Source organism: Equus przewalskii, chromosome 16, assembly GCF_037783145.1.
Source record: "Equus przewalskii isolate Varuska chromosome 16, EquPr2, whole genome shotgun sequence".
Classification (NCBI taxonomy): domain Eukaryota; kingdom Metazoa; phylum Chordata; class Mammalia; order Perissodactyla; family Equidae; genus Equus; species Equus przewalskii.
Window position 1 is genome coordinate 72,081,863 of NC_091846.1, and position 144,179 is coordinate 72,226,041.

General features: G+C 36.0%; 1 long non-coding RNA gene across 4 annotated transcripts; it reads left to right on the plus strand.

The window, feature by feature from the left end:
- Positions 1-12,429: 12,429 nt before the first annotated feature.
- On the plus strand, positions 12,430-116,742 carry LOC139076402 (uncharacterized). 4 transcript variants are annotated; one of them, XR_011527977.1, is made up of 8 exons: positions 12,430-12,587; positions 34,126-34,239; positions 42,064-42,200; positions 61,853-61,939; positions 63,353-63,391; positions 72,920-73,014; positions 96,146-96,214; positions 115,064-116,742. It is a non-coding gene; the product is annotated as an uncharacterized lncRNA (long non-coding RNA). The 4 variants fall into 4 exon arrangements; XR_011527975.1 differs by lacking the exon at positions 63,353-63,391; XR_011527978.1 differs by lacking the exon at positions 42,064-42,200.
- Positions 116,743-144,179: the final 27,437 nt, after the last annotated feature.

Consider the following 144,179-nt stretch of genomic DNA (forward strand, 5'->3'; position numbering starts at 1 on the left):
CAGAAGGGAGAAGAAAATCCTAATGGCAATCAAACTTATATAAGAATAAAATAATTTCTATGAAGATAATTTCAGTGAGCTACTTGGCCACATGGGCTCGCACACATCTGTGATGGAATAGGATGTTGGCTAGCTAGTCTTAGGTAAACAGTGTCCAGTGTTTAAAGTGCATGCCTGTCTTCTGTTTTGCCCCATATCCCGATATCTACACTAAAACATGAGGTTTTCTTCTTTATTGTTACTGAAGGACAGAGTTGAAAACTGGAAAGAACACTGGATTTAGAATAAGATAATCATAGATCCCATCTTGAATTCCTTATTTACCAAATATGTGATTTTACACAAAGCAATACAGTTCTGTGGAACTCAGTTTCCTTGTCTATTCAATGACCACTATGATATACCCCTCCTAGAATTGTTCTTAAAATAAAATGCGACACTGCGTCTGAAACCACCCAGTCCAATGTCAGGCACATAGTGTGTATTCCATCCATGTCATCTGGGGACAATGAAGAAATGGCTAACTTTAACTCACACATATGAGGCTCAAAGTGTGACCCTCAGGCCCCTGCCTTCATAGAGAGCCCTGGACCCTGTGGAAATGGCTTGAGGTATAGGTGGATTTTAGAACATAAACCAACACTTAAAAATTTATGATTTCTTCCCTCTCTTCCTGTAATATATATGAATGTTTTTCCAGTTTTATTGAACAATTCTCTCTCATTTTGCAATATACATTACATTTTCCCTTGAGGACATTAACTGAGAGAAATGTTATGAATTCTTTATACTCAATTTGTCCTTTTCTTTTTAGTACCTTAATGCATTTTTTTCTATTAATAGAGCTGGTTTATCTATTCTAGTAGTTATTTAAACATTTTTTGTATGTAATTTTGGTCAAACCCACTTGAATTATCAATGACATTTCTTTATAATATTTGTAATTTTTATTCTTTAATATATGTCTAAAATGAAGTCTTTTGAAAAACGTGGCCATTTCTAATCTCTCAAACACCATTTTTTTAATTTAGATTATGGATGCTAAATGTCACTGTCATTTACTTGCATGATACATCATGCATTGAGCAATTCATTCCTAAAATGTCCTCCGTGCGCTTTTCATCAGGGCTGGTCTCACAGATCTGTCTCACCTTCAGGACACCACATAACCTCTTCGTATCCTTAGTTGGTGAATCTGCTTCGGGAAGCTCCCTGCTTCCCACTTTATTAGGCAGCAAAGTGAACAGAAGGGAAATATGACCTATGTCTCTTTCAGGAAAAATGACATGGAAATGAAATGGATTATTCTCCTTTGTGGACTAAATGTTCCAAGGGTTTCTTCTAACTGTAATAAAACACATTTCTGTCAAAATTTTCACATATTCTAACTTTGTATTCACAAGATACGACAGATTTGCTAAATTAAACAATTCATCTGAACATTTAGTGAAGTGCTGATGAGAGGTGTTCAAATGATCACCTGCTCAGGCATCCAGCCACTGGCCATAGATTAAACCACAGCTTTTTCTATATTCTTTAAAAACTCTACTTTTTTACATAGCACAGGATTTTTGAAATAGTTTATTTCTCAAAGGTTAATGTGTTTGATTCATATTAAATTTCATGCATACAAAATAATCTCAACTATGCAATAAACTAACATTTTAAAGTTCACAGTTCTTGAACTCCTATCTTTATTGAATTAATGCCTAATAATCCCTGTTCCATAGAATAAATGCTTTTCTTATGTAGCTATATAATACATGGATGGAATTTATGATGCAAATTTGAATATGTTTCTCTATTTTAAAAGTAAGTGCTAATCAATCCATAAAAAAAAAATCCCTTTAGAGTTTTCCAAATATCATGCATTAATCTACTGAAATTATCTCTTTCCTGTCTACCTGCGGTAGGTGAGTCTACCTGATTATGTTTAATTAATTTAAAATTCTTCGTTCATTCTCTACATAATTATTTCTATAAACATTTCTTAATCTACATTCGGAAGATGAGAGAAGAATATGATTTTCATATGCTTGATTTCTTGCATTTGATTTTGGAAGAAACAATAAAATTCATTCTTCATTGATTTTTGAAACGTGTTTTTCCAGCTGGGATTATTTCAGAAGAGAGGTGTGCTTTCAAGGACGTGTCAGGAGGACTGCAGTTATACTCTGCTATTCAAACAGATTTAGTAGCTGTAGTCAGCTGATGTGGAACAGCCATATGAAAGTAAAATGAGGGTCTAAAACATACCTCACTGGGTTATTATGATAGTTAAATAAGAAAATGCACATGGGACTCCTAGGTACTCAGGAATACAGTACTGAACAGAACATTACCATTTTGCAAACTGCTCGTATACATTAAAAGAGAGAAAGATTTAAGTCTTTATTGAATTTGAGGAATCTTTCAACTGGCCTAGGAAAGCCAGTGAAATCCACTAGGCGTAAAGCACCCAGCACATTGCATAAAATACGGAAAGTTACTGCGGTGGGCTGAAAAATGGCCCCCAAAGATATCCAGATTCTAACCCCCAGAAACTGTAAATATGTGACTTTGCATGGTAAAAGAGATTTTGCAGATATGAGGATCTGTAAATTAGGGATCATGAAATAAGGAGATTATCCTAGATTATCCAGATGAGCCTGATGTAATCACAAGAGTCCTTATAAGAGGTAGACAGAACAATCAGTTAGTAATAGGAGATGTAATGATGGATGAAAGAAGTTGGAGCAATGTGAGGAAGGGGTCATGCATCAGGGAATGCAGCAGCTTCTAGAAACTGAAAAAGGCAAGGAACCACATTCTCCCCTCAGAGCCTCCAGAAGGAACTGGCCCTTCTGACACCTTGACTTTAGCCCTATCAAGACTACTTTTGGACTTCCACCCTTCAGAACTGTATGGTAATAAATTTGTGTTGTTTTAAACTACTACGTTTGTGGTAATTTATTACAGAAATAACAGAAAACTAATACAGCTCTTTAAAAGAGAGGACTAGAGTGAAATAGACCAAAATTGTTTTCCACACTCATTTAGTGATTTCACGTCAACTGCTGGCTTCACATGCACACAAACATGCTTGTGCACACACATAGAGGAATCTAGGTGCCTCTAGCTTTCCTCTGGTTTGCAGATTGGCAAACTATGGCATGCAGGTCAAATCTGGAGGACCACCTGCTTTGTACAGCAGTGAGCTAAGAATGCTTTTTACAAATGAATGTTTGTGATGGTTTGATTAAAGGGAACACCAACTTTGAATCCCAGCTAAGTGAAATTTTATCCCCCTAAAAAACAATTCTATTCTTCCTGTTAATAGACTTATTTTACAAAAAAATTTTACTCAAGGGGCTGGCCCCGTGGCCGAGTGGTTAAGTTCGCGCGCTCCGCTGCAGGCGGCCCAGTGTTTCGTTGGTTCGAATCCTGGGCGCGGACATGGTACTGCTCATCAAACCACGCTGAGGCAGCGTCCCACATGCCACAACTAGAAGGACCCACAACAAAGAATATACAACTATGTACCCAGGGGGCTTTGAGGAGAAAAAAAGGAAAAAAATAAAATCTTAAAAAAAAAAAAAATTTTACTCAATTATATTTTGAATTTCCTCCAAAAAAAACCATTGTGAAACTTTGTTTTATTTCTTGTTCTATAAGTACGTACATATCCTTGATTTTGCTTCTTGACCTACAAAGCCTCAGGGCTCTTTAGAGAAGTTTGCTGACTCCTGATCCAGCTAACAATGGATCTACAGTAAGGTGTCCTACTCCAATGACAATCACAGGATGTCTTTTTCCTGTATTCCTTGTCTCAGCATATGACAGTACTCTGTGCAATTCCTGAAGGTGTGTTAATTGACAAATTAAGTGATACCAACCAATATTATTCTAAGAAAGTATTATAATAGTTTCCTGAGGTTATTGAAATAAGAAATCTTGTTGAAAATCCTGTCTTCAGAAGGATTTAGAGAATGAAATTCCTTAAGTTTAAATAATGAGTTTAGACTCATCCCTAAGCCAGTGAAGGAGGAAATTTTGAACACAAACGAATTTGAGCATAGGTCCTTTCCTTATAGCACAGAACTGAAGCTGCATGTTTGAGAGATCACTTTCAATCAAAAGGTTCCTTATTTTCAGACTTCGAGTAAAAGAGGGATAATGTCACAAATCTTCCACCATTCTAGATTTCTTTCAATGCTTTCTCTTAAGGCTATCCTCAAACTAACTATTTGCTGAGTGATACTGTCTGAGAAAGGCATTCCAGAGGTAGAAAGAAGTGCTTTCGAAATTGATCTCCTTTTAAAAGAGAGTCAATGGCACCCAGGAAAGTTTTAGGAGTTACTGGTAGGAAATTAAATATTGAGTGATCTCTGTGTGCACATCATCTACCATCTTGTCTGAGCCAAGATCATTGAACTAGTGATATTTTTCAGAAACAGGCCATGTTATTAGGGCTCAGGAATTTTGCCTAATACGTTAAGCCACATAATATTAAAAAAATGTTTATCAAAAAGTAAAGTTATTGAAGATTTGGGGCCATTTGTTTTCTTTAAAATCTGAAGATTTCTATCACCTGGTAAGTTTCTAGCACCTTGCTACAGATAGAGAGACAACATCTTGTTGCTTGTTCTTTCTTTTTCTAGACGGGCACTGTCCCACTGTGGCTATTGAGCATGTGAAATTGGCCAATCTGAGCTGAGATGTGCTGAAAATAGAAAAAATACACCAGAGTTCAGACTTAGCATAAAAAAAAGGAATGACTCATTAACTATTTTATACTGACATATACATGTGCCTAATATATGCTGGTCACAATGCAAGATATTAAGGATAAAAGAGTGATGAAGGGAGATGATCCTAATCTTTGTGGAGCACATGGTCCAGGGTGTTAGACAACCAAAGAAAAAGATTATTATAAAGTGTGCCAACTGCCATTTTAGGGAAACTGAAAGTAGCTTTGAGATATATCACTTGGCAAGTAGAGCATCAAGGTAGCTTTCGGTTAGGAAAGAATAAGCAGGAAGCTAGGCAGATTGTAGGGTCTCAGGTTATGAAGGGTCTTGCAAGCTATACTACAGCAGTAGACTTATTCATTAGGAGTGTAAATCAAATAATAAATAACCCAAGACATGACTATCTTTGTAATTTAGAATTATCCTTTTGGTGAAAATGTGAAGAGATTGTAAAGAAATAACATTGGAAAGAGAGAAATTTAGGCATTTTTGCAATACTACAAACTAAAGATGCTAATGGCCTGATTCAGGTAACAGTAGTGGCATTATTCTCATTCATCTCTATGCTCAGTCAGCTTCATTTCCCATTAAATCGTTTCAAACTTTTGTTTGCTCCAACCAAACTCAACTAACCTCTGAAACCACGCTGTCTGTTTGTTTTGCCTAGCTAATTGGCTTTGTGCATCTTGTTTCTTCTTCCTGTAGTGGAACTCTTACTAATTCTACTTGTCAAAATTCTACAAAGATGTTAAAACACAATTCAAACGCTATCTCAGTCATGATACATTCTCTGATCTCCAAAGTGGTAGTGATTACTTCGTTTTGAGAACCATCATTACCATCTGTACCTCTTTTACTGCACACGGTGCATTCTGACTTGTATATTGCTACCCTAGGTACTTGCTCTATTTACTTGTCCCTTTACACTTATGAGAGAGCAGTATGTGTTTCACTGTACTTTTGCATTACCCTAGCACATAGGGATAACACATACTAGGACCTTTGCTAATATCTTTTAAAGTAATTAATTAATTAATATAGTTTGAAAGTATATTGCTTCAATTGTTTAAAAAATAGACCATGAAATTAAGCAAATTATTTCCTACATGATAACCTCTCAAAGACCTCTAGAATGATGGCAACTGTGTGTGTGTAGTATCTTGAAATCTGAACTACACCAATCGTTTTAATAGGTATCTACAAGGAGATCTTTCTGAAATTAAAAACGATAAACGTTTTTATGCTTTCTTTTCTGACTACTGAAAGGTCAGCATAAAGCCACTTGTGGGAATGGCAGCGAGTGAGCTCCTTCAAAGGGCCCCGGGGAAGGAATGTGGACTTTTCTCTCTAAGATAGTGGCTAAACTTACAAGTTATGATGCTCAGGCAGATGTTTTTTCACTGTTTTCTTATATAAAATCACAAACAATTATAAATAAAAAGGACATTTGGACAGTAGCTATCTCTTCCTTGATCAAGTTTCCAAATAAAGATAAAATGAGCATTATGGATCAAATAGAGTTATAGGGTCTACATTTAATTCTGGCTCTTGATTTAGAGTAATGCTGAATTTCCTAGGAGATCTTTTATTTGTCAATTGGGTAGAAATCATAACATTTTTCTTGATTTGTGTCTACTTTAATTTTGCTGAGAACAAATCAATATTTTAAATATGCACAATATTATCTGTCAATACTGCTATTTGAAGTTTAGCTGTTATTTTATAAATCACTATTGTGGCACAATGAAAGTTAGAGAAAATGAATTAAAAAGAAAAAATTTCATATTTCTGGAAAATAAAATTTATATTATAAAAATTGGCTAACTAATAATGGAAGAAGCTTATGCCAGACAATAATTAGGTTTTTCATGTTTAGGAGAATAACTCATCAAATACTGGGGCTTGAGCACATCTCTCCTATGCAAGCTTAATAGTTTACACAGATATCATACAGTAAAATATTTTTAAAAATCGGAGTTTTTGTTTTGTCATCACACTCTATTATTTCATGCTCAATTGTGGTTGAAAACATTATCTACACATCCTGTACCTATTGTGATGTAAAGTCTGTTACTAACCAGTAAAAATAGTTTTAAAAATCTAGAATTAGTTATATTTGGTTTGAATTTCCCCAAATGATAATAAAAAATACTTGCTTTAGGAATTTTTGAAAAGATTATAGGGCTACATCAAATATTGATTCTGATATTTCTTTCTTAATAACAACAAAGAAATAATGTTGTTAAAGTCAAAAGCAAATTGATATTAAAATTTTAAAGTGGCAATTGACAAGATTTTTTTGGAATAGGTAAATGATAGTAACTTAATAATATATTATTGAACTTTAAAACAGAGCTTTTCCTGTGAACTTTTAGATTCTAAGCAAGAGCAATGTATATCCTTGATATTAATAATAAAGAATAATAGTGACTGTTATTGGATTTTTAGTTTTTACAGCTTTTTATAAAATCCTATTGTTAATACTTATTTGGGACAAATGGGGAAGATTTGGAGATCATAAGGGGGACTTTGCCAACTTATGCTGTGGAGCTCATGTCGACTGTCTGATCCTTGTGTTAAAAACATCTATTTGGGATATCTTCCTCCTCTCATGCTAAACCTTGGCCTCCTGCCATCACACTTTTAAGTCATAGAATTCTTCCATACTTGTGCATGCGTTTAGAAAGGTCAAATGTATTTTGAGGGCCACTAGAATCCTTGATGGAGAAAGATACATTCATAACATTTGTGTATTAGTCATATGAACAGTGGTGGCACTGCTGTGTGGCTGTGTCAGGGCATGTGAGTAAAATGTGTTACCGCAGAAAGTAAATTTCACAGCATTATTAACATACAATTATAGTGCTCTTGTAAGACCTATCATGTGAATATTAAGCTAAGTATTTCTTTTTTCTTTCCATTTCCAGATTCCTAAGAATCTATTTGTAGGGGAAGTTGACATATCAAGGTCTGTAGATGGATGACTGTTATCTCCTTAGCTCCTAGACAAAGTGTAGGGGGATGTGATGGATTTAACTAGAAGGCATTGATCATGGTTTATCAAAAATACTACTGAAATTTTATACCCTAGAGGAAATTTTAGGGTTAAATAGGTTTGAAATAAGATTTGTAATATTAATTTGCAAAATAATAAGTTGATAGAATGCAACAGTTATCCATTAATGAAATTCTTATGTTAATGTGTTTGTTTCACATTAACTCACTTTTAAAATGTATGATTGTGGTGAGGGGGGCATTAGGACGTTTTATAACTGACAGTCTAATACAAATCAAAAGGCAATTATAGAATATGTTAAAATGGAGTTCAGGGTTTCTGACTTCTTTATCCTGGGATATAGAAAGCTGGAAGGAACATAGTTTCTATTCTTATAAAAAGCCAGACTAAGATCAAATTCATGATTTTTTCAGAGAGCTGAGACTGTAGAGAAAACAAATAGGAAGAAAGTCTCAGAGACGCAGTGCTTCTAGGGAGAGAGGAGACTGGAATGTGTGTCCACCTATTGTAGATGCAACAGAATGCCAGCGACAAGTGTTCAGCTACAACAGCTGACAAATTGGCAAAGGTTGAGTGTGGACTGTAGGAAAAGTGTAAAATCCCTATGGTAAGAGAAATCTGGGGAGTCCAATACACTCAGGAGTGGTCTTTCTCCACAAACTCTAGTAGGCTTTCGCAGGTAAGATCAAAGAAACCCGTGAGAAGTGTCCGTTATGCTGCAGCTCTAGGGTAGGGAAAGGGAAGCCATGTGTGAGGGATGAGACACTCTACCCTCCTGGATCCTCTCTTTCCCCCTTTGTGTGTATCCATTGTGGACAAAAGCCTTGATCTGTGGGAGGTTGGGAGGAAAAGGGCAAAACTGCTTATCCTTAGGCAGTGGTGAATGCTCTTTGCAGCTGGAAAGGGAAAGAATAAACGACAGTTCTGGGAGAGGGGCAGAGTTAAGTACTGAGCCCCAAAGGCAGCCTTGAGAAGAGCAGGAGATTGGAGAAGGCCACATCCCCAAGGCTGGGGACACAGTGCATGCCCAAAGCAGAGCCTTAATCAGAAGAACAGAGACAGCACCCTCTTACACCCACCCACAAGCTAAGAAGATACAAATAACAAGTCCTAGCAGGATACTGCTGGGAGAGGGCCAGTTGAGGAACAAATGGCTGAAAAGAAACCTGCACTTTTTCACAGCACAAAGGGAGGCTGTAAAACTCGTAATCAAAAAGACGTTGTTCTGTCAAACCATTCGCCACCGCAGACACAAGCAGCATCTCCTGGAATTTGCAGTCTTTGCTTCACTGAGAGTATCCATAGCAACAATAAATCACAAACACAGCTCAGCTCCTAACCAGATTAAAACAAACCCTTGTACTAAAACGTGTAGCAGAAGGAAAGGAAAGCCCATTTCCATGCATATCTTGTTATTTAAGTACTAGGAAGGGTGAAATGTCCCTAGGAATCACCAGTCATGGACTTGATTTGCCCCCTGTACTGAAACATAGAAATGTGCATTGTGATATACAACACTTATTGTCTTCACATGATTATTTAAGAACATGTTCTTCTAAATAAAATAGTTTTTACTGTAAAGACCTCTAAATACTCTCCAACATGGAATGATCTTAAGAAGTATTAGTTCCATGAGATTTTTGAAAGTTAGTCACTAAGTTAGCAAGTTTCAGTACAATTTATTATTACCAACAATGGGCAAGGTTAACTTTATTGGAGACCTTTGCCTTGGCTCTCAGTAATAATAAAGAATGATTTTTTTTTTTTTTAATGAAAAGTATAGATGTTCTCAGTGCTCTGCTTGTATCCTCTCAGCTCCGCGTGAAGGCCACTTGCAGCTTCATTGTGCAGTTCCCTTACAGGTCCTGGCTTCCTTTCTCAAGCAGGCTGCCTCTCTGCCTAAGGGCATCAGTCTAGAGCCGAAATGCCAATGAGTTAATGCCTGCAGTATCACCATCAACAAATGAGAGACAGGAACGGGTGGATAAATATCTTATTTTCTCACCTCTTGGTGGTCCAGCGTGGAGTTGTGTTTCAAACAGTCTCTCAAAGGATTGCAGGTGGGATTAACTCCAGGATACCTCTAGCAATGACCTGTTCATTTTCCTCTGCTTTTTTTGCTTTCCTGTGTTCTCTGTTTCACTTCTCCATTCCTTCACCATGCTTCCTGGGATCATCTCTCAAATAAACTACTCGCACCAAAATCCTTGCCTCAGTATCATCTTTGGAGGGAACCAAATGAAGACAGACATCATTTTTTTTGTGCCTGTGTATTGATACATATATATATATATATATGTATTATGTATAATAGATGTATATACATATATTTGATAACTGGAGTGGAAGAAAAAGATCTTGCTTGAGTGTGTATTCATTTCCTAGGGCTGCTGTAATAAACTACTACAAACTTGGTGGCTTAGAAGAGCAGAAATTGCTTCTCTCACAGTTCTGGAGGCTAGCAGTTTGAGATCAGGTTGTTGGCAGAGCCAGGGTTCTCTGAAGGCTTGAGAGGAGAGTCCTTGCTTGCCTCTTCATAGCTCCTGATGGGTATAGCTGGCAATCCTTGGCATTCCTTGGCTTGTAGATGCATCACTCTAATCTCTGCCTCTGTCTTCACGTGGTGTTCTCCCTGAATCTGTGTCTCTGTGTTTCCACATGGCTTTCTCATAAAGACACCAGTCAGTGGACTTAGGGGTCTACGCTAATCCAGTATGACCTTAACTAATTACATATGGAAAAAAGCTGTTTCCAAATAAGGTCACATTCACAGGTACTGGGGGTTAGGATTTTGTATATCTTTTTGGAGGATATAATTCAACCTACAATAGTATGTTTGTATGTTTTTATTATTATAATATTTAATACTTCCCATATTATATTAGATAATGATGAATAACTGACTACCCTTAGACTGATTGCAGTCTGCCTCGCCTCCAAATACAGTCTATGTTCTAAGTTCAGAATAAAAAATTAGAAGTGTATTCATATTACTACTAATCAAATATGTTTCAATATAAACAATTCAATGACCAAAACATTGTCAATTTTCTATTGTTTTTTTCTTCAAGGAGCTGAGTAATAAAAGGTATGTATGATCCCGGCCTATTTAGCCTTTTTTGTATCTCCATGATATTCATGTTGAGCTCAGCAACCTGCCATGAATCCTGGCATCCTGACATGTTTTTACTGGGGATGCCAAGAATGGAAAGCCTTGACTTCTCCTTACCAGGCCATCTCTAAGGCTGTGTTTGCAGTGAGCAATCTTGAGATACGCAGTGACATTATCTTTTTGAACAGGGTAGACTTGCTCCTGCTCGCTAGAAAACTGATGAATCCCCCAAGCTCAGTGTTCTTCTCCTAGAAGGCAACCCACTGCATACATGGAACTCTATTATGGCCCAACTACATTATCCCCATGGGACTTTGGGAACAGGGAACTGACACCAACCAACAACATGCTCATGCTACTTACTGAGCCATGAATAGCAGTAAGTCCTTTGTCTCTGACCTGGGAGATTCATGTTTTACTGTAGCAGGTTAAATTATGAGCTTGTTTGCAGAGTGAAAATCCAAGACTCTTCAGAGTTATCAATAATTTAGTCAAGAAATATATTAAAGAAAGTATATACTTATTAAAATATGACCTCTGTAGAGAATTTCAATGTTGGATGATATATAATTTCTTCCTTATCCTTTTGTACATTGTTTGAGAGATTAAAACAATGAATAATTATTATTTGTGTAATAAAAAAATGTTTAGAAATTCAGCTGGAAAGCATTTTCATTTGTTTCAAATTACTCATTATGTAGCACAACATCATGCCATGCCTGTGTTAGCAACGTTGATTTTTAGTCATCCTTCAGATTTCTGCTGAAGTGTCCCTTCATCTGGATAGATTTTCCTAATTCTTTTGCTATTCGTTTCTTTCCTTCCCAGTGTGTCATGTGTCACTTGCAATTATATATTCACTAGGGTAATAGATTGATGAAGTAATGATGGCCATTTAACTGTAAACTCTACTAGAGCAGAGCTTGTTTTCTTTCCTTTTCTTCTCTCAGTCCTCCTCCTCCTGTTCCTCTTCCTTAACTTTCTTCCATTTAACATTTTTTCATCAGAACCTAGCACAGTGCCTTGCATATAATAGGTACTCAGTACATTTTTTAATGAGTCAACTAAACCACATAACTTAGAAGTGACAATCTGGACTCAAACTTAGTGATGTCTGATCCCAATGCTCAAGTCCTTCACTCATGTTGGTTTTCTAATTACTTTCGGTGTTATGATAATCTTGTCATATTTTGTGGATTAGAAAACTCCCTCAGGCTGAAATTTTGTAAACAAGTTCTTGACACTATACACTTAATGGCAGGATTTGCAAGACTCTTTATGATCTGAGCTCCTGTCTAAATTTCATCACCATCTTTCTATATTCCCCATCTTGCATACTCTGTTCTTGTCACACTCAAATGTGCCATGGTCTTCCTCACTCTGTGACTGCTTAGGAGGCCTTGTCCCACATTTCAACAGATTCACTTCTGATCCCCCTCTAGTTTTCACATGGGATCATTTCTTCAATGGGCTTTGTCTGACTGTCCCAGCCCCACCTACCCCGTGACTAGAGCTGGCCTTTTATGACCTCATATGCCCCTTTACTCCCCTGTGCTCACATCTATTGTAGCAAGAACCGCCTTGCTAAATAACACTGCATTTCCTTGTCATTTTAACCTTCAAAACTGTAGGCTGAAGCTAATTAATGGCAGAACTCTGACTTGTTCATTGTTATTATTGCTCCTACAATGGTACAAGACATCAGATAAGTGGCAAATGCTGACCCAAGGTAAGAATGAATGGACACCTATTAAAGTTCTCAAAGTGAAAAGTAGCCAGATATATACCATCTGGTCCATAATAGTCTCTATAAATCTTATTCTAAATTGAGAAGCCAAATTCATACTAAACTTTTCAGGATAGTTCCTAAAATGAACCGTAAATATAATTTTACCTTATCAGACTTTTTAAGGTGATAGTCTAGTGATGACTTTTGTCAAGCTTTTAAAAGATAATAGATAAATTTAATTAAATACATAATATATTCCAAGTAATATTCTAAGTGCCTTACTTATATAAAATACGTTTTCCCCAAGCAAACAGTATGAGGTGGGTACTAATATCCCGCTCATTTTAACAATGGGGAAACTGAAGCACAGAGGTTACATAGGTAGCCCATATAACTAGGAAGTGGCAGAACCATGATTTGAATTCAGTGAGTCTGGCTCCAGAGCTCATGGTTCTGGCGAGAAAGCTCCACTTTTTTATATGTACTTCAAGTGGCACATTCCATACTCAATCCCTCTAGTTTTTCCCTGTGGACATGTTCTGAATTCCAGAAATATGCACAGGGCCATAGTAATGCTGTGTTGGACAAAAAATATTTATGGAGTATATTGAAAATGAATTATCAATATGTTTTATAAACGTGGCACCAAAAATGTAAAACTAGTATTCCAGATATGGCTGAGCAGGATAAGTGGGACCATCATATTCCCTGATTAGGATTGTTGTTCTCCTATTAGAAGAACATAACGAAGATATTAATGGATCCACCTTCCATTAATGTTTGAAGTCCTCCTTTCTCAGGATGCAGCTTGAAAACTCTGCTATCCAATTTTTTTCAAGATGTGAATTGTTAAAAACAATATTCTGGAAGACTAGGTGGCAGGTTTGCAAACATCATTTCCATTAGTCTACTCAGTTTTTCTTCAAAGATGGTCCTCAAAACACCTTCGTCAGAATCTTGAGTGGTACTTGTTAAACGTGAGGGGTCCATCCTCTGTTCTTCACCTACTTAGAATCTCTGCAAGTGACACCCAACGTTGCGTATTTTAACCACCAATTCAGCTCAGTCTTAAGCACACTAAACTTTAAGAATCATCAGTCTAGATTTTAAACATTTATCCAGCGGATCATGAATAAATTGTTTGCTGGGACAATTCTTTTCATCCTCTGAAGAGTTGATTTGAGCAAACTGAGCTAAGTAAGTATACCTTCACCTTGTCTTCAAGGATGTAGTAAAGAAACTCTTTCTGATGTTGTGATTGACTTTAGCATTGTGATATTGTTGAGAACGTCACCAATTTCATCACTTAATGTCCCATTAAAATGGGCCCAGCAGATTAGTGTGTCAGAGCTGAGAGCTGGGAAATCCTCGATTTCGTTGAGTCAACTGTGTGTGTGTGTGCATGTATGTGTGTATATACACATGTGTGCACACAAACACATACATATATGTTATTATATATACACTGACCCTTTCATAACTGATACGGATATAATTTTGCCATCTCTGCTTGCTTAGTTTTACTATTTGAAATTTTTATCTGTCTTTTGGATTTGTACTATTTGTCTTATTATATTTTATATGTTTCTGTAATTCACCTTAAAACCTTTTGAAGTGAGGCAGCGTATAGGTTAAAAGAACAAGCAAACAAAGAGAATGAATAAAATAACAAGTCTGAAAGTACTTAAGCATCTGATGCTACTATTGAATTTATGTTTTTTTAAAATAGAAATAAAGAATTTACTTGTATTTGCAAGTGACTCATCTCCATCGGAAAAAATTACTCAGCTCCAGGAGGAGAAATGCTAATATTAGGGCTAAAGATTTTTAAAATTTCTAGATGTTAAAAGCGGCAAGTTATGGGACGTATTAATAGCCATTCATTCATATTGTTTTAGTTGAGAAAGGCAATCTCAAATTCAATCAGGGATAGAAAAGTGGCCTTTTTGTGAAATCAACTACTCCAGTCATCTAAAAGGTCAATGGCATCTGACCTTTTGCAAACCACTTATAAAGCATGGGGTAACAGCGCCTGCAGGCTTATCTTCCTGGTCTTTCTATAAATAAATCATCTTATTAAGAGACATGGAAAGCAAAGAGTTTTTATGTCAGCCAAGCAATGATGATTTAGAACACTGTAAAAAAGTAAAGTGGGTCATTTCTAATGTGATTTGAGAAGTAATCAAAATGGAGTAGAGTCAGAAATATAACCAAACTTAAATTTTCAAACGTCACATTTTAAAAAGTTTTTTTCTTATTTCTTTCACCACTATCATAGAGAAAATGTTTCATCAGGTCATCATATGCTCAGGATGCTGGCAGCTTTCTCACATTACTACTTGAGTAATTTCAGATATATGATGCATTCTAAATTTTGATAATAAATATAAATATGGATGATTTTAAAACAGTTAATTTATATTTGCATTCTTTCTTTTTTTAAAAAAAATGTGAAACGGAGAGAGACCACTTAAAAAAATAGTTTGCTTATAAATTTAGGGTCCCAAGGATGATTTAAAAATGCTTCAAAGTTGTTCAGAAATGTTTGCTGTGAAATAATCTTAGGTATGTACAGGACAAAACTAAAAGCTAAAAATTTCTTGATTTCTTGTGATACATAATGCCATTTATATTCTAACAGTTTGAAAATACTCTCCAGTTGCACTTGAGTAATTTCCTGATTTATGTGTATAATCTTGGCTTGAATTTCCTCCAAATCATCTTATCTTAAAGAACAATAACATATTTTTGCCGTTTTCTTCTTACTGTGAATATGTCACGTTTATTAAAAGTTAAGGTTACACAAGAAACTTACAAACACCCTGCAAATATCCTTACTTTCAAAGATGAGTGATACGGGCTTATTTTTCTCTATTACTATGGGAAATTTGATCTGATGACACCCTATCAACACATGAGTAGGTAAAGCTTTCAATGAATGCTTAAAAGTATTTATCCTATTTATAATATAACGAATGCTCAATAATTGTTATTCCTTATGAATGCAACACTATAAAAATAGCTGAGATATTTCTTAAGAGATATTTCTTAAGAGATAAAAAGTGAGATTCTCATCTGTGAAGGAAACCCTTATGATAGCCTCAGTAGGAAAAGATAACAACAGTGAACGTACTCATTAACAGAGCTGGCATCAATTTAATTTTAATCTGTGAGGGATCTTCTTTTCATCATTTCATTGTTGTGTGCGTGTGCGTGTATGTGTATATGCGTGTAAAGAAACAGCTTTGATTTTTGTACATCAATGTAAATTCTGTGGATATAATCCTATTGCAGGAGTTGAATTTAAAATAAAATTTATATAAATGCAGAGGAAAACAAACATTTTTCAGCATACGCAAAGTTTAATTTTCTAAGTTGCTTTGCTATGCTGTTCTGCTGACACTGTCACAGAATGCAGAGGTCTCTCGTATGTACAAAATAGAAAGGATATATCATAAGGTCAGCACACTAGTAGGTACGGCAGAGCGTTCCTCCACTGATCAGAAGTAGCTAGATTTCCACACCAATTTAATCTTTGACCTTTTAACTTGGCCATTCCTTTGGGGATTCTACGCTATGGCACCTGTTAACTTGGAATTCTACAGGGACTGTAGGTCTCCTTTCAATGGCTGTCAATTGGACAACAGATTGTAGCAATTTTTAGCTACTATGAGTCTGGATTCAAATTGTTGACCTCTAGGTCAGGAGCCCATTGCTAATCCTTGGAGCAATTCAGTCTCCTAGTTATTATGTGTCGTTTAGTAGGCTTGATTCATGTGCACATCTCTTAGCAACATCAATAGAAACTCTGTGTGGGGATCAAGAGGGATGAAGGGCCCAGATTTCATTGAAAAAGTACAATAGAAGATGTGGATTAGTTTTGTGATTTTGAGTTGTGACATCTCATTGATTATGAAGAGGGATCTGTGGACACATAAAAACCAATGGGATCACAGCACAAATTATGCTTAAGACAAACACCTAGTTTTTATAGGGATATAGAACATGAATAATTTTTCTTCCTCTAATGCAATCAGTGTGTATGCATAAGTGATCTATGCCACTTCTAATTCTCATTTTCTAGAAAAATCTCTTTATTTTAGTAGAATTTTTACTAAACATGATTTGTACAGAAATAGCTTTTGCAGCAAAGGCATTATTTATTCAAGTAAAATAAGGCAGTATATTACAAAGCTTTGAGACAAAAATTTTGAGCAATAAGCATTAGTAGTTATGTGGATAATTTTGGGGAAATGCATTCTATTAGATTAGTTTTGTGTATGAGGAAGAAAGTCGCAGAGTTTATTAAAAAGTAGAAATATAACAGGAGGCATAGAGAATAAATTAATTTATATTCAGGGCTCTATCAGAGAGAAATATGAGCAAACCTTTTCCATTTTTGCAGAGGATAAATAGTGTAGATTTGGTAAAAGAGAAGTAAGTTAGATTTAAGATAAGATATGTTCATGGAAAAGATGGTTAAATGCCAGCTGTCAATAATGGCAATAATAACAGCAGACATTTATTGAGGGCTTACTATGAGCTGGGTGGCATTCAAAGCACTTAACATGCATTAATCCATTTAAGATTCAAAAAGCACGTTAAAACAAACATGAAGCAGTTACTATCATTTCCCCAATCTTAAAGAAGACACAAGAGAAGCACAGACAAGCTAATCATTTCCCCAGGGTCACGTTACTGGCAGGTCATGGAGCCTGCGTTTGAATGCAGGCAGTCTGTCCAGAGCCTCAACTCTTAACCTCAAAGCTGCTTAGGAAAGTTCCTTTTGCCTTCTTTAGATTATAACTGAGAGTTACCGTAAAATCAGTCTCATCATTTCTCCCAGACCGATTTCTTAATCCCTATCTCCCTATTTCTATTATTGAATAATAATATAATTCTCCATATCCTGTAAGTTTGATTCTCAGTCATCTCGGGTCCTTCTTGTCCTTCATGCCCTGAATTTAATCATCCATAAAGTCCTGTGCCTGACACCTGGTATGTCTATTCCTTCCCTCACTTCCTCCTGCTACCCGTTGAAGCTTGATCTTCATTACATTTCCCCTGTAAGACTGCAAAATGTTCTTAGGTTATCTCCTCTCCTGAACCAAGATGAATCATTTTAAGGCTCAGTTATGTTTGTGTCACTTCCCTCCTTAAAGTCTCCCAAAACCCTCTATAGTCAATGGAATAAAGAATAAACCAACAGCTTAGCCTGGAATTCAGTGTCTTCGCTGAATTTCTAGACTCATCTCCCTCTGGTCTTCTATATAATCTGACATGCGTTTTTTAATCAAACTGGGTAATTTACACTTTTAGAGGATACTCCAGGATTTCTACCTTTGATCTTCCACCCGTGTCCTTCCTTCATGGGGAATGCAGTTGACCCCTGTGTGATATGCTTCTCTGCTCTTCAATGACACCCTTTACAATTTCAGAAATCATATGTGGCCTTTTTGCTCTTTGACCTTCAAATGTTCAGTGTTTATTATCCTCTTATACTATTATCTACTTTTTCTCATTCTCTCTCACCTTTTAATAGAAACATGAATGCTGGAGGAGAACTTATGGATTATTAAGTACTTATCTCAGAATAACCTGTGCTCTCGACTAAAATTTCAGATTCTGTGTACTCAACATCTGCTGAATAAGAATGTCTGGCATCGATGAGCCATGTATCCCAGCAGGGCTGCATCCTCCCAAAAGAGGTGCCTCAAATTCACACAAAGGGCAGCAACAACCGTGGTGACTCCTCACCATTTTATTTGACAGTCATTCAGTGTCCCTTCCTACCCTTTGATTCTAAATGCAGTTCACTGATTTAATCACGCCTATGACGGGATGGGTCATAAAATGAGATGGGCCATGTTTCCATTGCATTCTTTAATTTACTGCATGATGTATCACAGACCATCTAATGGCTTTCCTATTTGAGGAGTATAGTTAATGAGTCACATTTTATTTTCCTACAAGTCCCCACCCTCCCCCATCCCCAAAGTACTTATTAGTAAAATCACACACAGAATCCAGACAGGAAAGTAGACCAAGAAAAAGCACCGTCTTTTGATCCAAGCCCAGGGAGAGTGTTTCTATTCATGGTTAAGACTTCATATTTAATCTCTCATTCACACAGCTACAGTCACGATGTTTCCCATGGTTTCTATGGACAAAAGTATTCCTGAGACTCAGTATTCTTAGGTTTCTTACTCTACATGTCTTCAAGATGCTGAGTTCTAATTTAGGAAAGCAAACATACTTACATAGCACAACTTGTGGGAGGGGTTAACATCTTGGACCCTCATAAATGCCAACACAAGGCGTGTGCTTAAAAGTTTCCCAATTCAAAGCAAAGAACTGTTTGTCCAAAGTATGGAGTAGTTAACATCATACAACTTTGGGTGAAGCTCACTTCATTCTTTTCTTCACTTGAGAATGGACAGGGAAAACTCCTTATTCTACTTAGAATGCCTCATGTGCTCTGCTCTGCTTCCCTATAACTCCTTGAGAATAACAAAAGGGAACGTTGGAAAGAGGTGACTTGTGAAGACTTCTTAGCAACTAAGTAAACGGATAATGAGAACTGGTTTAGTATACACTGCTGCAGAAAGGATAAAAGATGCAATATTGGTGGTTTCAGAGTTACTTCTTTGAAGTGGTTATTTCAGAACAGTTGACAGATAAGGTTATCTTTTTAATGCAACTCATCACATCTTACAATTTTGAATTTTTTTGCCTGAAGTTCATAAAAGAAATATAAATTGTAGTTACAGGTACTTCAGTTGATTTTACACACTTTCCATACATGATTGGCTTTACTTGAAAACAACAAACATATTTTCATTCAAAAATGCTTTCACAAAGAACAAATTTTCTGGTAAACAAAGGATGTTCCAGAAATACTGTCTTTTAGTTATGAAAACTGTTGAGAGGTACTCTATTCAGCAGTCAACAAAGAACCTAGCACATTTTAATCATCATTCACATTGACCTAATGGAAAGCTAATGGCGAAGGCAAAGGAGTAAGATATCGCCCCATAGATATCATCAGTCACTAGGTAAGTGAACCTCTTTGAACCTCTCTGTAGATAGTCAGCTGCACAAGGTAATAAGAGAGCTTGACAAGTTGTGACTTTATTTGCACCTTATACAGTAACATCTTACACAATCAAAATAGAAATAAAAGGCACTTCAACTTGAGCACTGTCATTAAACATAAGTATTCATTTTCTTTTATTAGGCTAGGATTTTGGGTGGACTCATTCATTATATTTCATTTTTTTCTCCTAGGTTATCACTTTTGTTCAATTGATCTTATTTATACTTTAGTTTATAATTATATTTTATTTCTAAAAGTATGATAAATTTTAATAATACTCAGTAATTTTAATGTCTTCTTATGAGTTTAATAGCAGAGGTACAGTATTTTGCCATGAGGAATGCTATTGTCCTTGCTAAGAAGCAATAAATAAGTATGTTTTCCTGCATAAAGATGGTTTATGCCTGTATTTTTGGGGTTTATTTTAATTTGACAAAGCAAGAAGTATGCTATTTTTCTTTATACATTTTTATCCTCTACTTAATATAGCAATTTCAACTTTTTCTGAGCAGCTGTTTTTTTTGCCTTAATCATGTTAAAAAAAAATCACCCATTAACTAGACTTTTATCCCACCCATATTTTGTTTTATTTAATAAATAAAGCCACAGAGTTTTCTCTACATAGCCTCAGACTGTAAATAAATATGCAAAAATATAATGACTATTGATAGAGCAGAATAGGAATATCAGCAAATAGCAATGACTCATCGGTTACCTAACCATTACTCACACATATTCAGTAATTCCACCTGTTGGTAAACTATTCAGTTCACAAAATATAAAGAGTAGGTTGAGAATAACATGCAATATATTGCTATATCATGAACTGCATAGTAAATTATCATATTAACATTGTATAATTTAATTTTATGTTTTAATTTTTTTCTGAATTGTAAGCCTCTATATGCCAGTCAACTTTCCACTTTAAAGTGGTTGTCATTGCAAGGCAGTGGCATCACAAAGCAGAGTGAGAGTTAATACTTTGATACAGTAAAAGGCACACAAATGTTAAAGTAATGACAAAGTATTGCAAATTGAATAGTATGAAATGTAAAATTCTGCATTTGAAGTAAAAAGTCAACTGCAAAGTTTAATACAGTATAACCTCATATGACCTAGTTTAATAGCAGTAAATATTTTAAATAAAAAATTTAAAGGACATAAGAGGTTTTTTTTTTTTAACTCTGGTTAAGCTATATACTAGTAGAGTGTCAGGACTACCAAAATAATAATAATGTTGAATCCACCTTAATAAGACTGCTAAAAATCCTGTGAGCAGAAAATGAATTCAAGAGTGACAGAGAATTGAGAAGTGAGAAAATGAGGGACATCTGAGGAAAGCAGGTGTGGAAATTTCCTAAAGAAAAGATGGAGTGAATATGCTGTCTGTTCCTAAAGATTTGTGTGTTTGTCAGACAAAGGTGATTAAACTTGGTGTAGATATTAAAACAAAACTAAATGCAGAAACAGAAATCATATGTAAGCAGAATTCCGTTGATTTACTGAAGAACTTGATTCCAATTCCAGCAGTACAGTCACGGAATGGGCTGTCTTGAGGGTGCTGAGCTCTCTATTTCTCGATGAACCAACAGTCTTGATAACTTCAGATAAGATGCTTTTGTTTCTTTCTAGAGTTGACTTCCAGAGTCAGTTCAATCCTAATCACCTCTGATCTACCTTTGCTTTTCCTTCATCTTTCTGTTTATTCTTGCTCTTGTTGTTGTTTACATTCCCAACAATCCTGAGAGGTAGTCTGGCAGGTGTTCCCTCCCTTTCCCTAGTGAGCAAATATGGGGATAGTGAGGTGAGGTCATTTCATCAATTTCATTCAGTTGTTGAGTGTTAGAGTCAGGACTGAAAGGAAAGTTTTCTCACTTTAAATGAATCTTTTAGATTACTCTTATTCTTTCCATTATGCCCAAAATTGGTGGGCATAATGAATAACTCACATTTGAGTTATGTCATCACCTTGGCTTGCTGCATGTGAATCTATAATTATCTTTTTGTTTATTCTTAATCTGCTCCACCAAGAGCCTTCAATAGACCAGAAAACTTAAAATCAACTTGAGCTCTTTCTTCTTTCTTTTTCTCGTACTGCGTAGCTAATCACTCAGCAAATTCTCCAAGCTTTAAGTTCAACATATGTATACCCAGAGAATGACCACTTTTACCACCTCCTTCTAATAACAGATTTCTGCTTCTTCCATGTCCATCCAATTGTGATTCACCACCAAATTGCCAAAGCAATTTCTTTTTAAAACTTCTGGTTTCCTTGCAACCAAAAGACAAAGTTCTTACAAGGGTCTCCAAGGCACTTACAGGTCTGGATCCTGCTGACCTCTCTGATTTCTCTTCCTAGTTGTCTCCACCTGGATCACTCCATTCATACAGATCTCCCTGCCATTCCTCATACATTCCATGCACATTCCCACCTGATGCCTTTATACTGGCAGTTCTTTCTCCCTGGAATGCCCTTTTCCCAGATATTTACATGGGAAACAACCTCACCCGCTACATGTCTTGGTTCATGGGCACTTCATTTTCTCAGTGAGACTTGTCTTGACCACCCTATTTAAAATTTCAACCCAGCCCTCTGCTCCCTAACCAGCACTCATAATTCACTTCATGTTTCTGTACCTTTATACTTTTCCATAGCTTTTATCACCTTCTATTAGACTATAAAAGTTATTTCTTTTTTCTCTCTCTTTTTTGCTATTTTTCTCTCTATTGCTGAAATATAGATGGGGCCATTTTCTGATTGGTTCACTAATGTATCACAAGTGCCCCAACAGTTTTGTCACTTAAAAGACATCTAGTAAGTATTTGTTGAATTAACTGTTATTTTTTATATTTTCTAAAAATACCTTTGTCCCTGGAGTTTAGTATTTTTTCAACTATGTTGTAAGTTTTTTTCCATGCATATTTCAATGAAGGTATACTTGATAGAGATTGAAATGAACATGTCTATGTATTTTTTCAAGGAATTTTGACACATGAATACACCCACATAACCCATCGCTCTATCAAGTTATGAAACAGTGAAAATTTTGATTTGATTTCTATCACTTTTGATTGGTTTAGCATATTCTGGAACCTCATATAATCATACAATAGTCCCCCTTTGTCTGTGGTTTTGCTTTCTGCACTTTCAGTTACCCACAAGTCAACTGAAGTTTGAAAATATTAAATGGAAAATTCCAGAAATAAGCAATTCATAAGGGTTTTTTCTGGTGAGGAAGATTGTCCCTGAGCTAACTAACATCTGTTCCCAATCTTCCTCTTCTTTTTTTCTCCCCAAAGCCCCAGTACATAGTTGTATATCCTAGTTGTAGGTCATTCTTGCTCTTCTATGTGGGATATCACCACGGCATGGCTTGATGAGCAGTGTATAGGTCCCCGCCCAGGATCCAAACTGGTGAACCCCATGCCACCAAAGTGGAGCTTGTGAATTTAACCACTTGACCACGGGGCCAACCCCCAATCCATAAGTTTTAAATTTCACATCACTCTAAGCAGCCTTACGAAATCTCAAGCTGTCCCGCTCCACCCCTCCTGGGAGGGAATTATCCGTTTGTCTGGCGGATCCATGCTGTATAGTCACTAGCAGCCCTCTCAGTTATCAGATCAACTGTTGGGGTAACAGTGTGTGTGTTCAAGTAACCCTTATTTTACTTTATAATGACCCCAAAGCACAAGAGTAGTGATTCTGGCTTCAGATATGCCAAAGAGAAGCCATAAAGTGCTTCCTTCAAGTGAAAAGCTGAAAGTTTTAAACTTAACAAGGAAAGAAAAAAAATCGTATGCTGAAGTTGCTAAGATCTATGGTAAGAAGCAATCTTCTATCTGTGAAATTGTGAAGAAGGGAAAAGAAATTTGTGCCAGTTCTGCACCTCAAAGTGTAAAAATTACAGCTACCATGCATGATAAGTCCTTAGTATAGGAAAAAACAGTACATACAGGGTTCAGTACTATTTGTGGTTTCAGACATCCACTGTGGGTCTTGGCACACGTCCCTTGTGGATAAGGGGGAACTATTGTATAGTAAAACCATATAGTATATATTTTTAAAATCTCCTTTTCCTCAGTCTAACGTTTTTTGCCACATCTGACGTCACATCCATGTTGTTGCATGTATCAGTAGTTTATTCTTAGTGAAATTTATACTTTTTTCATCTTCATTCTACTGTACAAATGGTAGCTTGTAAATTAGAATTCTCCCCTTTAGCTTTTTCGAAGGGATTCGTTTATCCTTCTACCGTTGGCCTTACGGAAGTATGCTATTTAGCATTTTTGATACCAGCAGCACACTGACTGAGAGGCACACAAACAGTACTTAGGATGAGTACAGCAGTGCAATCGGAAAGTTTACTTGTATGATGACCAAGTTTTCCTCTTGTTTACATGTGCTCCATCTCTCAAAGGCATAATGGATGAAAATGTGTACAGATTTATCTAATCTGTCCCAGTACTTTATATCTTTTGATTGCCTTAGCCCCTGGTGCGATTTACACTCAGATCCTCATCTCTTCTGCCTCTTCTGTTTCCAGGGCTTCATATTTTTTTATTTTGTTTAACAAATATCATTACTGACACTCATATTCCAAGCAGCTCTGGCAATTTTATCCTAAAAAGCCCACATAGTTTCAGCAACATGACTTAAAGTGATCCCTAAAATTAATTTCCCATGCAACTTTTGCCATTTGTGCTAAGGTGATGTTAGACAACTGATTTTTATCAAAACTCTGAACCCATCTCACTTATGGCCCTCTTAATTGCAGTAGGTACCAATGGAGCAGACAAGAGAGGTAGAGCTTTTAAATGTTGGAAGATTATAATCTGATGGTGCCAATATATAAAATTTCATTAATATTTCCTTCTTTACCTTCAAGGAAAACCCTCTCTCGGATTTAATCAGTTCAAATAAAATTATTTTTACATACATCAGCTTGCCGTGAGCAGCAAATGTAATGTACACTACTGAAGTGTAAATAAACTGGCATTATTTTGAATAGTTAAATATAATTACAGGAATTGATCTTTGGTGCTGTAATATCAATAAAAGCTCTTCCTTGAAATTAAAAAGAAATATTCATAAAGATAAGAGATTTGGGAACAATTTATATTTCTCCCAAGCCAAGTTTTAAGAAATTGCTAAGATTGTCTGCTTTCCCCTTCTTAGTTGATTACACAAACACAAAATACTTTCTTGGATAATTTTTTGAGTAGTAGCTGTAAAGATTTCACAAGTGACTAGAAAAGTATCTGAATAGAAGGAAGCATTTCTATTGTGAAGCAGAATTGGCAAAATTATTCATTTCAGTTTTTGTAGACCAGGACAGAGAAAGGGTTGGACCACAAGTTGCTCAGAACAAATTTGACAAATGAGAGGGTGCCCAGAAGAGTACCTTGAAGCCACGTTATACAAATCCGTTACCTGAAGTAGTTTGAAAACCAGTGCCACGGTGGAAAAGAAGAGACTGGCCATAAACTTGAGAATGATGAAGGAAATGAGAAGTCTAGGGAAGCTGACTTGTTGGTGACACAAAACTGGAAGAATTGGAGTAGGTGGAAGTTGAAGGAAACAACACCAGCAGGCATTAAGAGGCAGCAAGGAGGTGTTGAGTGGTGAGCAGGTCAAGGGTCAATTCCTAAATCCTGAGGGCTGGACAAACAGCTCTTCTTAAAGTTTCTAAATCATACACCCCTAGGAGACACTTCGGTTTTGAATGTTTCATACACAGCTGCTTGTTTTTTGTGGATAAATACAGTAAGCGGCATATTTCCTTGCTCTACAGAAAATTGACACGTTACTTATTCTACCTCCAAAACTATTTTGAGATGCATTTTGCAGGCTTTCAGATTCCATTTGAGTCTTGGTTGTCCTTAACAAGATCAGTTCATGCACATAACTGATTCTGTGTGGTGATCTCGTAGTTTAATAAATTTAGGGTAAAAGTTTTGCTGTTGCCACTTATCCAAAGAAATAAATTTCTATTATGAGGTTAACTCCATTTTTCCCTCTACTTAAATACACAATACGTCACTCAAATGCAAACGAGAAAAGATATGCATAAGCCTCAGCTGTAGAATCTTTTGCGAACTCAAGTATTCAGGTTGACATGAAGTGCTATGCAGATGTGTTCAGGCTGTGTGGCTGTTTCATGTGCCTTGTAACTGAAGAAATTGGAAAACAGTCTAGAGGGACTCTGTATTTTTCTCCTTGTTAACATCCTCTCTAGAGTTTTAGGCTCAGAGCTGACAGTATGCTTTGACAAAGTTGCTCATATTAATAATAAAAATATAAATGTAGAGAGAAGCTACAAGCTTAAATATGAGCCCAATGTCTGTGAATAGGCATTCTGATTCTTCTACTTCACAACAGAAAGGAAAGGAAAGGAAAAAGGATCTTACAATGCAAATAGCTGCATGAAATGTATTCATTTCTCTCTTTGTCTTGTTAACTGAGTACCTGTTATGAAAAATGATGAAGAACATATCTTTTCAGTTACTTCTGTGTGTGTATGCCATAAAGGGAAATTACATATAAAACTTATCTTAGTCTTAAGATGTTTTAACTTAAGTTCATTTAAAAAGCATGTTATAAAAACTGTAAATATCAGTTATACTTCTATTTATAAATAAGCAAGAAGATGTTAGTTCAGAAAAGGACACTAACCTTATTTAAGACTTATAAGTATACTCTTCCTTCAATCAAAATATACTGTTATTGAACCTGAAGTGAGTTCGCTCACCCGTTGCGCAGCAAGCCAATCTCTGACACCGGGGTTGGTGGAAGAAAGTAGGAGCTTTATTTTTGCACAGCGCTGAGCAAGGAGAGAGGGCAGCTAACGCTGAAATCCCAAACTCCCCGAAAAGCTAAAAGGAAGGGTTTTTATTTGGGGTTTTAGGTAGGGGAGGGGAAGCATAGGGCTTTGCTGGTCGGACCTTTCCCACCAGCCTGTCTTTGGCCTTGAGACACTTGCAGAGAGGAGGAAGTCCATGACCTTGCTGGTCAGCAGCTTTCCCACCAGCCAGTATCTCTATGCAGGAGGAGATAGTCCAGGTGGTTGTTCTTGACGGTGTCTGTCTCCATGGAGGATAGTGGATTCTGAAGCCAGGAAGCCAGAGAGTAAACAGGGAATGAGTGTTTTAGTTTTACCCCCATATATGCTGGGTTTAATGTGGGGAAACTGATATCAGAGTCGATATCAATACCAGTTTTAAAAGTCAAGTTTACATTCTGTTATCTAGTGTTTGTTTTCATAGTATCGCGTTGGCAGGTTATCTGTAGGAAGGACAGGCTTGACAGTTTTGACTTGGTGACAGATTTCATTAAAAATAAAAAATTCTTTAAGAAAAAAAAGCAAAATAGGGGAGTAAATGGGACAAGTGAACTAAATAGCCTCTCTTGAAATTCAGAGAACTTTCTTTCTAATAACTCAGTTTTCCTGATGAGACAAAGGCCGTTTGTTTGCTTTGTAAAGATCCAATGTTTCAGATGAAGTAGCCTCATGGAATTACTCTGCTCCTAGCTATCCGTGGCAATGAATAGCAATATACATGCGTATGAAGAAGTAAATGGCGTGCACAAAATGGGCTTTTAAATCACTGCCTAGAGTTATTGTAAAATATTGACTTTCTTGCAACAATAAATTCACTTTTTGGGTTCTCAGCCACCCCCTGAATTCCAATGTGATGTAAATGAAGAAGTGACACTCCGTGATGGGCATTCTTCTCCTTGCTGCCAGCCGCTCACTGGGCACCCACACATAGAATGCCATTGATCTGTGTGGAGTGCTAAATCATTCTACTCACCAGCTAGCCCAGCGACAGCTGTATTTGACCACAGCCCCTGATAGCATTCAGTAAGCAATTTCGTGTTGAACTGTTTACTCAAGTGCTTGACTTTTTGACTCTGTTTGCTAACAGCTCTGCAAACTGAGTCTGTAAAATCCACCCAAAGTCATTCTTCTTTCTCAAGTCTCCATTATAATTCTTTAGGCTAGTTACGGACAGATGGTTTTACTTCTCTAACAGACATGGGCTTGATGTTTTAGGTTTTTTTCTAATTACATGTGAACACAAAGATGGTTTACATTTTTTTTAGACTATCATCCTCCATACTGTTTACAGTTTATAGTTTATGAAGATCATCTTGGTTTTACCTGAACACTGACAATAAACAAAGGGACGAAAATTACAATTTATACTTAATCTTTACAGGCAAGAATTTCAGTGCATGCTCATGAGAAAAAGTATAATATGGTAATAAAAAAAGATACGTAGATACATAAAGTTATGGTCTTTTAAACCCTGGAGATGCTGAGAACAGTCCACAGAGTGAAAGGAATAGCCAGGTGTTAGAGATGGTCTTTCTTTCTCTAGAGTATTGGAGCCATTTGTTGATTATTTTAAATTATTCCTTTGAAAAGTGTACAGAATTCCAGACTTGCTCAGTTGCACTAGTGTGGCATGTGTGTTTTCTCTCAACTTACAAGACTTTCCAGAATTAGTTGGGACAGATATTATAAACTCAAAGAAATAAAACTTTTGACATTTAATCTACTTATGACATTCCCCATTATGTTGAGAAGTTCCTTTTCAATATACTAAGAGACACATCTCCAGGCAACCAGATCTTTTGTTTGGCTAGGTTCTCTCCTGGGCGAAAGCCCCACCAGAAGGATTTAAATCTACCATAGCAACATTTACACCAAGTTCTCTATTGAAAGCATGTTCACAGGAGAACATGTAAGGATGCATTTCCAAGAATTCGTAACAAGGCTGGGATTCCTTAAAAGGAGAGTCCAAACTCCAATAGAGTCTTAGAGGTGGGTATGAACAAAATGGCAGGCACTTTAGGAGCATCAGTTATGAACAAAAAGCAATATGTAGGTTAATGACTAAAGACATGATCATCAATTGTCTCTTGCTGTTTTTAGTCATTCTTGTAAATATACTTGTATTCTCAATTTTGAATGTATAAAAGAGCAGTATGCTTCCTCACCCATTATTGTATATTAGTACTGCAATACATTAGGTATGGACATCTTACAAGAAGATTAATGTCTTGTAAATTATGTAACTAGCTTCTGTAATGTATTTGGATGTTTTTAAATGAGGGAGGTTTTTTATGTCACCAGACATAACTGAGTCCTTCCAGTAAATGAGCTAATATATTTAAACTTCTTAGAAGCATATCTGGCCCATAGTAATACCAAGTTCAGGCGGTTATTATTGTGGCTGTTATTACTACTCTAAGTCAGATGCTGAGGTAGGTGGATTTTCTCAGCCCTCACCATGCTCTCAGTCTAAAGAGAGATGAGTAAATTCTCACATAACTCATGTATTCTTCCTCTCCATCCTAGATTCTATGTTCCCTTTTCATCTAGATAAACCATCTAGCATCCCAACTTCACAGATACCTGACTCTTTGAAATGTAACGACCTCTACCTCCACTCCTCTTCAACTGTGCATTATTAAACAATCCTGGCTTAATGTGCTTGTCATTTTTTTTTAACGAAGACAAAATCTAAGCCTTGAGAATTTGAAAAATATATGCAACCATTTAAGAATAACCCTGATAAAGATATACCACATCTCCGAAGTTCCCATTTACCCCTTTCATTCAATCTCCATAACTCATTGGTAACTACTGTTTGGATTTCTGATTTTGCCTGTTCTTCCTATAAATGAAGTCATAAAATATGAGCAACACGTGACTGAATTTATAAAGTATGCATTCTTTAGTTTGACTTCTTTTGTTCGGTATAACATTTTTGAGATTTATCTCCAATGTTCATTCCATTTTTTTATTAATAAATACAAATGCTTTGAAAGAATATATCAAAACTTATTTATCCATCCTCCTGCTGATCGAGACTTGTGTTGATTCCAGTTTTTGACTATTATGATAAAATTGTTATAAATATTTTTGAGCAAGTCTTTTTGTGGATATATGGTTTCACGTCTCCAGATAGATACTCGGAAGTTAAATTGTTGGGTAATAGAGTTAATGCATGTTTAGCTATATAAGGAACTTCCAAAGTCTTTTCTAAAGTGGTAGTACCATTTCAGACTTTACCAGCAATGTATGAAGGCTCCAGTTGCTCCATATCCTGACCAATGCTTAGATAGATTGTAACTGTTTTTACTTTTAGACATTTAAATGAATGTAGAAAGATTTAATTAGCATCTTTTTCCAACAACTAATGATGTTTAACCTTTTTAATGTGTTTATTCATATCTTCTTTTGTTAACTGTCCATTAAAACATTTTTTAAGATTTCTTTACTGTGTTGTATGTCTTCTTATTAATGAATTGTAAGAGTTCTTTATATATTCTGAATATGATATGTTTCCTACTAATGTATAGAGAATATTTTCTCTCACGTTTTAGTTTGCCTATTTTTTATGGTGCCTTTTGAAGAGCATTTTAATAATGTTCAGCTTATTGATGTTTTCTTTTATGATTTATGGTTTATGCTTTTTGTGTCCCAGCTAAGAAACAGTTACTTACTCCAGGGTCAGAAAGATATTTGTTTTCTTCTAGAAGCTTGATCATTTTAGCTTTTTCCCTTTAGATCTGAATCTATTTTGAATCTATTTTTATGTAAGGTGTTAATAAAAACAATCATTAATTTTGTCCCCATATGGATATCCAGTTCTTCCAGCATCATTTGTTAAAGTAAATTTTCCTTACCCATTGAAGTACCTCAGCACCTATGGCAAAATCAATAAGCTCTATTCGTACAGGTCAGTTTCTGCACTCACTATTCTGTTCATTTTATATATTTATCTACCGTAACTCCAACACCACTGTCTTAATTACCACAGCCCTCAAGTATTTTGAAATCAGGTAGCATAAACCTTCCAAAATTGCTGTTCTTTTTAAAAACTTACTATAGTTATTCTAGATCTTTGTAATTTCCGTATACATTTTAGAATCAAATTGTAACATCTACAGAATGTCCTACAGGAATTTTGATTGAGATTGAAGTGAATCTATAGATCAATTTAGAAGAACTAAACTGGTAACAATATTGAAACTTTCAGTCTATAGGCAAGGTGTAGTTCTACATTTTTTAGGTTCTTTTTTAAATCCCAGTGATTTTTTGTAATCTTCAATAGAGAGATAATAGATATCTTTTCTTAAATTTATTCCTGAATATTTTATTTTGGCACTATTGTAAAGGAGTTTCTATTTCATTTTCCTACTCTTTGCCGTTATTATATAAAAATATAGTTACTTTAAATTTATTCATCTATATCCTTTAGCAATTCTACACTCGCTTATTAGTTCAAGCAGTTTTGTAAATTTCTTAGAGTTTCTCATGTAAACAATCATGCCATCTGCAAATGGAGACAGTTTTACTTCTTTTCCAATCTGAGTGCCTTTTGCCCCTCTGTTTATTGCGTCAGCGAGGATCTCTGGTCCCACGTTGACTAGAGACGGCATGAGTGTGCAACTTTGCCTCCGTAAATTTAGGGTTAAGCATTCCATAGTCAATCACTGATTGTGCTCTTTATCAGCATAAAGACATTTCCTTCTATTCTTAGTTTGCTAAGGATGAAATAAATTAAGAAGAATTCTATTTATTATATTTATTTGTTACATTTACAAATTTTCAAATTTTCTTCTAAGTGCTGCTTTAGCTCCATTTCATACATTTTGACATGTGGTATTTTTATTACAATATAGTTTAAAACATTTTCTGATGTCTGATTTCTTCTTTGACCCAAGTATCACTTAGAAGCATGTTCAATTTCTAAATATTTGCAAATATTCTAAATAATTTTCTAAAATCTTATAGTTATTGATTTCAAATTCAATTCCATGTGGCTGGACAACTTACTCTATAAGATTTCAATTATTTAAAATGTATTGAGACTTGCTTAATGGCTCAATGCATTGATCTATCTTGGCAAATATAACAAAGTATACTTGAAAAAATATTTTTTCTTCAGTTGTTGAGCATTTCTCTATAAATACCAATTGAGCCATCCATGTTTTTATTGATAGTTTTTCTAGATATTTTATCACCTCCTGAGAGCAGGATGTTAATATCCCCTACTATGGTTGTGGAATTTCCTGTTTCTCACTTTGTCAACTTTTATTTCATGTATTTCGAGGCTCTGTTAGTAGACAAATCTACGTTTATGATTGTTTTGTCTTCGTCATGAATTGATCTTTTTGTGATTCTGAACTGGCCCTCTATCTCTGTAATAGTCTGTCTTGATGCCTGATTTATCCAGTATTACTGTAGCCACTACAGACTTCTTATTTACTATTTGCTTGATCTTTTAAAAAAATTATTTACTTTTAATTGGTTGATATAAATATATTTAAAGTGCATTTCTTATAAACAGCATATAATTGTATATTTATCTACTCTAATAATTTCTGCTTTTTAATGAGAATGGTTAGTCTATTAAAACAATATAATTGTTTATATCATTGCATTTAAGCTTACTAATTTGTTCTTTATTTCCTGTTTGTTCTTTCTGCTTTTTGTTGTCGTGTTTCTTCTTTACTTCCTTATTTTGAAGTATTTTGAATAACTTCTAGAAATTTACTTTAATTTTTTGACTCTTTATCCATTTGCTTTATAATTTTTATTAATTCTGCTAGGAATTACAATATGCATACTCCTTTTTTTCACAATCTATTACTGTTGTCCCATCTCATGTGATGGTTAGAAAAACTGTGACCATAAGAGTATACTGACCACACTATCATCTTTTAAACTATAGTTATTTTGTGTGTTATACCAATATACATGGAAAACCCCACAAAAATGTTACAACTTTTGCTTTAAAAGGTTGTATTTTAAGTAAAGAGGAAACATAGTCTTTTATATTTCCCTTTGTATTTATCATTTTTGCTGCTTTCCGTTCCTCCCTGATGATGCAAGCTCTCCTCTGGTATTGTTTTCCTTCAGCCTTCAGACCTCCCTTCAGCATCATGGTGTAGGTATGACTGTAGGTATAATGGCAAATTATCTCAGTTTTCCTTTATTTACAACTGTCTGTATTTTGTATTCATTCTTGAAGGATATTTTTACTGGATGGAATTCTGAATGACAGTTTATTTTCTTCCACCAGTTAAAAGATGATCTTTACATAATGATAAAAAAAAATCAATTTCCCCAGAAAACAAAGCCTTTATAAATGTAGATTTGTCTAATAACAGAGCCTCAGGACATATGGATCAAAAATTGATAAAATTCAAGGGTGAAATATGTAAATCCACAATTATAGTAGATTTCAACATCCCTCTCTGAGCAGTTGATAAAATACTCAGAAAATATTAAAAACACAGAAGACAATTGATATTTATAGAATACTGCCCTCAACAACGACAGAGTAAACATTCTTTTCAAATACACATTGTTATGTTCACTAAGATAGACTATGTATTGGGCCACTAAACAAGTCTCACTCTTTTCTGGCTTAGATCAGTTCTAGTGAGAATTCCACAGGCATTCAAATGGTTCATCCCTGTAGATAATGTATTGCTTTTGTTTGGCTACTTTCAAAATATTCTCCTTATTTTCACTTTTCAGAAGTTTGACTATGATGTGCCTAGGTGTAGTTTTCTTCACATTTATATTTGGGTTTCAATGAACTTCTTAAATATATAAATTTATGTCTGACGGTCCATATTGAAAGTTTTTAGAAATTGAATAGCTAAAAGTTGGGGCCAGCCCGATGGCACAGTGGTTAAGTTTGCATGTTCCGCTTCAGTGGCCTGGGGTTCACCGGTTCAGATCCTAGATGTCGACATACACACCGCTTATCAAGCCATGCTGTGGCAGGTGTCCCACATGTAAAATAGAGAAAGATAGGCACAGATGTTAGCTCAGGGCCAATCTTTCTCAGCAAAAGAGGAGGATTGGTGGTGGATGTTAGCTCAGGGCTAATCTTCCTTAAAAAAAAAAAAAAATAGCTAAAAGTTTTTAGCCATTCTATTTCCAAAACCTTTTTACTGACCCATTCTCTCTTCTCTCCTTTGGCACAGCAATTACCATAGCTTAGAGCTACTGGCATTACTAATAGTGTCCCTGAGGCGCTGATTATTTTTATTCGGTATCTTTTCTCTTTTTCAATTTAGATCATTTATATTGATCAAGCTTCAATTTCACTGACTCTTTCCTCAGTCATTTCCATCAGTTTATTAATCAATTCAATGACTTATTATTATTATTTTTTTTGGTGAGAAAGATTGGCCCTTAGCTAATATCTCTGCCAATCTCTCTCTATTTCTTATGTGGGACACCACCAAGTCATGGCTTGATGAGTAGTGTGTAGTTTTGAACTCAGGATCTGAACATGTGAACCCTGGGCCTCTGAAGTGGAGCCCAAGAACTTAACCACTATGCCACTGGGCCAACCCCAATTAAGTGATTTTTTTATATTTTATATTTTTTCTGTGTATTTCAGATGATGCTATCCACACCACCAGATACAAAGAGGGGGCACGTGACCTGGGCTGAGCCAATCAGTGCAGTCTCTTTCCATCCCCTTTCCTGGACCCAACAATTAGTTTAGGAAAAGGTAGGTGACATAAGTCAGGTGGTCCACTGACTGTGAACCTCAATTCCTGAAATCTATGTTGAGCTCTCTGTGACAAAGACACTCTCCACTTTTAGCCTCAGAGTTGTGATTATCTGATCCCAAACCTAAAAATTAGTACACTTTTAAAAACCTTTTCCAGTCATGCCACATCTCTACTCAAAACCCTCTGGTAGTTTTTGGTCTCATTTAGGATAAAAGCTTAGCAACATTCTTACCATGACCTACACAGCTCTAGATTAGTTCGTCATCTGAACTACCTTTCTCGTATCATTCCCTAATTCTCTACCACTCTTGCTCACTCGGCTCCAGCCACCCTGGCTTCTCAGTCATCTTCTATCAGGCACACTCCAGCTTCAGCATCTTTTCCTTGGTTTCCCTCTGCTTGGCAGGTTCTTCACTGAGATAGCCTCATGGCTCCTTTCTTGACTGCATGCCAATCTCAGCTCTAACACCTGTTTATCAGAGGTTTTTTTCTTTGACAGTCTTTCCTAGAGGTTTTTTTCTTTGACAGTCTTTCCTGGCAACCCTATCAAAAATACCTGCCCTCATCACTTTCTGCCCCTTACCCTGAATTATTTTTCTTCCTTTCACTGAATAGACACACACAAACACACACGCACTCTACCTGGTATACAAGAGACACTCAAAAGATATTTGCTGAATTAGGCCAACACAGATTTACTGCTTGGAGTCTGAGATTAAAGCCAACTGAAGAAAACACAGCAAGAAACAACAACTGATGATATCACTTGAGGCTTAAATCAAGCTATGTCTGAGGCTAGACTTATATCTTTTCTCAATTTTTGAGCTAATACATTTCTTATAAATTCCTTTTATTAATTTTTTTCTGCTTAAATGAGTTTGGATTGGGTTTTCTGTCACTTCCTTTCAGAAAAATTATAAACAATATTCTTTATTATTATTGTTAATCTTACTTTCACTTTTTATTCTATTCAAGGAATGATAATTTACATTCTCTATATTATGCATATGCCAGACAAGACAATATTAGGATGATCATTTGTTTTGTCCTTACCACCTACAAATTGGTATTTGAAGTTGTCAAAAAATTATCATGTCTACTGAGTAATTAAAGTAAAAAAATTCACTTGGTAAATATATGCACTTTTTATAATCTCCAGTGAACCTCTTAGGGAGGTGAACAATTATATCAACTTATTTGTATAAATGTGTGTGGTTTATTCTTTTAGGCAAAGATTTTTGTGCTTCATTTGCGAGAGTGGGAGGAATCATATGGAAGGACAAAAAGAAGCATTTTATAAAGTTTCAGATTTGAGCACCATAACTTACTTCACAGAAAAATGTCATGCACAACTAAACACAATAACTACAAAAAGTGATAAGCCATATAACAAAGATAAATACAGTATAAGAGGATCCAGCAAGAAGAGCTATTTAATCTGAACCTTTAGAGATAAATAGATTTTTCAAAAGGTAGAGATAAAGGATGAATACACTGGGAAAGGACAAAGAAAGCAAGCAGCAGGCTGTATTCAAGAACCAGAGTATGACTTCTGGTATGATTTAACAAGTGACAAAAGATAATTTGGAATCAGAGCTTAGGAAGTCTTGACAGCCTTGCAAAAAGGTTAAGCTATATTTTTCAGGCAGTGAAGAGCTCTCAGAGGGCTGGAAACAGGAGACAGCACACTCCAACATACGTTATAGAGCATAGCATGATTGGAAATGTATAGATTAGATTGAAGAAAGAGGATATAGAAGCCTACTGTCAAACTGATATTGGATAATGTGCACGTAACCTAGGGCTTTACGACTAAGAGTGGAGGAAAAGGGATATTTTCCAGTTTCATTTCCCTAATATACTCACTTCTTGTTCTGGCCATTCAAAATATCTGCAACTCCTTAATTTTACCGTTTTTTCCCATATAGCTTTGCCTATTACGTGCTTTTTAGAGCATCAGGAAAGCTTTTTTCTTCTGTACGCTTTGAAAATTTTTGTTTATTATTTAACACGACAGAGTTGTCTTCTCAGGGAAGGCATTCTCTCCCCACTCCACACCATTAGATACACTTCTGTGCTTCCTACATAAGGAGAAGACAAAGCAAATAAACATAATTTGAATTTAATTTCCAAAGAAAACCAAATGATTCAGATAGAGAATCACACTGTAATTCATGAAGCCAGCTCATTTAAAAAGATTATATTACTGAAATTAATTGGAAAGTGCAGCAGAATATAGCTCCTATGAAAATAGCATTGAAGTATTCATTATACAAAAGAAACAGGAGATGAGCTGTTTGTGTCTACAAACAATTTCCAACACTGTCTGAGTTTTTGTACCTTAGTTGTGGTTTACCCCTTTATAGACCCTACTATATCATTCCGTCAGTTCTTTCTTTAAGATATATCTTGGCTTTTTCATGTCTTCTATTCTTATGGTCACACCCTTGGCCCTCGTACATACCACTTTATTTCTAAATGATTACTGCATTTTAATTTTGCTAGAAACTCTTTTTTTTCTGCAACCAATAGTACAGCTCTGATTGATCTTCCTAAAGAAATGCATTCAACATGTCCCTGCAATGTTCATGATCATTCACTTCTACAATATTGTTAAACCCCCAAATGAACTGCATAATTCATAAATTCTTCAACATTCTTGTTACTCCATTAACTTAATTTCCTATTTCTTTATCCTAATCCCTTTTCCTAATACAGTAAGTCATGTATACTCACTGCCAGCCATATATATCGCTCTGCCTTTATTCATACTATTATGCCCACATGAAATGCCCTGGGTCTTCCTGGTTTCAGTTAGAGCTAAGTCTAAACTTTCATAAGAGACCAAAAACATGGTGGCTTAAAAAATAACGTCAATTTACTTACATGTATCTCCCTTGGGTGACTGACTGGGAGGCTCTGCTCCACATGAACATTCGGTGATTCAGGTTTCTTCCATGATCTAGCTTCACCAATGTCTAGGTTCTTATCTTCATCTATCTGATCAAAGCTGGGTGCAGGCCCATCCATGGTGTAGTGGCCATGAAGAAGAATTAGGAAAAACCATGCAATTTTCTTTTAAGCAAGTAAGGTAGAAGCTGTATGTAGCAATTCTTTGCAGATCCATTTGTGAAGGTTTAATTATATTACTGTCTAACTACTGTCAAAGGAGGCCTAGAAATGTATACTGTAGATATAAAGCCATATTTCCTACTTAAACTCCATTATTATGGCAAATTTGCTGGCCAACCATCAGCCTCTGATACACTCCTCTTATTAAGTTTATACCAATCTTTAACATTTTCTAATCTTACTTCTTCTCACAGTTTCAAGTATTTCTCTGTCATCTGATAAGAAATCTTGGAAAGTGGGTCTATAGTTTACTTTTTAAAGATCAACTTTATTGTTACAATTTAACACAATTAATGATTACATTTTAAGGCACACATTGATGAGCTTTGGTAAATGTAAATATCTGTGTAATTCGAGCCACAATCAAATTATAAAACATTTCAATCACACTAAAGTTCTCCAGTGGGTCCTAGTCTCAGCTGATGCCCAGTCTGTTTTCTGTCATATATATTAATGATACATGCAGTCACAATGTGCACATTATTTTTTATCTGGCTCCTTTTGATCAGCAAAACTGTTGAGATTTACTTATAACACATACACATACATTACATAAATAAGTTTGTGGTAGTCATAATTTATTAACTTATTCAACAAAAATCTGTTAATCTACCTTTTATAAAATACTGTGCTGAATACAGTTATCAAAGCCGTTAGTTTCATCAAATCACCAGAAAGACATAAATAATAAGTAGATTCCTGAGAAGACCAAGCCTCTCCCTTATATATTCAAATTCAATTGTTCTGAAACATGGTATTCCTTACATTAAAAACCTGCACATAATGCAGAACAACCCAAAATAGTTTATGTAAATATTTTTCTGTCAAGGAGGTGGGCTACATGATTAATTTGCTGTCTTACCAGATAGTCACAGTTACCATTAAAAGTAATGTCATGTTGATAATTTGTATGCTTGATGTAATGTGATGAGAATGACACTTTACCTCTGTGACCTTCCTCTGAAAACAGCCTAAATACACCCTAGTTATGAGATAAACTTTAGAAAAATCCTGAGTCACATTCTACAAAACACCTGAACAGTTCCCCTTAAGACTGCCAATAACATTGAAAACAAGGAAAGTCTGAGAAACTGTCATAGTCAGTAGAAGACTAAGTCATAATGAATCTGATGGTTGATTTTATGTGTCAACTTGCTTGGGTCATGGGGTGCCCAGACATTTGGTCGCACATTATTCTGGGTATGTCTATGAGGGTCTTTCTGGATGAGATTGACATTTCATAGACTTGTCATATAGATTGTCATTTCATTGACAATTCATAGACTGAGTAAAGCAGATTGCCCTCCCTAATGTGTGTGAGCCGCATCCAATCAGTTGAAGACTGAATAAAACAAAAAGGCTGAGTAACAGGAAGTCCTCCTACTATTGAAGTGAGACACTGGTTTTTCAGACTTTCAGACGAGAACTGAAACATTGGCTGTCTTGGGTCTTGAGCCTGCCAGCTTTTGGACTGGAACTACACATTGGCTCTCCTGGGTCTCCAGCTTGTCAGCTGCAGATCTTAGCCTCTGTAATCACATGATTCAATTCCTTATAATCAGTCAATCTCTGGCTCATAGGCACGCTCTCTCTCTCTCTCTCTATGTATATGTAAAATCGTATTGATTATGTTTCTTTGGAGAACCCCCACCAATACAATGGCTGAATATAATGTGTTATCCTGGCTGGGATCCTAGAACAAATGAAGGACATTAGGTAAAAACTAAGGAAATCTGAATAAATTATGGACTTTAGTTAATAATCATACATGAATATTGGCTCATTCAATGTACAAATGTACCATAATAACATAAGATATTAATAATAGGGGAAACTGAGTGTGAGGTATGTGGGAACTGCCAGTACTAGCTTGTAATTGTTCTGTAAATCTAAATGTTTCTAAAATACAAAGTTTATTAAAGTAAAATCTTCACAGGTGATTTTAATGATTAGCCTGGTTTTAGAATTATTGTGATTGAAAATCAAAGAATGAATTAAAAATTTTAAGAATGGAAATCTAATTTAAAACATGTATAACGGAAAACCTTTCTATTCTGATGAGAAAACCAAGGTCTACAGTGATAAATTTAGCCCCTCTAAGAATGTAAGAGGCAAAGGTAGCGCCTGACACTCCATTTGTCTATTCGAAATCTGTTGTTCCTATGTCTAAATGAGCTTACTTTCACATCTAATTAAAATATGAATTCTTTATAAAGGAGAGGAATATTTACAGATGTGCCTCCTTCTCCATGTCAGCCTCAATCATTTGTATTCTATCATTAAGATGCATACAAACATAAAACTGGATATAAAAATCCCCACTCACAAATTGCTATAAATCCAAAGCTAATTTATAAATTAGATACAAACCCAATGACAAAATGACAAAGCCACTAAAATTCAACCAATAAAATTAACATTGTTGTGTGTTTTGTTTCTTATCCAAAACTAAATTGCTAATTACAAAATAAATACAGTGAATTTATACTATTATGGATCACTTGTTACCCTATTCTATCTTTTTTTTAATAATTGTTTTCCACTTACACTTCACTGAAATTTTTAAGCACATTTTACTAAGACAATGTTTGACCTTCAGTTTTGGTATAAAGCATCACTTTCATACCAAGTCCTCTTTTATTCCTAACCTCGCTGTTTAGGAAAATCAAAGTACTACAACTGAGGATGATGAGATTGTCAATATAAACAAGTGTAAATAAGGTCACTGACACTGAGTGGCTAATTTTGGTCCTAAATGTGTATTTTAAATGTCCAGTCATAGACTTCTGTTAGTTTTTACACAGTTATTGAGAGTGTGAAAGCATTAAGTTTTAAGTCTCATAGAGGAAACTGAGACCCAGGAATGTATGTCCATACAACCCCATGTAGATTTACTGATCTATAACAGACCGTGATCATTTCCAGATAGGCACTGTGCCCTCAATGAGTTTATTGTCTAATAAAATAGATATATAACAAGTGAGGGTTGCCTAACTTTAGGAACATTGTAGGAAGCTTTGAAAGGATGTAGTACCCTGGACTTGCAAACGCAGACAGGACTCAGGCCATTAAGCGCGGCGAATGCCAGGCACAGCAGTCTTTTTAATAAATCGATATGGGCTCACCAAAGATTTTGAAAAGTGCTTCTAGAAGTTTAAAATAGAAATATTGCATATCATATACTTGTGTGTGGGAAAAACTAGAGATATGGAGACCAGGCAAAAGGACAACATAATTTTGGGTATGAAAGGATAAGAGCTCATCAGGATCACTGGTAGAATGATTGAATATTGTACTGGCTTTCTATTGCTGCTTTAAAAATTACCATAAACCTAGAGCTTAAAACAATAAAAATTTATTATCTCAGATTCTTTAGGTCAGAAGTCTGGGCACTGCATGGCTAGGTTCTCTGCTCAGGGTCTCGCTGCGCTGAAATCTAGGTATCAGTCATGACTCTGGTTCCCATCTGGACCCAAGATCCTCTCTCAAGTCATCCGATTTAGGCAGAGTTCCTTCCCTTGTCGTTGAGGGATTAAGGCCCTGGGTTTCCTTCTAGCTATTGCTCGGGGACCACTCTCAGCTCCTACAGGCTGCCTGCAGTTCCTCCCCATGGGGGGTCCTGAAGGCAGGTCACAACAGTCATCTTTGCTCATCCACACCAGCAGAATGCAAGATCCGGTATCCTCTTTCTTGACTGGCTGGAGAAAACGCACTGCTTTTAAAGAGATCCTGGGATTAGATCAGGCCCACCTTGAAAACCTTCCTGTTTTAAGGTCAACTGATTTGAGACTTTACTGACATCTGTAAAACCCCTTCATGGCAGCACCTAGATTAGTGTTTGATTGAACCAGGAGAAGATGTGTATTCACCAGGGACTGGGAATCTTGGAGTTGGGGATGAGTGGCATCTTAGAATTCTGCCCAGCACAGATATTATTAGGGAAATGCAAACTTTAGATGGATGAACAGACATACTCAAATTGTAGCTATAAATTTTGAATAGGATACCCAGACTCAAATGATTATGGAGGTTGCACAGGTAATGTAAATGAATAAAGCCGACTGAGCGTTAAGAAAATATGACAAAGCTGGAGCCATAGAGAGAGGACAGAATAATGGTGAACTGAGTGCTGGGAGATGACCCTCACACAAATCAGAGGTGCCATGGGAGAAAGAATGCCCAGCTTGCCAGATTTTCAGGCTTTTTAAAAGAAGCCAGGAAGTCAGGTTTTTATGTGTCTCCCAATTTTTAAATGTTGGCAAGTACTTCAAAAGATTTACAACCATTTTGGACAGGCCAAAATTATGTGAGCCAAATAAAACATATCTGGGGGCAAAATATGGCCTGTGGCCTGCCAGTTTTTGACCTCTGCTCTACAATAATAAGATTGATTTTTAAAAATTGCTTATTAAATCACTCATTAATGTGCAATCATACCTCAGGCTGGTGTTCAGAATAACTCAGACTTTTTTTAAAACTAACTGAGTGACCTGAAAATTTGACTTTTTACTTCCCTAAGTTAATTTAAAATGTCCTGATTATAGGTATTTTGTAAGGTTGCCACTGTAGAAAACTGAAATTGGAAATCTTGCTATTTTTAGAAATTACGAGAGGTTTCTGAACATTTAATTTGATTGGTGTTGCTAATAACTGTTGATGAAAGTAGAATTGTGGACTTTGTCATGCAGTTTATTTCAGATTATGAACAGATGGGCCAAGAAGAAGAGAAATAACAAAATCAACCAATAGCTAGACATTTTGCTTCGTTTCAAAGCATTACTCCATAACAGGGCTTTGGCACACGCTTCCTAACATCTTCATTGAGGTACGTTGTATATTGTTTATAGAATTTATGTGGTCAAGTATATATATGTGTGTACATGTGTACTTGTACAGACACACACATGGTAGAATACACACTACCATATCATAGTGACTAGATATACGGCCTTTGAGTCAGATTCAATTTACTAAATTTACTACCTTTCAGTCTTGATTTTGAGCAGTGTCATTAAATTCTGTAAGTTTCACTTTATTCATCTGTCAAATAGGGCAAATAATATTACCCACCTTTTATGGCCTAAACAATATAACCCATATAAAGCCCTTAAAACAATGTTTGGCCCATAGCAACACTCAATAAATGTTAGATAAGATAATTGTGTATAAACGTGTATTCACACAGTTACATATATGTTATTTTATAGAGATATATTTATAATAATAAACTATCATTTAGTATAGTTAACAATGCCAGAGAAAACAATTTGACTTGAAAAATCTTATTTGGGTGATTTTTGCTGTTCTTCAGATTAACAAATATTGTATTGATTCATTTGATTAATGACCAGAGCTAGCAAAGGAATATTTGAAGGAGGCAGGATATTTTCAAGGTCATTGTGAGTGATATTTATTGGAAAACCAGTGCTGAGGGCATCATTCAATTATGTAGAGTACATAACAGGAAACCACATACAGCATATGTGGACAGGATCCCTGCAGACAGTGACATCAGCGGACAAAATTCAGCTGCGGAGAAAGGTCTCGGTGTATCCAAATTACAAATTAAGAACTTCCATTACTGAATATCACACTCACTGAGTCATTAGAAAAGATGTAATTCTTAAGTGTAGATAACTAAGCATTCAGGATATTTGCTTTCCCAGCTAGAGTCAATAAGGCACCATATACGTCCTTGAGAGGGAACAGTCTGTTTGGCACACAAGTGAAATGAAAGAATATCTAAAATAAGTGATCTGGGTCTTTGGCATGTTCTCAGGCTCTTTCAGGTCAAGGTTTTGTGGTGGTAAAAATGTCAAGTGCAGAAAACCTTTTCCTTTTGTGTTTTCTGTTACAACTGTGTGTGATTCCTTTCAATGACTCAGTTCACTTGTATTATTCTAAGATCTCCTCATCCTGCTTCTCATATGCATCATCATTTTTATCCATTTCCTCTCTCTAGTTCAGGGCTTTATTCTCTGCTGCTTGTATTATTGGCACAGCATTATAATTGATTTCCCTGATTCCAGCCTCTGCACTTTTATATAGGCTGTTCTCTCTGCCATCAGAAGTACCTTTAAGAAATGCAATGATTATCATGCCCAGTCTGTTCTCCAGCACCCTTAATAGCTCTTTATTATTGATAATGTGATCTAAAGTCAAACTGCAATGTACTCCTCTTGCCATTTATATTGTATTGCAACCCTAATAGAATACTGAACTTATGCTAAAGCTGTCTGGCTTTTTGGCTTTCAATACACAGCTTTATCTGCTTAGGATAGACTTGTAATTCATGATGTTTGCTTTCAGAAAGTCTGTACGCCCCAAAACCTAGGTCATGTGAAAGCCAGTCCTTATAAATAATCGTATGATTAATAACTGTAAAAATCTGTCATTTTGTAGAACGCTATGTATCGCACTCTTGGTGAATGCTTCACATGAATTTTCTTGGAGCTTCACAACCCTTCTATGGAGATACATTATTTCTATCCCCATGTTGTCAATGAGGAAACTGAACTCTGGAGAGGTTAATAATCTATCCAATGACATAAGCAGCAGTGTTATAGTAAGGTCCTTGCTGCTCCCAGAGAAAATTATTTTTGCATCTTTAAATATATTTTGACTCATCTTGTTGCCCTTTATAGCATGTGTACAGGTCTGTCTGTCCAATTAACTATCTACCCTAAAGTTAGAGACTGACTTTTCTGTTCTTCTCATGTGTGGAGCAGTTGTGCTCAATATTTTAAAACATAATTTAAACCATGCACGTCTCTATATATTCCTATAATTAAAAAAGGATGCAATCTGAAAAACTACTACTTCATGATGTTATACTTTTTGATCCTCATTGTAAGATATGCAGCAGACATCATCATCTCATTTAACAGATGAAGAAACTAAGGTTCAGAGATAGAGAGTCCTGAACTAGCTCACATAGTTAGTGCTTGAACAAGGATTTGAGTACAGATATTTTGTTCCAAATATAATGCTCTGTCATCAACCGTGAACTTTCTGTTATTGAAATATCAAGGTAATATATATTTAAAGCAAGATGGATATCAGAATTAAAAATTCAGTGCTCATAAATATTTTTGTTAACATTTAAGATTGGAAGGGGGAGGTCGGCCCAGCGGTGCAGTGGTTAAGTTCGCAAGTTCCACTTCTCGGCAGCCTGGGGTTCACCAGTTCAGATCCTGGGTGCAGACATGGCACCGCTCGGCAAGCGACACTGTGGTAGGCATCCCACATATAAAGTAGAGGAAGATGGGCATGGATGTTAGCTCAGGGCCAGGCTTCCTCAGCAAAAAAGAGGAGGATTGCTAGTAGTTAGCTCAGGGATAAACTTCCTCAAAAAAAAAAAAAATGGTTGGAAGCGGGAATAGTTTTGCTCCTTGAGGCTATAACTCACAAAATAATCCAATCAAGGGCCACAGGTTTAAAAACTCATAACTTCAGAAGTTATTTTTTCACTTGTTTCTTTAGAGAAATAATTTTCCTTCAGTTCTTGAAAATGTGCCACTTCCTTCTGACCTCCATGGTTTCTGATGAGAAATCTGCTGTCTTTTGAACTGTTCCTTATAGGTAAGATCACTTTACTTTCTCACTACTTTCAAAATGTTTTCTCTGCCTTTGGTTTTCGGATGTTTGATTATGATGTATTTTGGCGTGAATTTATTTGGATTCATCCTGTTTGGGATTCATTCACCTTCTTAAATATGTAAGTTTACGTCTTTTTCCAAATTAGAGATTTTTCAACCATTAGTTATTGGAATACATTTTCAGCCCTACTTTCTCCCTTCCTCCTAAGACTCATATGACATGAAATAGACCTTTTGTTATAGTCCTACAGCTTCCTGATGCTCTGCTCCTTTTCCTTCAGGTGATTTGCTCTCTTCTGTTCAGATTGGGTAATTTTTCTGTCTTCAAGTTATCTGATTCTTTCTTGTGCCATTTCCATTCTCCTGTTGGACCCATTCACATAATTTTTTAATTTCAGGTTTTTGTATTTTTCAGTTCTAAAATTTCCATTTAGTTCTTCTTTATCTTTTTCTTTGGTGAAACTTTCTATTTCTTTGATGAGGCTTTCTACTTTTTCATTTCCTTCAAGCATGTTAGTAATTGCTCATTGAAGTATTTTTATGATGGTTGCTTTAAAATCTTTGTCAGATAATTACAATATCCATGTTGTCACAGTGTTGGTGTCTGTTGATTGTGTTTTCTAATTCTGTTTGAAATATTTTCTGGTCTGTGCATGACAAGTGATTTTTGACGTACTCTGGACATTTTGAATATTATTTCATAGAATGTGGATCTTATTTAAGTGTTCTGTTTTCAAGGTCCTCCTCTGACACCATGCCAACAGAGAAGCATGATTCAAGCTCTGCAGCAGGCCTCTGCAGAGATTGGTTAGCTGGGACTCAGAGGGGGTACCTCATTACTTCTCTTCATGTGGCCTATACTGAACTCTGGGTGTGGGGGTGTGTGTGTGTGTGTGTGTGAGGGAGACTCCTTACTGCCAGGTGGGGATGGATGTCTTGGCTCCTCATCTGGCCTTCTTTGATACCAGCCCAGTGAGTGATAGGGGAACCCCATTGACAGCTAAGCAAAGTTGGAAGTCTAGGCTTTCGATTTGGAATTTGGAATTTGGCCTTTGCTGACAGTGATGATAGTGAGGTCACAGTTTTATTCACAGTGTTTGTCTGAAAGTTTTCTGTCTTGTTAGGATTCCACTTTCCTGGTCCTTTGCCTCTAGAGATCAGCTTCCCTTGTCTTTTTTTCCTCTGTACCCATTGATGTTTCCAGGTTGTCTTCCTTATCACTAGACTATATTAAGAAAAAGATAACCCAGAGAAGCCACCAGCATGTCTTTCCTTGTTTCTCAAGGTTTCTAGAAGGTTTGTGTTTTTGTCTCCATCTTTCAGATTCTTCTTCTATTTGTTTCATATGTACTATTCAGAGTATCTAGTTATACTCAGTAGGAGTGATAGGGAGAAATGTATCTACTCTATTCCCAAGACTAGAAGTCATATACAAATACAAGCAACTTTAACCAAGAGATGTTATTTGAAGCCTTCTAGCTGAATTAAATAGCTTAGAGTCCATGTAGTTAGAATAGATAGAGAACCAGATCCAAGCCCAGAAATGCCCTAACATTTAAAAATTGGTCAGAAGAGGGAAAATCAATAAGTGAGATTGAATACAAATTTTCAGAGAGGAAAGAGATAAAACCAGAAGGATGTGGTATTATGGAAGCCAAGATATGTGTGTTTTTCAAGGATGTAAGAATGATCAACTTTCAATGCTGAAATATTGAACTAGGTTGAGTGCTGTAAATTGACCATTTTATTTTGTTTGACAAAATGATTAGTGATCCTAGTAGGAGTAGTTGTGAAGTCGGTGGGTAGAAACATTTAAATGGATTAAAAAGTGCATATTGAAGGCAAAACTACAGACAGTAAAAAGATTAGCGGTTTCCAAAGATTAGTGGGGAGGGAGGGATGAATAGGGCAAAAGCAGAGGATTTTTAGGGCAGTGAAGTTAGTGTGCATGATATGCAATGGTGGATACCTGTCATTATCTGTTTATCCATACTCATAGAATGTGCTGCCTAAGAGTGGACTCTAATGTAAACTATGGACCTTGGATAGTAATGATGTGCCAATGTAGGTTTATTAATTGTAACAAACGCATCACTCTGAGCTGGGTATTGATAGTGGGGGAGGCTGTAAGTGTGTTGGAGGGAATGGGAAATCTCTGTACTTTCTGCTCAATTTTTCTGTGAACTTAAAACTGCTCTAAAAAGTAAAGTCTGTTTTTTCTTAAAAAAGAAGAAATCAAATTAATAAAGATAGCATTTTCAAGGGAAAAAATATCTTGTTGAGTGATTTGAGAAAGAGATCAGTAGACTTTTTTTCAAGAAGTTTTGCTCTGAACATGAAGAGAAAATGAAATGGTGGCCAGAGGAAGAAGTGGGGTCAAAGGGAGTTTTTGTTTTTAAGATGGCATCTATTAAAGCAGGATATAGCAGAGAGGAAAACATGGAAATTGTGCAAGAGGGAGCACAATTTCCAAAGCAGAAATGCGCAAGTAAGTGAAAGAGGATAAGATGCAGATGCATGAGAGAGGAGGCTAAGTTTGGAGACAGAACCTCAGATAGAGAGAAAAAGATAGTTACACAGAGAGTCATAAGCAGAAGAACGCGCACACACACAAAAACCTTAGTGGAGAAATATCTGTGTCATTTATCTTTTAAGTTATTGGTACTCAAGATCATTTTGGTGTTATACTTTCATAACCACAGGAGCTATTAACTTGCCCTGGGGCATCAAATAAAACAAAGTCGGGAAACTGCTCCTTTTCCAACGTAGAAAGCTAAATCAGGTTCAGATTTGCCATGAAAATAGGACAATGGCAAAATAACACAGGTTCATATCCAGGAAATAAGATTTTCTTGGACAATATGAATAGATATTGACTTATTTATAATGCACTATAAATGACAGAAATCCAATAAACCGTGTTTCCTTCCTTTGAAATGTCCCTAAGAAAAGAACAGATATTTCTCTATTTTGCTCATTTAGAGCCGCTTACCATGTTTACCATTTGGAAGACCAACAGCAATTAGCTTCTTTCTCTTTCTTGACATTTTTAAATTTTGTGAAACATGGGAGTTCATATTTATTAACTACCTAGGCTATTACTTTTCTCAAAAGAATTTTCCATATTTCCTTTCCCCACTCCACAATTTTGGTCATAAGAATGAACCCCATTAAATGCAAGAACAATACACAACATTATTGGTTATTTCAATGGCAGATAAGTTCGTCAGTTTAGGGAATGAAATGCCAGTTCAGCTGTGAAGTGGTGTGATGTGATGCTGGAAGCTTCTGAACATATTTTATGCTTGACAGTAATAATATTGAATTAATATGTCCCTGCAAGGCTTAGGAAATCTGGTTCAAATTTAGCCCAATTTATCAAGGTTTGGCAGAGTTATAAGAATTAACAAATCATGCTGTGACTTAAAATTAGCATTATGAATATTTAGGAGCTGTTAAAACTGTGGGCTAAATATATAAAATGTCACTGTCATCATATAAAAACACAGTTTCAAACATAAGAGAGGAAAGCTTATTACACATTTCAGAATGGTTCAAAATGCAGCATTTGATCCTGCTTTTGAGATGAACGTCTTTATAAATGCTTTCTTTTTGGTAATAAAAAGTCCTCCACATCTGCTGCAAAGATGTCAGCTCAGGATATCTTTCTGTCCTCCAATCTGATCTTTCTTTTGTTACTCATACCACATAGGAAACATATAAGGACACTCCATCCTTTTAGCAAGCAGGAGAGAGCCCTTCCTGAGAGTGTTTCTCCCATGTCCAACTGCGCAATCCATTGGGAATCTGAAGGTTACGTGCAGTTGCTTGAACTATAACAGAATAAAAGTGGAAAATACAATTCTTTAACAAATATATACAACATATATTTGTCCCTTGTAAGCCCATTATCCACATTTATATATCAGCAAATTGCAGAAATTTTGTTTTCATTTTACTCCTTTGGTCTTCAGTTTAAAAGAAAAAAGAAAAAGAATTTACCTAAATACGACGGATGATTACCTGATTAGCAAATTGAGGTCAAATAAACTGAATGGAGTAATAGAGGAATGGTTATATCTAAAGAGAGCTATTTAAAAAGTTACTTATGATAAATAGCAGGGATTGAGAACCTTGTGGAAAGCCGATAGCTTCCTTTTTCATGAAAAAAACTTGTTTTGTATGTATGCAGGAATAAAGACTAGAAAATGGCATCACTGGTTATCTCTAGAGTGGTGGTTCTCAATGGGAGTGATTTTGCTGCTATGGGGTATACAGCAATGCCTGGTGGCGTTTTTTTAAAATTGAGGTATAATTGACATATAACATTATATTGGTTTCAAGTATTTAACATAATGATTCAATATTTGTATATATATTCCAAAATGGTCGGAATAAGTCTCATTGACATCTAACACTAGACAGAGTCACAAATTTTTTTCTTGTGATGAAAACTTTTAAGACTACTCTCTTAGCAACTTTCAAATATGCAAGACAGTATCATTAACCATAGTCAGCATCCCTAGGGCTTATTTATTTTATAACCGGAAGTTTGTACCTTTTGACTCCCTTTACCCATTGCACCCACCCTTTACACCCTCACCCCTGACAACCACCAATCTGTTCTCTGTATCTATTTTCCATAAAAAAATACTTCTAAGTGAGTCCTGTTCTTATGAGGTATCTTCGTCTACTTATAAAGATAAAAGTGAAGATATTAAAATTTTTTATCCAAACAAAAGGTTTTTTTTCTGATTGCCTGGTCATTTCATGTAAAGCCTTCTTTAGCCCCAATTCACTTTCAATTATCTTCGTAATTTAAGTTTTCATTTCATGTTGTGCACATGATTTAAGCATTGGTTAAATTATGACATGATGCTTTTTAAGAACACACCTATGTATATTTTGAATTTTGGAATTTGTAAATGGCATCAATTGATAATGAATCTTTTGAAATTAGTCTTCTTTTGGAAACAGAATTGATGAGCAGTCTTTGTTCAGTTAAAAAAGGGTCAAAACTAAATAAAATAAAGTAAGATAAAATAAACAATAATACACTATTAAAAATGTAGTTTTGAAAAAAGGTAAAGTGAACAAATATGAATTGTGCTAATAAAATCAGACACTTTCCCTGAAATTATTAAAATATGATGATATATAAAATCCAGTGTTAATGAGTGTATTGCAATGGATGTAAAATCAAAACAAGAGCAAAACAAACAATAAAACATTTTTATAACTATTGCAGCCAAAATATTTCTGCAACTTTCTCTTTTTTTTGAGGGAGATTAGCCCTGAGCTAACATCTGCCACCAATCCTCCTCTTTTTGCTGAGGAAGACTGGCTCTGAGCTCACATCCATGCCCATCTTCCTCTACTTTATATGTGGTACTCCTGCCCCAGCATGGCCTGACAAGCAGTGCCATGTCCACACACAGGATCCGAAGCAGCCAACCCCAGGCTGCCAAAGCATAACATGCAAGCTTAACTGCTAAGCCAACAGGCTGGCTTCCCAATTCTGCCACATTTTTAACGGAGGTTATCTTGTATTGCTGTGGAGTAGCCCAGAATTGATGCCATAAATCTTTGACCAGAAAAAACACCTGGGGGAAAACTGTGATAATTTGGAGATGAGAGGGGAAATCCTCTTTAGATTCCCAGTCCTTGTACAGAAAGAGGAATAAAGATGGCAGAATTATTTTCTAGACTCCTCTATCTGCTGAAGTGATGACCAGGGAAGACAAAGAGGTAGGGTCTTGGATAGTCCTGGGGAAAATATTTGTCTAATTGTCCTGGACTCAGGTATGCCATATCATGGGAGTGAACAAAAATTCAATCAAATTAGAGATTCAATTTTGTAGAAAAAAGAAAAAGTCACCATAACGCCACCATTGACTGAGTTTCTTTTTCACAAATGTGTGCCCTTGCCTGAGGTCTCTGAATGTTGAAGGGGAAGTCTGAATAAGTCATGACAGTGTCCTTGTTCTCTAGGCAGAGAGAATGGAGAGGAAGGGAGGTGGGGGAGGAAATTCAGACGCAATATTTGTACTCTGACCTTGATTAAAGTAGAAAACAGATTGTGTCTTGCCCAGAGAGGAGTGATTATTTATTTACACTGACATGTGTTGTATGAACACCTTGTGAGACACTCTGGGACTGTCATGTGCTATAGATCTTGGGGAAATCAGAGGTTCCTGATACTGTCCTTCTGGGAGCTTGAGCCCAAAACAGATTTACTGTTAATGAATCATTACTTGTGGTCAATAGTCCTTGATTTTATCCTTCTAAGATGAGTGCTATTGAATGAAAGGTATTTTACATGTATGAGCCTATATTTGCTAAAGGTTATCTTACAAATTTCTTTAGGTTGTATGCTAGTTTGAATGATTAAGTTTGTAACCCAATGCTAATTTAATTTTAAAGGTGCTTGCCATAATTAGAGGACATGCTGTAAGCACTACAGTGATTTATTCCAACACACATTAACACAGGATTTGGGCGGCTGGTGAAAATAGAGTACATGCAGAACAGAGCTGAAAAAGTGGAGGACTAGATAAGGATGATAAATTTAAGTTCAAAGAAAGGGTTTTCATCATGATATGTTTATTTTATCTTAATATCTCTTTCTCCTTCCTTTTTTATGACAAAGAAATAGACCCGGAAACTTGCTACCAAATAGTCTAAAATGATATCTAAGATTTTCATATCTGTGGCTTCACCCCATGAATCACCCAGAATGACCTCATTTTTAAGCCTTATATGTGTGATCTATTTTGTCTTACACCCTCCATAAGGTTGAGAATCAGACGAAGTCTAGATAAAGAAGGATGTTTACACATCTATGAACTGTATCCCCTAACGTTATTTTTACAAATGGGCTAGGCATAAAAGATAGTGATAGAAGGATGACATCAGCAAGATGGCAGAATAGGAAGCCCCAGACCTTCCTTCCGCCCACTGAAACACTGATTCAACAGCAGTATAAGGGCCAAGTCTCTTTATGAGAAATTTAGAAGCCAGTTAAAGACTCCCGTACCTCAGGAAAGCACAAATCCAGCTGTAGCACAGCTGGTAGCAAAGTCATGGTATCATTTTGCCATTGTACTTTCTCACAGTGTCATGCCATTTGGCATAAAAAAGAACAAAATTAGACTCCTATCTTACACAATACACAAAAATCAGGTCAAAATGGATTAAAGATTTAAATATGTGAGCTGACACTGTAAAACTCCTAGAAGAAAACCTCTAGGAGAAGGGAAAAGCTGCATGACATTGCTCTTGGCAACGATTTCTCGAACATGACACCAAAAGCACAGGCAACAAAAGCAAAAATAGACAAGTGGGACTGCATCAAACTAAAAAGCTTCTGCACAGCAAAGGAAACAATCAACAGAGTTAAAAGGCAACCCACAGAATGAGAGAAATTATTTGAAAACTATATATCTGATAAGAAGTTAATCTCCAAAATATATCAGGAACTCCTACAACTCAACAGCAAAAAAAAACAAAGAATGACTCAACTGAAGAATGAGAAAAGACTTAAATAGACATTTCTCCAAAGATGACATACAAATAGCTAGTAGTTATATGAAAAGATGCTCAGTATCACTAATCACCAGGGGAATGCAGATCCAAACAACGATGAGATATCTCCCCCCACCTCTTGGGGTGGTCATTATCAAAAAGATAGAAAATGACAAATGTTTTGGTGAGAATGTGGAGAATTTGGCACTGTTATACACTGTTGGTGGGAATGGAAAATGGTATAGCCAGTACGGAAAACAGTACAGAGTTTCCTCAAAAATTTCTAAATAGAGCTACCATTTGACCAGCAATCCTAGTTCTGGGTATTTACCCAGGAAAATTGTAAATGGGATATCAAAGAGATATTTGCCCTCCCAAGGTCATTGCAGTATTATTCACAGTAGTCAAGAGGTGGAAACAACCTGAAAGTCCATAGATGGATGAATGGATATAAAAAATGTGATATATGCATAAAATAGAATACTATTCTGCCTTTAAAAAGAAGGAAATCCTGTCATATACAACATGGATGATCTTTGAGAATGTTATGCTAAGTTAAATAAGCCAGTTACAGAAATACTGCATGATCCACTTATATGAAGTAGTCAAACTCATTGAAGGAGAGAGTAGAATGGTGGTTGCAAGGGGTTGGAGAGAGGAGGAAATGGTGAGTTGCTATTCCAAGAATATAAAACCAGTCACGCAAAATAAAAAAAATTTCTAAAGATCTGATTTAGAACATTGTACTTATAGTTAACCATACTGTATTCTTCACTTAAATATTTGTTAGGAGGGTAGATCTCATGTTACGTTTTTTAACACATGCAAAAGATGTTAGAAAACTAGCATGTGTTTTATTCGACAATGTAATTGCAATTTCTAAGATTTCATGTCTATTTTAACTTCTAAATAAACTCTGATCATTTTGGGGTATGCCTATTTCAAATCCAAAATGTCATGCCATGCATGGCATATTAAACAAGGAGATGGTTTCGGAATTGGGCAGAAAGTGAATAGACGGAGCTAGGTGGCAGGATCCACACATGTTCCTAGGTCAGAAGCAGTGCTAATGTTGCAGGTCTTCTTAAAGTTCAAATAGGATGGAGTCAAAGTAAGTGGATAGTAAAACACATTTCCACCTTGAATATACAAGGTGGAGTTTTAAATTTGCATAAATGTAAATCATAGTCTTTTAAAAATTTTCTTCCATTATATCTTAATGTTGTTTTAAATCTAGTTTCCTAAACTTTTTGATTCAGCCTTGAAAATGATGCCATAAGGATTAAAAAAGTAATACACTCAAAGGTCTAAAATTGCCTGAAGAATATCTTCTAGTCTAACCCAGTGTTTCCAGTCATCAGGTTTTACCACTTTGCAATTCAATGACTTCTGTTTACAAATGCCCGTGGACGAGATATGCCCTCAGATACCTACACTATTCCTAACTGGCATTAACTCTATCTGTCCTTGTACTTCCTACAACTGATGTGGGATTTTGCTCATCAACATATTTGAGAGAGCTCTATATTATCCTTCTTGTGCAAAATGCCAAGGCAGTGTTTTTAGTGATTTGATATTAGAAGTTGGTCTTTGAGAGTTCCCATAGTAACTGGTTGCTTGGCTTTGGGGCAGTGCTCGCTGGCAGCGTTTTCTCCCACGATAAAAGACCGTTGTTGAAGAACTGGTCATTGCTTTAGTGTCTAATTCTACCCAGCGCTCCATGCTTCTCTGCAGCCTTTCCTGATAATCTTACCTTTTAGTCCTTTTATAATTGCTGCTTCTATCTTTTAAAATGATCCTTTATTTTTTTTTTCATGTTAAGTGTTCAGAATTTTGCTAGTTCATTTAGGAAATGAACTTTACACAATCTTTGCAAAGAAAACCTCTTTAAAAAGAAATACTTGCCCTTCTTTAAATTCCTTCAAATAGTTTATACTACATATTTACATTTTACCCCATGGCCTCCTCTGGAAAATAAATATTGTTGTAGAATTGCACAGCTTGCAAATTCAACATTAAATTTCTCTGTGGAAGCCTGCAGATGCACAGAAATTAAATACAGTAGAATTATGTAGGAAATGAATGATCTGTAAATTCATTTAAAATGCCCATAGGTACCCCATCCCAAACTGGGGTGCTTTTACTGACATGCTGCATTGATTTTCTTGTATGCCACATTACATTGGGTTTGTATGTCTCCTTATGGGATGTTATCACTTTATGGTGCTGTGGCTTTTGTGGTGACACTGTGAACATAATGTAATGTGATGTGCCATGGCTGTGAAATGCCATTAAACTATGACACTCTAGAGAGTCGATGAATTATGCTGTTTCACTACTGCGGTTGCAGAGGGCAGAGAGAACTGCAGGAGGCACTTGCCTTGTAGGATTATCTGAATTTGTTTATCTACCTCATTTGAATCTTGTAAAGTTACATATTAGTAGAATTACTGGTATTACAAATGTCGAGGCAATTTGAGTTTTATGTCAGGAAACTCACTTGTCCCTAAAATGGGTTATTTTTTCACCCTTTCATTTCTGCAATTATGGATCAAGAATAAAAGAAAGTATCTTGTGTTATCTGGCCCAATATTTTTCTCTTGTTGCACGAAGAAGGAAAAGAACTGCTCTTCTCAAACCTGGCGCCTGCCCAGGGAAGACTGGCCAGAATCTAACAGAGGCAGTTCAGTGGTTTGTGACTGTTATCTGTACTGGGTTTTACTTTTTGATCTCTTGCTTTCTTGTGAATCTTCTAGTCCACAGAGACCTTCAAAGTAGTATAACCTTGGGTTTTTCTTTCGTTTGATGTTGTACTGCAATGGTTTGCTGCTGGAAGAGCTTGTACGTCACCATAACACTGAGTTAGAAGACATGCAGCCTTTCCTGCTCATCCATGGTCCCGGTACCTTAAATTAAAAAGATGGACTCTTTTAAAACAAATTTTTATTGAGAGCTTTTAAAAATGGAGTCCACTGTGAAAATTCTCTGGGGGCTACCATTTGCCTCAAAGTGTATGATAGCCGTGGTTTAATTTAGTGACTGGATAGCTTAAAACCAGTAGCAACAACCATATTTGAAAAGTTCCATTCCGTTTGTAAGACATTACATTTTTGTAAACGTTATCTAATGTAATTCTTACAATAAATATTTATATTATTAGTGTGTGTTATAGACAAGGACACTACAATTCCCCCAGATTTGCTTCTTCCCCTGCAATTCTTTTCAGTCTGGCTCCAGGCCCAAATCCTTATTGCCGCTTTTTCTTCACCCTGTCAAAAATTATTAGGGAAGTGTTTCTACCTAATCATTTATTTGTATGTGTGTATTAATTGCAATAGCAAGAAAAGTATTCACCATGTCATCAAACATATCGGCCTGGTTCATTTGTATAAAACAGGCCAGTTTGTGTAAGAGTTGCCCCAAGTCGTGTTATCATTAGCTGAAATAAGGATTCACAGCCCTGAAAGCTCTTGGACATGTGACATCACCAGTCCTCGTTTGAAAATCCTCTTTGGACTTAAATGTAGTGGAGGGAAGCCTGTGGAAAACATGGGTACGCTCAGAGGGAAGACATGCCCTTCCATGAGTCCTCTCTTCATCAGAGAAGTGCCATCTTTCATTTGCTCCCGATGTTCTCTTTCATGTATTGCTTTTACTACCTGCAGAAATATCATGCTTCTTCATGCTTTTTTTCTCCTGTTGGTTATCAGGTTAAATGACTTTCTTTGATACATATAATTCCAAAAATTATATTTTTCCTGAATTATTTAAAATACTCTCTCCATGCCATTGAAGAAAAATGTAGAGTAAAATGTAACACGTACTCCTTTAAAACTTGACCTTGATGTCAACATTATTCAATTGCAGTAGGATTTTTTCTAAGCCCATTTAATTTGATATTATGTTTTGTCAATGAATAAATGTATCCTAATTTTTTATGTTGACTTTAATGTGCTTATAATATTTACTATGACATTAATAACTTTGAAATATTTACATATTACATCCAGATTACTGGCATGATAATATGTTGTAGGAGTATTGCCAAATAAAAGAGTTCTTGCTTAGTAAATTGGCTTAATTGGTTCTCATTTATTTCCATAAGACATAGATTCTTGCATGAAAATATAGATGTTGTAGGTCCAAATGCAAATATTTAGTAAAATAATTATAAAATGTTTTTATAGCCTTGATTAGTTTTCTTCTCCTATAAACCCATATGTGCATGTGTGTGTCTGTATGTTAAATCAGACAATAAGATTGTAAGATAGGACTATCATGCTTAACTGGTAATGATCCAACCCATGGAACTCCTTCATGTCCTAGCTTTATTTATAATTATTTATACTTTTAATATGCAAGCTTTTACTTCCACTTTAGGGACACTGTTTATATTCTTGGCTGGTCCTCCATATTATTTTTCTATTGATGCTTACCAAATTATCACAAACTTAGTGGATTAACACAGCATACATTTATTGTTTCACAATTTCTGTGGGTCAAGAGTCCAGACAAGGTGGACTCAAGGTGTTGGCCGGGTTGTGTTCTCATTTGGAGGCTTGACTGGGAAAGAATCCACTTCTAAAATCATTCAGGTTGTTGGCAGAATGTATTTCCTTTTGGCTGTATGACTAAACATCTCAGTTTTTTACTGGCTGATGGCTAGAGACCATGCTCAGGTCCTAGAGGCTGCATATAGATGCCTGCCACGTGACCCTCTGCATAGGTGGGTCACAACATGGCTGTTTGCTTCTTCCAGGCCAGTAAGAGAATCTTACTCTCCAGACTGCTGGGATGGAGCCTTATATAACTTGACATAACCATTGGAGTGACATATGCCCTTTGCCATATTCTATTGATTGGAAGCAAGTCACAGTTCCCACCTCCACTCACAGAGGAGTGATTATAGAAGGTGTGATTCACAGAGATTCACCTTAGGGTTTATATGACACGACTCTCCCGCATTGCATCAAGGAATTCCATCAGTTTAAAATATACAAGTACCCCTGTTTTATCAGCATCTTTCTGGTTTCGTATGAGAGACAGGTTGGCCTTCGGGCAGTGTTTCTTGCTGCTGTTATCAAGGGCACTCTGAAAGGAATTAAGTCAGCTGGAAATTTTGAGGCTTGGGAACAATAATGCAACTTTTGCTCTATTCTTTCTCATCAGTACCTTCCACTAGAACACTACAAGTATTTTTTATGTTTCCAACTTTAATTGAGTAGGAGTTGATTGGCTTATATTATCCCATATAAAATAGTGATAACAGCAATAATAATAGTAATTACCATTATCTGCTCTTTGTGGTCCTTCTGAATATGTCATTTACCCTTTATAGCATTGCTGAAATTGAAGCATCACAATGTCCATTTTCAGAGATGAGAAAACTAAGATTAGAGAGTTTTGTGCATGTGCCCAAAGTAAAAAGCTCATAATTAGCAAAATGAATTTTTTAACTGATGTCTGGCTGAAACCAAAGCAATTATACTCATTAGAAGTATTTTGATGTGGTACAATACTATGTGAATGTTCCTAGGAAGAAAATTATCTTTCTTTTGTATTTAGAGAAACTTTTCGGAGCATACCCAGAATCTAGATTTTTTTTTCTTTTCGGATTTGGTAACATATTGAATATGTGGAATTCTGGAATTGTCCATTGCAGAGTTGCTCAATGTTGCACTTCTGACATTCTGTGTTGGATAATACTTTGTTTTGAGAGGCTATTCTGTGCACTTCAATATGTTTAACAGCATCCCTGGCCTCCACTCAGTTGCGACAAGCAAAACGTCTCCAGGCATTGCCGAATGTCTTGGGGATTGGAAAGTGGGGGATGTCAAAATTGCCTTTGGTTGAGAACCACTGTTCTCCAGGGAGCTGTAGTTTCCTTAAAGCTCCTGAATTTAGCTCTGAGACCTTCTCCCTGGGAATATTTTTAAGATTATATTTCTCTAAATGTGGCATGATATCTGCCATTTTTCCTTTTGCTTAAACCTTTTCAAAACCATTATTTTTCCATGATTGCATGTGCTAACTTATCATTTAACAGTTAGATATTTTACTTGTCAGATATTGAACTGGTGGTTTGGCCATTCAGGGGCTTTAAGATCTGAAAAGGCATCCATGTGAGGGCAAAGCCTTGAGCTTTCAAAAAGAACCTCCTTGGGCACAATGGAAATGTGCTCTAATTTCCTGCCATTCTAACACTCTTGCCAGATTTGTTCTAGAACTAATTTTTAACCCTTCTCACGCTGTATGTAACAACTCGATATTCAAGTTCCATATCTGACCTGGGCTCAAAAACTATTTTTGTTTTATTAACTGATTTGGGTACTCTCCCATGCTTGCTCTGCAAATAACTTTAGTCCCAACCTCATTTTTTGTGTAACAGCGTCTTCTCTTTCTGTTGACATTTATATTCAACTTGATTCACTGTATGATTAATGGAAGAGATCAGTATCATCCAGACTAAAGTGAGAGAGTTGGTCTACCCAAGAATAAGCACTCAAATAGGTACTTTCATCATTAACCTGGATCTTAACAACTTTATGTCCTATCTAACCTAGAAAATAAATCCCTTATTTGTGGGCAGGTGTCTTTATACAGTTTAAGCTTTTAAAATTAAATCTAAAATGAAAAAGTTAAAGAGAGAAGGGGAAAAAGCATTAAGATTTTAAAGGAGAACAGTGCAATTCACAAGCTTGAGGTGTTCACAGTGGTCTCTTTTCAAAGCATATATCAAAATGATAAATGAGATTTTATTTGGGGTTTTTTCATTCAGAGATATGAACATTCAGTTCTATTCTTTGTTTATTTTATCCGGGACATTTCCTCAACAAAACCAATATATCTCCTTTATTCTCTAATTCTGTGATCATTTTTGTCTTGTTTTGATCTTGATTTTTTTTTTAATTGAAGTCCATGTTCTTTGATCTTCCTTCTTTGATATGCTTATTTATGTCTTCCATATGATAGTTAAGCAAACTATCCATTTAGAAAAATGAAGTTACATTCTTCAGCTTTTTTACCTGCTTGCAGGAATAAAAATCTGCATTAATTCTGAAAAGGCCGGATATAAATTTGCCTTTGCATTATCATTGAAAATATGGAAACTGCTAAGAAAATAATAAAGTAAATCAGAATAAATTGGGAATATTTACTCCCTTAAGAGAAAGTAGATATAAGGTCTGTGATTATAGTGAAAGCAAAACGAGTGGTTTATTCAAGTGAGTGAGCAAGTAGAAGATTGAAAGTCAATACTATCTGTAAACCTAGGACAAAATTTGTCTGAGAGGGGTTCCAGTTTATCAACTTTATTTTGATAGAGTTGACAAAATTAACTCTATGAATCAAATTACAACTTAAAGAAGTTTTAATTCTCAACGTATTTCTAATTCAGAAAGACCTTCTTTCAATTTGTATTCATTGCTTTTCTGCATGTGAGTGTAGATTTTATATACATGTACATAAAAAGCAGAAGAGTGCATCATGCACTGTGGTTCTCAGTCTTTTACTATTTGTGCATGTCAAATAGTAATTAAATAGAATTAGTAATTTAATAGAATTAAAGTCTAAATTCTAACCAATGTCTTTACTTCACCTCCAAACACATGTAAAGATTGCACTTGGATTTGCTATTATATTTGCAAGGTCAGATCTTGTTGCCCAAATCTTAGTTCTAAGAGAATATATTTCATTGCATGATATCAGTATGTCTTTCCTCCTTCTTACCCCCTCTCTAGCGTATCCATTGCCTGCTAGAACATGATTAGAAATTAAGATTCAGGATATTTCTATCAATCAGGATGGTCTCAGTTATGCTGTGGTGAAAACAATAACCTCCCAATCTCCGTGTCTTAAAACAACAAAGATTTTATTCTTGCTCTTGCTGTGTGACTAGCAAGGGTCATTGGGGATTCTCTTCTGCATCTTTGCCACTCTGGGACCTGTGCTGATGGAACAGTCACTCTTTGAAACACTGTCCCTGTGGCAGAGGGAAAGAGAGACTAGTGAATTACACACTGGCTCTTTAACTATTCTACCGGAAGCGATCCTTACATTTCCACTCACAATTCACTCACCAATGAAGTTAACTGACAACTCCTTACTAATAGGCTACAGAAAACATGCTTATTTCATTGTCCTGATGGAAAGACAGAAATATTTGTGGGCAACATCGATGCAATATTGACTGTCGCCATTTACTCTTTAGATCACAAAATATTAAGTTCACTTTCCTTTCTATATGCAGAACACACTAATCTCTTCCCCAAGCAAGATTGCTAAAAAGTCTGATCCAGTCACTGGGTCCAAATCAAAGCCCAAGAGCTTTAAATTATGTCTGGTTAATAGGTGTGTCCTCTGGGACATGGGCTTGTGAACTAAGGAGACACAAAATCTGTCGTCCTTTCCCCTCCTTCATAATCCCAATACACCGTGGTAGGACAGGTCTAGGGTGACAATAATAAATACTCGCATCCAGAAAGAGGAAGAATGGGCAACAAATGGTAATCATTCCCATAGCAACCTGGAAGCTCACTAAACTGGCACTGTTTGGTTCCTCTAACCTAAGGATGGGGAACATTCTTTGATTAAGCTCTGCTGGCTCTTTGAAGGTGCTTCCCTGTCCTTTCATTCTCAGGCATCTTCCTTTTCCGTTATCTCGCTTGGCCACATCTGAATACAGCCTCCTTGGGGATGAGCCAATTTCTCAGGCTGCTTCCTGTTTGTAAACTACTGGGGGCCAAGAGTCATCTTATGTCTCAAATGGTCACAGTCTCTTTTAGTCCTGGCAAGTTGTGGTTTTTGACAGTAAAACCCTTTCAGAACTAAGTCAGCTTCTTATTGATTTGATTCCAATTCAGCTCCATATATCCATGTGCACACCCATACTTAGTGTATTTCTACACATAATTTCCATATTTGCTGTATCTGTTGCCTTTCTTGCTCCTATGCCTCCCTTGCTGTTGTTCTACTTAATTGCGTGTTGCTGAGCCTTTCTGGCTTTGGAAATAGAGAGAGCCACACACTTACTCTCTTTTCTCTGAAAGGTTTTGTCCAATTGAAATGAGTTACTGGGTGTTGCTCTCATAGTGTTACTTTCACTCAAAATCTCTTTGTGCATTTATTCCTTGTAGCTTGTGCACCTACTTGGAATATCATTTCAATGCTAACAACTGGCAGTGAAAGGATGCATTAGCCAGGGTTCTTGGTTGCCAGGAAGCAAAGTTGAATCTGGCTAATTAAGTAGAAATAGTGTCTATTAAAAGTATATTGGGTAGCTCACAATTTTTTTTGGCATCAGAGAACCAAGCTTCAGGCTAAGTTTCCAGGAATAACACCAAAATCTTTCCTGCAGAGTTTACCTGATGAAGCATTACTGATGCTGCTACCACCCCATGGAGACTTGTTGGAAGATGCCATGGCTGCTACTGCCTAACTGAAGGTGGGTCTGTGCCAGGAAGTTTTGATCTCTGCTACCGTCATAATTTGACACCCCAGCCACCACTACTACTGGGAACAAAAAGAATCTTGAATGGGCCTACTTCCCAAAGTTGTACACTATTGATTTAAAGTTCTTGAGAAGTTTTCTGGATTCTACCTTGAGGATATCAATTCCTAAATCTGTAAATTAATCAAACATAGCAAAGACATTCAAAAAGTACTAAGTAGGCAAAATAAATGACATTTACAATCTCATCTTGTTTTCAGCCATCATACTGAAGGTTTAATGGATCTCTCCTAACACTGAAAAATTTTCCAAAATCCTGCATGTAGGTTCTGGAATTTAAAAGTATTCTAGTTATTAACTAGCTACTATGTTCAAAATTTTCAAATTAGTATCACTCCTAATGGGCATCCATACCGGAGTGCGGTAGCATATTACTAACGATGACATTCATATACAGAAAACTGGTTTTCATATTCACTTTCTCATTTCATCTTTACTACAACTCTTTGATATAGTGTTACTATTACTTTAACCTATCAGAACAGGAAATGAATGTACAGGGGCTCTGTGGTTTGGCTCAGTGTTATTTCTCAGATTCAAAATTTGAATCCAAACTTTGGGTTCTAAAATTTGAGTTCTATAGATGAAACTGAAATTATGCATTGATATTAGAAAAAGGGTAGACTCAAAGGGAATTAAATAGAGGGAGGACAAGGCCTTCACATGTGTGTTGGTGGGTGGGAGGAATGGTTAAAGTGAGATAGAAGGATATGGGGTGTGGATGCTCTGTGTCATGCTGGAGTGTTGAGAAACCCAAATTACCTGTATCATTGTGTAAGTCCACAGAAGGAAAGAAAAATAGGTGTGTGAAGGAAATAAAATAAATTAACATTAAATACCTCATAATTAGCTGAAGACTTACGAGTATCGTTTTTTAGAATTTCATGTTTTTCTGAAATTTGATACCACACAAATATTGCACTCCATCAGCTTCCTAAAAGACACACTGGCTGTTTTCTTCAAATTCAATTTGTCTTCCCTACAATGTTAATGAGTTGTCTGAATATTAGTGTGGGGGATCGGAATTGGCCACCGAAGATATGTCTCTTTGGCATGAGGATATTTTGGGCTGGTTACTTTTAAAAACTGCAGACATGAGAGAAACTCTGAAAAGTAGAATTTACCCTTTGTAAGAGACATTTACATTTGTAAGGGAAATCTCCATCTGTAAAGGTGTCTCCCTCTCTGTACCAGGAAGAAGAGGGGATGACCTTATCTCTAGAAACTCTTATCAATTTGGAAGGCAAGGACTTAAATCTGCATAATAACCTTACTCTTGTTTTCTGTACTTTCTGCTAATCTCCCATAACTGACTCCCCCTCTCCCAACACCCTCCTTTGCCTTTAGCTGAAGATGGTATTGAAGATGAGAGCATCTGCCTTTTTGGTGAGTTGCTTAGTTGCCTTGAGTCTCTCCCATGTACACATGTTATAAAGCTTTGTTTAATTTTCTCCTGTTATTCTGTCTCATCTGAATTTAATTTGTAGCCTGGCCAGCAGAAGGAGCAAGAGTGGGTAGAGGAAATGTCTTCCTCCCCTACAATTAGCATTGTCTAAGTTTTAGATTCATTCAAGTTCATTAACCAGTTGAAAACATGGTTTTCCAACCTATTTTACTTCCTTGTTGACACCTTTTGCCCAATGGCACTTTGTTCTTGTTTTGTGGCTCTGTTCACAAACTATTATTGCACTGTGACATTCCCCAAACAAATATTTGGTTTTTATAAAAGGTGTATAATGTTTCTTAAAAAAATGAAGTGAAAGATGATGAAAATAGTAGTTTCAGGGTTAATTCAACTCTCAGATATCATGCACTGAGCAGAAGTTCTACCATTTGAATTTATTGTCTGGTTAAGAAAATTGAGAGCTTTTGCACTTGGCCACCTCTGATCACCATCATCTTTTCTCCCAACACTGACTTATCACTGATACTCACCTGCCTTTTTCAAGTTACAGCATATATTGAAATTTCTACTGTGCCTTTCATTAATTACCAAGGAGTACAAGAACAGCCACGCAAAACTACTATCAAGCTGTACGTCCAGTATGGCTTATGTGATAGCTCATAGGAGATCCTGTAGCTCTTAAGAGCATTCATGTCACCACTTTATCAGTTGGGAGAGACTGTAGTGGTTACTTACGCTTTTGACAATGCAGGAGCCTCCTCATCTTCAGAAAATTAATCAGATTTCTGCCTTTTGTTCAGACCCACCCTGTTTTTAAACAAATGTATTACTACAAATTATGGTATGACAGTTCCAATTTATGTTTCATATTATATTTCTTAAATTAGATTCATTGAGACTTTGGGATAGGTGGATTAAATTATTACTTAAATGCCAAATTTAATTTAGTACTAAAAAGATTTCTTATCTGAAAGAGAAGCTTGTTATGTTTATTACGTTGACCTTTTCACTATATGTCTGTGATTTTTATTTTTGTTTATTCCTTAACTATAACTTCAGACTCAGGGTGTCTTGACACTTTCAAGGAATGTTTGAAGCACATGATTATGTGTGTGTGTGTGTGTGTGTGTGTGTGACTTCCATGATGAGATTTGATATTACTTTATGATCATACGGCTTTTGTTTTTTTACCTTTCCTGAATTTCTTAGTCTTATTATTGAACCTCCCCAGGAGAGCTTCTCCCCAGTATCTATGCTTCATTTGGTTGTCTTATTTACCATGATGATGCATTGTCTTTTTTATGCAGATGATATACAGATTTATCTCTTTCAGTGAACTTTTCTGCAGCAATTTCAAAGCTGTCAGGCTGGAAGACTAAGATTAAAGACTAAAAGGCCCAGCATTTCCACAACAAAGTACATACAAACACAACAGCCAGCTAGATCTTCTCTTGATTTAATAATCCTTTTGTTGTGACTCGTTTTTTATGGGAATAGACTCTTCTGTAGAAGAAGTGCAAAGCCAAGGTCATGGAGGAATGGACTCTAGAGGTATTCTAGTGGGATATTATTCACTGGTTGCTTAAATGTTTCATTTAACTTCTAAGGAACATTGATCAACCATGACCATTGTTCTTTGGGACTGATTTATAAGTACAGGAATAGCCTGAGAGCATCACATTACTAGATCAAATATTAGGGAATGAGTGGGAAAATCGTTAGGAGAGAGAAATAAAACCAGAACATTCTGCAGCCAGAAATACCTCCTTTGCCATCTTCTAAATGTTGGAGTTTGTAAAGGGCTTGAATTCTGACTTTTTAAAAATTCTCATTCAACCCCTTTCCCTCCAAATTCATTCTTATTGCTTTAAATGTCATCAATACTTTCTGCTGCCTAAACTTGTGTCTCCAGCCCTGATGTGCTTTCTGAAATGCAGACTTATATCATGACTTATTTGAATGTTACATGGAAATGTCATGGTTATCTCTCATGTGATACATCATAAACCAGCTTGCATTTAGTCTAATGTTTCACATCTCTAGTAAAAGCCATATCTATCCAACTAAGTGCTCAAGGAAGACACCTAGGAATTGTCCTGGACACTTCTCGTGTTTAATTCATTAGCAAGTTGAGTTGATTCTACCTACAGAATATTTCCGAATCATCTGTTTCTCTGTTTTCAATGCTGACCCTCTATTTTGATCCACCACCACTGCTTATCTGATTTATTTTATTCTTGCCTGGCTTCAAACTTCTTGCTACATAATAACCAGAAATATATTTGGAAAAGCCAAAGAGCACTTAGTACCTCACTGCCTAGAATCCTGTTATCACCTGTTATTATACTTAGAACAAAAGCTAAGGTCCTGCATGGATTCTGTTCCTGGCTCTTCCTAGTTGATATTTGCGTGAACTTTAGCATGTAATCTTTGTCCCTTAGTCTGCTCACCTTTAAAATGAGAATGCTAATGGTGAAAATACATTTCTCATAGACTTCCTGAGAAAATTAAGTGAGTTAACTATGAAAACAATTTGAACAGTGTTTCAAACATAATAAGTACCATATAAAGATTTGCTGTTGTCCTTGACTTGACCTTCCAAGCCTGGAATGTTTCAGCCTCTCCTGTCTCTTCAATCTCACCTTGTACCACTCTCCTGTTCACTGAGATCCAGCATGTTGCTTTTTTTTGGTAGTTTAATTATTTACTCAAGTATTCTCATGAGCCAGCTTCTTCCCATTTTTCTGCCAATTGGCCTCAGGTTAAATACCATCTTAAACATCATACCATAGAAACTAAATTTTTTCATTTGCTCCGGCTGCTGTTACTCAGTGACTGGGACTGCCTTTTGACCAGAATTAGGAGAGCAAAGAAGGAGATGGTAGGAAGAACCCCCTCACACTCTCTCGCTCATAGTGGCCCCTATTCTTGTTTCAGTGTCCAGAAAGACAAGGCTCCTGGGAGTTTTTGCTACCCTTGAAACCCAGCTAGGCTCTCATCCTCAGACCAACATTAGGGCAGAAAATAGAAAAGAAAAACAAACAAAACAGAAAAATCCCAGGATTTCAGGCCATACAGGTTGCTTCTTCAAGTTTTGACTTTACCCTCAATCAACTTGATTTTGCTTTCTTTTCAGAGACTTCTGGTAGTTTCTTTTTCTATTTACCCAGCATTTTGAAGTGTTCTGGGCTTCTGGTAGTTTCTTTTTCTATTTACCCAGCATTTTGAAGTGTTCTGGGCTTACTCCACCTTAGACGACGCTGGAAGTTCATGCAACTGATTTTTAAATTGAAGATTCTAGATTATCTTACCAAGAGTTACCCAGTGGACTTCATAACTGTACAAAGTATTGGTAATGTTAGCACATTTGATTCCAAAGTATTGTAAAGGTTCAACTCTTAATTTAAAAGTCTTACTTTTGCAAAATAATCTTATCTATGATAACTTGCACCAGATAGAGCTGGAAAAACACTAGAAAAACGTGGGCACACTTACTAACTTCATAGAGTTTTAGAATTTCTACTCTTCCCTTAGATGTCCTGCATAAGGTGGAGGCATTATATGGCACAAGTGTGAGCCCTCAAATATCAAATATAAATGAAGCATTTTTCCTAATAGTTAAGGATAAAAATGAATAGAAATAACAATAATAATATTTGTTTCATTCAATTCAATGGGTTATCTTGCACAGCCTTTGAAATATATCCATTTGTAGATATGGCTGGTTAAAAGCACACACTGCAGAGTCAGAAAGACCTGGCTCAGATCCTAACTTGGCGTTTATTAGCTGTGTGACCAGGGGCAAATTCCCTACTCTGAACATCAGTTATTTTGTCTATAATATGAGGATTTTGGTAATGGTTAAATGAGATAAAATATATGCATTATATTGCACAAACCTCTCACGCGTGATTTCTCTTTGCCTATTACTGTACACATACATATTTACATATTATCTATAATCACACACATTACACAAATCTGTTATAAAAGATATCATTTACTACTCAAAGTCATTAAATCTTTATGAACTGTAATTACTACATATTTAAAATAAGACTGGTTAATATTACTCAGCCTCCATCTCTGGCTGATTGTGTCCTGTCAACTCAGCATCACTGCCATTCCCTCTAGTTTTCAGCTTTAGACCACAGGGTGAGACCTGGAATTACATTACCCCAAAATCTCTTGACTCTAAAATACTAACGAGAGGCATTGAGGAAGGCTCCAGTCAGGTAGCTTAGATCATCAGTGGTAACTTCTTTTGACTTCCAATTTCTCCTGAACCACTTTGGTGCTGCAAACCAGGATCATCAAATATACCTCCCTATAATTCCTGATTTCCTGAAAGCAGGAGCTAGCCTTCACTCACCCACCTCTTCCAACTGTTTTGCAGTCTTTGATCACCTACGCTAAATCTGTCTCTAACAAAAACAACCAGAGTACTTTGGATTTGCCGATCTTTGACTGACGCATGCCCGAAAGACATAACACATGTGAAGGTTCTATCAGACAAGAGGAAACATTACGTGACTATTAGATACTTTTTTTCTCTTCCTACTTTCTTTTCTACTGGGGTAAAATCTCCTTCTCATCTGAATTACTATACATTTTTCTTTTGTATTATCTTTCTAAGAAATAATGAAGCAATGTGAAAAACATAAGAAATTTTGAGTACAAGGTGGTATAATTTATATTGTGTTGTTATATCAGCCTTTTATGATTAAAAACTATATAAGAAAAGAGATTATTTTCTTTGAGTAAAATAAAGTATCTGTAGATTTGTTGTTTATTTCTTTGTAATGCTCTGTTGAAGAGGTGTTTTTAAAGTAGGGATGTTATTGCGATGATGGCACTTGTCAAGAAACTGCCAATTAAAAAAGCCGAACTTCCTTATTCACAAAACGGTATACAGTACATACGTACAAGACAGCTCTGTCTATCTGATTAACTGGCTGCAGATCTCATCACTAAGGGATACTAATGAGATGGAAAATGAAGCTTATTCTGACTAAATTACCAAAGGATCTCTAGCAGAGAATGATACAACACAAATGCCCAGAATCTCACAGAAAATGTGGGACAAAATACTCTGTAATTTGAAAGGTTTTAATGCGAAGAATTTTAATAAGGGAAATGGATAATGAAAAAAATATAATTTAATGTAAGACTTAGGATCTCTAAGGGAAAGTACCTCAAAGTACTGGATTAACCTCACGACTTTTATTGCAAACCAGGGTCACATTTCCTGGAGGAAGCCATAAAGGCAGCCCTAGGCTACAATGAGACAAGCTACCTCACTCCCAAAGAAGTCAAAGACTGGAGCAATGATAATAACATTTCTAATGTTTATTGCCTGGGGAAAGATTTTCAAAGGTGGCATGAAGCCAAAAATAAATTACTTTTTAAACAAATCCCTGAACCTTTGCTCTCAGTGGCTCCCCTTTGGTGTCTTGTCAAATGTCTCCAGTGTGATAGCCCTCTTCATATTAAGATTGGTGCATCCATAATTTATCTTAGGCCTGGCAGGGATAATTCTTTTGATATCCCATTCCGAATTTTTCTAAGTTACAAGAGCAGCACTTATTTCTGTTATTAGCAGCACCTAAGCCAGAACTAGTTATGGCTGTTACAATGAATGTGTATTTCAGCCTAGAAATGTGTCATTAAGGAAAATGAAAAAGGACTGACTAAGCTATTACAAATATGTAGCTGTTGTTTTTTTCCTCTTCTTTTCTAATGTGTAGAGCAAACATGGAAATTGCATAACATAGAACATATACTAAATAAAATCCTCATACATACCAGTTATTCCAGGGTGTACTTGGGCAAATCCTTTTAAAATTCATTCGAGTCTAATTAATATCTGATATATCATAAAGTTTTGTTCTATAGTTTCAATATGTGCCCCAAGTCAAATCAAATAAACTAGAAATATAAAGAACATTAGTTTGTCACAAAATAGAATTTCAATTCACGCAGAATCCTTTTGTATGCACATCCTACAATAAGTAAAATTCACATTTTTCAAAGAAGTGGGCAATTTATGATTCTTAATAGATATGAAGCTAGCAACCCAACACTATTAAGGCTATATCAGTTGCCAAAAATCATACAAAACAAGAAACCATACCATTATCCAATCATCAAGATGAAGTAGACCTGCATTCAGGAAAGAGTAAAAAAGAACCATCAACTGGTATATTGCAGCTAAAAATATAAATAAATCAGACTCCTCACTTGAGCTACATATGGTTATCTTTTATTGCAGATGTTTTCCATAATCTTCATTGCCTCTGTTATAAATGGAATTTGATTAGACAGGGCAAAAAAGAAACGAATGCAGTGGTAATGGCTGCCAAATAATGAAGAAGACATTTCCTATCACAAAATCTATGTCACCCACAACTAAGATATACAACTATGTACCAGGGGGATTTGGGGAGATAAAGCAGGAAAAAAAGTCTATGTCATTTAAATCATTAATTAAGAGTGATGGGAGAATATAGGTATTTTCAGACATTCAAGGATGTATAAAATTTGTGTCCTATAAACTCTTTCTTAGAAGGTAACTGAGGTGGTACTCTAGCACAGTGAGAGGATAAAAGTAGCCAGCAAAGTTTGTATGACTCAGGAGATTATTGAAGGTAGGTCCCTAAACAGCATCTCACAGTACAGCTTAGAGCAGAAGGACAGGAGTCTCCAGGACAAGATAATAATGAAAGGAAAACTCCATAGTGTAAACCTGAAATTCATATAAGACTTGCCATAAAAATAAAACAGTAAACTATTTAATTAAACATAAATAATATTCAATAAGCAAGCAGCTATAAACTCCAGGAAATAAAGAAACAAACAAAAAGCCCTAAAAATGTTATGGTAAAAATTTAAAGCAGGGGCTGGCCCCGTGGCCAAGTGATTAAGTTCACGTGCTCCACTTCCACAGCCCAGGGTTTCTCTGGTTCAGATCCTGGGCATGGCTCAGGCCACAACAAAGCAGTGTCCCACATAACACAACCTGAAGAACCTACAAGTAGAATATACAACTATGTACTGGGAGGCTTTGGGGAGAAGAAGAAGAAGAAGAAGAAGAAGAAGAAAAGAAGATTACCAACAGATGTTAGCTCAGGTGCCAACCTTTAAAAAAAAGAAAAATTTAAAGCAAACTAAAATAGAGCTTCATTGTGAGGAACTCATTGAATGTCATCATGACTCAATTTATCTTGAGCACGTAACATTATATTTTGCGTGGCATAGCAGAAGTGACATTGAAAGAATTATGATCATAGTATCCCAGGGTCTAAATCTAACTATCATAAATCCAAGAGCGACACTTAGATTTACAGTGACCAATATTTACATGGTTTAATTTCCTGAAAAAAATATAACTGTTTTTTACCTTTGGGAATCAACAATGAACACATCAAAGACTCCTTAATTAAGATTAAAGGACATAAAGTGTATGTTAGAAGTTTTGCCAGAAGAAAAATACAGATACATTGCACAGAGGCTGGAGGGAAGAAGGGGAGGAAGAGAGGTCGAAGGGAGAGTCAGAGTCTTCATTTTTGAAGTGGCCATTCGGAATGTTCTTTTGTTCTCAGGTAACAAGAAATAAAAGATTAGGTATGATTTTTAAACTTCCATAGTTGAGTAGCAGGTAAACCAAGAATTCTTACATAGTTAAGTTAGAAAGAGGAGAGGTAAGAGGAGGGATAGTGTTATAAATTTACATATATGAAAGAAAGTGATCAAGAAAAAGTTGTTCAAGCATTTCAAAATTAGTTAAAAAAATGTTTGTCTTTGAGGATTGGAACTGGGAGCTGAGAAGCGTAAATTAGGACACACTTTTTAATTAAAATTCTCTGTGCTATTAGATTTTTTAAAACGTGTGCTTATATTACTTTAGTCAAATTATGAAACAATTTGAAAACAAAAATTTCATATAAAGGGAGATATACAGAGCAGTAAAATTCTTAAGAATGGAAAGCATGATAGATTTGTTAGTGCCGTTCTGTAGTTCCCTCAGTTGTTAATTCCCTATCAAATTCCCTAACGTGGCTTATCCAAAAAATACTTACATAACCTCAATTTCCAAAATTTTATGCTCATCACTCAAGAGAAAGTCCTCCTTGTCTCTATTTAAATAAGAAGGTGGACGCTATCCAGAGAAAACTGCTTAAATTTCCTTTTTCTCACCTCAGAATGCCTGTTCAGCTCATGTCCATATTTTCTCTTCTGCTCTGATAGAAATGTATCTGTTCTTCTCTAAGACTAATTCTTATGTAATCACACTTAGTTCAATCTCAAACATCCGATCGCCTTCTAAACTTAATCCGCTTTGTTTGGCCTTGATCTGTGCTATCTCCTTTCCAGCCCACTAACATGTTCCAATATTGTGTATCAGGTTGACACTTTTCAGATACCCTATGTTTCTTCCCTTCTCCCTCTCATACCCAGTCTTATACTAAGGATAGCACACACTTGCTGCCTATATTTTCTTACCTTTTCAACTTATTTGATAAGCTCTTAAAATCTAACATCTCTGTTGATCTAAAGAAATTACTTTTTTATAGGCGAATACCTACAAATGGCACGTGAAAATAATTTTTATCAGTTTTTATCTTCATTGACTTCCTCCATCTATCAGTTTGGATCACTTGTTCACGAGTGAGATTGTATTTTTTATGCTGCTTCAACAGTTTGCCCTTGTGTCTTTTTGAACTTGACTTCTCTGTTTGCCCTTCTTGCTCTTCTTAAACCCTAAATGATGTCACTCTAGAAATTTCTTCCTCAAATGTATTTTTCCTTTATCTATGTTCTCTCTTTATGTGTTTTCATACATTCCACAAAGCTGTATCTTTACTTATGACTTTGTAGGTATAGTGCTGCATTTGAAGCCAAAACCATACTTTAATTCATCTGATCTATTATTTAACTCGTTACCTTTTGCCAACAAACTGATTTCTCCTGCTGACTGTTTATCACTGATTACTCTTTCCATCGACTAAGCTTGAGACCTCATGGGGCCAATCTTGATTTCCTGGCTCTCCTCATGGCAAACGTGCATCCATTTGATTAGTCCTATCATTCATGTCCTTGTAGTGCCTTGCGCATTTATCCTCTGCTTTATATTCTCACTTCCTCCATTGTCAGCTTCCACATTTTTTTCTTTTGCTTTAATTTTTCACATGTATTTATCACTCAATCCTAGTTCTTAAAGCAATGCAGATTGATGGAAGATATATTTCAATAGCTTTACCCTCACAATCTGACAGGGCTTGAATATAAGTCACAAAGTCCATGGTTTATGACAGATGCTGGAGTTGGAAGCCAGCCTACATTTCTGGGCTCTGTTTTGCACTAACATTTTTTCCTCTTTTCTAACTAGCAGATAAGTTCAAAGTACCCTCAAGGCTACAAAATTCAGCACTCTGCTTTCCGCCTGAACCTGGCTCAGTACTCTGGGTTTGGTTTCAGATTTGACTAACATTTCTCTACTCTCTTCCCAGATTGCCAATGAAGAACAGTATTCTCCTACTGGATTTGGGATCCCACGGTAAACCACAGTTTGTGTCTGGGGCACTTTTCTATTCAGCTTTCTTAGGTATGTAATATACTTCTTACCTATCCCCATCCTCTGGCAAAAGGTCTACTGCAGTTGGACAATGTCTTTGATAGGACTCAACAGGCTTGTGATTTTAATCTGCAGCATGAGTTTTCCAATGCTGTTGTGTGTTTATATTAGTTGTAATACTCAGCACCAATGGTGCCCAAAGTCGTGCCCAAGATTGCTATGTTTTTAGATACTGTTCATACTACTCTCCCCCGAGACCAGCCTTTAGAGCTGATTTAGCTCCTTTTGCTCCCCCCTTACCTTAGTGATATGTAATCCAAGGTAGGTTTTAGACACTCTCCTCTCCCATTGGGCCAATTGCTGTGACCCCACAGTCTAAACATAAATAATCCTTCTATCCTGATTCAAGTCCTTCACTCTCTCTCCAATAGCCATACCTGTTTAATAATATTTATTACTTATAGTTACTCTTCTAATTCTCCTTGTGTATTACTATTAGATTGGTTTTCCTAAGAGTGGTGACTATTCATTTATATGAATTATTATTTCCTTTATTGTTCATTAATTCAACACATATTTATTCATTTAGAAACACTAAACTAATCCTATATTCTCTTTCGTGATGGGCTTCAATGGCTTTCCATTTTTCTGAAAAATGAAATACAAAACCTTTTTGTTTCAAACTACCTTAACTGTATTACCATCTTTACACACAGCCCGTGTTTTAACTACACTAGATTCCTCATCTTTCTACAGTAATTCTACACACTTAGTTATAACATTTCTTCCATAGGAGTTGCCATCCTCCTTCATATGTATAAAAACCTTACCCTGTATTTTGCAGTTCATATCTAATTCCAAGAGGAAACCTTACCATATATTTGACTATTAAAGTAAGGGAAATCACTCCCTTTCTAAAGATTTTATTTCCCTGCTTACTAATCTTACAGTCTTAATACCTCAGAAAATCAGAAAACGGTGAAACAATTAATATGAAGTTGTTACTTGTTATATTTCACAAATGGTAAATTATTAAAGAATATTACTATATTAATTCTGAGTACATGTCAGCTTTTGTAATTTAAGTATAATGGGCACATGGTAGAATTTAATTGTGCTTAGTGTCCTTCAGAATAGTCTAAGTGATTATTACAGCAATAAAAATATCATATTGGTATTGGTTAAGGATTAACAATTTTTTATGATTCATTAAGAACATACATTTAGATATGGTATGGCTACCTTTCTGGTCCTCTCTTTTCCAACATGTTAAAATGGAAATATTCAGTTTAAAGGTAATAAACAAACAAAAGTATGGTCACTACAAAAAGTCAAAGATCTGTGTAGCTAATTATCCTAATGCTGTTAATAGTACAAAGACAAGCAACTCAGAAATTATTTCCAGCTTTTACTGATTAAGAAGAAAAGATAATGATCTTGTTTTAAATCCTAAAGTCATCACTAAGGCTTGGGGCAGAACTTTGGCTCACATACCAGTTATGTACCTGCCTTTATTATGTGCCATAAGGGCTCTCTGAAAATATGCATAAGTACCCTTATCTAAAAAATGTGATATAAATTTGATATAAGTGGTTTCAAAGCAAAGGGTAGGAAAGTATAATATATTTAAGAATTGCTAATAAAATGAATCCATGAAACAATAAAGTAAAAAGAAGTTTTCTTTCCTTCATTCAATAAATACAAGTAGAACATAAAGAATAGTTAATGAGACAGAGAAGATTCTTGCTTTCTTATATTCCTTATTTTAGTAGGAGAAGGTAAATAATAAGCTGTTAAATAAACATGATAGTATTATATAGTGATAACTGATAGGAAGAAAATACAATAGCCTAATATGAAAGTGAAAGGGCCAACAAGGGAGTTCCTTCTCATTGAGGGGTCAGGGACAAATCTCTCCAACATGATATTGGAGCTGAGAATAAAACGCCAACAAAGAGTCAGTTATGAGAAGATTCTAGGCAATAGCAAGTGTGAGGCCCACAGGTGGGAATGAGAGTTGGTTTCTAAAGAAAATAGAAAGTTAATGCAGTTTAATAAAACTAAATGGGCAGAGAATGGCATGAAATTAAATCAGAAAGGGATGAATTCATAAAGAGTCTTGTAGGCCATGTTCAGGTGTTTCAATTTTGTTCTAATATTTTATTAAGACATTGTCTTCCTTAAGCTAAAATAATGTCTAGCTGGCCTTTGACCACAAAAGTCTATTTCTGTACAATGTAAAACAAATGTATCCTGAAAACCACAGACACCGTTTCTTACTCTTTACTCATTTTAACTTATGGAAAAATATACATGTATAATTTTATTTCATTGGATTTTTTGCCATTCTATAGAGTTAAACACTGTCTAAATTTTTAATTACGCCTACATCTTACAATATTTACTTTAGCAAACAGGTGAGGATATTTTCGTACAAGGCTAATGTTATTGAACAAACCATTATGTTTGCTAAATTAACTGTGTCATACTCATAACTACTTAAGTAAATCAGGTTCGAGAACCAAATGGAATGTGTCAGGTTGAGACGCAGAGATTTCCATTTTCCTCTGAGATATGACCTCCAGTACCATTGGTAGAAAGAAAGAATGGAATTACATCTGCCCATGCCAATCAGCGTGAATATAACTTAATTTGTTGATCTGGAATTTTTCTTCTCTGTTGCTGAACCTTAACAACATAAACACTAGGGAGTTTGATTTACAGTGTATGAAATGTTGGTACACTACTGCTTTTCATAATATGAGAGAATAAAATACAGCAGCCCCCTTTTATACATCCACCATTCCTTAGCACCTCTCTTTTAGCTCTTACACACATGGCCAAGCGTTTGTCTCTCTTGAGAATTTCCCTGGCACAGCAAACGAGAGATTGATGGTGTTGTTTGTACCAAACATGTCTAAAACAACAAAAGCACATCTCTTTTATTATAAAATCATATTTACCCGCTAAAGTAACAGTTGAAGTTTTTGTCATGATATATCACTCTTAAATATGAGGATTTTTCTAAACTGAATGAATAAAAACATAGAGAAATTATATTTTTCAACTTTAGTCCAGTATACATTAAATAACTTCCTAATACATTATTTGTTTACTTAAATGCATAGTTACTTGCAACACCATGGTTCATTACTTCACTTAGACGAAACTCAACATATTTGATGAGTTACCTAGGATTAGGAACTTCAGATTGCCAATAATCTGGCGTCTTCCTTTATTTTTATTTTTTATTGTAAAAATAATTTTTAAAACATTAACTGTATTGTGTACATTTTCATATAGATATTCTAAATCACACATTTTAGGGGCATGATACGGTTGCTTGGGTAGCTATTTTGCTTCATTGTTTAAAGACATTTATATTGGTCAGCAGAGGAAAGGCTGTGATAAGAAGAGAGAGCAGTTCAGACCTAAAACATCCTAGTGGCTTGAAACAATAAAGGTTCATTTCTCTCTCGCAATAGACAACTGTAACAAGTTGGGTGGGGTGCCCGCCATACATCATCCTCACTCAAGGACCGAGGCCAGGGGAGGCTCCATCTCTCCTGTATGATTCCGTGATTGCCCCAGAAGAAGAAAGGGATCATGGAGTCTACACTCTGACTCTTAAAGGCCCTGCGCAGAAGTGACACATGCCATTTCTGCTCTTATTCTTTGGCCAAAGCAAGCATGTGGCCACACCTAACCTCAAGCAGATGGGGACTCCAATATCTCTCTGCCCAGTGGAAAAAACAGAAATATTTGGTGAGCAATGCTGATGACCAACACAATTTCTGTTTCCTCCTTGTTGAATCTCAGGAATATATACAAAATCCTACTGTCCAAAAACTTATTCATAACCTATCTTCAACTGACATTTCCAGTCTAATCTCCATCATGCCCTCCACACTCTGTGTACATCCATGTCAAAATTCTCATTGTTCTCTCAACATGCTGCAGCACTGTATGTCTTCATGATTTTTCACATACTGTTTTCATGTCAGACATTTCCTTCTTTTCTTCTTCTCCCTATTGGTCTCAGAATCATTCTTTAGGACATATGTCCAGTTTCAACTTTTCTGAGAATCTTCCTTGACTCAGATTAACTCAGTTGCTGTATTCTGAGAAGCCACAGTACATGTAAAAATATTTAATTATTTTAAGTTCTTCCATCTAGAATTTAAGCTCTATGACATTGATTTAATTATTAGTATTTAATATAGAGCAAAAAATGATGATGAAGTGGATTTCTCAGATGAAACACACTTTTACTTGACACATACATTATCTTTCCATTACCTATGATCAAATCATGCATAGCTACATTTGCTTGTGACATTTACCTATTGGTCAAGATTTGGAAAATTCTATCCACAGGCCAAGTCCAGCATGTCTCCTGTTTAAGATAAAATTTTATTGGAACACAGACATATTTGTTTATGTATTACCTATGGCTGCTTTTGTACTACAACCAAAGAGTTGAGTAGTTGCAATGGGGACTGTACTTGCCAGAAAATTCTAAAATATTTACTATCTGACTGCAATGGACTGGATGTTTGTGTCCTCCTCCAAATTCATATGTTGAAATCTTTACGTCCAAGATGATGGTATTGAGACACGGGGCATTTGGGAGGTAATTAGGTCCTAAGAGTGGAGACTTCATGAATGGGATTAGTGCCCTCATAAAAGGGACCCCGGCGAGCTCTCTTGCCCTCTTTCCGCCATGTGAGGATACAACAAGAAGATAGCAATCTGCACCTGAGAAGACAGCCCTCACTGGAACCCAAGCATGCTGGCACCCTGATCTTGAACTTCCCACTCCTCAGGACTGCAAGAAATAAGTTTCTGTTGATTAGAAGCCACTCAGTTTATGGTATTTTATTATAGCACCCTAAGCTAATCCCTAGGGACACTGACCCTTGACAGGAAGTTTGTGGACCCTCTAACCTAAATAAAAATGTGACCTTCACAGTATAGGAATGTAGTGAAGAAAATCAGTATTTGTTAAACTTCTTCTACCAAGCACCATTCTTTATCCTTTTTATCTCCTTTACCTCTCAAAATAGACATATATTAGTGTGTCATCTCCTTTCTTATACATGAAAAATAATTATGGCTGAACTATGGTAGATTTCTCCAAATTGTTTGGCTAGACTTAAGATTGAAAACTGCAAATAACAATATCTCATGATTTCCCACTATATTATTTCATTTCTTGGGTTCTTATACAGAGGAGTCTGTTTATAGTAAACATGTAATTGAATCAATCATATTTTGAAACGCACATGGAGGGCTAGTGGTATTCTGAAAATCATGAGAGACATAAGAGAAGAATAACTAAATTCTCCAATGCAAAACTCTTCTCCACATCTGAATTCCTAACTTTACTGTCGTCACCATCAATCTCTTTAATACACAACATCACACCATTAAGTATCTTGAACCTGTACCAACAACCTCCTCAATTTTCCTACCTCGAGCCTCTTTACCCTGCAGTTCTCAGATCAACCTATGGCTCACTCATTTTCCTATGTTAAATGGTAACCTCGGGGACCTCTTGATTTAAAAAAATAATAATTCAATCTTCTAATGCAAAACTCATTAAATAATGCCAACATAATTCATCGCATATATGTATACACACAGAGACACATACACACACATATATATATGTATATATTTTTTAATTTAACTAACTTGACATCCTATACTCTAAACTAATGGAATGGTAAGCTATTGCTTAAAAATAAGGAAGAGTCTCCAGGATTACATTCCTTCCACTGTTTCATTTACCTGATTTTGTTTTGCCTCAGTGTTCATATGTCTACTCTTTACTTTGGCTTCAAGGTTGGTGGTACAGCTAGTATTTTCTCCTAAATGTTTCTCTGATACCAATGGTACAGATGAGAATTTCTGTAGAATTACTTTATTTCAAATAACAGTGATCACATCTTGCTCATCAATAGAGTGATTTGTATAGTTCTCAATTTCCTTTATGGATTAGTTTGGTTTAATGTACCAAATATGGATTTTTAGGTCCAAGAGACTATGGTTCAAATTCCAACTCTTTCACTTACCAGCCATTCCTATATGAACTTGGGCAAATCATCTTATTCTTGTCGTGGTCAGTTTCTTCACTTGTATAATTGGAGTTATAGCGCTTTTCAAGATTGTAGTGGGGAATATATATTTATATAGCAATGTACAAGCACACAAGAAATAATAAATAATCATTACAATCAGAATTATGTTAGATGTGTATAAGTTAGGGAACATATCATAATCATTTCTTTATTATTACAATGCAAATATAGTATCTTTCTACATTCTGCATTCAATAAACATTTGCTAATTTGTCATTGCTCTATTATGAATTCAATCATATCATAAACTTGTTATGAAATTTGTTTCTTGGACTGGTTGTGGGAGAACTCTAACTATCTATCTATCTAGCTAGCTAGCTATCTACCTACCTATCTATCTTAATTTAGGGCAAAGCAAAATGACTTGATGTATAAAAAAATGGCTTTGTCTCTGAAATGGCAGTATTATGAATATAAGTTGTAAACTTTACAAATGCAATGTATTGCTTCTTGCCCTAAAGCTTTCAAATAATGAGAATATTATTAAAAGATGATTATAAAAGAGAGCATAGAGAAGAGTCCATTATTTCTCAAATGGATATTTTTTCCTAGTGGCATTTTGTTCAGAAATTGATCTTTATCAACTCAACCCATGCAAGTAAGTATAAATTTCCTGGTGTATTGAAATGAGAGAATGAAGGGACAGCACTAACAGGAATATAGTGTAAGCATGAAGCCAGCTCTGTTCAGTTTTTGAATTCAGATTAACCATTTTGGTTATTGGCCGGTGTAGTTTACATGGTCAGCAAACTCAGATACAAAATATGATGACTGAGGTCTTGGTTCTTTGTTCTGTTAATAAGATTGAGTTTTCTTAGAGGATTGTCTGACCTAACACCTTAGGAACTAAAAAGATATTTCAGTATTGGTAAGAGGAATAAAACATCAAGAAGGAAATAAGAGCAGATTAGTTTAACCTAGAAATTACTAACTAGAAATGAAACTCACAGAGTACTATTTACTTAGCTGATGATAGTAAAAAAATAGACTTGATTAGAGAATATTATTAGGTAGTACATTGCTGATTGAATCATGAAAGCTACAATAAAAAAACAATAAGATTAACAAATTCAAATATCTATGTAATGGATAGGATACCTTCAGTGACAAGAACTTTTTAAATAAAGAACTTGAATTGTATTTAAGTGAGAAAAGTTAAATCCTTTACCAAATGTTCCATTAATAAAATGTCATGTTGAGTTTGTTCATTCCTATATACAAATTTTAAAAGTTAAACATGAAATTTTTAACTTCTCTTTTACCATAATACTTGTATGGGATTGCTTTTTAAAATTTCAATGCAAAAGCATTGATTTTTTACTTAAGTGTTTTTTTCTCTTGATAGCTTTTCCTTTGATAGACTTTCAGTCTACAATTTGCAAAATCAATAAAAACACAGCTTTCCCCAAGAAAGAAAAGTCCTCCAGAGGTTTACCTGAGAGTGTCTCGGGCAAGATTTCTGTGACCTTGAACTATTTGTAAAGTACCAGTGGTGACTTTTCAGAGTGTCACATCAAAATTGGTTTTCCGTCTCCAAGGAAGGTTCAGCATGTAATGTCAGTAACAGCTGGGGTAAAGGCAACAATTATATGTCAGCTCCGCTTTCTTTTCAAAGAGAGCATTTTCCCAGGCTGACACATTGCTGGGGAGAAAAAGGACACATACAAAAGTTTGTTTTCATTTTCAATTATTTTTGGAGATATGGAGCCTGTGACAAGCCAATAATAGTAAACAACAGTGGCAAGAATTGACACTGATGACCATAAGATGTGGAAGCTACTGTGGTTAGTACGCATTTGAGTTGACCTCTTTCAGTTTTATGAGTTTGGAGAAGACGAAGGAAAGAAATCCAGAAAATCATACCCATTTAATAAGATTTTTCTAGTTCTAAAAATACACACTCCCCCACGCCTTTGAAACTCCCACCGTTTAAGAAATATAGAAATAATTGCTCAGCATGAAATCATTGAAAAACAGTTTCAGATTGACTTAACCAAGCATCCTCGCCCGTTATGAAGCTTAAGGCTGTGCCATTGTTCACACATTATAGGACCTTATTTGTGTTGTTTGAGAACTAGCCGTAAAAAGATCACTGTAAACGGAAAATGTTGAAACTCAGCTATGACTAATTAATGTTTAATCTACACTTTATAAAAAGTAAAAAAGAAAAAAAACTCTTTCATTTATTGAAAACAGTTGTGTGGGCTTGCTGGCAGAAGGAACTGCCATGTTATGTTATGAAATAATCAGAGGAAAAGCCCTCTAATGCGCTTTTCATAACACTTAAAGGAGGTATTCTAATATTGCAGAAACCTTGAGGGAAGGTTGCAGACAAAAAGCAACATAATTAAATTTCAGTTAAAGACCTGCCAGAAAGGGATTAAATGAATGGTCCTGTTATTCTTGGTAGACTTCACGATGGGGCTTAACCAGCAGGGTAACACAACAATCATGAGAAGTTCTCTTGGTGGAGGCTTTGCTTGATCAGGATTTTCAATTTTTTATTTTCAAAATTTACCATAGATTTTTAAATGTAAGGTTGAAACGTTCTCATTTTACTGATGCAATTTCAATGACATTTTAGCTGAATGCATTTGAATGTTTGCTGTCTCATGTATTGGAAAAATAAGCCGCTGGAGAGAAGGAGAAAATATTTCAATTCTAATCATCCTTGCTTGTGATTTATTTCAGGCTGTCATTTATACTGGGCCAAAGGCAAGTTTGTTTGTTTAGTTTCAACATATTTCATTTTAGCGCTTTGCCCCAAGCGTTATTCGGTCTTTCCAAATAATTTAGGGAGGGATAGGTGAGCATCGAACCCAAGGAGGTCCCCAGCAGATCTGCAGAAGCGTGAGCAAATAAAAATATTTAGCAACGTCTTACGTTAGAAGACCATTAGGACAGATGGCTACAGATCTTCCCACTCCTTCTACAGATTAGAAAACAAACAGAGAAAAAACAAATACCATGAACCTGGAGGAAGTTATGCTAAGTGTAATAAGCCAGTTACAGAAGGACAAATACTGCAAGATTCCACTCCTATGAGGTGCTAAAATAGCCGACCTCATAGAAGCAGAAAGTAGGATGGTGGTTGCCAGGGGCTGGGGAGGGGAAGGCAGGGGCTTGCTGTTCAGTGGGTACAGAGTTTCAGTCGTGCAAGATGAATAAATGCTAGAGATCTGCCGTACAACCTGGTGCCTGGAGTTTAGGATATTGTATTGTTCACTTAAAGACTGTGTTAAGAAGGTGGATTTTATGTTAAGTATTCTGACTACAATAAAAAGAAGTAGGAAAAGAAAAGAACCAAGTTCTCCCTGACAATTCTAAATGAAAGCGACAGTACCGTTGTTTGGATGGGCCATGAGCAATGGGACAGGAAGCCCTTAAGCAGCTGCAGGACTTTGCGTGGGCAGAAGGGAAAGGACCTATAATAGGACACAGTCATGAAAAGGGGGCTTTTGCTTATTCAGAAAGAGCATTCAAAGAGAAAACTAATTTGGAAGTTTTCTTTGCTTGCCTAAAGCCACCGAGCTCTAAAAATTCTGCCGTTTCAGCTGCAGACAGGAATTCATGGAGATTTTGAGCCAGACATTTTTCCTGAGGGGATTTAAAAACATCCCCAGCAGTGGCCACATTTAAAGATACTCAAGCAAAAGGAAAGAGAAATAAATGTTGCTACACATTGCAAATACTGCTGATGGAGTCTATGTGTGTTTAAAATTTAACTTGCGAGTATCTCAGCTATAGAGCCTGAGAACTCTTGCAATAATGTATTAGCTCTGAGCTGAGAAAAGGTCTGGACATTAAGGAAGGAGATTAAATCAATGAGGGGTGTAGAAGCAGATCAGAGTGACCTAGGACCAGAAGATGAAAATAGAAAAAGACTGGCCTGAACTCCAATCTCTCATCACACTTCGCTAAAGATGTTACCCATATTCTGGTGCGGTAGGATTGATATTTAATATCAGGAACATAAAGTAGCAATATATGTGTAAAGTGCATTGTTAAAAATCATATGTATGTTATGTATATACATGTATATAATTCACGAAGATATGTTTATCTTAGTAGTCACGTTTTATGTATGTATATGTTTTACATTATTCCATATGTACATATAAATGCATCCTTATTTAAAGGTTTTAATCTTTTCCATGAATTATTTTATTTCATTAAATAAAATCTAGAGTGAATAACTCTTCTAGGTATTTTTTATGGAACGTCTCCTGAACCTTATCTGTAATCACAGTCCACAGGCCAAAAGCACATAAACCCGGGTCAATCCAGCTCCTTAGAAAGTGTTGCCCACAGTGACTGCCCTTGACCCTGAAGTCTGGTTTTCCAACTGTCTGTAGACGCTGCTCTTTGTGTTCCTGCGTGACCTTGGAGCCCATGCTGCTATTGAGAGCCCACCCAACTCCTCCACTCTACGCTCTGCTCACGTGCTGATAATAATCCCTGAGGAACCATTCCCTTTCTTTCACCTAAATTAGATAAAATCTAGAGGACTATGGGAAATGTTAAAAATGACATTAGCTCTGGCCTGTTTTCTTTTTTTTCTTTTGGGAGTAGAAAACAAAAGGTGTGAATGTGTACTGTACAAAAAGAAGGAAGAAGAGTTTAAATGAGTTATTAAGGCCTCTGACTTTGTACCCTAAGAAGTGGCACCACAGCTCATCTGAGATACGAGAGGGAAGAGGCCTGAAATAAGTTAATTTGCATAACATGAAACAGTAATATCTCAGACAGATTTGTAACTAACATTACCACATAAATGAAGGCCTGGGTTTATATCTCACTCGTTGCCTGCTCAGGGTTACAAATAATTTATGCTAGCATTGAAGCTTCACATTTTCATGGCACTTAATAATTTTCTAAATAATCAGCTAAACTGTTTTATGCACTTGCCATGTGCCAACTGTCATCCTGTGTGTTTTACGTGCGTTGTCTCTTTTATCTTCACAATGACTGATGAGGTAAGAAGTCTTTGTTTCTTCATTCTGAAGATGAAGAAGCTGAGGCTTTGGAGGTTAATTGTCACAAAGCTACTAATGGTGGTGCCAGGACTAAATATATGTTTATCTGACTCCAGGGTCTGGGCTGTTAAATGTTCTATTATTTGGTTCTCTTTTTGTACAATAATCACAAGATTTAAATAAGGAACATGAAGCAAGTTGCTGTACCCTTCATGATAATGAATAATGCTAAAAAGATTCCTCTAGAGTTTCACATTAAATTTGGATGAAAATAAAGATATCTTAATTCTAGATTTGATTTAGCAACAGTGGATTATTTCATAACTAGGTGCATTAAATGGCTTTGAAGTAATTGAAACCATATCTTTATAAATATTTTTTGTAAAGCGTGTTGGGATTCCTTTGGAGTCAGATTCTTTCAGATTTAGGTTTTTACAAAATCAGATGCTTGTGATATTTACTGAATATTTTCTGTACACAAATATTTACTATATTCTTAAATATTAAAAAATATTTGCAAAAATGTACATTCCATAGAAGAATATATGAGGAACGCTTCCTCTCAATAAGGCAAACTATCCAACGCATAAATGTTCAAGTTGATTAAATGGATGCTTTGCTAAAGAAGATACACAAACGGCAAATAAGCACGTGAAAAAATTCTCAACATCTTCAGTCAAATGTAAAATTAAAACCCAAGTGGATATCACTACACTCCAAAAGTAGCTATTCTTTGTAACCAAATATTGTTGAGGATTGAGCAACTAAAAAGCCCTTACATTGCTAGTGAAAATTCAAAATGGTAGATTCATTTGTGAAACAGCTCAGCAGTTACTTAAAAAGGTAAACACACTTATTATGAAACCCAGCATGAAACCCACTTATTATTGTTTAACCAAGAGAAATGAAAACATGTCCATAAGAAGACATAAACAAGTGCCCATTGCAGCTTTTTCACAATAGCTTCAAACTGGAAACAACCTTCAGCTATCAAGAATTAATAGATAAACAAATTGTGGTATATCCATACAATAGAATATTTGGCAATAAATAAAGGAAAAAAACAAACAGTAATGGTTGAGTTTGCACACTCTTCCCGGGGTTCCCAGGTTTGGATCCCGTGCGTGGACATGCACACCAGTCATTAGGCTATGCTGTGGAGGTGTTCCACAAACAAGGTGGAGGAAGATAGGCACAGATGTTGGCCCCAGGACAATCTTCCTCAAGCAAAAAGATGAAGACTGGCAACAGATGTTAGCTCAGGGCCAATCTTCCTCACCAAAAACAAACAAACAAACAAAATAGATAATTAGGTGAAGAAACCACTGCTATATGCACCAGAGTCTCGAAAACAAAATGACAGAAGTCAGACACCAAAAATTATGTACTGTAAGACTTCATTTAAGTGAAATTCTATGACAGACGCAACTGCAGTGATGGAAAGCAGATCAGTAGTTGCGTGGGGCTGGGGGTGGAGAGAGGTAATCCAATGCACGGAGGTGAGAGGGCAATTTTGGGATCATGGAAATGTTCTACATCGTTATCATTATGCTGAGTATATGATGGAATATAATTGGTGAATTTTATTTTAACTATTATACTTCAGTGAAGCCTTTCTAAAAAAGATTTTCATGGTATTCCCACAATCTGCCAGTAATAGAGTCAGGGTTAATTCAATTTTAAGGACAAATAAATGAAGTTAATTGCCAAACTCATGCCATTAAGTAGTGATAGAATAAGCATGTGAACCAAGTTATTTGGAGCAGCAAATTGAAAGCTCTTTCTAATTGCACCAAGCTTCCTCAGTGTCCCGACTCAGCCTCAGCCACTGCATCACCTCCTTCGGTGTGAAGTCTGACTCTCAGGACCTCCTGTCATGCCCTCTGTAGACTCACATGTCACAGACTTCATCTCTGGCATTTTGTGCCCTCTTCTTTCAGTCCCCGTTTCTTGCTATTTACACATCACTTCCTTTCCATGGTCTGTCTTACTGACTGAGTTGGACATGAGCCTCCCGAAATGCATGCAAACACCTTGAATTAATCAATATGCCAGACAATTTTTTTTAATCTTATATTTTTTATGAAGGCAAATTCACAGTCACCTGATCCGAAGCAGAAAAAGAGTTTATTACAATAATTGTATTAGGATCAATAAAATTAACGGACAATGCCAATTCTTTTCTGCTGCCTTTAATTGTATTTTCCCTAATAGTAATGAACAAAGCAGAAAAGACAAAGCTTTTTATTTTTAATACAGGACAAATTGTTTTGAAATGACATTCTATTAAATCAATGCAATTTTTTAAAAGTAATCTATGGTCTTGTCACTAGGAGAGAACAGAGACCCTCACACCAATGCACATATCAGGAGACTTAGGGAAAACCCAGGATTAATTGTGAATACAGTGATCAAGTCTTTAGATAAGGAACAGTTTCTGTGCTATTTCTAGGTAGTAAGAGGAAGTCAAATGAACACAGACTAGAGGCCAAAATATTGGTATTTCCTTGAAGAGTTTATTGGGAGTGAGGTGTGAGACAAAAAAGAAAAACAGACTTTGAAATTATGGTGGACCTGAAAAATCTGAGTAGAACAGTTTTCTCTTTCCAACTTTTCTCAGTCACCTGTGGAGCGATACATAACCCACATGTATACAGGCAGTTCCATGACTGAACGATGGGCTCTGGTCTCGTCATAAGTCAAGATGGAGTCATAGAACTGGAGAGAGAATTCAGAAAGACATTTTTTTTCTACGAGTCAAAAAAGAGAAGAGCTAAGGCTTGACTTGAATTGGGATATTTTAAGCTAAAAGGAGATGTAAATATCTACCCTCACAGTTCTTTGTGTGCGGAAGTCTGCTATAAATTGTGGCTAGACTCTACGAATGAATCAAATAAATAGCTTCTACTATAAAATGTATTGGTCTATGAAATTAATTACATAACTGCTTGCTACACATTCCCCTAGAGTTTACTAATTAAATGTATTCATCCTCATTCTCTAGTATAGAAAGATCACTTTGTGGAAAAAACAATATGATCCACTGTAATTCTATTAATTTAGTTTTAAATTTTCCTCATTGTTTCCTCAAAGTAAAAATCTTTACTAAGAAAAAAATTTTTCTTATTGTTATTGTCATTACCACTATTGTTATTTAATTTATAGTTACTAGCAGTATCAAGGGACCTTGATTATATCAACTTGCTCTTTGTGAGTCCTCTCATCTTTCCCCCAAACTGTGCACTCTTAAACAAAATTCATGTGTATTTTGAAATATGATGGAAAATAAGGATTTTATACTGAGTTTTAGCTAAGCAAATAATTACTGAACTTGTAAAATAACTTTACACAAGAAAGAATGTCTTTAGCTCCATTTCTTTAAAGGAAATAGCAAGTAGTGTTTAAGATCAAGGATTCTAGAAGCTGCTGCCTAAGTTCAAACCTCATCTCTGCATTACTTGTGTACCACTGGTGAGTTTCTTAAACTCTCTGTGCCTCAATGTTCTCACCTGTAAAATGGAGAGAATTATACTAACTTAAATTATAGATCTCTTAATATATATCTAATCCTAGAAGAAAACCATTGATAGGAATTTCTAGGCCTAGCAATAAAAGTTCGGCATTTTACAGCTGAGAAAATAAAAAGTGGAAAATTGCCGAATCTATGGATGGAATTTCAAATAGTTTCAATAGTATCATATACATCTTTTCTACCTACTAAAAGAGATATTGCACAGCAGAAGTAATACTCTTCCCCCATCATGAACTATTATCTGCCATTGGTCTGTGGTTAACAGTGTGGATAAACCCCTTGTCTGGGAAGTGCATGATATGAACTTTAATCTTAACTTTGACTCTACTTGTATTTGTGAACCCTATGCTAGTAACAGATTTTGCGAATCTTGATTTCTTCATCTCTTGCATGAGGTGATTAAACTATCTTACATTTCTCATCAAGCTCCAAAATTCCAAAGCATCTACTTACAGCCTAACACTCGCTGCAAACACGTTTACTCTGCCTCTTTCCCCAAATCAATACTCTAGGTTGGAATGGGCTTGCCTTATATTTTGTGTTCTCCAACCTTCTTTTGCCTTCTAGTAAAATCCCGGTAAGTTCTTAGACATTTGAGATCCCACTTTGTCCAACCCTTAGATTCCTCTGAGCGTTCTGAATCATTTCATCCTTTGGGCTTTGTTTGCAATTCTACTATGTCTCTGAACCTCATTTGCTTTGTCCTAGAGCTATTTTTGTATTTGAATGTTTCTGCAATTAGATTGTGAACTCCTAAGACTGAAGATGTGTCATATTAATGTTTTCAATCACGCACCATACTTAGTTTGTCTTTTCTAATGGCCCAGCAATGTTTTTTATACTGATATTTAGAAAAACAGTAATTGTCAAAAATGGATAGCATTGCTCCTATAACTGAAGAAATGATTAAAAAAAGACACAATATATAAACATTGTTACAAGTTTGGAACATTTGTTCTTAGAAAGTAGAAAGATAAGAGAATAAACTTAAGTTTTGGGAAGACGTAAAGTTGAGCATGAAGGAGGAGGAACAGGATTGAGTGAGGAATTAAAAACACGTGTTCACAAATTCTATTCCATAGGATTCTCGTTCTAGAGCATGATGTTGGTCAACGTTAAGCTTAGGAAAAGGAACAGAAAAGGGAGATGTAATCATTTTTAGTTGCATTATTCATTAGGTGCATTTCTGATTGAAAGCAAAAAGAGAAGAAGGTGATAATATCAGAAAAATGGGATCAGCAGAGAGAGGCGATTTCTTGATGAATCCTTCATTAGTCACTAGAGATGGAAGGTGAAAGACAGATGGATTACAAATGTACACAAAAGAGAAATTATTTGTGGATGAAATAAGGGAAAGAAAACTTATCTCGGAAACAAAATTCAGGGAAGGGACTATAATTGCACAGAGAGAGAATATGTGATAGGTTATGAATGATAAACATATTCAAGATGGCCCTAAGAGTTAGATATTTATTAAGTCAAATTGTAGGGGTAAAGGATTATGATGTCAGTTTTGGAAGTGGAGCAAATTGCGATATCCTCGGTGAATAACTAGATTTTTTTTTTATTATAAGACACTAAAACCAAAGTAAGAAATTGTTGTTTTCTTAGCTTTATTGAGGTATAATTGATACAAAAAATTGCATGCTCTTGATGTATGTATCTTGATGAGTTTGGACATAAACATATACCATCACCACAACCACACAACCATGATACTAAACATATCCATCACCTCAAAACATTTTCTTATCTTTTTTTTCTTTTTTGGTAACAACACTTAACGTGAGATATGTCCTCTTAACATATTTTAAATTTCATAATACCTTATCTGTACAGCAGGTCTCTAGAACTGTTGATCTTGTATAACAGAAATTTGTATTCATTGAAAAATCTTTCCTCCTTTCCTCCTTGTCTCAGGCCCTGGCAACCACCATTCTATGCTCTGCTTCTATGAGGTTGACTATTTTAGATGCCTCATATATGTGGAATCATGCAATATTTTTCTTCTGTGACTGGCTTATTTCCCTTAGCATAACGTCCTCTAGGTTCATCCATATTGTAGCGAATGGCAACATTCTTTTCTTTGTTAAGGAAGAATAATATTCCATTGTTATATATATGTCACATTTTCTTATCCATTCATCTGTTGATGGAGCTTTGGTTTGTTTCCACATATTGGCTATTGTGAATAACGTCACAAGGAACATAGGGATGATAATATCTCTTCAAGATCCTGTTTTAGTTGTTTTGGATATATACTCAGAAGTGGGATTGCTGGGTCATATGGCAGTTCTATCTTTAATTTTTTGAGGAATCTTCCTATTCTTTCCTCCAGTGGCTGCACCATTCTACGTTCTCACACAGTGTGTAAAGGTGTCAATTTCTCCATATCCTAGCCACACTTACCTTTTACTTTTTATAAATCCTTCCTGATAGCTGTGAGGTAATATCTCATCATGGTTTAGATCTGCATTTCCCTGATGATTACTGATATTGAACACCTTATCGTATACCTGTTGGTCGTTTGTATGTCTTCTTAGGAGAAATATCTATTCAAGCCCTTTGTCCATTTTAAAATCTGATTACTTGTGCTTTTTACTATTGAATTGCATTAGACTCTCATATATTTTGGATATTAACCCTTATTAGGTAAATTGTTTGCAAATATTTTCTCACATTCTGTAGCATGCCTTTTCACTTTATTGACTATTTCTTTTGCTGTGCAGAAGGTTTTTAGTTTGACGTATTCCCATTTGGCTATTTTTGGTTTAGTTGACTGTGCTTTTGGTGTCAAATACAAGAAATCATTGCCAAGACTAATATCAAAAAGTTTTTGTATTATGTTTTCTTCTAGGATTTTTATAGCTTTATGTCACTTGTTTAAATTTTTGATCCATTTTGAGTTGATTTTTGTGTGTGGTATAAAATATTGGCCCAATTTCATTCTTTTCCACGTAGATATGAAATTTTCCTGACATTATTTGTTGAAGAGACTATCATTTCCCCATTGATTTTCTTGGTACTCTTTTCAAAGATCAGTTGAGTGTACATGTGTGGATTTATTTCTGGGCTGTCTATTCTGTTCCTTTGGTCTATATGCCTGCCTTTAGACCAAATGGACCTAACAGACATATACAGAACATTCCATACAACAGCCACAGAAAGTACGTTCTTCTCAAGTGCACAGAGAACATTCTCTAGGACAGATCCATGTTAGGCCACAAAATAAGTTGTAATAAAATCAGTAAGATTAAAATAATATCAAGTATCTTTTTTGACCACAATAGTATGAAAGTCAAAATCAATAATAGGAGGAAAATTGGAAAATTCACAAATATGTGCAAATTAAACAATACACTGCTGAACTACCTATTGTTCAAAAAATAAAACAAAAGGAAAATCATATATATCTTTAGACAAGTTAAAATGAAAACACAACATACCAAAACAATGGGGTGCAACAAGAACAGTAGTAAGAGGAAAATGTATAATAACAAGCACCTACATTAAGAGAGAAAAAAAATCTTAAATAATCAACCTATCTTTATACCTCAAAGAACTAGAAATTAAAGAACAAACCACGCCCAAAGTTAGCAGAAGTAAGGAAATAACAAAGATCCAAGCTTAAGTAAATAAAATAGAGACTAACAAAGCAATAGAAAAGATCAAAAATGTAAGAGTTGGGTTTGTGAAAAGAACAACAAAATGGTGAGTCTTTAGGTAGACTAAGAAAAAAAGAGAGAGATAAATAAATAAAATTAGAAATGAAAGAGGAGACTTTCAAATGGTGCCACAGAAGTAGAAAGAATCATAAGAGAATGCTGTGAACATCAACAAACTGGACAACCTAGATGAAATGAATACATTTCTAGAAACATACAACCTGCCAAAACTGAATCAAGAAGAAACAGAAAACTTCAACAGACTTTTAACTAATAGGAAAATTGAATCAATAGTCAAAAATCTCCCAATCAGAAAAAGTTCATGACCAGATGGCTTCACTGGTGAAATCTACCAAACATTTAAAGGAGAATGAATGCCAATCCTTCTCAGACTTTTTCAAAGTTTGAAGAAGAGGAGGCACTTCTAAAGTTATTTTGTGAGGCCGGCATTACTCTGATACATAAGCCAGATAAAGACAGTATAAGACAAGAAAATTATAGGCCAATATCTCTGATGAGCATAGATGCAAAAATCTTCAACAAAATTCTAGTAAACTGAATTCAACAGCACATTAAAAGGATCATACAACACGTTCAAGTAGGGTTTAATCCCCAGGATGCAAGAATGTTTCAACACATGAACATCAATAACTGTGGTACACCACATTAGCAGAATGAAGGAGGAAAATCATAGGATCATCTTAATTGCGGAGAAAACAATTGACAAAATTCCACACTCGTTTATGATAAAAACGCTCGACAAATTAGATATAGAAGAAATGTAGTTCAATATATAATAAAAGCCATATAAGATAAGCCCACAGTTAACATCATACTTAATGGTGAAATGTTGAAAGCTTTTCCTGTAAGATCAAGAACAAGACAGGATGTCCACTCTCACCACTTCTATTCAACATAGTACCGGAAGTCCCAGCCAGAGAAATTAGGCAAAAACATAAATACATAAACAAAAGACATCCAAATTGGAAAGGAAGGAGTAAAATGGACTCTGTTTGCAGATGACATGATCTTTACACAGAAAGGAAACAAAGACTTTGCCAAAAAACTGTTAGAATGAATAAATGAATTCAGCAACGTTTCAGGATATAAAATCAACATGCAGGCATGTGGTTTTTATCAAATTGCTTTCTGAGGTGGAAAAAAGCCTGAGTGAAGGGTGAGTGAAGACGTTTTCTAAATTCTCCAAAAGGAAAAATTAACGTTTGAAACTTTAAAATAATGTTTAATACATAGCAGAAAAGATATGTCTCGTGAGTGATAAAGAAACAGAAACATGTTTTGATGGTGTTAATGAAGTTGACTTTAATGGTCTCTGTGTTAATAGAATTAAAGTTTTATCTTTATAACAATTCTTCCCATGAGAACACTAGCTCTTATTTAAAACAAAAGATGCAAGAGGTGGTATATGGGGCATTGAGGGTGAAATTCAAGATATCTAGTTTGCTCTTTTTTCCCCCTCTTTTTGATCTTGGGACAAGATATTGCAACTTTCCAGGCTCAATCGTCTCATCTGAGGGAGAAAAACGACAGGTGACCACTGTTATGATATGGTCCTTTTGAATTGACTCTGGCAAAGACAGTGAAAGAGATATAGGAAAACGAAAAAAAATAATTAAATGAAGATCCTATGTAGCCTGAGGCTGCTGGAACTAGAGAGAATGTAGAAGTGGAAATCAGAGTGGAGCTATCAGTACAGGCAGAGAGAAGATGCAGAAAAGGAGTAATTAGCCTCACCCGGGACAAGGGCCCTGACACTGAGAATTCTTCAAGGTTCAACACTGAAGCCCACACATTCCACGATTTCAAACTTCAACTTGAGGAAAAGAAGGAGCTCTTAAAAGTTGTAAGCAAGATAAAGGTGTTTTAGATGCTTTGGCCTAAAGTCACCAGGAATTTCTTATCGGCCACTTGCCTACTAACTGCTTATGATATTTAAAAAATTATTTAGGTTTTGATTAGTATTATATTGATATAGTTCACAACTAAAAAAGTGTAAGGATTGTGTATATCATGCTGTGATGTGTATCCGTCTAATCCCTGTACGGCTTCTGCGTTCACCTCCAGGAAATAATTAGCATTAGTCATTCCTTGCGTATCTTTTCCAAGTATTTTATGCATATACAAGGAAACCTGTGCTTCTATACAAACTTCTGACCATCCGCCCACATTTTTTCTTTAATTTTGTTAGCTTAACTTTCATTTCCTCTGGTTGTCTTGCTCTCTCTTTAGAGAATTGTTGCATTTCTGCTTTTTGCTTGAAAATATCTTTGGGTATTGTTCTCATCTTTGTGGCAAGACAGTGTGTTGCAAACACCCAATCTGTCATTTTTCGCTCCCTCTCTTTCTTATGTGGCATATTTACATAGAATCTATGTGGATTCCTTTTTCATTACAGGTCACTGAAAGAGGTGGCTCCTGCATGCCCCCACACCTCCATCAGCTACTTGCAAATCATTTATTTTGGGAGTTGCCTGAATACATCCAAGCTCATCGGAGTTTTAATATTGTTTGTTTGTTTTCTTAAATCTACTTTTTTGTCTGGGTTTAATCATGCTTTTCTTCTTCCTACTTAAATGAGATAAACAGCTCATGGTGAAAAACCATAATGCAAAAACTCCATTCTCATTTACTGTCACGGAGACAGTACACATTCTGTAAAAGGAGCTTTTTTGTTTGTTTTTCATGAATCCTCGTTTACTTCTACCTCTGTTGTTTCTTAGAACCAGCCACTTCAATGGTTACCTAGGGTTTTGGCAAATAAGCATGTGCTTCTCAACTTCTGAAAGCTGTGCTTCCTCGTCTTTGCTCGGGATCCATCACAACTGAGTCTTCTTTGCTCATGTATTAGCTTCGCTTTTCCTGTGGCCCAGCTTCATGTATATCTTTCCTGGCAGCCACTCCATCTGTTTAAATGTCTGTCTTCCCAGCTGTCTCTTTATTTCACTGAAAATTGATTTTTTATTTGCTATTTTTTCAATGACTTCCAAGATGAGCTAGCAGAAAACTGAATTTTTGCCTTCACATTCAAACCGAAAAGAACTCCTTCTACTTTCTTAATTAAATTTACCAGGGAACTTTATGTTCTTGTGTTTTAGGATATTCTAAGAATAAGATTTAGCAATATACCTTAAAATTAAGTACAGGGAGTATTTTGTATAAGAAATCTGTCTGGGTGGACATATTGATGTGAATATCATTTTAGTATCCTCATAGTTTATTTCATATGTTATCACAAAGCAACGTGATGATATGAATGTTCTTGCAAATTCAAGGATAATATCTATGCAATGCTGTATGATAACAGGCCAGGTATTTTGATATGGTCATTAAAATATTCAATCATAAAACCTACCCTTTAAGATGTTCTTCAAATACAATATACTAAAAAAAACAACCCAAACATCATAACATTTCAAATGAGCCACGTTTCACAATATCTTTCAAAGCAAAAGGATAAAATTGACTGAAAGGGTCAAAACAGGTCGCTAGTATCCATTGTGTCAAATTTCTGGTCAACTTGTCCTTCATTGTAGTTCACAATACATTCCTAGATTTTGTTTCTATGCTTAATTTTTACCACAAAGCAATAAGCAGACATTTTCTACAAGTATTATTTTAAATGACTTGTATAATGAGAATCAGTTCATGTGGCCAAGCATTGTGCTGTTATTAAAAACGGATGAACGAATGAATATATAAAGGTGACAAAAAGAGAAAAAGAGAAAAGCTTTAGAAGCTATGGTACAACTTGTGCATAGAATCTAGAGACAATAATAAATAGGATGATGCACATGGTAGAGATGAAATTGAACTGGGATCAGGAGAGAAGGGCATGAGTCTAATCTTTGCAATGCTCAGAGACTGAACGAGGGCATAGGTCTTCAATGGAATCTATAGATCAGAAATTGTTTTTATCTTGACTATGCAGACCTCTAAGGGATCCTACAGGGATTCTTCAGGGATCATAAAGGAGATAGAGGAAGTCAGACGGGCAGAGCTTTTCAACAGAGATACTACCAGAAAAAGGCATTTTTTAAATATCATCTCTACTCTGCAAATTTGTAAAATTACAGTCTAAAAAAGAAACCTGAGGCTTAAAAATGTTCGGATGGCATTCTTTGATGTTGTATTAATTACATTACCAGAATATGCAACGTGCTCAGCAGCACTGCACTTGAGATTTGTTGGAGAGACACAGAGTGCAAAGAACTCTGTGAACATCCTAGTTTTCCTCCACTGTTGCTCATATAGGCTTAATTGCAGAAGAGTTAGTTGGCTGCTCAGTGAAATGTGTCTCATTCTCAGAGCCTGGTCCCTTTTCCACACGAGTGTGACCATGGTATCTTAAGGCCGTAACTTCAGTGTAACAGTGATTCAAACTAAAGTTTAGTGATAATAGGTGCTTTTTGGAAATTAAATGTAGGACTTCATTCTTTTTGCTATTTTTTATGTTTCTACCTCTTTCTTCTGTGGCCAATCCAAAATTTGAAAAGAATTTATCCCTAACCCAATTTAAGCATGGGAAGAAATTGTGCATTTTGACACATAATAGTGATCATAATAACATTACAACAATTAGCAAAAAATAGTTGATGTACAGCAAAGAATTGTGCTCAACAGTGAGCAAATACATTCACAGAAACACCTAGAATAATATTTGACCAGATATCTAGGTACTATGGACTAACCAAGTTGACACAAAAAATTAACTATCACAGATGGGCAATCGAGGATTGTTATGACAGTTGCATGCTATCTTCAGGGACCTAAAGTCCTTCAATATTTCTGCTTTATCGTATTTAGCACATGACTTTCATCTTTCAGGGTGCTTCGTGGTCACCTGATGGCTGCTAATGTTCAGGCAACATGGCTGTCATTTCAAGCAGGAAGAAGGTAAAGACAAAATGGTTTTCTTGATACTAAACTCACAAGTTTGATAGCATCCCATTGGCCATAACTGTTTCAAATGTTCACCTTTGTCTGAAGAATAGGTTTGGAAAACATAGTTTTTAGTGGGTATAATGCAACTCCCAACAAAACTGTGATTCTGATGGCACAAAACAAGGGAAGCATGTATATTGGACTGGCAACTAGTAGCCTTTGCCATAGCAGCTGACTTTTAAGGAGCATTTATTATGTGCTTGGTTCTGTGCTGAGCACTTTGTATACATTATCTCAAGTATTCTTCCCAACAATCCTATGGAATAGAAATAACTCCCACTTAGAAGGATAAAAGCCTGGGCTTAGAGACTTTAAGCAACTGGGTGCAGGTCAAACACTCAGTAAGAGGCACATCTGGAAACAGACTATGGGACTTTCTGACAGCTCCAAATGTTTTATGGCTGCCATTTCTCCTCAGCCAATTCATGATCTCTCTTCATCTTCTGTGGTTTAGATGCTTAGGATCGTATGCTCTTTGTTCTTAAACTCAAAACCACAAGGTTGAAAGAATCTTCTACAACTTCTAATATCAAATTAAACCTCTTAATTACTTATCTCAAATTATTTCAATTGAATAAAAAAACAATCCACAGATGCTATTTGTATATTAGCATAAAATATCAAATAGATTGTTTGGAATACAGTTTTTATGCATGGAAACCACTTGCCTGACCTTCCGTTTTCAGCCCATATTAAGCAAGAGCTCATTTTGTGCCTATATGTGTAAGCCATACTTTTTCGAGTGATTCAAGCCACTGAGAAAATCAATGGCTCTATTTTTAGTCACAAAGTTGTTAGCCTGAAGCCATTCTTAGTTCTCTTCTTTGCTTCTATTTTTAGCCCAATCAATCCTTTCGGCCCCCTCCCAGGATCCTCTATGCCCGTATCAGGGATGCTTCCCTCTTGTGATAATGGGTGAGCGACAATGGCACTCATTGTGAGCTTTAACTCATTGGTCCCAGAGGGCCCACAATGAAATTCCTACATCCTCTCCAGAAGACCAGTTAGCTGCTGCTGTGTCTTTTAAAATGTATAGCAGATTTTATTATTTTAATTAAACTTGTTATAGATTTTATTTTTCTACTCGATTGACATTCTAGCCTCTGGTCTTGATTCTTCCTCCATTAATGCTGCTGATCCTAATTTGACTTTGCTGCTTTGTTGCCAGCAAGGTCCAATAGCTAATGTCACCAATCGAAAGAGAACCCCACCATGCAGTTCCAACAGCTAGGCATTAATGCTGTGGCCTCCTGGAAAACCAATTGTTTCTAAAGGACATAAAATTAATTCTCCATTGGTTTGTCCCAGAGGCTTCTAAAGCTTTTCTCAATTAACTTCCAAATGGATGCCAGAGAGTGGCTGTGTCTTAGACTGGTTCATTTCTCACATTGAGTTCCTGACTTCCCAGGAGACCCTCCCTATCTTTAATACAGACAAAGCCTTCCTTCTAGATGGTCAGCCTAAACTCAACACTTGTTATACAACATCACCAGCTACTCGATCCTCTCCATACATAGGCAGTTTAATAGTCATTATTAATATTCCCATCTCAGTAGTGGAAAGAAGGCAGAAGTGACTCAAATCCAGAGATTCTTTTCCACATGTTTAAGCTGCCACAGGTGCAAAGGGAGGGATCCAGAAGGGATGCTTCCAAGAAAATTCACACTTTCTTTAAACACTAGAGCACTTGTCTCTAAACTTCTGACCTTAGCACATGGGCTGAAAGAAGTACAGAAACAACGATTTTAATTGCTCCTACCTTGGCCCTTTATTCTAAGTTTTACATCTTAATCTTAGCAATTAATATAATATGGAGAGAGAGAGAAAGAGAGAAAGAGAGAGAGATGAAGCTGTGGCTTCCTCAAAATCTGTCTCTTTGATTTGATTATTTTTAAGAACAAAAGACTCGGAAAGCAACTTTGACCTTTCCCCTAAATGCCTAAAAGAATTTAAGATAGAAGACCTGTCCAAGGAAGGAACTATCGTCATAGATAACTTGGGGTGTGGTAGACTGGGAGGAACCTTGCTAGGCCCATTTTTATCAAAGTTATTGACACTGACCCTGATATCAGTTTCCCTTCATTAAACCCAGCATCTATGGGGTTAAAACCAAAACACTCATTCCCTGCTTACTCCCTGACTTCCTGGCTCCAGAATCCACTATCCTCCATAGAGACAGACACTGCCAAGGACAAGAACCTGGATTCATTATCTCCTCCCCACAAAGAGATACAGGCTAGTGGGAAAGCTGCTGACCAGCAAGGTCATGGGTTCCCTCCTCTCTGCAAGTAGTCTCAAGACCAAAGACAAGCTGGTGGGGAAGCTCCAACCAGCAAGGCCATATGCTCCCCCTCCCCTCCCTAAAACCCCAAATAAAAACCCTTCCTTTTAGCTTTTTGGGGAGTTTTGGATTTCAGCGTTAGCTGCCCTCTCTCCTTGCTCAGCACTGTGCAAAAATAAAATTTCTATTTTCTTCCACTACCCCCGGTGCCAGAAATTGGCTTGCTGCACAACGGGTTAGCAAACTCACTTCAGGTCTAATATCGTTATCTCTCAGGTCATGTTGTCTATAGATGGCCCAGCAAACATTTGCTTACCAAACATGTGCTTTTTCATCTCCATGTGAATTGCCTTCCTCCCCTTTGAAATCCCAAACCACTACCCCCAACATCCTCCTTTGTCTTTAGCTGAAGATGTTGTTTAAGGTGGTGGCTTTGGCCATTTTGGTAAGTTACTTAGATTTCCTTTCTCCCATGTATACATGTTATTAAGCTTTGTTTGATTTTTCTCCTGTTATTCTGTCTTATGTCAATTTAATCCTTAGATAAGCCAGAAGAACATAGAGGATAGAGGAATAGTTCTTCCTCCCCTACAAAGCCAAGGGCAACTTTATCAAAGTACAGGAGAATTTCCACTTGTCCAAAGCAGAACTTTTCTAGGCAAGCATCCTTAGAATTTTTCTGTAGCAGATGGGTTCTCTCAAATGGCAGACTGAACTAGGCCAAGTTTTCCACACAAGCCGCACAGGAAGAAACAAAAAGGTATAAAGAAAAATCTCATACGATAAGGAAAAAAGCACTGGCATCTACAAGGAGCTGATGTGTTCTCTGGCCCACACGTGGCTCCTTTTTCTGAGCATCTTGATCTTATAATAGCTGTGTACCCTTGCATTTGACAAGCTCATGCCACTCTAACTCTCAGGACCAGAATAGGTGTTGTGGGTATGGTAGTGTAGGGGAGGAAGACATTTCCTCTACCAACTCTGGGTCCTTCTGGCCAGAAAACAAATTAAATTCACATGAAACAGAGTAGGAGAAAATTAAACAAAGCTTTATAACATGTATACATGGGAGAAGCTCAGGAAAATTGAGCAACTCACCCAAATGGTGGAAGCTCTCCCCTTAAATATGACCCTCAGCTAAAGACAAAGGAGGATGTTGGGGGTAGTGGGAGTCGATCATGCGTGGTTACCAAAAACGTACAGTGAACAAGATTAAGGTTATGATGCAGATTTGAGTCCTTGCCTTCCACATTGATGAGAGTTTCTAGAGATAAGGTCATCAGCCTTTCTTCCCAGTACAGAGAGGGAGACACATTTACAGATGGAGATTTCCTTTACAAATGTAAATATCTCTTAACAGAGGGTAGGTAAATTCTACTTTTCAGACTTTCTTTCCTATCTGCAGTTTTTAAAAGTAACCAACCCAAAATAATCCTCATGCCAAAGAGACATATCTTGGGGTGGCCAATTCCAGTCCCCCACAGTAGTGAGTGGCTAATGCCCTTCTCCTCTGTAAGTGGTTGGTAATTTGGAGAGCATAATCATTTAAACATTGAATATGGCTTTAGTTTTGATCCCCAGAGTGATGCCTTCCTGCCTTCCATCAGCAGCTTTACCTTATAGAGAGCCAATAAATCCAAGAAACTCACTCACAGACTTCTAATTGAGAATTTTTTGCCCTTGTGGGTAGAGTGTGGCACTAACAATAAGATATGTCAGCTCTCTGCTCTTGGTTCTCTCATCAGCTTAAACTGACACAGCAATTTGCCCCAAAACTCTGTCCAGCTAGAATGAGTTGATAGTGTTCCACTAAATCCATCATTTCAATGGAAGACAGAATTAGGGTTGTATGATGGAGTCAGTTATAGTTTCTTTTAGCCAACAATGTTTTAGTAAACTTTAACGACATATGGGATTTCTAGATAGAGATAACCAAGACACAGGAGCTCAAGTCTGTCTGTTTGAAAGCCACAGAACTCTGAAGAAAAGAAAACAAATGCTATAGGAAGAGACCTCTGCTATAGGGCTCTAGGAGAAAGGATACAGGATGCAGAAGACCAAGCACTGAATCTGGCTGTTTTTTGTGATTTGGGTTCTTTTGAAATTCTTTTCTGGGCATCTTTTTTCTCATATATAACATCAAGATAATAACTCTTAGCCAAAAGAATTGTAATGACCGAACAAAATCATATACCTAGTATCCAAGAGGCACTCCGTGACTGGATGAATAAATGTGTAAGAGCACATACCACATCCTCCTACTTTATATGTGCTCAGTAAATGTTTATAATACAATCACTATAAACTACATGAGTATACCCTCATAATATTTAAAGGTCTTCACCATATAATCTCAGAGTAGTGGTACAGGGAGGAGGGCCAGAGACACAGGTTAATTACATTGTGGGGAGGGGGTGGGTGTGTGCTTGTGTGTGTGTTAAAGAGAGAGAGAGCTTTACTGCAAAATTCCTCTAAATTTTTTGGGAGGAGATAGGTGGAATATGTAAAATAAATGTGGAACATGGATCACACAGGGTGTTTAAAGACAGTCTTCCTGATTGTCCCATCATACATCATATTTTCCAACTCCACAACAGCATAAAAGTTGTCAGAAACCTGCTAGTATCTAGTTAACCAAATTATTTAATATGTGGGACACTGATTGCATAATCTCCACTACTCAGGGATACCTAAGTTTCCTTTTACAAATGAAGCAGACTCTCTAAAAAGACCATCCTTCCTATGTCTCTATAACTTCATTCACTGATGATAATAAAATGCAATCTTCCCTTCTCCAAATATTTCTATAAAAGAATAAGAGAGTCTACCTCTCCTAGAAGGAATCTGAATCAGCATTACCCAAACTCAATTGCAATACAATAGTTGCTGTAAAAATTTAATAAACTATACTCACCAAAAATTAAACTGTAGTCAGTTTGGCAAATACTAGGTTTTAAAATTAGATAAATCATCTTGGAATGACTGATATGCTAATTACTATTGTGATAGATACAGTATCATGTCAGAAAACTTCCTTGAGTGGGCGATGTCAGTTATGATAGGCTACCATCTTATTTTTCACCAAGTATTTTAAGTAAATGTACAGTGTCCTTTGTTTGCAATTACAGGCCGTACAGCAGTGACTGAGAGCCCAGACTTGGGATCCAGATTGCCTGGGTTTGAATCCCAGCCCACCACTTTCTAGCTGCAATATCTTGAACAATCACTTAACCTCTCTCAGTTTTCTCATCTGTAAAATGGGATTTAAAATACTACCAACCTCATGGCGTAGCTATGAAAACCAAATGAGATAAAGTTTACAAAACACTAGTGCCTGGCACACAATAGATGCTACAGAAGCTAGTCTTGTATATAAAGAGAAATTGCATGGAGAAAATCTTTGTGTGAAATGCAAATTGCTTAAGTACAATTTTCCCCTTTACTTGGGCTTGTTAGGCATGCTTAAATCCTCACTGAAAGTTTCAGAATTGCCTATTTCATTCCATGTCAAGTTAGAAAAATGTGTAAAAGGGAAAGGCGAAATAAATTCTAGTTATGTTTTAGAGAAATGAGGGATTTATGGCATATTGGGGACAGAAGAGTGAATACACACTCATGGATGGGTTTTGTACAGCTGCATTTCCATGGGCAAGTTCAACATGAGTTAGGAATGTTATTGTAACTATTTTAAAGGTGAGCAATTTGAAAAAGAGAGAAATTAGGTAATCGTCTAAGCACATACTTCAAATATTTGGCAAAGCTAAGATTTGAACACAGGCATCCTTGCTCTGGAATTCACTCTCTAATCATTAGAATTTTAGCTTAATCTTATAACAACATGTCAAGTAACTGATTTTAACTATACAGGTTGGCAATGGAAAACTTGTTGGCACAGATGAAATAATACTTTGAAGACAGTGAAATCTGGAAATCTTTTTGTTTTACTCTCCTTATATCTTCTTTATTCTCTCTAAATAACAATAATTCTCTGCAGCTGGTCATGAAAATTCAAGTCTAGACTTTACAATGTATATTTGATTTTGACACACACGTTTTGTAGGGAAATTTTATAATAGAGAAATTAGGGACTTAGATTATAAACTGCTGTTTGTCACATTTAATTGATATTTTGGTTGTTTCCACATTGTGTGGATGTGAGGGTGATGCTATGGTATTCTTGGGTGTTCTGAGTGTTTCCTAAAACTATAGAAAGATGTGGCTGATGAAAACTATTTTTAGAAGTGCTGAAATGATTTCAGCATGAAAGGGAAATTTAGCAGCAATGAAATGGAAGATATTCCAGGCCTCAGATATTGAAGAAATGCCTGAAATTCCACTTATTCACTAGACTGCTATTTCTCATGCTGAATGTGAGCTGAAATAAGAAGTCACATGGCACATATATATTTTTGTATAAAAGTGAACACTCAGATTGCTCTGAGTGGATATGTGGGCACATGGAAGTGGACTTTTAGTCGCTTAACATTCCCGATTTCCCAATGAGAACAAGGACTGACTTGGTGGGGAGAGGGAAGTCATAGTGTTACATCTTTACTTATCTACACACTTCCCCTCAGTGATCATATCCCTGTCCAATGGCCTTGGGTTCAATCTCTTTTCTGGTGATTCCTAATGTTATATCTCCACCTCTTATCTACACAGTGAGTTCATGTGTCCAAGTGCCTGCTCAATGTCTCCTCATGGAGCCCACGTAAACATTCTGACTTAACTTCTCCAAAACAGAATAATCGATTTCTCCCTACACTCCCAAAGACTTTGCCTTCCACAGTCTTCTGCATTTCAGCAAATGATCTTGCCGTCTACTGAGCTGCTTAGGCTAGAATCGTAGGAAGTATCCTTAATGTGTCCCCTTCTTAAAGCTAACATCTCATTGATTAGCAAATACTATCAATGCCACCCCCAGAATATAGCAGAAATTCTTCCACTTCTTGCCATTTCTACTGTTACTACTTTAATCAAACCATCACCATCCAACCATAGATTCTCACCTAGATTTTTGCATCATACCTGAATTAACCTCCTTGCTTCTACTTTATTACCTGATCGTCTATTCTCCAGACAATGGCCAGGATAATATATAGCTTCTGGAGATAACAACGCAGGATTAATAACAGGCCAGAGGAGCTGATCCACCTACTATTTTGACCATTGATACATAGGAGTAACATAAATTATTAATAAACAGTTCCCAAAGAGGCAAGAAGAATTCTTGTGCAATGGTGCTTCCAGAGAAAGCCATTGTGGGAAGCACATTGTGGAGGAAACCCTTGTGGAGATCACAATGTACGTAGTTAATTGAGTTCAAGCTTAAAAATCATTGGGAGAAAAGGAGAAAACCTATTTGAGTGTGTTTATCGTACTTCACACCCTAGTCACAGGTAATCGGCCCTGTTCCTATTTAATGTAGTCAACATAAGCATAGAGGAAGGCCCACACCTCACCTATCCTGTCTACTCTGACTTTGCAGTGGGAAATTAAATGAATTGGAACCAAGAACTGGATCCATTACTCTCTGGAGGGCTATACATCGCACTTGAGAATCTCTATTTTATAAGTTGCTAAAATGCCACTCCAACCCAGTTGTGCACTCCATGCCAGGGGAGAGAATGCTCTGCCAGAGGTCAAGGGGAAACAGGAGTTCACTAGTCCACAGAGGGTCAACGGAGGAAGGCATTTGGTCATTTTGTGGATGAGATAAATTATTATATATGGAACCTAACAGACAAAATACTGTTTTCCTTAGGTAGCACTTTTCTTCCAGCTCGTGTAGCTGATGTGGAAAAATAAAACTGGAATTTATTCCAGATTGTGAGGTACACTGCCAAGTGCAGGGTAGAAACAGGGTAAGATCAGATCAAAGCTAGTGGAAAGATAGCAGTCAGCCTAAGACTTTCCATTCTCTGCTCTTTCTGCCTCCACTGGAAAAGAGAAGCACTAAAGGTTATGTGTAATCTGGGTTTATAAACCAGCATATGAGACCAGATAGACTTCGTGGAAAATATAACTACTTGTAGTCATTAAAACGTGTTTTCTAAATAAATAGCCCCTTACTTGAGAATTTAGCAAGGCAATGATGACTGTAGTATTCAGATTAGGGGTTTTAGATTCTGGGTTTTGCTTGGAGCTATGACTAAGAGGTGTTTATTTTTTTCTCTTTTAAAAATTGGAGTATATTTTCTAAATACCTTTGTTCAAATGCAGAGTTTTTGAAGGGAGGTGTGGGGTTAACTGCTCGCACTAACATTCAGTCTTTGGTGTCACACCACCTTAATCAGATACACACCTGAATGATCACTACTCTCTCTGTCAACAGAAGAGGATAGATGGCAGGGAGCAGATGGTGTGACTAGCAGAGTGAACAAAACTATAGGAAAGGGAGAAAAATGGAATTCATTGCCACATGTCCAGAAAGTATTGGATAAGTTATGGTACTTATCACTCAAAGTATATGATTCCAAAAGCTCATTTATATGCTATGACCCGTTGAGTGTGCTGAGTCATTCTTCATCAGATTAAAAATGAAGTAATAAAAAAAGGAGAGTGACACCATGTTACATAGGATTATAGTTTTGTTTTTTTTAATCAAAGATTAGCAGGTTGTGTTCTATTGTCTTACATGCCCAGCTTCTCCCAATCTATTGCTTTCGGAAGGTGGAATGACAAAATTCAAATTTCAAATTCAGCCAGAGAATGAATAGAGTGGAGATGACCCAGCCTGGAAAAAATATGTCTGTTGGAGTATTACCGTAACACAGGCCTCGCTGTTCAAGCTGTCAACACAGATAACCAGAATGAGTAGGAAGGATCGAGTGAAGAGGTATCTAAATGAATATGGAGTTCTTAGTCTTTCAACTCATTGTAAAGAAAGAAAAATACTACCTTTGTGAAGAAGAGAGAGAATTCTTATATATTTAAATTTTAGGACTCATTTAATTTTCATCTGTAAATTGAAATAGGAGATTGTAAGAATAAATGGCAGCCTTTGGAAATCATCTGGTCAGGATCTCACAGAATAGTTATGGATTAGAACTGTACCGGGTCAAGTCTCTGACGTGAAATCTACTCACTCAAAGAAATCCCTTACTTGATATATGATCTATTTATTCATGAATTGTTTTTAAAGTTTTGGGTTTTCTAAATATTAAGCCCATGAAAACAAAACATCAAGATAATTTTGGAATGAAATATAGAGGCTACTCCTTTGCATGCTTCAAAAAAGACTACAGTAGGGGGCTGGCCCCGTGGCCGAGTGGTTAAGTTCGCGCGCTCCGCTGCAGGCGGCCCAGTGTTTCGTCAGTTCGAATCCTGGGCCCGGACATGGCACTGCTCATCAGACCACGCTGAGGCTGCGTCCCACATGCCACAACTAGAAGGACCCACAACTAAGGATATACAACTATGTGCCGGGGGACTTTGGGGAGAAAAAGGAAAAAATTAAAAAGAAAATCTTTAAAAAAAAGACTACAGTAATCTTACGAGCAATGGTGACTGGGAATTGCCTGCTATTGATCATGAATGATCAGGTTAATGGTCTTTGTAATTAATAAACAAAGATTGGGGTCTTGAAAGGTCTGACAGAGTATAAGCTTTGAGATTCTTGTACTGTAGTAAAGATGTGTTTTGAAAAGAAATCTATAAAACAGAAATTTTAATTTAAGTGCCCAATACATTGATTAGCTATTGAGCACAAGGAACAGGCCAATCTAATATCTGCCAATTTTATATTTAAAGCAACATGCTCCATGTTATGAATTCTGCCCTGTATTTCAAGGAACATGATGAATTTGAAATGCAGAATTTGGATCAGTTATTTATGGCACTACATCAACTGTTCCCTATAGACCCAGTTCCTTTCAAATTGTTTCGAAGTACTAAGGGCAACGAAAGCTTTCTTTAGAGGTCACAGGCTCTCACCAGTGAGTGGCTGCGTGTATTGTCCACTGTGAAACAACAGGGTACCCAAGAACTTTACCCTGAGTTTGTCCGATGTTTTAGTTGGTCTATACTGCAATATGTACGAGTTATCTTCCTTTGCATCAGTAATGTGTCCTTTCTGATTCTGGGGAAGCTCTGGTACCAAGAAGCAGAGAGATTCATTTAGGAAATGGAAGCTCTTCCACAGGGCGTGTGATTTTGGGGGGACAACTTGGGGGAAGATTTGTGGCGGAGACCTTCACTCTGGTCATGCTGGTGTAGATTTTGGGGTTCCCCCATCCTCACACTATGATAACACCTCTTTTTGGTGGAAGAAGAGAGGATAGTTTCACTGACTTTGTGTGTTTAACTTGAAGTCAGGTCATAAATCTTCAGATTGTAGCTGTAATCACACCCCCAGGACTGTCAAAATGAACTTCTTTGTCACTATTTCTTGTGGGAAAGTTGCACTTCATATGTACATTTTAGGTTGTACGTGTTTTTACAAGAAGCTATCTCTCATATATTTTTTCACATATTTACATGCTTTATTTTAATGTCGTAGAGTAAAATTTTGTGAATTTTTACCAAAGGTATTATATATTAGAATAAATTTATTTTCTAGGTAATTTTATAGCTTTTGTTTCTCTTTTGAGTGAATTTTCTTTTTCTTTTTCATTTTTTATTTGGTTATTATTACTGAAAATTTCTAATATTTAAAAGGTAATTCTGGTCTCATAAAATTGATCAATTTTAATTAAATAATTCTCTTGAGATTTTAATGTTGGCAATCATATCGTGTAATAGTGATTCTGTCATTTTATTTTTGTATTTCTTTTTATTGTATTATTACATTGGCCAGGATATCTAGTGTAATGCTGTATTTTAGTGATATTATCAGATAATCTTAATTTTTTCCCTGAATGTAGTAGAATTCACCAAATATTCACAAAGTTTTTTTTAGCTAATGTCATTTATTAGATTAATGACCATCATGTCTAATCCTAATCTGTTAAGTTTTTATTATGAATATTTTAATTTGATAAAACATTTTGCATATATTAAGATGATCACTTTTTTTCTTTTTTCTACTAATGGCACACGTTATGTTATTCAGTTTTCTAGAATGAAATAATCTTGTACTTCTATGATATGGCTACTTGGTTAAGATACATTTTTTAAAAACACATTGCTGAATTAAATATAGCTATAGTTTTAGTTAGAACTTTTGCTCTCTTTGGAGTTGGAAGCCTTGTGAAGTAAGTTAGGAAATCTTCCTACTTTTTCGTTTTAAAGAAGAAAATGCATAAGATTGAAGAAGAGTTTGCATAAGATTGCTGTTCCTGTTCCACGAAAATTAGAAAGCATATGCCTAAGACTGTGCCTCTCCTTCCTGTATTTTTGGGAGGGGGATTTGATTCCTTACAAGAGATTTTCTTTACTATATATTGGACTAGTAAGGTGTGCGTGTGTGTTTAGATTAATTTGCTGCAGTGCATGCACTTTCTAGTCGTTTGCCCATTTAACTTAGACTTTAGGCTTCTATGTGTGTTGCAATAAAAATGTTCCTCATATGATTTTAGTCATTTTTTTCTCATGAGATAAACTCCTTTTTAAAAAATTTTTACTACTTCTTTCCTTCCTTGTCTATTTTACTGACTTTTTTTTTAAATAAAACTTTTTTGTTTTGATGACGGTTTCTGGGAGCTTTTTTGTTTGCCTACATTCATTTTTTTATTTCATTTCATGCATTTCATGCATTACCCATATTTTTCATTTTATTTGAATTTATTGTAATCTTTTCTTACTCTTCAAGCTAAATGTCGACTTAATTATTTTCAGTGTTTCTTGTTTTTTAATAAAAATGGTTAAGACTATAATTTTCATTTAAGTATAGCTAAAGCTATATTTGATCACATTTTATAAAAATTGCTTTTGCTATCATTTGATTATAAGTATTTTGTAGTTTTCGCTATGACATTATTGTTTGACCTATGCATTATGAAGAACGATTTTGCTGTTGCTTCCAAATACTTGGGGAGTTAAAATTTTTCATTTATTTGTTACCAAAGAGGTTATAATGAACTAGACAAGTTTTAAAAAGTACAAAAAGAAATGTTGTGAAAATTTGTCTTCCTTCCTCATCCTGAACTAGCTATAACCCCTCCCTGGATGCATTCACTATACTTGAGTGTCCTTCCAGATGTTTCTCTGCATGTCTAAACGTTACCTATGTATTCTTTCTTCCATACGAATAGAGACAAGATATGTGATTTAATTTTCATTTTAACAGTACATCTAGAGATACCATCTTCTCTATAAAACGGTAAGGTAGTCTATTGTATGAATGTAGCATAATTTATTTAACTTGTCCCATATTGGTGGGCATATAGGTAGTTTTACTATAACACACAATGGTTATAATGAATGTCCTTATGTATACGATACTTTACAAATGTGTAAGATAAATGCCCAGGGAACAAATTGCTTAGTCACAGAGTAAGTACCTTGTATTTTTGATGGTTATTGTCAAATTATCTTCCACGGGGGTCATAAAAGTGTATGTTTCCGTCAGCAGTGTATACTTTCAAGAACACTTTGTATTTTTTTTTTTACTGGAAACTGCTCTTTGTTCCTCCAATATATAATATATATTAAGAAAACTTTCACGCTGTCTGTGATGTGAATTGAAAATATTTTCCCAAATTTACATTAGTCTCTGACTTTATGAAATCTTTCATAAAGAATCTGAAAATGTGTATGCATTAAAATTTATCAGTGCTTTATTTTGTCATTTGTGTTTTGTTTCATACTTAAAGATGCCATGCACACTATAGAATTTTCAAACGACATCTACCTCTCATGCTTTTATTTTTGTACTTTTCCTTTTATTTGCCAATTTTTTCATTCATTTGTCTATCTGGATTTATTTTAACGGAAAATGTGAATTAAACTTTAAAATTATTATTTTTCCTTCAGTTGACTCCCCAGTTTTCTCATTGGTTAAAAAAATGCATCTTTCCCATTGATTTGAAATGTCACCTTTATTATATTCTGAACATTCCTCTCTCTTTCAATCCTTCAAACTCTCTACTGTTTGGACAACCCTGCCTTTTGGTCTCATGATCCTGGTCTTTCAAAAACTGTCTTTTGACTCTCCTCCAAGACAAGGAAAACCTCAGGCTCTAGACATAAATCTCTGCTTATCTCTCCTGTTATGGGCAAAATACCTTTCATTCTTTCCTCATCAACCTAGAGAAAAACAAGATATGATTAATTGCTTTATCTAATTCTTCTGTCACAGATGGAATAGATATGGCAATAAACGCAAGTAGAATAATTGTACTTAAAAACACTTGCTCCTCATAAAAATATTATCTTGTAAATTATTGGTGTTATAAAGTCTTGTAAAATAAGATGGTTTAAATTGTATGAGGTTGTTTAATCAAATATAATTTTGTGACCCTCCCTCCCCCTTCTCTGATGAAGTCGCCATGATTTTCAACTTGTGAATAACTCTTATAAAACTTAGAGGTCTATGGAGAAGATTCTGTGGAGTTGGCTGACATGCTGGGCGTCCAGTTGGCACTGCTACATCAACGAGAGCAGCTACAGTTGTATCTGTTTCATTCAATGTAGTTTTTCATAAAATGTTATTTGAAAGAATTTTCTGATGCTAAAAATCTTTGAAGATACTAAAATGGACTTTGTTTTGTTGAAGACTAATTTACATGTATTCTAAAAATATTTAAATTAAGGTTCAGATTAGGCTTCAATTGATTGAAAAGCCATCTGTAATTATTCTATGGTTCATGATGTGACCTTTCCTCCACAATCTCCTAATACCTTCTGTAAACCTCTTCATTATAGTTCTCCAGAGAAACAGAACCAATAAGATGTAATATAGATTTACTATAAGAAATTGGCTCATGCAATTACAGAGGCTGGCAAGTCCCAAGATCTGCAGTTGACAAGCTGGAAATCAGGAGAGCCGATGGTGTAGTTTCAGTTTGAGGGCCGGCAGGCTCAAGACAGAAACACCCATGATAATGTTCGACCAAATGTCTGGGCACTCCATGGCCCAGATGAGTTGACACATAAAATTAACCCTCACAACCTCCATGAGTGAACTTACCACATTTTGCATCTAGAACATGTAGAAAGGCATAAAGTCAGTGAGTAAGTTTTGAGGCGTATGTATTTTTAGTAGCAAGTACTGTGTTTGATCTATAAAAAGCATCAAAGAATCCTGAATGAAGTAATGAATCAATTAACATTGATAAAACTATATATGTTGAGCTAATGATTATAAACCTTTTGGCAAGAATTTGGATTCCCTTTTAACAGAAAATTCAAATGAATTATCCTAGCTGGAGATATATTAAACCATGTTTTTAACTAATTTAACAACTTTTTTTAGAATAAATAATTTGGCTGACTTCCCTATTAAAGCTGGTTCTAGAATCCCTAAAATAATCTCAACCATAGCCCAAGTGGTAAATTGTCCAGACATATTTAAATTTCTCTAAGAGAAATGAAAGCAATATATATTAATATATTTAATACATATTAAAATTTGTTTAGATCAAATGTAAAAAGTCTGAATTTATAATATTTTAGTGACTTTAGATATATCTGCGGATCTTTTAGTCACTTTCATAATTAATTTTGTGTGAGGCTTTTTGTTCCTCATTTTCCCCAGACATAGGATCCACAAGGTGAAATGGCATGCAGCTAAAGATGGTCGTCTTTTTGAGTGTCTGGCTAGCAAATCCTTGGACCTGAAGAGGATAATTGTAGAATTAGGGACCCTTAGACAGTCTGCCTCCTGCTCAACATCGTCTCATTCAACCAGTTCTTTCTGTGTTCTCAGACTTTAGGGTCCATGACATAAAGAATAGAAAACTTGAAAAGTAATGTCTGTGTACAAATAACCTATCCTTTTTTTCTCGCACAGCAGTGAAAAGCATCGCAAAGGTGATTAATATGGATCCCTTAAGTTGTTAAATGCCTGCAGCCTAGTCCTCATTGAGGGATTTTTCTTCGATTTAACACAAGGCTACCTCCTTCACTATAAACTTTTGTTGTTGTGCTGGGAAATTAGTTTGGTCTTAAATTTTCTTCTGTGAATAATAAAACTGTCCTTGGAGACTTGATTCACAGGCAAATTCTCCTTAGAAAAACATCACTTGAATTTGAAACATTTGTAAAACCATTGCTCTTTGGGACTACTGGCTTCTGACCTCTGAATCCTCAGAATTACCTAAGACCACAAATGTACCTAATCACTGCCTACACAGAACATTCAGTGGCGCCCTTAATTCCTCAATTGGTCTTACCTGCTGCAGAGCTTACGCTTCTCGTATCCTAGATAGAGTCCTCGAGGGTTGAGGTCTTCCCATCTTATTATTTCAATCTTCAGCTGCTCCTAACTTGCATCCCAGATAACTCATCTTAAACTTCTCTTTCTACGGGAGGCTTGTGCCTGAGTGCAGCTTCCATATCTCTAGGTGCCCACATCTGAGTATTGATATAATGTGTGTCCCTTTTAGCCCTCATTTTTCTTAAGAAGAGGAAGGTACCAAAACCATGAGGTGGTGACACAAACTGTAATGCTGGGATTGAATCAATGTACACCGGAGCTACCTAAGAAAGAAGCTTTCAACCTACAGGCAATGTAGGAGAAAACTAACAGGTCGAAGAAAGCAGTTTAAATGATATCTCTAATAATATTGATTTTAAGGGAAGAATAGAAAAAAATGAGAATAGTTTGCAGAAAAATACTATCGCATAGACCTAGAATTCTATATTAATTAAATTATTTTGATACACATTGTTCACTGTCCTTTCCCCAAATGACCAGAAGAAAAACCTGTTGGTTAAGCAAACTAAGTTTAATAGACTTGTGACAGTAAGGAGAAAACCACACTGATAGGGTCTTAAGAGAGTCTCTCAGTAAAGAAACTATGGAAGTGTATCTATAGATGTTTTAGGACCTGGGATAGGTGATTTTAAGGTGTGTATTTCAAGGTGGATATTTAAGGTGGTATTTCAAGAACCAGCTGGAATTGGGCAAAGTTTATAATACAATCGCTCTGGCTTTGCAGGCACATCAAAGAGATGAGAATCTTGAAGTGAGTCTAGATGAGTAGACTTAGTCTTAATAAGCAAGCAGTTTGATTGCATCATAGCCTTATCTTTCAGAAGCAGGTCATTCCTGGAGCGAAAAAGGTAGGCTACTTTTGCTTGATCTCAGTGTAGGAAAACATGGGAAAGTAAGCTGGTATTGTTTAATGAAGGGACAGGAATTATGCTGGTTTAAGTTCTTCATCATGAGCTGACCTAGGATAGCGTTGTATATATTTTTAGAGAGAAATATGAAAAGAAAATTATAAGGAAATTTTTCTCAGCTGTCTACTAGTATACACATCCACACCCCAACACATATTCGTACACGCAACAAAATACCATAGTCAACATTTACTATAGAGCTTCTGGTTTGAAAGGAACCATCAAGGCACTCTGGTGTCCCATTGGAGCTTGGTTTACTCAGTAGTTTCTGGAGTACATTGTTTGAATAATTTGACTCCAACATTTGTGTTGTAGTTATTTTGAAAACCTTTCTGGGGGAAAAAAAATAACCACAATGCAATTCTCTTTAGTTTTAGTAAGATAAAGAGATCCAGAAATGTCAAGGTATTTGGATGTTCTTTCAGTCCATCCTTGATGGGTGGTGGGGCAGCATGCCTAGGTCTATCCTAAAGCAGGCTATAAAAAGAGTGAAAATAGTTACCTTGTAAAGATTCTCCATTATTTCTTAGCCAAAAAATCCTTACGGAATGACTCAAGAAAATTTCGTGTCTTTGTTTTTGCCTAAGATTTAACTTAAGGAACATTTTTCTTATTGGCATAGGCCTGAAGAATCAATAACATATTTGCCATAAAATAATAATTCCTTCCATGTATAAAAAACTTAAAATACCGCGGAACATTTTCATATACCAAATCTCATCTTGCCAGTGTTAAAAACTATCTGTGAAAGATGGAAAGCAATTTTTAGAGTGAGATGCAGAAGTGTTCAAGGTCATTCCACAAGGAAGCAGAAGAGTTGAAAGTGGAAATCAGTCCTCTGACAATTAGTTTAGCACTCTTTCAACTATATCATACTGCTTTAAATATACCAGTGTGACTGTAAGATATGGCCATAATGAAGATAGAAATATCTCTCTTTAAAAAAGTAATTATTTTTATCCCTGGGATGCTTCCTAGACAATTTGGATTTCTGGATATGAGAAAAAAATTAAATTTCGGGCCCCCAGCCCCATAGTCTAGTGGTTAAGTTTGGCGTGCTCTAGTTCAGTGGCCCAGGTTCGCTTCCCAGGCATGGACCTACACCATTCATTAGTGCCCATGCTGTGGCAGCAACCCACATACAAAATAGAAGATTGGCAGCAGATGTTAGCTCAGGGTGAATCTTTCTCAGCAAAAAAAAAATATTAAATTTCTTACTAGTCACCTGAACTCTCTTTCACTAAGTGTCTGTGGGATGAGCGGGTGAGAAAGAGATTTAGCTTGAGGCCCTATTATGCTGTTCGTTTAAATGTGGTTCTTCTCCAGGTGAAAGCCCTCACGTCAGAGCATTTCAAATATTGGAGGTAAAGAATTAGTTTAATTTTTAAAATTTCAATACTTCATGGCTCTATACTTTTATAAAGTACAATGAAAACAAGTTATAGAATAAGAAACTGGAAAAAGATCCCACAAAATACCAACCCACATTTAAAAAAATTTTTGCATTCACTATAGATAACATTACCAAAGTTACTTTAAAACTTTCAAAATGCTTAGTCACACTTTCTGTATTTATCTCACCATGGGCCTAAACAGAATAGCACTGGTCCAGGCCACACTTTGAGGAAACCTGCTTTAAGTCGTGGGCATGCCTAGGCCATAGATGCTGATGAATTTGAGGAGTGCAAAGGAGATCTTCACAGAGCTCAGAATGCCATGGGGGAGAGGAAACACCCTCCCTTGTTGAACTGTGGCCATTAGCTGGCAAGTCTCCTTACTTAGACACTCTCCTTCCTTGCACTTTATCCCTGTCTCTCAAAGCACTTATTATCTTCCATGTTGAATTTGTAATGTTTTATGCTTGTTTTCTTTCTGTTTCTAAAATGTAAGCTCTTTTAAAAGAAGATCTGTGTCTAACTGACATGCGTACCCTAACCAGCCCAGCACCTTGTGTATCAGAGATCAATAAATTCTGACTCAGTGCATGTACCCCTCTTCATAAATATAACAAAGTGATACAAATCAAATTACCATCTAAATCGACTTACTGATGATCAAGTACAGACAGCCTAGTCTTAAATTGTAAAAGGCTCAAATCCTTCTAAAGATACAATAGTCAGTTGGTGCTCTGGGTGTTATGGGTTAAACTGTGTCCCCTCAAAACATACATTGAACTCCTAACACGTAGACCTGTGAATGTTACCTTATTTGGAAATAGAGTCTTTGCAGATGTAGTTAGCTCAGATGAGGTCATTAAGGTGGGCCCTAATGCAATATGTCTGGTATCCTTCTAGGAAGAGAAGATAGACACATAAGACATGACCATTTGAAGACAGAGGCAGAGACTGGCGTCCTGCATCCACCAACCAAAAAACACCTGGGCCTACCAGAAGCCACAAAAGGCAAGGAAGGATCCTCTGCAGAGGGTTTTGAAGAACCATGATCCTGCCAATACTTTGATTTTGGACTTCTGTCTCCAGATTTATAAGAGAAGAAATATCTGTTGTTTTAAGCTACGCAGTTTGAGATACTTTGTTACAATAGCCTGGAAAACCAATACACTAGGAGATCTGAAAAATTGCAATGGTGGTTTCCAAGTGGAACTTACTCAAAGCCTGAACAACAGACAGAAAACCTTAGAAATTCAGTTCTTGGGCTGAGGCTTTGGGCCAGGGGCTGACTGATTCTGTGCCTACGAAGAAGGAGATGAGTACAATCTACTTAGCAAGCACCTGGCTCTGAAAGCCAAACTGGCTTAGACCCAGAGAAGTAAATACCAGGCAAAAAAGTGGCTTTGCTACCAGTGCCTGGTACATAGAGGTACCTGTCTGTACACATGAAGGAGAGACGTGACATCCTCTATTAACACTTTAGATGTGCCGGTGTGTCCTGTGCTACTTCAATCCTTTTTTCTTGAACATCACTAATTATTTCCTGGAAGGATGGTAACGCATTTGTAAAGAACCACCTAATTGTCAACCTTTTTACTCTAACTATAATTTTTCTTTATGGTATTCCAAAAAAAAAGAAAAAAGAAAATATTGCTATTTACAGGATTTTAGTTAAAATGCTTATCAAAATAACACTCAAATATAAAACTGCATTCAAAAGGCATATAATAACTTGAAATTTGAAGCCTTATAGATCAATCCTGTATTGATCCAAACAGTTTAAAAGCTTGTTAGGAGTGGATTAGCAGTAATGCATTAAGCAGTAATGCATTAAGTACAGAGTGATGCTTTTAAAATTTGTAGAATCAAGCATATGAAATCATTAGTATATATCCATTAAGTACAACACACTACTTATAAAATGTATGGAATCAAGTATATGAAGCTGGTACTACACGAATATTAATTCTCAATTCTAGATTTATTTAACCATAACTTGTTAAAGGAGAAGATCTTAAATCCATAATAAAACCTGGAAAAAATATGAAGAAAAACTCAAGTGGAAACAAGAACAGATAGAGATGGATGAGCAGATTTAAAACAAAGTAACGAAACAAAAGCAATCTATTAAAATATCAACTGCCCTTAAAAGTGAAAAGAAGACCTTAAAATTGAACTCAAGAGTATAACTTTTAGATGCTATTATACCAGTAAAAGAAGAAGCAGTTATCTGCAATATTTTTAAAGGTCAAGGATATATTAAGAAATAGGTTGGCAAGAACAAGAGTGGCAAGATGCCATGTGTGCTCTAGAAAGGTGTCTCTCACCTCGGCTGCCTGCTGGTCCTCCCTGATGACGGATAAGGAGCCAGCCGCAGCGGCTGTGAGCAGTCAGGAATGTGGTCACTGAAGGTGCCATCAACATTCCCCGCGTGTCTTGCTGTATACAGAAGTCAGTAATGGAAAAGACTGAGCAATTCTAGGAAAATATTTCTAGTCTGCAAAAGTCAAGCGAATCTAATAACAAATTGAACTGCTAAACATGGACACTCCTTTGGAATAAAACTTAAAAGTCAAACAAAAGTTTTTAATCATGTGATCCTGCCTCCACTTCTCAAATTTGCTATATCACTGGTAAATATCAAATAATGATAAGTGCTATGGAGGGAAACAGAGTGGGGAAAGGGGCAAACTGTGTAAAACTGCTCCTTGCATTCGTTTCAGAGGAGCCAAAGACCTGCTAAACAAGCTCAGGGGAATTGGCAACAGAAAACTTTGTAAGATCTTAAACTGCTGGTAAGTCATGTGCCATGAAAAGAAGACATGGCATCAGAATATCTGGATTCAGAGAGGAAATTAACCTTTTAGCATCTGCATATTCTCTCCATCACCAAGAAGAACTTCACTTTTTTCTTTTTATTTTTTTTCAGTCTACTTTGAAATACTCTTCAGCCTTCTTGTCTTATCATTGCTTCACTCCAAATTATATTCACTGTTTTTGTCTATTTCTCCTACTAAAATGCTTTTCCAAATTCTTCTTTGTAGCATACATATTGAGCAATATGTACAACTTTTTTTTTCTTTTCTTTCCCCCAATTCCCTAAAGCATGTGACTCTGGCAGAAAGAGAGAGAGAAAGAGAGTCTTCCTTCAGTTAAATTTTATAAAGTAGTAAATATACATCACATAGCAGAATACTGATAAATTTGTTCTATGAGTGCCTTCAAATAGATACATTTATGTTCAAAGAAAGAACTGTAAAGCTAACTTATCATAACAAGTGTTTCTACTTTAGAGTCTCTAAAGTATTTTTGGAAATAAACTCATTAAATTTTATGTGCTTGTAAAAAATACAGTGTACAAAGTTATTTAGTAATCATTCATAGTTTCAGAACCTTTTCCAAAGAAAAGATATAGCATCTGCTCCATATTTATGCACATATATAAAGTCTTCTAATACCCTTAGCCTTTGAGTGGCTGCCTAGCAGATAAGATGGACTGTTTCAATGTAGATTTAAACCTCTGAAAAAGAAACAAGAAATTGGTCATGACAGTTAATAAAGGAGATGTTCAATGAATGTTGAATAAATGAGTGAAAGAGGGCTTACTAAAAATTCTTGTTATAGAAGCCCAGCTAAGCTCTCACGCTTGTTCAGCTCTCTGTTAGGCATATCTTTATTATCTTACTTTTGCTTTCTTCACAAAAATTACACTTAAATATTTGGCCCTTTTTTAAGCAACAAACTCAAACCTATTTCCTTTGCCTCAGCAGTCTGTCCTCTGTCCTGTTGCAGATTAAGGCTGTCCACATGTAAACCTGCCCTGGATTCAGAATACCAGCTCAAACATTTCATTCTTGCTCTGAAATTTTAAGAATCTGCCACTTTCTGTTGTCTTTGTAGCACCTAACACATAAGCTCTTGTACTGTGATAATGTGATCATATCTTATAGTTTTAGTAGACTCATTAAATTAGTAAATGTGTATTTAATATTGAATGTATTTCAAGAAGACTTATTGGTACTAAATACACAGAAATGAGAGACATAAGATTACCTCCTATACAGGGTTTGCATTCCAAAGGGGACCAGAGAGAATACACAGAAGTAAATGAAGAAACACACGAGATTATTTGAGATGATGGGAAGTGTTAATAAAACAGTAAATCAGATGATCTGAAGGACTGAAGGTGGCAAGGCATGGGTGGGGCTTGCTGATTTAATCAAGCAGTAAGGAGGAGCATCTCTGAGGGGCAAATGTTGAAGATCCTCAAAACCTTGAGTTCAAAGACTGTTTTGCTTTTTTTGTAGTCTTCTCCATGAAATTTTAGCAGACAGCTGTGTTCATGTCACCACTTCCAGAATAAATCTAGAGGAGTGGGATCAGAACCGTGAAGGATTATTTGCATCAAGTGGAGATGGTTAGATGCATATAGAGAATGGGGAGGAAAAGAGAAATTCACATAGCTATCTTTAAATAATTCATGGGATTGTTTTAGGAATTGTTATATTTATTCAACACACAAAACCAGTAGACAAAGTGTAGAAATTTTAGGGAAAAGTGTTCAGTTCAATACAAGTCAATGTCAGCTATCTAATGCTAGAGCCAACTCACAAGGTTCCAGCACAGATTGGGACTGCCCATCAGAGAGGCTGTGGGAGACATCCTACTCAGGGCAAGAGCCAGAGCCCAGCACTGGATAGTGTCTCTGTTTTTTTCCAAAGCAAATATTAAATATACATAGTATGCTATGAGGGAGTGAATAAATTCCTTGGTAAATACAGCAGGAAAATATAGTCAAAAGCAAAAAGCAATATAAAAAGGAGTTTTATAGGCAAAATTCTAGACAACTAAATGTAAACTGATTCTGTTTTGACAGTGGTGAGTTCTTCCATTGGATGGACAAACATGTGGCAGAATTTTTTTTCTCTCTTCTCCTATTTTACACATGCCATTGCATAACAGCTAACAAGTAGTACTTTTACACATTTGAATAGTATCTCATTTTTCACCTTAACTTTAGTCCTAATAAATTTCCATGACATGAAATTTTGTGAAGTATGTTAAATCCAGAGTAGCAGACCTTGTGTATACTGGCCATTAACTTATTCTTCCTTAGTTAAATTAAACTTTGACCTATTATGGAGTGACGTCAGTGTCATGGTAGAGTGAGCTTGCCCAGCACTCTCTCGCCTCTAACATAAAACAAAAAGGAGCAACCATAGTCCAACAGGAAATATCCTAATAGCACAGAAATCCTTGGAGAGTCATGGCAGCCAAACAACAGAGGGTGGAAGGCTGGAGACCCCTCGGTGGAGCTGGAACAAGGTAAGAGAGAACTTCACTCCCTTCCTAAAAGACTGGGATCACTGCCACAGGAGGCTCCCTGAGGGAAGGAGTAGTGGAGGGGTAACACATCTGCAGGATCACCCAGGACTCCCTAGCATCCTTGCAGCCTAGAGGGAAGCCCTCTAACAGGGTGAAAGCTTTCGCATGGGGTGATTTCATCAAATTAGCACCCCAGGGGACCAGATATCAAGAGTTGATAGGGAAACCTGGGTCTGTGCACAAGAGAAAGTGCCCCCCCCCAACCTGCACTATGCTGCACCATCTCTGCTGAAGGCGGAGGGCTCAGAATATGCAGCTTCAACCCCCACCTAGTGGTGACAGGCTGTAACTGCAACTGAATAATATCACAATGGGGAAACCCATACTTCCAGTATCAGGGAATTCATCAAAACTCCAGACCAGAGGGAAAACAATAAATACACAGAATCATGTCCTGAGGACTCAGAAATAAGTAAACTAAATGACAATGAATTCAGAATAGCTATCATCAAAAAACTCAATGAGGTGAAAGAGAATATAGAGAACAATTCAAGGAGTTCAGGAGCTACTTCACAAAAGAGATTGAAACTATAAAGAAGAATAAATCCGAAATCCTGCAGATGAAATATACAAAGGAAGAGATAAAACAAAACATGGATTCCCTGAATGCTCATGCAGACACCATAGAGGAGCAAATCAGCATAATCGAAAATAGACATGTTGAATTGCTCCAGACAGAGCAGTAGAGAGAACTGAGACTAAAAAGAAATGGAGAATGTCTCTAAGAAATATCTGACTCAATGAGGAAATGCAAGATAAGAATTATAGGTATCCAAGAAGGTGAAGAGAAGGAGAATGGAGCACAAAGCATGCTCAAAGAAATAATAGCAGAGAACTTACCAAATCTAGGGAATGAGAGAGGAATGTGTGTGGAGGAAGTTTTCATGTCTCCTAGATTTGTCAATGTAAAAAGACCTACTGCAAGGCATACAGTAGTAAAACTGGCAAAAATGAATGACAAAGAAAGAATACTCAGGGCAGCAAGGCAGAAGAAAATAACCTACAAAGGAACCCCTATCAGACATTCAGGAGATTTCTCTTACAAGCTAGGAGAGAATGGAATGACATATTCAAAACTTTGAAAGATGAAAATCTCCAGCCGAGAATACTCTATCCAGCAAAAATATCCTTCAGATATGAGGGAGAAATTAAATCTTTCAGACAAACAAAAGCTAAGGGACTTGGTAGCCACAAGACCACCCCCCCCCCCCAAGAAATCCTCAAGAAGGCCCTCATACCTGAAAAAAGATAAAAAGAGAGAAACGGGTCACAAAACACAGAGTAAGGAGACAGATAGAATCAGAATGGGGCAGCAAATATTCAACTATAGCATTAGGATAAAGGGAAGGAAAACACTAAAAACAAAGACAATCTTGTCACTTTAACCACAAACTCACAACACAAGTTGGAATAAGATATGAGAATAATAACTTAGGAGGGGAGGAGGAAAGGGACTGAATCAGTTTAGACTAGGGAAATAAGAGGCCATCAGAAAGTGAACTATGTTATGCAGGAGATTCTGAATACAAACTTCCGGGTAGCCACTAAACTAAAAAGCAGAACAGAGACACAAAAAATAAGGAAAAAAACTAAGAAACACAGCATAAGAAATTGCAGTAATCAATGGGTAGACCAAAATACACCAGACGAAATACAAAGGAAATGCAGGAAAACCGGAAAATGAGTGACAGAATGACAGCATTAAGCCCTCATACATCAATAATCACCCTCAATGTAATGGATTGAACTCTCCAATAAAAAGACACAGAGTGGCAAGATGGATTAAAGAACAAGATCCAATGATCATTGCCTCCAGGAAACACATCTCAGCTCCAATGACAAATATAGGCTCAGAGTGAAGAGGTGGAAGATGATACTCCAAGCTAATGGCAAACAAAAGAAAGCAGGTGTCACAATACATATGTCAGACAAAGTAGATTTCAAGATAAGGCAGGTAAAGAGAGACAAAGAGGGACAATATATAATGATCAAAGGGACACTTCATCAAGAAGAAATAATGCTTATAAATATCTATGCACCCAACACAGGAGCACCAAACTTCATAAAACAACTATTAACAAACCTAAAAGGACATATGAAAAATAACACAATAATAGTGGGGGACCTCAACATCCCACTCACATCTTTGGACAGATCATCCAGACAGAAAATCAACATGAAACAGTGGAATTAAATGAAAAGCTAAAACAGTTGGACTTAATAGACATATACAGAACACTCCATCCAAAAACAGCAGAATACACATTCTTCTCAAGTGTGCATGGAACATTCTCAAGCATAGAGCATACGTTGGGAAACAAGGCAAGCCTCTATAAATTTGGAAAAAATTGAAATAATAACAAGCATCTTCTCCAATCATAATGCTATAAAGCTAGAAATTAATTATGAGAAAAAAGCTGAGAAAGGGACAAAGATGTGGAGACTAAACAACATGCTATTGAACAAGCAATGGATCATTATAGAAATTAGAGAAGAAATTAAAAAATATCTGGAGACAAATGAAAATAATAACGTGCCATGCCAACTTATATGGGCTACAACAAAAGCTGTATTCAGAGGGAAATTCATTGCAATACAGGCACATCTTAACAAACAAGAAAAATCCCAAATACGCAATCTCAAATTACACCTAACTGAATTAGAAAAAGAAGAACAAAGCCCAAAGCCAGCAGAAGGAGAGAAATAATAAAAATCAGAGCAGAAATAAATGCTATTGAAGCAAAAAAGTCAGTAGAAAGGACCAATGTAGCAAAGAGCTGGTTCTTTGAGAAGATAAATAAAATTGACAAACCCCTAGCCAGACTTACAAAGAAAAAAGAGAGAAAGCTCAAATAAACAAAATCAGAAATGAAAGAGGAGAAATAACAACAGAAACACAGCAGATTACAGGAGAATACTACGAAAAACTATATGCCAACAAAATGGATAATCTAGAGGAAATGGATAAATTGTTAGACTCCTACAACCTCCCAAAGCTATGTCAAGAAGAAGCAGACAATCTGAACAGACCAGTCACAAGGCAACAGATTGAAACAGCACTCAAAAGCATCCCAAAGAATAAAACCCCAGGACCAGACAGCTTTCCTGGGGAACTCTACCAAAATTTCAGAGAGGATTTAATACCTATACTTTTCAAGCTATTTCAAAAACTTAGGGAGGATGGGACACTTCCTAACATATTCTATGAGGCCAACATCACTCTGATACAAAAACCTCACAAGGACAGCAAGAAAAAGGGGAACTACAGGCCAATATCGCTGATGAAGATAGATGCAAAAATTTTCAACAAATTTTGGAAACCCAAATTCAGCAATACATCAAAAGGATCATACATCACCATCAAGTGAGATTCATACCAGGGACACAGGGATGGTTCAACATCCACAAACCAGTCTACATGATACACAACATCAACAAATTGAGGAATAAAAATCACATGATCATCTCAATAGATGCAAAGAAAGAATTTGACAAAATCCAATAGCCATTTATGATAAAAACTCAACAAAATGGGAATAGAAGGAAATTATCTCAACATAATAAAGGCCATATATGACAAACCCACAGCCAACATCATACTCAATGGGCAAAAACTGAATGCCATCCCCCTGATAGCAGGAATGCGGCAAGGATCCCCTCTATTACAGCTCTTATTCAACATAATACTGGAGATTTTGGCTAGAGAAATTAGACAAGAGAAAGGAATAAAATGAATCCAAATAGGGAGTGAAGAAGTGAAACTCGTGCTGTTTGCAGACGACATGATCTTATATATAGAAAACTGCAAAGAATCCATTGGAAAACTATTAGAAATAATCAACAACCACAGCAAAGTTTCAGGGTAGAAAGTCAACTTACATAAATCAGTAGCATCTATATACTTTAATAATGAATTAATAGAAAAAGAACTCAAGAACACAATACCATTCACAATTGCAACAAAAAGAATAAAATACTTTTCAGTGAATTAACTAAGGAAGTGAAAGACCTATACAATGAAAACTACAAGACTTTCCCGAAAGAAATTGATGACAACATAGAGAGATGGAAAGACATTCCATGCACATGGACTGGAAGAATAAACATAGTTAAAATGTCCGTACTACCTAAAGCAACCTACAGATTCCACGCAATCCCAATCAGAATCAATCCCAATGACATTCTTTACAGAAATAGAACAAAGAATCCTCAAATTCATATGGGGCAACAAAAGACCCCAAATTGCTAAAGCAAGCAATCCTGAGAAAAAAGAACAAAGCTGGAGGCATCACAATCCCTGACTTCAAATGTACTACAAAGCTACAGTAATCAAAATTGGATAAAGAAGATACGGTGTATATATATACAATGGAATACTACTCAGCCATAGAAAAGGATACGATTGTCCCATTCACAACAACAGGGATGGCCCTTGAGGGTATTATGTTAAGTGAAATAAGCCAGATAGAGAAAGATGAACTCTGTATGACTCCACTCATATGTGAAAGTTAAACATGTAGACAAAGAGAACAGATGAGTGGCTAGCAGGGGATAGGGATGGGCACAAAGGGTGAAGTGGTGCACCTGCAACACGACTGACAAACGATAATGTACAACTGAAACTTCACAAGATTGTTAACTATCATAATCTCAATAAAAAGTTAAAAACAAAAACAAAAACTTTGCCCTATTATATCTCATTTATTTCTTTCATTCCTAACATGGGAATTCCTTTGACTTGTGCTATCTGCTCACGTGTGACATCGCTCTCGTTGAAGTAGGAAGAATATGGGCTTCTCCTTGGAGTGTGCAGTCCATCTCAATGAGGTAGGAAGCATTTGGATCTTAGTTAATCACTAACTAGATGACACTGAGAAATTCCCTTAACATCAGGGCTCATAAAATGAAAACATGAGGGCCAATAATTCATATCTTAGATTGTAGCAAGTTTTACATTAAAAGGAGACATTGAAGGAAATTGAAACATTGGCATGTAAGAGGTGTTCTGTAAATATTTTGTTTCTTTTATCTGTCTACAAACAGAATGATCCTCGAGAAGAAAACTTATGTTCTTATATATTTAATATTTTATTTTGGGGCAGGTTATTTTCTTGTCAAACTGTCAATTCTTTCTATACGTCAGATAAAAACTGCTCTATCTAAGATTTGCAGTATCTAACAAGTTAATCAATGTGGAAGAATTTACAATCTATAAAATGTCATAAAAACTAACCTTTGGACAAAAGGAGGGATACATAAAAGTATAGATTTTCTTTATAAAGAGGAGGATTGCAATATGTATTTCCTTTTTTTCTTTATTGATTTATTTGTTCATTCATTTTTCATTTCTTGATCATTCTTTCAGAAGTATTTGCTGACATTTTCTATGGACTAGGGTTTACACATATGCCCTATTCATAATTAAATATCTTGATATTATACTACTGATATAAATACTGCATGCTTTTGTTGATGGAGCAAAATTTTAATTGGCTGTTTCTTCCAAGTGTCATAAACTTTTTGTGGCGCATTTTTGGAAAAGCTCCAACAGCGGAATTCAGATAGACTCTCATAATTTATTATATTATTAAATGAACTCAATTTGATATTTATTCTTGGAATGTTGTTTTTTGGAACATAATTCTGAATGAAGCATGAGTCAAAGAAGATTTTATAAGATATATGTGAAAGACTTGAAGGACCAAATCCATTATGTTATTTCTTAAAGCTGGGTACTGCTCACTTGCATATAGCAGAGATGTAGCAGTACATTTTTAAAATGATAAAATGGAGAAGTAAACCGCTGAGATGATTCATATAGAAAATTGCTTTTAAGTTTATTTTTAAATGCTTTATATAAAGTAGACTTTTATTTGAAGTTTACTTATGGTTTAAATGAGTTGCACAGGCTATTTTCATCACTTTGTATACATGAATAGTCATTACTACCAAGACTAGCTTGTTCAGAATGCATTACTGAGTTCTCGTATTTTCATGAGTCATGCAATTCAAAGGCAGCTACAGTACTTCTCTACATTATTTTGCCAGTCTGTGGAAGAAACTGTTTTCCATGTTTGATAATAGGATTAACGGACTTTCTAAATTATTCGATGATAAAAGTATCTTCCTATTTGCTGCTAAGAATGAAGAGAAGGTATTACCAAAAATGACTGGTATAAAACTGCAATGACAAGTTGAAATTTCATCACACAAGTACTGACATCCAGCATGTTTTATATTTTGAAGCAAAGAATTTAGAGGCAAAATAAGTAGCGGAAATTTTAAAGAACAAATGGACTAAAATGCTAGTCTCAAAGAAAATTTTTCTACCATAAATTTATTGGTAATTGTAGTCTGCAATTACAAATATCCTTCCAATAATATCTCAAATTATTCCATTATGAACTAGACATGCTAAAATAGTATCAAATATATAATGTTGAGTAGATATACAATCGCCTATATAAATACACTCTATTTTATACACACACACTCACAGACAGTCCCCAAGTTATGATGGTTTGACTTATGATTTTTTGACTTAACGATGGTGTGAAAGCCATATTCATTCAGCAGAAACTGTACTTGGAATTTTGAATTGTGATCCTTTCCTGGGCTAGCGATATGCATTCAATCCTCTCATGATGCTGGGCAGGGCAGCAGACACAGCTCCTAGTCAGCCCTATGATCACGAGGGTAAACATCCGATACAGTGACAACCGTGGCGTACACATACAACCATTCTGTTTTTCACCTTCAGTACAGTATTCAGTAAATTACAGGAGATATTCAACACTTTATTATAAAATAGGCTTTGTGTTAGTTGATTTTGCCCAACTGTGGGCACATGTTAGTGTTCTGAGCATGTTTAAGTTGGGCTAGGCTAAGCTAGGATGTTCGGTAGGTTAGGTGTATTAAATGCATTTTTGACTTGTGATATTTTCAATTTATGATAGGTTTATCAGGACATAATCCCATAGTAACTTGAGGAAGACTCAATCTCTCTCCTTCTCTCTCTCACTCTATACATATACACACACTTTCTCATTATTCTTGCAACCAATAATGGGTAGCAAGAATGATGTCAGTGAAAATGGTGTAGTAGGTAGTTCCAAGCCCATCCTTCTACAAGAACTTTGAAAAATCAAGCAAAAACTGTCAGAATCAACTTGCCTGGAAAACAGTCAAAGCTATACAGAAACCAATGAAACCAGTGAATGAAGAAAAAAGGCAACTCAAAAATGTTCGGAGAGCTTTGTGATATTTTTACTGCACTTTTCCTACCTCCTCCCTGGCTTGGTAGTTGTCTTGAAGACAACATCCACATTTCCACAGTGGGACCCTGATTCCTGGGTCTGGGGGAGCAGAAAAGATCTTCCTCTCAAAAGAATATGTTTCTCCTGTGTTCTAACCTGTCTGGCGGCTACCTGAAGGACTGACACAACAAGCTTGTCTTTTTTGCCTAATTTGGAACTCAACCAGGGCAGAAAAGCTGCAAATATTCCTCAAAAATGCTGTAAAGGAGAGGAACAACCCACTGCTGCCTAAGGTAAACACGTCAGGTGAAGTCCCTGATAGAGCCCCAAGTCTGGGAAGAAAAGCTGGGAGAGTGCCTTTGGGAAATGAGGGCGTTCAACAGCAACCGTATCCGGGGACTTAGAAAGCCACACACAAGCCCAGGGCAGAACTCGGCTCAGAGACCCAAGAACCACAAGCTGTCATCTCTGGCTGATCTCTAGGCTCCGGTGCAAGCAGGAAGCAGAGGCTGAGGCAGTCAGAAAGGGCCTGGCTGCTGCTGAGGCAGTGCCCCAGCAAAGAGCCAACACGCAAAGACTGGGAGGGGTCTTTCTCTCTTCTTTCTCCTGTCTCTGTTTTGTTCCCATTCTCCTTCTTTCCCTCCCTCCCTCCCTCCCTCCTTTCCTTCCTTCTCTCTTTCCTTCCTTCCTCTCTCCTCCCGTCTCCCTCCCCGCCTCCCACCACTTTCTTTTTTCTTTTTTGCCTTTAGCTCTTAAATAAGTAAAACAACTCAAATCAATTACATAAGTTTTGTAATAAACTCACTTCACGTGGTTGATGCTATTTTATTCCTGAATGTTTTGGATTGCAATATATCCTTAGACATAGAAGAGTAAATCATATATATGAACATGGAAATATATAAAAATGGCAAAGAAGGAAAGCTGACTGTGAAGGAGTAGCTCAGTAGATAGAGGAGAAAATAAAATAAAGGCAAAACATGAGTTCTCAGCAGCAGAATCCCTCCCCCCACGCCTATAACCCAGGGTTGTAGGTTTGTAGTGACCTGTATGAACCTGGACAGATACAACATTACAAGTGGTGTACCATCAGAGCAGAAACTTCTCCCACACAAAAATTCAGAGATCATCTTTCATTTGCGACATTCCAAAAGATAAAGAAAGAATTAATGTCATCCTTATTTCTTTAAATAGTCTTATATATAAAGTTTTACTTTTCCCATAGAATTTTGCAAGTGCATTTCAATTTATCATTAACAGAGCTAAACTTTATCCTCATAATTATTATTATTAATTAATAGCTAAGTATAAAAAGGATAAATGACATTTAACTGTATTGAAAGGATATGCCAGGCATGTACTGATGCTCTAATGACCCAAAATAGATGATTTTGAAGGCAATTTTTTCCAAAATACTTTCATTAAATAAATTTTAACCATAAATAGAGGTTGTTTATTAATTATGCAGACAAACTAACCATGAAAACACTGAATTTTATTTCCTTTTGTAATATTTGGGAAAATCTGAATTGCCAAATACACTGAGGTATTTTTTGGGTTTTTGTTGCTAATGCGACTTTAGAAATTTTTAAATCAAGATAAATTAATTTACCTTGGGGTAAAATGGTAGAGCACTTAAAATACTTTTATCAAATAGTAATTTAGAGTTAGCCACTGGAAAAAAGGAAATAACTGTTAATTTACCAAGCCCTTTTTCAGCGTGTGCACGATTCTTTTGACAATATAACCAAGAAATTGCTGGGAACCATTAGTATATGCATGTCTGACTGAGCATAGATCCTGCACAGGAAATGCAAGCCTGTAATTTTCATAACTTGTAAAATCAACAATGTTTTTTCCTCTGAGGTCATGTTGGGTCAATATTTAGTGAATGAAAAGAACATGCCAAGGTCAGTGCAAATTCTCGGAGGAGAATGGTGATGGAGATTAATTTTAGAGGAAGATAAATGGACGGAAGCAGAAAAGAAATGACCATGAAAGATTAGGGTCTATGGTTCAGAAATATTCATTTTAGCTGAAGGTTGCTTTTACCATGATTTCTTATTTAACCTAACGAGTTTAATTATTATTCATTGTTAATAGTTCAGGAATTATGTCTGGATTTATTTGACCTTAATATTAATTATGACAACCTAATACTAATACATGGCAGTAAAATAAGCAAAAAACGTCAGGATCAAATTGGATCTTCTCATGTAATATTGCTATTGCATACCATTGGCAATTAATAATAATTAAGGCTACATTGTAACATGACAATGAGAGTGCTATGATATTATATTATTATTAATTTTTAATTTATTTTGTGTTTGGGACCAGCTGGGTTATTTGGTCTCAGATCATTGATTTTGGTCAAGAGGGTTGTAAAACAAAGATGGCAGGCTGAGTATACTGTCTAGAAACTTGGAGTAGGGTAGGCGCTGAGAGGCACATAACTAAGAGTCTCACCTGTAGTCACTGCCACTAAAGATGATAAGCCAGTGCTTGACACCTATGCCTCTCAGCTCACTGTAGGACTCTAGAATTATTGCAATGTGGAAAATACAGATGCCCACACAACACTGCCTTCAGATAGAATAAATAGTACTATATAGTCACTCATTCAACAGATATTTATTGAATTCCTATTATGTTCTAGCCACTGTTCTAGGCGCTGGAGTTACAGTATGGGCATAAGCATGTTGCAAGTCCCTGAGACACCTGGAAAGGCATGAAGACGCTCTCCATTCACACACACAGAAAGTTCATTAATACTGAAAGCAGATCCTGAACACACTTGGGTTGAGAGTTTACGTTCCCATCAGGACACAGTGCAGATTTGGTGAGTTAGATGGGCATCTGGCTGGACACCATTTCCAGTCTTTCTTCCTCTTTCCATCTCAGCACTTTGCTCCTCCCCCACCAAGTCTCGCTCCACTTCATGCCTGGTGACCAGTATTCTATGATGTGATGTCACAGGCAAGTCCTCAAAACACAATGGCTCCTTGAGGCTTTTGTGTTTACAAGAGGGGTCTCAGTTCTCAGAATCTTGAGTGGAGCATCTGTAAGGTAGTACAGCACATCTTTAGTGGAGCACATTTTTCTCTTGCCAGTAATAATTGCTTTCATAGCAAAACTTCAGCAAGTTATATTAAAAACAAAGCAACAACAGCAAAAACCTCTTCACATGTGGATGAAAACAGAAAAGAACACAGGTGATGGTATCACGGGTGTTTACATAGGTGCAAACTCAACATATTGCACACCTTGAATACGTGAAGTTCATTGTATACCAATTATGCCTCAATAAAGCTGTTAAAAATAAATTAATTCAAAATAAAGAACACAGCAAAAGCAAAGGTCATATTTTTCAAATATATGGAGATGCTATTTAATGTCATAATATTTTAGGAATTAATTTATTCATTTAACAAATGCTTATTGAGTTCCTTTTATGTACCAGACTCTAATATTTTCAGGCTATTTTCTCAATCAGTGAACACCAAAACTACAATAATCATGTGAGATTCATGGGCCTTTTTTGTCTTCTAAACCGTATGTTCTTATGAAATAAGATAAGTGAATCAGGATATACCTGCAGGGTGTTTATCACAGTGTGGTTTATAAAAATGAAAGTGACAGGGTTGGCCTAGTGGCTCAGCAGTTAAGTGCGCACGTTCCACTTCTCAGTGGCCTGATGTTCACCGGTTGGGATCTCGGGTGAGGACACGGCACCACTTGACAAGCCATGCTGTGGTAGGCGTCTCATATGGAAAGTGGAGGGAGATGGGCATGGATGTTAGTTCAGGGCCAGTCTCCCTCAGCAAAAAGAGAAGGATTGGTGGCAGATGTTAGCTCAGGGCTAATCTTCCTCAAAAAAAAAAAAAGAAAAGAAAAAGAAAAGTAAGAAACTGACCCACATATTCAATAATAGAAGTGTGACTAAATTCATCATGACATATCATGGCACAATATGGGCTATTGAAATTATGGTGTAGATATATAATTATTGAAGTGGGAAAAAAACACTAACATACTAAGTAAAAAGAAATTTTATTGAAAATATCATTCATTGTGAAACTTTCATCAAAAAAATGAATTGATATTTAAAGAATATTTTCTTCATTATTTATTGCCAACAATTTTCTCTTTTCAGGTAGTGATTTTATTTTCTAACCCTTTCACGGTGCCCCCTGCCTTTCTGTACCTTGTCCATTGCAAAACGTCACAAAAGAAACTATTTTTGTGAACATGATTGTTTTTATTAAACAGAATTTGTTTTAAGAAACAGTGTCCAAGTGAAAAATATGCAATTTAGATGAGTGACAGATGCATAATTTCTTACTTCTCAAGTACATATTCACAAAACGAAGCATCAGATGGTGTTGTCTTCCAGCTTTCTGTTTACACTCTCTGCTCATTTCATTCCTTTATTTTATGCTTTTAGATCAATCCTTTTTTTTGGTCATAATTTACCTTACTCTGCTGTGTTGTCCCAGGTTTCCCAAACAAGTCAGCGATCTCAAATTCCTGACTGCAGTTTAATTTTCAAACTCTTGCTTAAAATTGTTCTTTCTATGAACACTAAGGTGTCTAACTTCGCCAAGCTCCCCCTGGCCCTCTTCCACAGAAATTACCATTTATTTAGTCCCTACTCCTTCTCTGCGTTGAGTTTCTCATCCTCATGATCATTTCCTGGGTTCCAACAACTCCTTCTCTCCCCATCAGTTTTCTCCAGTCACTTAAAAATGCTTGTTCTGTTACTCTTGATCCACATAACCTGGGTTTTCCTTTCCTTACAAATCAGTTGTTTCTTTAAAATTACTCCAAAGACTATTTTACATCCAATGGTCCCCAATGCACCAGTGAGCAGCGTACTCTCCAAGGCCTATAGCACTTCGAAGCTCAATTTAACCAACACATACTGGTTAACGGAAGGCCTGATATTGTGCTTCTATGAAGCACCTTTGCTTCCATCTGCATGTTTCTCATTCCAGCTTGTTAACCTAATTTTCTGAGGAAGCTGCAATAATCTGAGGGCAGGAAGTTTTTACTAGATATTACCAAAGACGCTCTGCATCTTTCTATATAACATTAAACACAAATTATGGGAAACAAATAGCACTGTGTAGGCAATGGCAGTAACAGCACCAATAGTTGATACCAAGAAAATCTTGTACAAAGGAGGAGAGAATAGGATGGAAAAATGGAGTAATATTTGCATATTTCTACAAAAATTGGCCACGCATCCCTCAAGTTTCAATGCAAACAGTAACATTAAACATCATCAACATTGACAGTTGTCAGCAGCTTTATAACTTGATTTCAATATCAACTTGAAAATCCACAGGTGCCAGATTAGCCATCATAGAATCATGAGGAGTCTTACCATTAAAATTTTGCAGTTTTTATCTTACGGTGAGGTATCTGGAAATAGTTGCAATGAAATAAAATAAATAGCACTCGTATAAAAAATTGTCTATATGACCCAAGCCAAACTTTTTTGCTGGATTTTATCCTACGCACCCTGCCTTTTTGTAATAACAGTGAATTTTAGGATACAGAACTCAGCTAAATTTTGCAAGGTATAATAGGTACCCTGTTATTCCTAATTGTGTGTAAATATTTCAATAAGTTTATATTAAAGATACCACTTAGGAAAAGAATTTAGGAGGTATGGTATGGGTTTGGCTACTGATATAATCCATCCAATTGGTGAAGGATTTTTCAGATCATAGGGTGATGCTATAATGGAGAGCAGCCATGGTCTGGTGGAAGGGCACCAGCCTGGGAATCTTCAGCAAAAAGCACATCTTGATTCAGCACCTAATTACAGATGGTATTATAGAGCAAGGCTAGAACCTCGTCATGGGTCCACCTCTCCACAAAACAGGGACAGTGTGTGAGATATTTCAACTTTCTGTACTACAGTTTTCTAACTGATAAAATGGAGAGGATACTATTTGATAAGTCTTACATAATTTATGATAAAATTACTTGGTATATGCAAAAGACAAAAATCAATCTTATAAAAGTTTACATATTACACTTATTATATCTTATATATAATTATTTGTAATTAAATAACACATACAAAGGAAGTCATTTTTACTTGTGATTATTTCTAAGTAACTTGTTAATTAACAATTTTCTTTATTCACCTTTGAGGAAATTTTGCTTTCAGTTGTATATTACCTTGACAAAATCCAGGGTTTTCAAAGAGATTAATAACAACTTTTTCTCAATCTGTAAATTTCAAAGACAGGTAGATTCCAAATTCGTTTCTGAAAGAGCATGTTTTAAAATTGTGACATTACAGTAGAAAAAAATCTTTGAAACATTTTAGGACATATTAACTTTTGAGGTTAAGCCAGCTACAATCCAAAAAGTTTTAAACAATTTGAATTGGGTGAATTTGCTTTATACGATAACCTCAAAAATCAAGTGAAAAGTGATAGGTAATACCATTAACCCATTGCAAAGTGGTTTAAATGAATCCAATTTTAGTAAGAAAAGAAAATATAAAATTCTCTTTCTTTTGATGGCAGTGTCTTTATGACCATAGCATTGAGGTCATTTAGACTAACAGTAACTAAAAGAGAAAGGTAAGAGGATACAATTCTTTAAAATAATGGGAAAAGCTGTGGCTTTGTGTTGGATTTTATATTAGGAATACTTTAGTAAAAGTTCACTTTGAAGGTAATGGAGGATGAACTAACATCCCATCGAGGTCTGACCATGTGAAATCATAACAGATGAAAGGAGCAATTTCATACCTATGGAAGCACAGCCATGGAGTGTAATTTCAAATATAAACCCTCGCAGAAATCAGGAAAGAGAGTGCGAGCCAGGGTAGAACGATGGAAGCCTCTACAAATAAGATAGGAAGTGAGAGAATATCACCTCGTTCGACATTGAATTGATACTCTTTTATGTTAATTTTCAGCCCCATTATTTGGGTAAATGTTCTCAAAAACTATTGAGAAGCAAGAACTCAATAGAAGTCAAGTTGCAGCTATTAACTTCACCTCAAAATAACAGAACACGTTCTCGTTTTTACAGGGCATTTTCCTTGCTAAAATGAGTACCCTTTCAAGGATGGAACTAAAACTTTTCCATTTTTGAATTTGCCACCAAGTCAATAAGAATGTTTTGCAAAAAATAGGTCCCAATAATTAGAAATAAATCAAATTTCTTACTTAATCAGATTAAATTAAATTAATTCAGTATTACGTTTCAGGAACAATGGAGCATAGCCATTTCCATATTTACTACTTAAGTTTTAAGAGAAAATTGAGTTTTTGAAAAACTATATAATTGTGTGCATCTCTTAAAATTTTTTTAGAAGTTTGGAAAAGTTATTACATCTAATATCTATCATTAACAAATATAAACAAAGATATTTATGTTCCCTTACTAATTTTTGACACATAGAAACAATTTCACTGTGATATTTTGTTGAATTGGTTTCAACAGAGTTCTTGTTTTTCAATAGTAACAGTAAGAATAACTAGCATTTACTGGTGATGTGTAAGGGCTGAACAAAGCTTTTGAAATATAGCATCCCATTTAACCTTCAGTTTTACACTATAAGAAAAGAATCATCGCCACCATTTTAGCATGAACCTTTGAGAGTGAGATAGGCTCATTCAGTTTTGAAAATTGGAGGAAATGGTCAACTGGACCTGTTTTCAGCTAATTTACTACCAAATAAATGGTAATGCAAGGTATAAATCCAAGAATAGGAAGGTTCTTGTAAACAGACATAGACAGGGGTCCCTGGTGTCTCCCTGTCCCTCCCAGAGGCCTGCGCTAGGGTAAGTGGACAAGGCAGTCTCTGTGGGATGATGATCTCCCAGCACAGTGACCCTCTCAGACTGCTGGGGAGGTCCCATCCACACGCAGGGATTTACCCTATTATCATGTAAGGACATCTTTTTGGGTCAGGGTTTCACTCTGTTTTCAATTTTGCTGCCTCATCAAGTTTACAGCCATCTTGCCTTGTCTTACCACAAAGAGGTTAGAAAATTTGTTAAATAATTTGGCGCGAGCCAACATTTGAGGGAGGATGTGAATCAGTATCTGTCTGTCTCCTAACGCCTCAATTCTGCCTGCATTCATTCCAATTCTGTGTCTTTGCCCCTGTTTTCTGCGTTGATTTAAAGTTCCAATTAAAAAAAAGAAAACAATTTCATGGCAACAAATGTTACCAAAATTAATCCAAATACATCCTTATTTACTATATAAAATATAAGATAGGTTATAAAGTATAAGATATTGGAAATATCTACATTAATCAAATCTTTAATCCTAATAAAAGATTAAAAATTCTGTGTTAGGAATTGCTTTTTTTTCCATTGAAGAGTGTTCATTACAGTTGTCAGACTGGGCTTTATTCTTTAGAGGAAAGGAAAATCTCACAGATAAAGGACTGAAGTTAAAATACATTGTGAAATATGTTGAACTTTTGTAATTAGTTTTTTAAATTTATTTTCTATCAGACCATTGTTTTACATTTCCTCAATGTTATTGTCACACGTCCCACCTCTCTTTCCCGGTTTCTGTTTTTTGAGAACCACTACACATAGCAAATATATTATATTTCTAGACTAAAGAATCAATTTTTACAATTATTGTTATCTTTTATGTACTTTTACAAGGTGTATATTTTTGGTAAATAAAGAGGATTATTAGGATACTTTAAGGTGTGCAAACTTCAAAAAGCTCAGAGTTGCTCTAATTTTATCAACTTCCTACAGAAATAATGAAACAAGAAAATAGTAACTCAAACATATTGTAAGATACATATGAATAACTATTGACAGAGATATAACTATACACAAATATACAGATGTAGGTACCTGGAACTGTGAACTTCATAGAGGCTTATAGGTAATTTTAAATGTACTTTAGATGAAATAGCTTAAAATCATTTATTGAATTCCTTTTGTACATGAAACACTAACGCAGAAAACAGATTGTTCCTTTTTGAAAACATTCTAGTCTACCTATGGAAGATAAAATCTTCAGGAATTATGATGAGACCAATCACAAAAATAACAGCTTATGAGATTTGATATAGTCTCGATCACTGGGATGAAAAGGCAATTTTATGTCTGTCTGGGTAACATTACAGATATAGTGGTCAATGCATGTAATTGTCTACTTGGCAAGCTCAGGATAAAATATGAACGTATTTGAAGATTAGTATTAAAATTCCCCTTCTAATACATACTTCTTTCAAAATGTTCAAAATTCGTCTCACGTAGGATGCTTCTCTGACAGTTTTGACAGGAAGAATCATCTCTCCTTCTTCAAATGTTGCTGTTGAGAAATGTGTTTTCTTTTCAAATTTACATAAAATCTTCATAAAAAAAGAAATAAAAGCAGTGAGGGAATCAATATGGATAAGAAAAAAAACAACCACCATGAAATTAGTTCTTATATTGAGACTTTCTATTGGGGCTCTTTTCTAGTAATATAGATGTGTATATCCACTCGTGCACAAATATAAATAGGTGTAAACTTGGTTACTTCTTCCATTCACACTATAGGCATCGGAAGAGTGGGGATATGTAGGAGAACATGTCGACATAACATCGTATTGGCTTAACAGAGGTTTATTTGCATTAAGTAGAAGGAGACTGGAATCTCACTTTGTTCAATCCCAATACTCCATCCCAATCATCCATGGTAAACTAAACTTCAGGTTTCTCTGATGAGTAGCAGCTGACATCTCCCACCCACTCATGGCTTATCCCTGATGTGGGGCAAGGTTCACAGAGGTGGTAAACACAACTAAAGCCAATTTGGAAAAGAAATTTAAGAAAAAAGCATTGTTTGATGCAAGACTTTTGGCTCCACAGGGTGTAGAGTGTATTTGGGAATCATGACTTCTGATCAACAAAACCACAGAAAAGAGATGTCTTGTCAGAACACTTTATCATATAAGTTTGCTATTTCTAGCTGAGAGGCAAGGAAAAACATGAATGATAAAATGACATTTCAGAAGAAGTCCCGAAGGAGGTGAGGGAACAGCCATTGGGATAACTGACAGGTAAGAGGGAAGGCTTTCAGGCAAAGAGAATAAAGTCAATAAAATAATTATCAGCAATTGCAGTGCCCTGTGACTTCCAGTTTTCTTCAACAAAACAAACATATGCTTAACTGACAGTTAATACATCCAGCAACCTAATAAATGGAGGAATTGAGAAAAAATTCCTGTCTATATTTTATAAATGATATATCAGAAATGTTAGTATTTGTAAGTAGAATGTGGGGAAAATACACATTCAATTCCTGTATTTTTTCAAGGCAACAAATGTGGTACCACTTCCAAGGAGAATAAATGGATATCTTTTTTTAAAAAAGCAACTAAGTCACAAGTGAAATGAGTAATCAATTTGAAAAAACCCTTTTAAAGAGTCATCGTGGATCATTCTCTTGACTTTGCCCTCATATAACTGCGTTTGCCTGATGGAACTTAAAACTCAGGCGCACCTAAGAGCGTGACCTGAGACATTCAGAAATCATCCAGCAAACTGAAGCAAGTGGATGGGGTTTTAAGACTCAACTAGAGTATGTATGCAAAAACAAACATCGGAAAGCTTAAACAGGCATAGTTCATAGAAGTTTCCAAAAAGGGAAGAATTATAAAGCACGATCCAAAATTACTTTGTAATAATAAAGCTTTTGATTGTTTGGTCCCCTTTTTTTGCAGAACATATTTGAAATTCTACTTTAAAACAATGTTTCATTCCTCTGTGGAAGTCTGATTTATCTTCTAGCATCTTGTCATTTGAAAGCAACAAAAAAATTTAATTTGTTTCTATTAACGAGTATTTCATTTTCAGAGGCTGTATCTATTAAACTCCTCTGATTTTTACATACTTACTTACTTTTGATCTTTAAAATACCAGCCACTTGCTTTATATTGAGTTCAATAAACTGCTTATGCTTGCCCTGGGGACAGATCTTTATATAAATGAATGCCTTTAATGGTGTGTAGATGGTTTCTGTAAGCCATTTAGAATACGTCAATGTTTAAATCATTTCTAGTGTTAAACTTATTTCAAATCTGTAACAGACGAGCTCCACTCCAAAAATTTTATGATCTTGCATGTGATAACTGGTCTAAAGGCATTGATGTTGCCTGAAAAATTAGGAATGTTGTACACTGAAAAGTGAAAATAGTAAATAAATAAAAAGCACCATTTAGCTTTTGAGCAAAAAGACTTCAATCTGAATTGTAACAACTGAAACGAAAGGAGAATAAAGCAGGTGTAGTGTTACGTGCTTCCAGCTGGTAGTCTACTCGGGCTAGGGTGAGACAAATTAGAAATAAGCTTTGATTTTCAAGGAGGTATAGGACTAGAGATGTGGATAAATCGAGGAGATGAGTTGTGGAGTGTAGATGATGGTCAGTATCTACGTAATGCTAAGTCCTTTTGCTTGTCTGCACAGAGGAGCTACCAGAAGCAGAGCCAGTAAGTAGAAGCAGGGGTTTCTGTCACATATAACCAGCACTTTGCCCATGGACATCCTTCAGTCCCCTTAAATGTCCCAGGACATTATCAAGCCCTCTCTCTGTCCATGCTTCTAACAGAGAGTGAAGGGGTATTTTGACTCGCAGTAGTGGTGTGAATGGAAAAGCCACGCACCAGTAGACGTGTGGTGAACCAACCCTAATTACACAGAGATAATTCTTTTCATAGACCCTTGTCTAGCAAATGCTCGCAGTCCTTAAACTATCTTCTGTCTCATCTTTATCTCCTTCTTAACCCCAGCAAATTGGTAGATAGTGGCCTTCAAATTGGGATGCACATAACTCAGTATTCAAGAAAATTGAAGTGGTTGCGGGAAAAAAGTTTGAACTTTTATTTAACCTTTTAAAATTTATATTTTTGCATATATAATGTTCAAATATCCTTAGATAACAGATCATGTCTATAATTTGCAGAGCAATCAATGTATAAATATTAGTAGATACGTGCTTATCTATTTACTTATTTTGTATATTTGTGTCATCCCAAAAAGGAGATTAACTAGGACATTAAATGTCAATTTTCTTAGGAAAATAAAATTAGATTTAAATATATTCTGTTGGAAACCTAAATGAGGCAAGAGATACAAATAGAGCCCATGAATAGAATCTTGTTGCAACATTGCCTAGCATTCTCTGTATCTCACTACCAGATTCCAACTTCCTATAGCAACTCTCTTAATCCATGGTTGATAATAGTAATAAATACTGTCTACTTTTTATTCCAGAATACCAACTCTCCTTTCTTCTAATTTTGTTTAAGTAGATAAATTAAAAATTATACTTAGGAAAAAACAGGAAATAAAGACTCCTTTTCTTCGGGGGTTGTTGTTCTCAGTTGTTCTTTTCTTTTTATTCTTCTTACAAGCTTATATATTTCCTGGAAAAGGTCTACTTCAAAATTTACGCCTTTATCTTGAGGAAAAAATGCTTACGTGAATAGCTTCCTTGCAATGCCAGTAAGCTCTCAGCTCTCAGGATGAAGTGTTTCCAAATGAGATATTATCATCTTCCCTGCATCACCATTTACCCACCTTTTGTGAGGTGAAGACCTTATCAAATCAGCCCTTTGCTTTGCACTTTGACCTCATGTTCTCAATTTTTGTGCCCTTTCAGATATCATATTTACACTTGTGGCGCATGTCTGAGAATTCAATTCTGTCATTATTTGATAAATACAGTAAAAATATTCTTTGATTGCACACTCCGGATTTAAGCATCTTCTCTGACACTGTGTAGGTCCAGCTGCTGCTTGGCCTTCCCTAGACATTTTTTGCATGGATAATGCATTTGCATTTTAAGAGTCATCTGTTATTTTGATTCTCCCTTCCGTAGCAATTTGTTTGATTTCTTGTCTAGTAAAATCATTCTCATCAGAGTTCTTTCTCTTCCAGCTCCTGAATTATTTTACTAGCAATGAAAATTTCTATTGAGACATCTTGTCACCCTTAGGACAAAAAATGGCTGCAGATTTTTAGGCAGCAGCAGATGAATCATTCTTCCATTTGCCAGCATGGAAACCAATTTGGCAGAGATGTAATGTGAGAATATGCCTTGGCTTTTCAGTGATTACAGCATAATGCCATGTGTAACCAATGCTATTTTCTACATAGCAAATTATTTTTATACATTTTTACAATTCATATAAGTTAAGAAAGCATGGCATTAACATAGATAAAATAAGTTTTAAGTATCTTAACAAGAAAACAGAGGAAAGAGAGATAGAGAGAAATAAAGGAAGAAAGAAAAATAAAAAAGGAAAAATAGAATGAAGGAAACAATAAAGTTGTTGCTGTACTAAATTTCTGGTTGTCATTGCCATCATTATTTTGAATTGAGACAATATATTGATCAGCCCATTTTGGAACCAGATGTTGAGTATAGAAGTGTGTGTAAGGCTATAAATCTAATTTACATAAAATATATTACAGTTTTAAAGTTCACGAAGAAAATAATACATGTTTAAGTATCAGAGTTGCCCTATCAATGCCAGAACATGCTCTCTATTTTAGATTGTACTATACTTTCAATAATCTGTGCTTTGACAAAAGTGTTTAACTAGATTATTTTCAATACTTTTCTATATTGGGAAATACATATGTATACCTGTATTTCAAAAGTTATATCTAAAAAGCTAGTTTTCCTAAATAAATATGTTCTGTTGTTGCTTTATGAGATTATCTGCAACATACAGACCTGGTTTATTCAGTCTCATCTCCAATAATAACTGATTTGGTTACTCTGAGCTAATATCTATCTCTGTGAGACTAGGCTTCCACCTCATAATAAGCATTATAGCATATCGAAGAAAAGGAAAATTAAAATAATGTAATAAGAGCCCTTATAATTGTGAAGTAATACTTATCCTGAGCTTATCTAGTAAAATTTAAGATAACGAAAATAATAACAATATTAGTGAAATTTTACTATGTGTTAGGCACTTCACATGTATTCAGGCATTTCACATGAATTGTCCCATGTAACTTACCTTTAAATCCTATAAGAGTGAGGTCATTCTCTTCATTTTACCTCTGAGGGATCTGAGACATATAAAGTTTGAGTAACTTGTCCAAATCATTGTTGAAAGTATCAATAATTAATGGATTGTAAATAATTGAAACTGTGCAATTAAAAGACAGAGATTGTCAGACTGAAATAAAAAGCAAGATCCAGATATTTGTCATTTAAAAGAGACAGCCCTTAAATATAAAGATATAGACAGATCAAAACAAAAGGTGGTAAATAATATAGCATGTAAAATTAAGCATGAAGAAAGGATATAGGTTATATTAATATTAGAAAAATAGATGGGGCTGGCCCCGTGGCTGAGTGGTTAAGTTCGCGCGCTCAGCTGCAGGCGGCCCAGTGTTTCGTCGGTTCGAATCCTGGGCGCGGACATGCGCTGCTCGTCAGACCACGCTGAGGCAGCGTCCCACATGCCACAACTAGAGGAACCCACAACGAAGAATACACAACTATGTACCGGGGGGCTTTGGGGAGAAAAAGGAAAAAATAAAATCTTTAAAAAAAAAAAAAAAAAAAAAAAAGAAAAATAGAATTTATGACATCATTCCTAGACAAAAAGAAAATAATGATGGTCAATTGAAGCAGAGGACATAAAATTTCTATATGTGTATGTGCCTCATAGTAGAGATTCAAAATACTGAAGGAAAACATTCAGAAGCAAATGGGGAAACAGACAAATCCACAATGGTTGGAGATTTTTAACACAACACTCTCATAACTGATAAAAAAAAATAGAAGCAAAATAAGTAAGGATACAGATATTTTAAAAACCACTATCAAAGAAACTGGCATAGGGGCTGGCCCCATGGCCGAGTGGTTAAGTTCTCGAGTTCTGCTGCAGCAACCCAGGGTTTCACAGGTTCAAATCCTGGGGACGGACATGGCACTGTTCATCAAACCATGCTGAGGCGGCATCCCACATTCCACAACTAGAAGGACCCACAACTAAGAATATACAGCCATGTACCAGGAGGCTTTCGGGAGAAAAAGGAAAAAATAAAATAAAATCTTTAAAATAAAGAAAAAAGAAAGAAATTGGCATTATTGACATTACTACACTCAACTACAGAATAACTACTATTTTTTTGGCGGGGGGGGGGGGGGCCAAGAATAGCCCTGAGCTAACATCCACCACCAATCTTCCTTTTTTTGCTGAGGAAGATTGGCCCTGAGCTAACATCCATACTCATCTTCCTCTACTTTAATATGTGGGACGCAGGTCTGCGCATGGGATCCGGGCTGGCAAACCCCTTGCTACCAAATCAGAGCGTGAAAACTTAACAACTACACCACCAGGCTGGCCCAGAAGGCATACTATTTTTATGTTTCTATGGAGTATTCACTATGATGGACTGTATGCTTGCCTACAAAACACGTCTCAATAAATATCAATGGATTTAAATGATACAGGTGTTCTCTGACTACAATGGAATTAAATTAGATGCCAACAATAAAAATAATAACAAATCTCTAAAATTTCCAAATATTTTCAAATAACCAACAAAATTCTAAATAGCCAGTAGATCATCAAAGATGTCATGGAGGAAATAAAAAATATTTCAAAACAAAATGGAAGAAAAGACAACATGGCAAAAGTCTGAAATAAAACTAAATCAGTGCATAAGGGGAACTCTATAGCTTTAATATCTACATTAGAAAAAGAAGAAAGGTATAAAATTACTTATTGAAGATCCTAACTGAATAATTAGAATAAAAAAAGCTAATTAAACCCAAAACAAATACAAAGTGGAAAATAATCAAAATAAATGTAAAAGTAAATGATGAAAACAGAAACAAATCAACAAAGTGAAAATTAGGTTTCGTAAAAGAAATAAAATTGATAAACTGTTAGCAACACTGATCAAGTAAAAGGCAGAGACAATGTAAATTGCCAGTATCTGGAGTGAAAGGGAGAAATCACTACAAATGCTAAAGAAATTAAGAGAATTTTTAAGGGACTATTATGATCTACCTATAAATTTGAAAATTTGGAAGAAAAAGATAAATTCCTTATTAATAAAATTTATGAAAGCCGACAGTAAAAAACGCAAAATCTTAAAAACTTAAATTTATTAAAAATTGAATTAATCATCAAATATCTTCCTACAAAGAAAACATCGGATGTGCCTCACAGGTGAATTCTATCAATCATTCAAGGGAGAAATAATACAAAAGTCACCAGTTTTCTTTAGAAAATAGAAGATGGTGCACAGACTCCAACTTGTTTTATGAGGTCAGATGACCCTGACCTCAGTATCAGACTAGGATATTGCAAGAAAAGAAAATTTTTGAACAACATCCCTCATAAATTTAAACTAAAAAAAATGGACAAAATGTTAGGAAACCAAATTCAGCAACATTTTAAAAAGAATAAGTGAGCATGACCAAGATGGGTTAAACTAAGTAAGGTTGGTTTAACACTCAAAAATTCGTCAGTGTAGTTTACCACATAAGCAAATAAAGGAGAAATATGAGTACCAAAATAAACACGAAAAGGCATTTGAAGAAAACTCAGCAGCCATCCATTCATAAAAAATGGAGTGGAACTGCCTTTGTGACTTATCCTGCTTCTGTCAATGCCTGTGTCACTTGAACATAGTGCTTAACCTCTGTATGCTAGATTTTCTTATCTGTGGGATGCCCAATTGTTTGGGTATATTTTTGTGGGGAACAGGATGCACAGGTCAAGGGAGGCCATTGCCGCGTCCTTTCTAATCCATCCTTGGACGTCGTTTCCTGCTCGGAGGAATCCCTGCCCCTGAGGTGCTTCCTCATAAGCCCTCACTTTCTGCTCACATCCCTCTTCCGCTCTAGTTTCTAGTCTCTAGTAGCAGGAAACTCACCAAATACACTACCTTTATGTTTTCCTTAGACCTGTGACTTCCTTGAATCTCAGCTTTGGTTTCCTTGAGATCTGGAAAGGGTGAAATAGCATCTGGGATACTTATGAGAAAGCATAAAGGGAGAAAATATGTATAATTCACACAGACGTATGCTTTAATACTCAACCTTACCACCTGTGTGTTAAATCTCTTATATTTATAGAGCATTTAGCACAGACTGGAAAAATAAAGGACTTCTTTGCTTGAGATATTGTTTTTGTTTCAGGAAGCTTAGCCGTGAGCTAGCTACTGCCAAGCTTCCTCTTTTTGCTGAGGAAGACTGGCCCTGAGCTAACATCCATGCCCATCTTCCTCTATTTTATATGTGGGACACCTACCACAGCATAGCTTTTGCCAAGCGGTGCCGTGTCGGCACCTCGGCTCCAAACCGGCGAGCCCCAGGCTGCCGAGAATAGGAACGTGGGAAT